Here is a 143,205-nt window from a genome sequence, read left to right on the forward strand (position 1 = left end):
TTTGAAGTTGGAATGGAACAAGCAACACGGTGCACAGAGCAGTAAGCACAAACAAAGCTCAGAAAAAGCAAAGAGGTTGTCCATCCATCCATCCATCCATTTTCTATACCTGCTCAATCCAATTTAGGGTCGCGGGACGGGGGGGGGGGGCTGGAGTCTATCCCAGCTGTCATTGGGTGAGAGGCGGGGTCACACCCTGGACAGGTCGCCAGTGCATCACAGAGCAAAGAGGCTGGGACTTCTGGAAAGCTTACCAGCACAGCATATTTCAGAAAAGAGCAACGGGACAAAAGAAAGAGCGAGGCCAAGCAAAGTAACCACCTTTTCGTATTTGTCAACTCTGAAAGCTCAGATCAGGTGAAACAAGTTAATAAGAGCAAATGTGCAAACAGGTACCAAGATAAAGTATTATCATTTTTAGGATATTCAGAGGCAGAAATTCAAGATGTCCATTCAAGTACATTCACAGCTCTTTGTAACACTCAGATACAAGAGTCCTTTGTTTGCACTACCTAAGCGCTTGTGGGATGACTTCATAGTTCATGAGGACACTAAGATGACCTAACCCTTTTTATGCCTGATTACACGTTCTCCTGACCTTATCTGATCCCTGTGAGCCAGAAGTACATCTCAAAGCTGCCCTGCAGCAGTAATGTGGAGATGTTGGCCAGGCGTTCAAGACAGTGCCCATATGTTGACTTTGAAAATAATGTTGGGTTAGGGATACATTCCAAACTATTCAAAATGCATACCAGTAAACCTTTCATTGGGTGTATGTATATGTTTCCTTAAGAATACCACAGTTCCAAAGAAATAAGAGCTTTTCAAATTCAAGTTTCAGTTGAGTCGAACAGTATAGTTGTAGCTCAAGAGTTGTCTGCCAATCAGAAGGTTGGTGGTTCAATCCTGGTTTATCCAGGACAAGGACACATATCAAAGTGTCCTTTGGCAAGACACTGACCTCTATGTTGCCCACCGATGTGTCCATCGATGCACATGAATGGGTGGTCAACTGTACTAGAAAAGTGCTATATAAGCACAGTCCATTTATGCTACATCTAAGGTATCTTTATAAGATGAATAAACATTAATGAGCATTCAAAGAAATCCTTTTATTGATGACCTAATATTTCCTATCACTGGGAACTTAATTAATCAGGCTCTTTATCTGTGACACTGTCATATTCAAGATCAACCACATGAAAGAATTAAATGTACACTTAACAGCAGAAACACTTAACACACAAAATATACACAAGGAAAAAATTCTCTCTGCTAAACAAAACTATGAATAAATTATGAACTCGGCTGCAAATCTCCACTCCCCACTGTGTTCCGCTCCATCAGTCATGTTAAATGACTGCAGCTTCTTCAGTACAAACATCTCCTTGGAGATTTCTCTTTGCTGCATTTGAGCAGTAAACATTGCTTGATTAAAATGACAAAATTTGTAAAGTCTTTGGTCTTAACAGTGCCTGAGCAGCAACTGGATGTCTGCAAACATCAGCCAATGCACTGCTTCCTCTTTATCATCAGCTAATCGGGGTGGTTAATTAGCCTGATAATGAGTCATTTCAAACTGACACCTCGCCAGAGTCCAAATCCCCACCTGATACCTCGCAGACATGAGAGATCTCCCCCTGCAGACGAGGTGTCCATGACACTAGAGGACAGAGGGATGACAAGGGCACCGGTGGTGAGTGATGCTTGTTTTGATGATAACTGGCAAGCATACTGTAGATCTGCAGCTTTATGGGTTTTGGGATAATGTAAAACAGCAAAAATAGGTGTTTCTACTACTGTGTTTCTGGTTTATCTGTTAGCGGAGCGCTTTAAGAGCATGCTTGTCTTATCTCTGTGTGAGCTCTCCAGATTTTCTGTTCCATCTGCTCAGCAGCTGGGGACACTCCACAGTGAGAAAAGGAACCAATGCTCTCTGTAACACATCCAGCATCCAGTTGACCCCTCAGCTACACACAGACACATATAATACCTACCTAAACCCCTCACAACATACAAGTCCCCAACATTTTTTCTTATCACAGTCATGTAATCACAAACAATCCAGTGCTATCACCTCCCATCTGCCTCCTCTTCCTCACTCCCTCCCTCTCATACTCTCCCTCCCTCTCAGCTGCCTCACTCATTTTCTGAGCGGCACACAAAACTGGATAACGTCTCCTGCAGCCGGCAGCACAGACTCATTTCTCCACACACCAGCTCTGAGTGGATACTCAGCAGGGGTGTTTGAGATATTAGCGCACTGTGGGGGAACGGCTCAGGGACCTCTTCCATCCACCTACAAAGGTAAGCCCCTTTTATTCCTGTTAGCTGTCAATTGCCAAAGTGAAAGTGGTTAAAGTTAGCCACAAGATACGGCTGCCTTTAGGTATCCCACATGTCAGAATCTCAGCCATCCCAACACAGAATAAAAATCCTGCATGCACTTTGATTTTCAGCTGCTCAAATGTCTTTGCATGGGGAAAATACAGTAACTTTTCCATGTTGAGTTTATGATCAGTGAATGAGACTGGGTAAGTGAAAGTGTGCAGATTAATGGCATGGCCTGACCTGTGAGTTAATCCTTGTTTTGTTTGTATAGAGAATAACAGTACCAGCCACTGAACACAATGTGGTCTTAATTTGCTCAAAACAAGGAGCTTTATAAACAGTTAGCACAGATTAGTCTCACTTTCAGGGACACACTAACCCTCTGACCTTTTAGTAGACCTGCTGACCTTGCCACTAGTATATTAAATATTTGTAGCATGCATCGTATCTTTTAGAAACTTGATGCCTTACTTGCCCCATCTATGTCAAAGATGTGGAGGGCATTCGCGGAAAATTACTTGAGATTACTTGAGAGGTGTTCAGCTCATGAATGAACTGAATTTTAACTCAGAATCTTGATGCTGAATTGATTCGTCAGTCAGATGGTTCGACATTGATGCTCCTCTCACTGCTGACTGAGAGGGCCCTTATGATAAATATATAAACCACAACCAGGGCTGCCTCTTCCTCAACTCTGTAAATACGTACATGTCAGTAAAAAAAACAACAACCCTGTGAGCAGTGCATATGCAGAGTAAAACATTATACAGTATACGTAAAGTAAATGATAGTAAGTTTTACTACTTACTTCATGTTAATTCATGTTTTTTTTTTCTCTACTGTATTTATTTTTCGTACAACCTGTTCTTTTTCTTCACGTATAACTGTCTATGTCCTATTGTTTTGTGCCACCCTCTGGGGCTACATATCTCCTGAACAGGATATTTTATCCAAGTAAGTATTTTCTCTGCTCAGACAAAGGTAGAAAGGAAATGTCAGTCCAACTGTTACAGACAGTTGGGCTGACTATCTCCCCTCTAAAAGCTTACGAACAGACAGAGAAAGACAGAAATTATTATGTGACAATTTTGCTGGAGTTAGGTTTTTTTTTGTTTGTTTTGCTTTGCTTTTTTTCTTTTAGCTCTGGGCTCTTTAACTTGTGTTTAAACAGGCTTAGTTTTCTACTAAACAAGCACTGTAATGTATTTTTGTTGCCAGTGATGATGTGATGGCTCTCTACATAGTCAGTGAATCTTTGTGCTGAGCAAAACAACATGAAAAATCAGTGTCTCTCATTCAGCTTAGCTCAAAGAGTTGTAGGGGAGCTTTGCAAAGTTTTGTAAAAACAATTAAACACAATTGCATGATAATATGGCTTTAAGCATTTCCAGACTGTCACTCTGCTACAGTAAAATCCTGATTTTATAACTCCAGCATCAACTGACAAAATCCCCTTTTTAGATTATTGCTGTGCTAACACTGAACATGTTACACATGTGGACTGTTCTAAGAGCAGCTGCAGCAACACTATGCTTCCACCATAATCAACTGAAGTGGGTACAGCGGGTGTGAAAACAGTACCCAAGTGGTGTATATGTGTCGCAAAAATCCACTTTGCAGACATAAGTGTGCTCGACCCCACAAAACTGAGATATGAAATTGCTTTGCCTGCACAAACTGGTGCTTGCTAGATTATTTTCTTTTACTGTGTATTGTAGTCTGTACGTGTTAACCTATCCACGTTAGACGCAGTTAGTAAAATCTCAATGTTTCACAGTTTTGCGCTAGGTCAAAGTTGAAGGCGTACAATATTTCAACATATACTCATCATTTTATTTGCTCTGGGACTCACAATATGTCATATGTGCTCTGCAGGTGTAATGTCCATAATATAAAACCCACTTTTCAAATGTGCAAACATTCTTTTTCATCAAGCAATGGTAACTTACTATGGTGAGTAAGTATAACCAGCTTTTATTGAGAACTGGACCAATTTGTACCAGGGCTCACTGCTTTTGAACATTTTTCAAACCATGGCACATTCACTGATTAGGTCACCTTGTGCTCTTATGATCAAAATTGATTAATTTGTTGTGGGAAAGAAAAAAAGACCTGACCTGCAGATGACAATTTTTGGAACAGCTGCATTGACATCAGTGTCTTTTCTTCAAGCATCCTAAGAATCTCTTATCCATGAAGCCAAAAGGCTGCTGAGTTGGCTTTACAGTTTGAGGATGTTTTTCCAGTGGAAGTTTCAAAAAGTAGTTTAAGTTTAAGGCTTAAGGGACATTAAACATTTGTCTGTACATTAAACATTTCTGAGTGGTCGCTCTGTTTAAAAAGGGCAGCACGACCTAGTTGTACACAAACTGGGGAAAGCCGCATACAGCTGAAGTGGTATATGGAATAAAACGCCTCTGATCACGAGGCTTCTTTTGGTTACAAATGCAGGCTAAACTGTTTGACTTCACTCACAGCAATGACCGGCTGTAAGTTTAACAAAATAGCAGTTTTACACATCTTGCTAGGGATCATAAACCCCTGTATTCTGTTAATTCTGTGGTGTCATAGGAGATGTATCACAGATTAGTTTCAATAAACAGCCCAGTCTACAAAGTAAAAATTCCATAATGCTTCCTCGGATTACCTTTTAAATGCTTTGCTAGTTTTTAATTCAATGTCATCATGGCTAAATGATGCTTCAACAATAGAAAAATGCTAAAATAAATGCAACAAATAACTCTGTTCTTAGGGTTATTACACTTTATAAAAATTACAAGTAAAATCCAGAAAGAAACTCTGATGTTCTTTGTTATGTGATAATTAAGAACTTGCTTGTTTGTGTTCAGTTTTATACGGAAGCCCAGAGCGGACGTGGTACTTATAAACTTTTTTTGATGGTTTTCTCGAAATAACGAGATAATTATGTCTTTATCTCGAGAAAACAATGATCGTTTTCTCGAGATAACGAGTTAATTTACCGATGGTTTTCGAGGCCACTTTTTTCCCCCAGTCCGCCCCTGTTTATTTGTGTTTATATGTATTTCTGGCAAAGATGTACCCATTTTTACCCCCCTTTCATTGAAAATAAAGTAGCCTATGAATCAAACATGGAATGTGGAGCGTTTGTGTAACAATTCTGCCTGTGAAAATGCACAAAGCAAATCCCGCTGGTGTGACAAGCATTTAGTTTTCTCGAGATAACAAGTTATTTATCTCGTTACTCGAGAAAACGATAATGGCACATCTCATGCATCATTCGGTAACCAGGGAGACAGCCTGGTCCCCTCAGCTGGTCACAGATGAAGTTAACTATATCAGCAGGATCACTTAGGTGTAAACGCCTATTGAGCTGCAGTCGAGCCAGCAGTCTCCTTAAATGACGGGGGCTGATATAAAAGTTATCTCTACAAGACAAACAAATTGCGAACACATAAAACACATATAAACAGGGGCGGACTGGGGAGAAAAAGTGGCCTCGAAAACCATCGGTAAATTAACTCGTTATCTCGAGAAAACCATCAAAAAAAAGTTTAGACGTAACACGTCCGCTCTGGGCTTCTGTAGTTTTAGGTGCAACACATCACATAATTTTAGTGTTTCTGAAACATGCTGCTCTGTTGAAGTAAATCTAATAATCTCCATAACTGCTCTGAAAAAAAATAAAAATCTCCTCCAAAGACGTTTCATTGAGGATTAAAATGTTTCAATAATATTGTATTGCATTGAATAAGAAATAATACATGAACATAAGATAATGTTCTTTTATAGACATAACTACATACATATGGTATTACAAACTGTAGTCAGTGAGGTCATGTGAAGACATTTAAAAATGTTAAAAACTCCTTCTGGTCGTGAGCAGATATTGTGTTGACACACCAGACTGCACATCATTGCACAGTTTTCCATAAACTGAGGCCTATGTGTGGTGCAGTCCAGCAGGATTATGCCTCAGTTAGTCTTCTTGCGCATTCTGATGCTGGTCTAGTCTGTGGATGGCAGCGGAACTCCAACAAGCTCCTGACTGCTGTTCATCACTTTAGCGGCACACATGTGCCCATGAGTATTCATCAGGAAGGGCTAATGGGGCGAAGCAGTATGAACCTCTGATTTACAGCCCATCCCCCAGCAGACCTAATGATGGGGTGATGGGGATGGTTATGGAGGAAACAGGTGCTGCAGAGTGAATAGATACAAAGCAAAGCTGCTGAAAGCCACTGGTTGATTGCTGTTTTGTCCTCTGCACAAATGCTCATCTGCAACATTGTGTTCACACATACGCAATTATTTTGCATAGAAATTAGCTCTCTTCTAATACGCTTATGGCTTGACGTGGGTGTACTGTATATGTGTATGAGGGGCAAGGTGGGGCCAAACATTTCAAACAATAATGGTCGGAGAAAGTAAGTATAATGGTTCATTTACTGTTTACCAAATTGTTTAGAGAAAGAATGTCACATTCGATGCACAATAACTGGCCAGATTAACCACATATGGAGCTCAACGATAAATCTAGAAGTACGTTTGTAAATGGACTGCTGAGTGGGGCAAAATGTAATGAGTAAAGTTTTTAAAACAGGTGGGCTGAGCCCTGTAAAGCTGTACTTATTACAATAAAATAGTCTAATTAAGAACCAAGGCATCATTCAGTGACACATCAGCACCAGGCTACAAGCAGAAAGTCATAGAAAGCCAATAGATAGTAAATTATGTATTTTGATACAAGTCTACCACAAAGGCCCCTTTGGTGTATTTTAGTTTTCTGTTCACACCTGAGTGAGTTCCAACCCATTTCCATATCAAAATAAGTTATAGCTACTCTGGCCCACTGTGCAAAAAGTTTTACATTAAGGCATCTAAATCGTTCTTTTCATTTTTGGCCTATTTTTTTCTGTTGACATACATTCACACCATAAGACTGTTAAGTTTATTTCTGTTTGGAGACCCAAAAAGTCCCAAAGTCTTAATTTGCAGGTGGGAGTTTGTGACAATGGCATGAGTCATATCAGCACTGTCATCCAGAGACTGGAGTTCATTTTCAACTGGCACCTTTATGTTTTTCAGCATTTTCATTTTCAAGTACTTTTTTACTTTGTTTTCAGTCACTGTTTGTTCTTCATTATGTTTAGGGACAGATCATAGACTGAGTTCAAAGGGACTCTTTCTCAGCTTTAAACACAACTTCATGAAATGTTGGCAGTTCCGAATTGTGCATGTTTTACACAGTGAACCAATGTTGCTATCTCCCAATTTTGTCTGAAACTCGGCTGCATAACTTATGTCAAAGATAACCTGTGCTGTTCATTTATTAAATATATCATCTATCAAACATGTCCACGATATATGTTCCCCACCTTTTTATCTTGTGAAAGTGAGACAATAACAGTATATATACAATAAAACAGTATCTATGAGTAACCTCTTATCACACACTTTGGTTTGAAAGAGAAAACCAGAATTTTTATATATTCAGCACTAAATATCTTCTTATCAATTAAATGAACGAATTAGAAATTGATGTGAGTTTTTTTTTTGTATATACTTAGGCTTTATTGAGGATACCAAGAAAAAATAATAATGACATCAGCTGAAATGTTCCAGATCGCTTTCGATGAGAGCAGCAAACTGTGTTTGTGCAAAAAGACCAACAGTTTCCTAACTCCTGTCTGTGAAGTTGTTGTAGGTGTTCAGCAGTTGAAGTTCACTCACTGCAGGTCAGCTGGCACAGTTTACCGATGGATCGCTGCACAGCCCACACAAACGCACACACGCACACACATAGTGGAAGCTCTGCGCCTGGACCATCCCACACTTTTAACGGTGTCTTTCCTGCAGAGCCGGCAGTTAGGAGGAATATGGGCAAATCCGAAAGTCAAATGGATATCATGGAGAAATCAAGTAAACCTGGAAAGCGTCGTTGGACTGTTGCAGAGATCGGCCTCTCTGTGCTGCTGTTGCTGGTCAGCTGTGCTTTGGCCGGACTGGTCGTCCTCTACACATCGGCACTGAAAGGTAAAAGCTCTATCATGTTCACTGTGGATAGATCCAGATAGCAGTGATGACAAGTGTCTCCCTGGTCTGTTTGTTTACGACTGCATTGGTACATGAAAAGAGCTTGACCTTTCATTCAATATTAATCATTCAATCAGACAGTGATGGCTCTCTACATAGTCAGTGAATCTTTGTGCTGAACAAAAAAACATGAAAAATCAGTGTCTCTCATTCGGCTTAGCTCAAAGAGTTGTAGGGGAGCTTTGCAAAGTTTTGTAAAAACAATTAAATACAATTGCATGATGATACGGCTGAATTCACATTTAAGTTGCTCTCATTCAACTTAAATGTCAATTTTTAGATTATTGCTGTGTTAACACTGAACATGTTACACATGTGGACTGTTCTAAGAGCAGCTACAGCAACACTATGCTTCCACCATAATCAACTGTACAGCCTGTACAGCGAGTACAGGGTGAACGCTGGTCATGAAAATTAGCAAAATCAAGACAAAACCTGATGATACTAAATGTTCATTACACAACCCGGTCCAACTTTAAGTAGGAAAATTATTTCAGCTTCTGTGGTGAGTTTATTTAAGTGGAAACATTATTTTTGTTGGCTTGCAAAGTAACAGTTCTGCACACTTTTCTCTAAAGAAGTTATTTCATTTACCTTTAAATGTCAGAATAACATTTTTTTAAACATGTTTCTTCCATTCAACTCAGAACAATCAAGCAGGCCGAGCGTCTCCTTGAGCTCAGCAGGTGAAGGTGAGTCTAATTTTGTAAAGTGAACACAAAATACAGGCTGGCATGTGCCATATTGAAGCCTCCAACTCTGATAGACACATTAATGCTGCAAATCCCTTTTCTGCCTGATCAGCAGTGCCAGACAAAAGTGAAAGGCCACAGTCACTGCTGACATAGACATTACTTCTCTCGCACACAGACAGCAGATTTCGGCTACTTAGAATTAGCTGTGTTACACAACAGCATCTTCTCTGTCTCAGCTGGGATGTAATTTATCAAAGAGTCCTCATGGTCTTTCATAACTGTTGACACTGATTTTTCCAGTCCAGCTGTTTCGCTCCAGCCTCAACAATGTGTGCACAACTGCGGACTGTGTTACTGCAGGTGAGAGGAACTGCTTTTTTTTCTCTTCACTCCCTGCTATTTTATTTTGCAAACAAAATCACCCCCACCCTTTGCAAAAGCCACATGTCAAGCCACATGTGAGTCTTTACAATGCACTCCCTCTGTCTCTCTTCCTCTCAATTTTCTCTGTGATGCCTTACAGCTGCTCGGCTCTTGCAGAACATGGATAAGTCTGTGAAGCCTTGTGATAATTTCTACCAGTATGCCTGCGGGGGTTGGCTGGAGCGACATGTCATCCCTGAGGCAAGCTCCCGACACAGCGTTTTTGACATTCTGAGAGACAAGCTTGAGATTGTCCTCAAAGGTCAGCTGGGCTTTACCTTTAACCTTTTCTGCTCAGTGGGCTGCAGTATTCGAAGCAGTGCGTGGGCTTCATTCACACAGGAAATGTTTGCACATGGCTTGTTGTTGCAGGTGTTCTTGAGACAGTGAATGAAGAGGACAGAGATGCCATCAAGAAAGCCAAAGTCCTTTACACATCCTGTATGAATGAAAGTAAGACTCTTTATGAAATGTCTAAACGCTGGTGTTTTCCCTCGTAAAAACCAGAAACAGTTTATCATGTCACTCAGTCTTTGTTTGCCAGGATGTAGGCAGGGTGCGCCAATTTAGATTTAAGATATTTAAGGGTCTTTATGTTTTTAAGTACAAGTAAGTAAACCCCGTTAAGACTCTGTACCCAGTTTTGATATCAAAGGTGTAAAAACATTGATCACAGACTGCTAGAATAGAATAGAATAGAATAGAATAGAATAGAACTACTTTATTCATCCCAGCTGGGAAATTGCTTTGCAGTAGCAGCGTACAGACAGTAAAAATAAAAATAAGAATAAGAATAAGAATAAAAATAGAAATAAAATAAAATAAAATAAAAATAAAAATGCTAGATTGCTTAGACAATTCTCAATTCTTCAGTTGGAAGTTGGTTGTATCATATTTTGCGTAGTAAAAACATAAACAACATGATGAGCTACGCTGACATTATTGTACTGCGTACCATAAAATCTAAAATTTAGAGTATGGTAAACGTTTGAATTTTAAAGAAAAAAAGAAGATTGGACAAAGATCTCGCCATTTGTAAGGCCTGTGGACAAGTCTGACGACTCAACTGCTGAGATGTCATGATGCTAACACAGCTAGCACAAGCAAGAATATCGCTAAGGATGAATGCACAGATGTATTGAATAAAACCTTTTTCACCAAAACATGAATCACAACATGGGAAGATCAAAATTAATTACAGCCTTCACTGCCTAATCTATTGGTAATTATTTATGATCGTGTAGTGATGAGATTGACAGCTTTGGTGACATGATATATAGTTGTGCTGAAATATACCAACAAAACAATGTTTCACTGAAAAAGACTTGTTTATCATGATAAAAAGAAAATTAAGTCAACCAAAATATGTGAAATTTAGTTATTTTTATTCTTCTGCGCTATGAGGTATCGAGAACTGTCTTTTTAGATATGTCTGTTTGCTGCTTAAAATTAAAACTCATCTTTTGAGTTTTTATCCTCTGTACCCATTGTTGCTCATATTAGTGATGGTGACACTCAAAAAAATTGAACAGGCTCCTTTGCACAGCTCCGATTACACTTCATTTAAGATAATGATTTCTCTCTTGTGGATTTTTCTGTAGTTTCAGAGGTCATGAATGTTGTTTCACTGCATTAGTTGGTTGTGTTGTATCTGCAGGTCTCATCGAGCAGCGCGACTCCCAGCCCCTCCTGAAGCTCATCGACAGTATCGGGGACTGGCCTGTGGCGTCACAGGACTGGAACACCACCACAGGTAGAAATATCGCTCTGAAACACACAAGGTCACCTATACAAACCGGAACGACTGCACATACGATAAATCCTAACTTCTCAAATACATGTGTTCACACAGAGCCTGTGTAGCTATATTTGCACTCATTGAACTGCTGAGTACATGCTTTGTTGGTGGGATCAAGAGGCCCGTCGAGCCTTTTCAGCTGAGCAGTCAGGTGGGGAGTTTGGGAGGGTGATGCGTGGGGCGAGGAGCAAGTCCTCAATCAGGACTCTGAAGGATGCTTTAAATAGTCAATGTCACTCTTTCTCATGGCCCTGCCACTTTAATTAAGTGTAATCATGGACAGTGTCTCAAACAGAACTGGCAACACATAAAGCCTAGTGAATGTGCAGCAGAGCCAGAGAGGCAGTTCTTCACAGCTACACACAAGCTTTCAGATTGAATGCTTATTTCTCCCTCTGTTTCAGAGGAAGCATGGAGCCTTGAGGACACACTGGCTATACTTACCGCTCGTTTCCACAAGAACGTTATATTGGACATGTATGTGTGGACAGATGACCGGGACTCTCAGCGCCACATCATATATGTGAGATAACAGCTTGTCCTTTCTCAAATAATATATACATGGAATTATGCATTTGGTACCGATAAGGTTGGCATTATCGTGTTTTTTTCGAAATTGTGGGCAAATCCGATTAAAAGATTCAATCCAGCAAGTTGCAGAATTATCTGTCTGTTGTTTTTTTTTTTTTTTTACTGAAACAGAAATCTTTCAAAACACGTCACAAATACGGTGGAATTCCTGTGACTTTTCAGGCAATTCCTCATACTGTGTTTTTGAAAGAAAATCTGTATGAATTTCACACACAACAATGGGAGATTTGGAAAATCGGAGAAATAACCAAGTGTCATCAGGCCATTATGTTTAAAAAAACATATTGCTCTGGATTATTTTTATTTCACAATGAAAACATCACTCAAACTGTAAACAGGTCACCTGCAGCCACCAGCAATAGTTTCATTACACACGTCACTCCACAAAATTCCAGAAAAAATAATCCAATGGCATGAAGGACCCAGCAAGTTGAAATAAACTAGTTGACATACTTTTAATGTTAAAAAAAGAAAAAAGAAGCAAAATATAAGCTTTTAAATGATTTTTGATAAACATTAAAAAATAAATAGCTCAAACTAAAGCCAACAGCCATACCACAAAGTCTGCTGGCAAACTTCATGATGTCAAAAAGCAAACTACACACCTCAGACTGTACACCTAATGTTTTCTGAGTGTAGCCACCATGTCTGAAGCAGGGTGCTGTTTGAACAACCTACAGCCTGACTGACTGAATACGTTTATCTTTTGAAGGAAACCTGTGAGCTTTTCCAGAAGCCTTTGACGTAAAAGTGCTTCTTTAAAGGATGATGGGTCAAATAAATTATTGTCGGTAAAACTGTTAAATCTCCCGACTTTTATAGATTTTTAGTTGAATTCATTCTGGATTCATTTATTGGTCTATGATGGGTGTGTCAGTGTTATGAGTAATGAGACCATGCACACTCAAACTTTTGCACTCTAAAATTTAATTAAAAAAAAAGTGTTTTCAATCTTGTTTCATGCACACAATTTCTCTTTACTTCAAAATGTAGAAAGTTTTGTTCACTTTTCATTGCAATGGGACTCAGTATTTTTGAGAAAATCCACTCACTCAATGAAAGCTTCTATTATACATATGAAACAGAAACAGACAAGGGAGTTTAGACAATTTAACCTGTGATCACTGCTGTACAATACATACTAAAAAAAAAAAGTCTGTGTTTACAGCACAAGATTGTACCGCTCAGGGTGAACCTTTTCAGAAAACTTGTACTTTTTAAGCTCTAACAGTGTTTTGAGGCTCTTTTCTGTGTTCAGTTCACCCAAACTGTAGATGTTTGCTCCACCTTCTCTCCTGGAGAGGTGGGAATCACTATAGCAACCTGCGAATCAGCAGGTGATTGGCTTATTTCATCCCTTCGTTCTTGCTCCATTATCCATCATGGCAGCCTACATGGGGCCATTTATAATGCAGAGCTTATCAAACAGCCATAGCAGCGTATATTTACTGCTGCACACAGTATTTATAGCAAAGTGCATGTAAGCTATGATGCTCATGCTTTTGGTAATAACAGTACATCTATACAGTTCTCTGTGATATCATGGCATGACACATTAAAGAGTGCCCAACTACAGGCACATTTGCCTTGTCTTTTCTACATGATTTTTGCTTTTCATGTGTCATTTTAATGTATTGAATTGCAAATAAAAGATATAATTCATATGATATTTCATTAGACCAGTCAGTGTCTCTTACTGATGTTGTCTCAGGGATTTCAGGCACACTGCTGCCAAGGCAGTGGCTGTCCATCAGTCCCTCCATTTCAGGTCCATTTTAGGTCATATTTAAATAATTCAACAGCCGTCTGATGAACTGCTTTGAACTCTTTGTCCTCCACTAAATGTGTTGACCATGAGTGTTAATGTGGCTGTTGGCCCTTCCTCTGAAGCTCTATCAGACGTTTGCTACAGACAATAATCATTATTCCAGTTCAGTTCTTTGATTTTTGACCGTTAAGCTGTTAAAAGCATTACATGCAGATTACTAGCATGAAAAAATTCTTAATTGCTGTTGTTATTCTTATATTTTGGATAGATCGATCAGCCAGGACTTGGAATGCCATCCAGAGACTACTATTTCAATGATGGAAACTACAAAAAGGTGACATTCTCAATTTTTTCTTCGGGGGTATAAAATCATGTAGATAGTATTCTTTTGTTTTGTTTTAAATTAGCAGCCTACCACAGTACAATAGGAGTGTTCAGACCATCAAAACAATGGAGTAACATCATAAAAATCAGCATCCAAAGAAGTTGGTCACATTCATTGAATACATTTTTAAAAAAAAAGTGTTTTTGGAACTTTGATTATGTTGTGAAAACAAAACTTATATCTCATGTAATTGTACCATAGGTTCGAGAGGCCTACCTACATTTCATGGTTTCTATTGCCAAAATGACCAGAGAGGACAGGAATTTGACTCAGGATGACGACCGAGTGTGGGAGGAAATGATGGAAGTGCTGGAGCTGGAGACAGACATTGCTGACGTGAGTGCCAGCCACAACAGGAAATTGAATAACTGGACTGGGGCTTAAAAATGATAATGACAAGATGAAAAATGAGCACCTTCCCTGATTCCAGTAAATCACAGAACCGGGCTCCATTTAGTGTGAATTGGCCAAATTAGCAAAGCTGTCAGCCATCTTTTTTTATCTTCATGCCTATCAAGAACATGACAAATGAGATCTCGCTAATAAAAAAGTGAGCAGAAAATGTGAACATACAGAACCATGAAATGTTTTATGGAAAGCTTTTTTTTTGTCTTCCTGTTGCTGATCAGGCGACATCACCAGCTGAGGAGCGGCAAGATGTCACCATTCTTTACAACAAGATGACTCTTGGTGAACTGCAGAGTACATACAGCATGAATGTAAGTATGATATCACTTCAGTCTTGGGTATTAATTGATCTAAGTCAATCAGCCTGGTAGAAAGAGAGAATGAGGATGTTTCTATAAAACAAACTTACTGTTGAGATGCTCTTTAGCAGGGCAGTTGGCTGAAACTGCGCTATGTGAAGCCCACACGGCAGTTTATCAGGCTGGTGGTAAAAAGCTCGGTGCTATACTCTTGTTAAGAAATGAAACGCAGCAGATGAAGAATGTGAACACATCTCAGGGGGCCTGTGAACAGTAAGGGACCTCAGTGTCTTCATGTAGAAAGTTATGGACTACAGAGGAAAGGTCACACTGTGAAGATAATGTTGAGTGCTCTTTGGTTAGAAGGGAGAACAATTCAGAAAGAAGAAGGAGATAAATAAAATAAAAATTAAAACCAAGGGTCTCCATACGTTTAAATGTTATTTAAGCCATCATGACCTAGATGGATTGTTAGAGAAGTCCACGCCTAGTGGCGAGTGCTTTTTTCAGGATGATACAAAGAGGAAGGTGAATTCACACATTTGCGTATGATTAAGCAGGCACACTAATATTTACAATCAGTTAGGCGGGTTAAATCACATCAGTGAACATCAGTGACTGTTCAAATCAACAGACTTATAATGCACATCTCCCAGAACAAACAAACAAACAAATAAATCCATGAGCATGTTCTACAATATATATGTTCTACATGATGCAGTGGTGACCTAGATATATGTTGTTAGATATCTGATGGCTACATCATAAGCTCCAATTCACTGGTCGTTGATCTTAATGAGCTGAAATCATTTTTAACTGGGAATATGTTCTTGCAAGGTCCTGTAAATCATGTAAGAATATAGTGTTTGAACTATTGAGTAGAAGTGAATACCTTAAAAACATAATGTCTTGCCTTTGTTTGCTAGGGTTTCAACTGGACTCGATTTATTCAAGGTGTCCTGTCAAGTGTGTCTATTGATGTTCAGCTGGAGGAGGAGGTGGTGGTGTACAGCTCTCCATACCTCGAGAAGATGAATGAAGTTCTCTCCAGCCACAGTGTCCGGTGAGTCCAAAGAGAGGCCACGGAGATTGAATTATCACACAAAAGATACAGTGCGGCATGACAATTTAGTAAATTCTTTTTATGTTTGCAGAACTGTGCAAAACTATCTCACCTGGCAGCTCATTATAGACAGAGTTAATAGCTTGAGCCGACGCTTTAAAGAAGCCAGAGCCCGTTACAGAAAGGTGCGAAGAGCAGGACATACACAGTACAACGCATGTTAACATGAGCATGTCCTAACTCATAACAAGTGTGCGTGTGTGTGTGTCTGGTCAGACGCTCTACGGGACCACCGTGGAGGATGCTTGGTGGCGAGAATGTGTCCGTTATGTCCAGAGCAGCATGGAGAATGCAGTCGGAGCTCTTTACGTGCGTGAGACATTTGCAGGGGAGAGTAAACAGATGGTGAGTTTTTGTCCTGTGAGCATGTCGGTCAGTGTCTGCCACCACAAAAACCACAGCAGAGATATCGTTAAACAACCGAATATAATCATGAAATTAAAAGATTGATATATCAATGTTGTGTTTATAATACACCTTTGATGATACCGTTGTGATTAGATTTCAGCTGATCAAATCAAAATGTTATGCATTGCTGATTGTTCTTTTCATATTAAGACACAAGAAATAGATTAACGAAACCTCAGCCGGAGCAACAACTTACTGTGGGTCAGTTGTATAATTGTTCATCAGTCAATTTTTGAAAATTCTAAATTCCTTCAGCTAGAAGGTGTTCAGGTTTTGTTACATCTACAAGCTGTTTCAGCTACTTGTAAACATCAGCTATCATGTAATTAGTTTTGTCTACTTCTCTGATGAATGACTCGGTTTAGATCGGTGAGATTGCCCCTCTTTTTCACAGCTGTTTTCTTTGCCGTGTCCCATTACTTGTGGTGAAAGCAGTATTTTTATAACGATGAATTAAGGGAAGGTCTTCATCAGCTCGTGGTTAAAAGTGGCAGTGGAAGTAAGGCTTGTGCACACTTGTGCTACAAATTGCACAGTGAATGATATTAAAAAAAAAACAATGCTTTTGTGCTGTTTTCTAAATCTTTTTTCCAAGTTTCCAACTTTTCATCAGCTGTAGTCAGGAATTTGTGCACAGTTTTAGTCATCTAGCCTTAGGTTGTATATGTCAGATGTTTCGTTTTATCTTCTATGTTTTTTATTTCAGTTATACCGATGATTGATTTCTGTATTTTGTCAGTATACACCATGTTCTGGACATTTGTTTCCTGTGTTCACTAGTTGTGCAATACAGTGTCTATAGCCATGAGACAGCGATGACACTCAACGGTAACAACCATTGCATTTGTGTTGTGCTCACAGGTTAGTGACCTCATCGGTAAGATCCAGAAAGCTTACGTAGAAACGCTAGAAGAGTTAAACTGGATGGATGTTCCCTCGAAGGAGAAGGCAAAAGAAAAGGTTATACAAGCAAGAGAAAATCAGAGCAAGTCTCCAGAAATTGTTAGGTATTATCACACTGACAGCTCTGCGTCTCTTTAGGCAATGGCAATCAAGAAACATATTGGCTATCCAGATCATATTCTACAGGGAAGCAACCAGAAGCTGGATCAGGAATATGCTCATGTAAGTAAAAACTGAGTCTTGTTGCTGCCACTTTGTGAATGTCTGAAGTATGTATTTATCACCGATTTCTCTTCTTAGCTTAATTTCAGTGAGGAACTCTACTTTGAGAACATCCTTGTGAACCTAAAGTCTGAAGCACAGAAGACCCTGAGGAAGCTTAGAGAGCCTGTCGATCCTGATTTGTAAGTGGAAGATATATGAGAGATTACAAGCTTTCCTTGTTAGTGAAAGTCAAGCTGGCAGTCTTTGTATCCGATTTTGGTGCTCTTGACCAAAGTGCATGAAAGCTGAAGTCAAGCAGGGAGATCACACAAATATCTCTTTTAAAGGAGAACTGCGGTATTTTCACCATTAAGCCTCTTTTCTGATGACAGCTCGTTCATGCTCGAACTATTTTCTTAGCGGTGGCGGAGTAATATCAACGAACATCCAGTACAAAATGTCAAATAAAACACGACAGAAGCAACTTTTCGCAACGAAATTTGATATGGATTACCAGTGTACACCAGTAACCACTCCGGTGAGTTGATCATTTTGAAAACGGACGTTTATGGTGCTTTTACGGACCTTTTTGGACATGCACCGTACTTGCCATTCTGAAGCAGGTTGAGAAGAATCAAAATTAGGCAAATACCGGAGACAGCAGTAAACATCAAAAAAGTGGTGAGGGGGGTTCTAAAACATTGCAGACGACTCATAAAGGAGGCTTAATGTTGAAAATACCGCAGTTCTCCTTTAAAAGATTTTGATAATGTTTTTGTCCCTCTTTCTGTCACAAGAAAATGAAAAGGAATGCAAAAATGGGGAATTTAACGCCCTACTGTTTTTATAGTCTCAAGTTCAGTGTTTTTTAAGGTGAATGATTCAATATAATTTATGAACAGTTTTTCACACAATTCTGTTGAAAACGCTCCTCAGGTGGATCATCGGCGCTGCTGTTGTGAATGCTTTCTACTCACCAAACAGAAACCAGATAGGTAAGAGCTGCGGAAGAATCAGTAGGGCTACAGGTAGCCTCTGTGATCATTGATGTTTGGGACTGACATTCATTTCTGCCGAACACTGTCACTTGTTTCTGTCTCTCCAGTATTTCCTGCAGGAATCCTGCAGCCGCCTTTCTTCAGTAAACACCAGCATCAGGCCCTTAACTTTGGGGGAATTGGAATGGTCATCGGACATGAGATTGCACATGGATTCGATGACAATGGTGAGACGGTAGTGATACGTATATCGTTCATAATATGCTGTTCTTTTATAGTAGCAATTCTCTCAAATCTGTTATTGCCAATTTCCGATGCATCGTATTTGGAAAACAGTATTTTACTAACTTGTTGATGTCCTTTTTTTTTTTTGAAGGGCGCAATTTTGACAAGGATGGTAATATGCTAAACTGGTGGAGTAATTACTCTGCTGAGCACTTTAAAGATCAGTCACAGTGCATGGTGCAACAATATGGCAACTTCAACTGGAAGCTCGCGGGTGGACAAAATGTAAGGAGCAATGCTGGTGTTTTATTTTTGTTTCACCACGTATCATGTGACCAGAATGAGTGTTTTCATGCTTCTATGTTTGTGTTTGTTTGTGTTCCTGATTGCAGGTCAGTGGAATCAGTACTTTAGGGGAGAATATTGCAGACAATGGAGGGGTTCGTCAAGCATATAAGGTAGGTTATCACTTGCTCAACTACCACATGTAACTATTTTGGCTACAATGAGTGACAAGAAAAATGATCATAATGTTTAAATGTAGTGTTTTTAAGTTGAGGTGTGTGTTTACAGGCTTATCTAAAGTGGGTGGAAATGGAGGGTGAAGAGTCTCGTCTACCTGGTTTAGACATGGATCAGAAACAACTTTTCTTCCTTAACTTTGCCCAAGTAAGTGATAAGTGAACATGTTATTTCTGAATGTAGCATTTCAGTAAACAGAGAGCAGGTAGTAATTTAACCAGAGCCAAAGCTCAGGACAAATTGATATGACGGGGTGATGGGAAGAGGAAAAAGTAAGAAACATCAAAACAGCAAGAGAATTTACAGCAAAAGCAAAATAACTGTCAAGAACTATCAACCAGGTCAAACATTTATACTAGTTATGATATTTAAAGCCAGTGTTGAGTAAAATCATTTGAACCAAACTGTGTGGAAGTTAATGTGGGGAGAAATATTAGGTGCAGTTAAGGCTCTGTGTTCTAAATCTTGTGAATGGCGGCATCTGACAAGAACGATAGATAGATAGATAGATAGATAGATAGATAGATAGATAGATAGATAGATAGATAGATAGATTTGTAGCCTGTCGAGTGCTTTTGTACGACCCATTAAAAACCCACAAAAACATCCAAAACTGCTTCAAAGTTATAGCTGAAACTGTGTAGTCTTTGTGCATCTATACTGTGCTTCCTGTACAACTTCTACTGGTGCTATTCATGCGGTGTGGTGCTGCCATTTTCTGAGTAACGACACCTTCTGTGTAGGATCAGGGCTGCAGTGAGTGTTTTGTGCCTAAAGCAGCAACATAAACGGTTATTGAGTTAGGTTGATGTTGCAATTCAGTCTCGTAATGACCAAAGCATTGAGTGCAATATTTTTAAATTGCAAAGTTCACATGCGTGAACTCTTTATATATAATTATCTACCAATACTTTTTTTTCTCAAGGTGTGGTGTGGTGCTTATCGGCCTGAGTATGCCAGCCAGTCCATTAAAACGGACTCACACAGTCCTTTAGAATACAGGTAAGCCACTACAGTAAGGTCAGGTATTAACATTACAGCACTGGCAACACATTTCCATAGCCTCTGACAATCTATCATTAAAGTCTTCCTCTGCTCAAACATATGTTTTCTGAGGTTATTTCACTACACAGGGAAATAACATTTAAAAGTGCATTAAGTCCCTTTAACACACGCACAGCTTTTCATTAAACTGGTTGCAAATGAACGTTTCAATGCCTCTTCTCGCTTTTTCTGAACATTTTGATATGGAAATCTGACAAAGTCAGACTTAATAATGTGTACTTATCACTTTCAGCATGGCACAAGTGCAAGTTGCTGTAGTCACATTAAAGACGGATTCACAGAGCTACGATGGGTTGATTAACAGCCCTGTTCAATCTTTCTTCTGCCCTCATTATGTCTACAGTAATATAGCTGCAGCACAGTTTTGTGTTTTAATCATCATCTGAGCAAAAGAAAATATTGGTATGCCTATGTAGATTATAATGGCAATATGTCATGGTGTTGTTAAAAAACTGTTAGGGACTATTAAATTATAACGTTCTGCACTCTGCTAATCACAAATACCACGCACTTACCACTTTCACAGGCACATCTGAATAAAGGGGGAGGAACATTTACAGAAAGTGACCACTATGTGAATGACTGAATGCCATCTCACACAGTGATGTTACGCATTGCATGTGTGAAAAGGGCTTTATATGTTAATGTGTTTTCAGTCAAATTAAAAACATTTTTGAATGAGAAAATTGCACATTAATAAGGTGTATACCCATTATTAGTCAAGGTAGAATAGTTGCTTTATGTATAGATGTATAGATGTATAGATGTATAGATGTATAGATGTATAGATGTATAGATGTATAGTAGGAGATGTATAGTATTTTGAAGTATTTTTCTTATTATTTATTGTATGATGTAATATTTTATTTTACAACTGATTCAAGTACATTTCTGTATCTGCACGATTGTTAGTCTGGCGTAAAACAATTACTGCGGTCTGTTGTTTTTTTCATCTTAATATGCAGTGAAAACAGTTAATGTGCAAAATACATCATAACATTTTCAAATCACTTATTTGGTTATTTATTTTATTCATTAATTTATTCATGTATTCATTTATTCATTCATCCTTAAGTTGTGGAAAGACTAGAATCCATTTTTTTAAGTCAGATTTACTGCCGAATTTCCTCACTTTTGATTAAAAGTTACCTGCTTTGCTAAACTCTGGGTTTCTCATGCAGGAGCTTTAATCATTGTTTCTCAAGTTGAAGTTAAGTCCTGACATTGATCGATGTGTTTCAGTTATTTAAAAGCCGACTAGATTTAAATAAGACTCTATTCACTGAAAACAGAATGTTTTGTTAAATGCAGCTGGCACAAACTATTTACCACCATCTGGCTTAATGAATGCACGAGTCATATTGTTATTCAAGTGGTCTGAGTAAACTACACATCTGCACGTCCTCCTCACTCTGGGCAAGCACAGGGCTTTTCAGAAAGAGAAAGTTTATAATGGCTATACCACACAAACAGATGACAAGCTGAAAAACATATCAAATACAGAAACATATCAAAGTCTCAAAGAGAGTCTGACAATAAATGCAGTGAAACGTGTGTCAGTATCAGCCAGTCCATTGACACTCCTCTGTTGGACCAGCGGGCAACTAACTTTGATTGTGTAGTAACATGTGACTATATTGAATATTGCAAATAGTTTACCTTTATGCTAACTGTAGCTCATGGCACACAGCTGAAGCTGTTGTGGATTAAGTTTCATGTTTATATCACGTGTGAAGTGAATAAGACCAAGTCTGTCTTACCCAGATTCAGGACACCAGGTGAAGTCTCTTGTTGATCTAAAACAAGTCTGACAGCCATTACTGGACCAGAGCATGCTTCCAAGAAGTGAACAAACGCCAAAGCACAGTCAAAAATGTGCCAACGCTTAAACCTCCATCAATCCAAATGAACTGTTGGGAAAGAAACTTTAGATTAACACAAATGCTCTGTGCATCTGATGGATTGTAGCTATGAGCCTCGTGTTAGCCACACCACTTTAAAGGCTTTGGCATGTCACAACTTATTTATGCTTCTTCAACTTGCAAAAAATTGCTATTGCAACAGTAATTTGCAGTATTTTCCTAGAGGCAAAGTTTACACTTTAATTTAGTTGTACATGGTGCAAACTGAAAGTGTTATATTGTCACTTGTGCCAAAGTCCCAGCTTAGCTTTCTGATCCAAAAGAGGACTCGGATGATGGACTCATAACCAACCAATGCTTCTTTTGCATTCTTTAATATCGCTTTTATTCATTGCTTTCATTTTTTTCTCTTTTGTCCTCAGGGTCCTCGGATCGCTCCAGAATTTTGAAGCCTTCTCAGAAGCCTTTCAGTGCCAAAAAGGCAGTCCAATGAACCCTGAGCTGAAGTGTCGTGTCTGGTAGAAGTTCTACTATTTTTTGTCACGAGCAACTCAAATCAAAAGAACAAGTTTTACTTTGTTAGTCCCACTGAGACATCTTGCTGACAAATTATTCCAATTTATTTGGTGCAGAGTGATTAAACAGACATTTGCATATACAGTACTGTAGATGTATGAAAATTGGATGATATCCTGGACTACACCCAAGTTTCAGACTTGCTAGAGTATCCTCTCAAGTTTGAAGCATTATGTCTGGATGATGAAGTCACTTGTTCTTTTTTTCTGCATCCCAGAACAGATAAAGAATGGGTACAAGAATGAAAAGACCACATAGAAAATATAAGACCTTGTAAGAAGGCTAAAGCTGATATAGCTGGGTTTAAATGCTTCCCCTGCCCTTGAAAAAGTAATTATTTTCAAAAATCTCTTCTGTAGATCTTTCAGAATTGACCGAGAACATACGGCACACAGTTGCCCTGGTATCTTTGGTCTGATATATCTTTTTTAAGCAAATAAAAAAAGTTAAAAGAGAGAACAAATAGAGAACAAATCAAACTCTTATTGAAGAATATGAAATAAATGATTGGGGCTTTTGCTAAAGTAAGGCTACACTGAATTAGTCACACTCTGAGAGCTTGGTTACGGTTACGTGAAAAGAAATTACCTAAAGACTTTAAGACTGTTAAATCTTTGCAGCTTTAAGCTTAAATTAACATTCATGGAGAGCTGCAGCTTTTCATGTTTTTACACTTACATTGAGGTTAAATATTCAACATTTACAAAACTTTATAGCGCTTTTTGTGGATCTTTTTTTCTGAGTTTCTTTACTATGTTCTGCAAATGATTATTACTCTATACTCACAGCAGAAATCTGCACGTCTGTCAGGACAATTTACTGGAAGAAACCATATTCCAGGTGAAAATTATTGGTGGCCTCAAACTTTTTAGCTTGTGCAAAATTCCAGCAATCTTTATAGGCAGAGTGATGTGATATCAGTATTATCATGAAGGTTTCTACCAGTTCTGACTTTAGTGTCATTTTGCATGTTTGAAGCCCTTTTTCTGCAGCTTCCACAATTTCAAGTTTTTGAGAGGTTCCCAAGTATTTGCACTCGGCTGAGATGGGAAAACTTTTGACATGTTCAATTTGTCACATGAAGCAAAAAATTATATCTATTTGCACGATATCTATAAGTGAATTCCCCAAACAGTGTTTGATCTGTATAACAATCTCTCTTTCCTTCTTGATATGATCTCCTGTGAGGAAACTCCAGCACACAGTAATTACAAGACTTTTAACCTTTGGGTATAGCCAATTACATGCAAGAGAACGGAAAAGAAAACCCTCTTTGATACACTTACATTATGGAAAGGCAGTAGATGAAGTGCTTTGCTTTCTCATCTTGCATTGATTAATGTCCTGCAAGATGAAAGGATGGAAGCAGTGTGCTGAAGTGAGGTGACCACTGTAGCCAATCCACAAGCCTGCAGGCGGACACACTGAAGAGTGTTGTCATTAACGAGATGGCTAGGGCCAGGACTGATATTTTCTACCTTTATTAACAGGTAATGACAGGAGAATCAAAGCTGAGCTGACCTCATAAGGGAGGACACAGTCGCTGGCTAAGGACAGCTTTTGAACACAGCAGAAAACCACGGCTGGTTTGAATGTCTGCTGTTGCTCGTCACACTTAGGATGCCTTGGTAAACTGAACACGACTGTTAGGTCTCGACAGAGGCTGCTGAACTGAATGTGTAAACTGATGCTTTTTAGTCTGTCTCAACCTTTTTGGCAAATACTGTTGTGATGAGCATTTTTGGATAGGACATGCTGATAAGAGTCTGTTTACCTCATAATATAAGAGCTGATAATGTGTTGCCATCTGGAGGCAAACGTTTGACATTTTGGAAATAAATTAAAGTAAAAATAAACTCGGCAGAAAGCACAGTGGCGCTGTGGTCAACATTGTTTCCTGACTGGAAGAGGGTTCCACTCCTTGGACCTTCATGTGTGTAGTTTGCACGTTCTCCCGGTGCCTGTGTGGGTTATGCCTAAACACATGCATGTCAAGGGAAATGTGGGCGTGTCTGTTTGTGTTTCTGTGTTAGCCCTCTGATGGGCTGGTGAACTGTCCAGGTGCACCAGGCTCTCATCCAGTGATCGCTTAGAGAGGCTCCAACTTCACCACAAACCCGAACAACTTAAAGTTCATTCACATATGACTGATTCTCTTTGGTGAAAATGGAAGGAACCACATTCCTTTCACTGCAACAGCTCCCAATGACTGAGACCTTACTGGTAGGGTGGTGTTATGTGTGAGCGATGCACATGCAGAGCCTAGTGCAATTCAGAGGAGGTTTCAGTCATCTTTTTTCTTCCCCCAGAGGATTATTCAATAAAACTCCCTAAAATATTTGCAGGACATATCGGAAAGAGTTGCACTGTTTATCTACCCCACTGCCAAGTAATGTTATAATTTCATTACTCTGTGTCTCCATATATTTGCTAAGATCATTTGAATCAAACTTTTAAAATATTGCAAAGTAGAAATGAAAATCAGGCAATTTTCTAAAAACTGGTTTCGAATGAAGAAAGTCAATATATTTATGACTCTGGGATAATATTTAGAGATTAGACTCATTTTACATATATATTTAAAGTCAGGAACTATTTGCTTTTGATTTTTCTCTAGAAGCAGATATAGCTAAATTTAAATGGTTAGTCCTCATTAGGAAAAAATGCTTCAATCTTTTCATAAAGGGCCCTAACCACCTCAACCAAATATAAAAACTTCTCATTGAAATATGCAATTTTTTTCTCCATCAAGTTATTGTAATACTTCAGTTATGTAAACCCCTGGTCAGTCAGTCATTTAACAGACATATGCATTCATAGGCCAGTTGGGGCTACTGGAGTCAAGCCAACAGGAAAAATGTGCTGTTCTTTTGAAAAGCTCTTACAGATAAATGAAGTCCTAAAATCTTCCTCCCTGCAAGGAGCCAAATTTCCCATCACTAACTAACTTGCTCTCTGGCAGACTTTGATAATTGGAGTGACAGAAAGTTGCAAAATTGAATTAAAAAAGGAAAAAAAGAGGAAAATATTTTTGTCTTGATGAGAGCCTAATTTGTGACAGCTGAGCAACAGACAGGAAGCCAAAGAACTACTCAGAGATACTGACTGTGGAGCAGAAAAGACAAGGTGGGCAGACCTTGTGAGGCAGCTGGATCACCAGAGAATCCATTTTTCCAACACAAACTGTATCTTGTACAGGCAGCTACTGATATGTTTTAGGTGTTAGGAAAACCAACCGTGGCAGCTCCAGCTCTTTGCCTCTTTGAACCGATTTGTTGATGGACAGTGAAATAACTTCACAGAAAGCCTTTCTGTGAAGTTATTTCCAGATGATACAGACTGGTCAGTAAGAGACTGGCAGGCAGACAAAAAAGAAAAGAAAAGGGCAACATCTGGTAACTGTAGGGAAGTATTAACAAATTAAAACAAAGGTTAATGAGAACTAATGTAAGAATGAGAAACAAGAGTAATTCTATGTATGGTGAAAAATGTTTGCAGGGCCGGTAGGAGCAGCAGGATCAGTTGGATCATTTCAGAGAATTGCCAAGAGACGGCTGAACAACATTAGTCCTTGTGAAAAACCTGTTTCACTTCCAACATTTTAGTACACATTCTAGCTACCTTTATCGTAGCTTTTCAACACGCATGTGGGTCCATCATCTGAAATTGGTGACATGAAACCATAAACAAATGTTTTCTGTTAATACGGTTGTGGAACATGATGACACTGGTAACCATGAAAATGGAGAAGTTTGTTCAAGAAGGGAAACGTGTGCTTTCCCATATTTGATTAAGGTAATCTAAACATCTTCATCTATTTCAACCCAAACCATGATGTTTTCCTGAACCTCAAGAAACATCAAATATGAACTCTTGATGTTTCTTTTAAACATCCTCATCCAGCAAGATGGCAAGGTAGATTGCTACCCTGTGTGTTGGAAAATTACACTAAAGGAGCGCCCAGCATAAAATGTGATGCAAAGGGCTCCTGACCCCATCAAAAGGCACAAGCAGTGCTATACATCTCATTTTCCAAATTCTGGCTGAGGCACTTTATCTGGCTGGCACAAACTCTTTAGTGGATTTAAGGTAAACACAAGAAACTTGTGCTAAAAAATGGACCAGACTCAGTGAATAATTCCCTATACTCCCTATAAAGATCAGTGAGCAGTGCTGACCAACATGTCATTGGGGTCATCAGGTGGGAACCTCCTTTCATCAGTGGAAAGTAGCTTGGATAATATATGAAGCACATCTGATTGGAGAAACACCTAAAGTGTAACCATGTGATGGCAACAGACAGGTGGTTGGTCTGCGAAGAATTTAATCTTTTACTCGATTACTGCCCTGAAAACACAGTGTGGGTGAAGAATCTTCTTCATTTTCTGCGGGGGTCTTTGGTTTGATGTTTTCAGAGCCAGTAGGAAGGCTGAGGGTGAGGTTGAACCCAAGAAGAAGGCCCATCTGACCCGGTGGAAGTTCAGATGTTTGGTGAAACAAATGTACTCCAGGTTCATTCTCCAAGGCTGCTTTGCTGCCTACAATCGATGTCTCTACTCCTTTAGAGGCAAAGGTTAAACAGTAGTTAACCCCCTGAGAAAAGGTGGGTCTGGCAGTGGTGCAGCTGCTGATTGGAGGCTGGGGTCAGCAAATTAATGTGTTGACGAGGTTCAGGGACTCATCTTGAACCTTTCAGTGAAATACATTGATGGCAAATGTTTTGAGAGGACACGAGCCAAATTCCATGCGCTACTCAGTCTGCAAGCGAGGAGTGTTGGATGATAAATTCATGATTGTTACGGATGATTTGAGCATCAAGAAAGGTTTTGTGACAACATTTGAGCAAGCAGCGAAGATTCATGTCCTTGTACTGATCAAAGCTGGTTGCAATTATTTACAAAAACTGAGAGCACAGCGTCATCTGATTTGTTTGACCGAGAACTGAAGGGCCCCCTAGTTAGAGCCTTCCCTTCACTTTGAAAATAAAAACTGAGCTTTTAAGCCCCCTGAGAGAAAAGTACTGTGTGACTGTGTGCAATGTTAATCGTCCCGTCTTTGCACACGCTAACCAACTATCGGAAGTAACTTTATATTTAATGAACAGCTGTGTGGAGGAAATTATCTTTCTGTTAACCCCCCCCCGAAAGCAAAGAAGACCATTTCACAAAATGTCAAACTGTTTCTCGGAGAGAAAAGGCACGCTTATCACGACTGGAGAAAAGCAAAGCTGGAGGATGAGTCTGAGGTTGTGTTGCAACGTTGAGCTGTTTTTAAAAGAGCAACATGTTGGAACTCTTGTATATTTTGTCTTGTTTTCCTGAACAAAATAGTGCAACATTTGTTAAATGGAGGGTATATAAAATAAACTGTGTCATTGTACATTGTGCAGAAAATCTGATATAAATCAGGTAAAAACATCTCTTACCCTAGTTTTAGCTTCACATTCACTTAAATTGTCAAACTGTGTTGTTTTGAAGTTTCCAGCCAAGTACAAATGCATTTTTTTGCTATATATATATATATATATATTCAATTCAATTCAAATTCAATTCAAAAATACTTTATTTATCCCAGAGGGAAATTAAATGTTGATGTAACTCAATTAAATCAAGGAGTTATTATAGATGCTGATGGCTGTGGGCAGGAAAGATTTCCTGTAGCGGTCCGTTTTGCATCCAAACTGAAGAAGCCTTTGACTGAAGAGACTCTGTTTTCCGATAACAGTCTCATGGAGAGGATGTTCAGGGTTGTCCATAATTCTCTTGATTTTATGCAAAATCCTTCTTTGCATTATTGTCTCCAGAGGTTCCACAGTCGTCCCCAGAACAGAACCAGCCTTCCTTATCAGGTTGTTGAGTCTTTTTAGGTCCCTGGTTCTGATGCTATATATGAACAAGTTTCATCTGTATACCCATCAAAGAAGTTTATTTATCTAAAGGAATATTTATGAAGTAAAACTGTTGCTTTGCAAGAATTCAAGATGTTTCTATGAATGTCCCTGCTGCTATGTAATTATCTAGACTGCTATTTTTGTGACTCAGATCTGTAATTATTGCCATTAAAGTGACTGTCTCAACCAGTGCGATCTCATGACTCTTGTTTAAATGTGTAATCTTTATTTCACACAGAACATACATATAAAACAGGACTTCTAGAATAATGCAAAAAGACTTGGTTAGAGCATCTCTTTGACTTTTATGTTTGGTAGTTTGACTCAACAGAGGGTCGAATGTCTTCATCACTTTCAAATAGCTCTCCTTTCGCTAGGTGTTTGAGACATAAAATGATTCATTAAGTAGCATATTTCATTTATAGAGTATTCCGATTTTAAAGAAGAAAGTCTTAGTTAAGATTCAACAAAGCACCCTTTTCAGAGCTTTGCCGAAATTGTCCAAAGTTCGGATTTCACGTATGACAACTGCACACAATCACAATAAAATGAAATAAACTCCTCTCAGAAGTCTAGAGCAATGACTTTTAACATCTGGATGGAGAGAAACAGCGTGGATTGTTGAAGCGGAGAAATAGAAAGCACAAAAATTAAAATTGTAGTCCAATGATTTAGGCTCAACATTTTTTATTCATTAATGGCAGAAAACAATCCTTTATAGAGGCAGGATGAGCATAAAAAGTCACAAAGTCACATGCCATGTGACCTGGTCTGAAATTCTAATTCGTCTGCAAGAAACTTCTCACCAATCAAATAACTTAGGGTAAAAAATTCTTTAAGATACATACAAAGACATTCGTGTTCATCATAAGCAGGTTTTAAGACCTAAAGTCACATAATGTGATCAACATGTAAGTTCAGAAACAGTAAATCACATCTTAAAATAAGCAACAATTATAAAAAAAACAAAAAAGAAGCTAATTATACTGTGCATACACAGATAAAACTTCAGCTGTATGTATGCAGAGCTTTTGTAAAAGGGACTAAAAACATCACAAAGCAAACTGAAGCCGTTATTGATTTTGGATTATTAGCAGTCTGTTAAATCTTAATCTTAACATTTTTGTTGTAGAAATCCACATCTTTCATCTTGTTGGCACGAGTGCTTCAGGTAAAACCGGCAGCTTCCTCTTCATCGTGTACAAACGTCATCATTGCACTGCAAGAGGATGTACAAACAGTCCAGCGTCAAACTGTGAGCTTTAAAGGTGCATTTACAGGCTGTTCGATGGAAATGATGCCTTTGTATGAAGTTGTCCAGATCGTTAATCTAAACATCTTCATATGATTACTGTGTGCTACGTTTTAAACGAAAGCCGCCTTTGGCGGTGGGCAAATATGTCTCGTCTGAAGGTTTTACAATAATAAAACCACACCATACAGGTCAAAGAGTTACAACAACAACAACAACAACAACAACAACAACAACAACAACAGCAGCATCGGCTGAGCTGTTGAATGTTCAGTTTAACATCCTGGAAACAATTGAGGCTCTTAAAAGACTCAAATACACGTAATTTTATCAACTTGAAACTTGACCTGTTCTCATTTCTTTTGAACTCTATATGCATTAGCTTGGAGCTATTTGCAGTTCACTCAAAAGTGCGTGAAATGTATTCAAGAACAGCACATATAGTGGATAAAAATTTTATATTTGAAATCTTTAAGGTTACTTTCTAGCAGTTAAAATGTAATAATTCCAATTACATCCTTCATTAAAGTCTTAATTGGCACTGAGTTTTAACAAGGTCAGAGGAAAAGAGATTTCCCACACATAGCAGGCGAGACTGAACACTGACATTAACATTTAGTTAGATAGAGTTTAGATAGAGGAAAACAAATTCAAGCTTCAAAGCAGAAAAAAAACAACTAACCCTGGTCCGAAGTACCAGATCATACAAGCTAGAGTCAAATGAGCTTCTGAACGGCATCAGTCTTATCATTCAATTTCAGCTTTTCATTAAAGAGCCAAACGCTGAGCTCGACTCCACCTTCGCTTCTTTCCTGCGGTCTTAAAGTGGCTTTTTTCTGCCAGAGGGCCACAGAGAACATATTCAAAGCATTTACACAGCTGCTTATGTGCCTTAAATACACTCAGTGTTTACATCAAGTTCAACTGTATGGCTGTATAGAGGGGCCTTCACTGACATCTCACCACAGTTACCTTTTATACCTTTCAGTACACTGCTGCATATGATGACATGAAATTGTGGTTCTCGCCCAATGACCGCTGGGATAGGCTCCAGGTATAGAAAATGAATGGATGGATGGTTTAGAACATTTTGAGCAGAAAAATAACCTTTAATATCTGTGTAAATTTCAGAAAATTTTAATTTGAGAATCAAATTGTAGGAATTTCTTATTATTTTCTAATGTTACTTGAATAAAAGCAGTAATTCAGTTATTTAAGAATGCAATTCATGGAGTCTGCATCAAAAGAGATGAGAGACCTCTATGAGAGACCACCAGGAGGACCCGGCTGCCCTTCTACAATGATAATTACCTCTTTAATTAGTAATTAGAGGTAGTTGCTGCTTTAATTTATTGTTAAACCAAAAATGACAACAAACATACAGCATATCATATCCACTTCATTATAAAAGGGATCGTTTTCCATCATTGCATCTGGATACTCATGGGGTAGAAGATATCGACTTCAAGTTATAAATTGAATTTTTACGGATTTTTTTTTTCATCATAAAATATAAACTCAGCATTGAATAATTAGGTAAAAAAAAAAAAGAAACGAGAGGACAAACTACAAAAATGTCACATCAGTTGGTTTAGTGTTACATCATGTATTGATGAGAACAACATGGAGCCAAGTGCTGCCAGATTTACCTACAACAGGACACCAGCACTGAATTCCTTGTGATAAAGCTCCGCATGAAGGAAACCTCGTCTTTCTGAACCCACTCATCCTCTTTATGGCACCATAAAGAGCAGGAGGAGATCGGCGTCTTTACTTCTGAAGGTGAAAGGTTTCTGTCAAAATCTGTGCTTTGACACAGATCAGACAACAACCTCATTCTGTTCACAAACTTCATGTCAGCTGGCTTGTGACTTGCACTTGTTCCTGACACATTATGACCCCTCAGTTAAAACAAGGTCTATTCTGTTCCTAGGTTGTGGCGATTATATCTGTTGGTCTTCACACAGGTCATGGGGACATGCTGCAACATCACTGTGGCTTTCGTGGGAAGCAAGCAACAGAGCAGGGAGGCAAAACTGTTGAAGACCATGTGCTAGATATGATGGGCATGTCGAAAGCCCCAAAGATCACAGGAAAAACCTCATAAAACTCTGAACTTGAGATATTAGGTCAATGATCTCAGAGCAATCTGTCTTTGTAAAGTGACTGCTTGTAAACTGTAATTGCAGTTGTAATTTCCATCTTATGGCGCTTTATACGACTTCACAGTCACAACAAGGTAGCATTCACTGAGCTACAGTGTTTAGATGCTGCACACAGATTTAAAAAAAAAAAAATAATCAGTTCTCCTTTTCTTACATTTGCTATGCTTCCCACCTGGCTTTTAAATACAGTGCATCCATGTTATGTCTCAGATATGAGATATAACAAAAGTGTATCCATTTTTATGGAATAATGTGATTAGCTTGGCATTAAGAAAGAAAATAGAGGGAAGCCTGGCTTTGTCCAAAGGTCAGTGCTGCATTTAAGCACCACCTTCTCACCCAGTCTCACTTGTACACAACAATGTATCAACAATGAGTCATGACTAAAGATTCATTTTATGTCTGTTCCAGCAAAAAAAAAAAGCAATGTAGTAATTCTAAGACCATATCAAAACCACTCAACAGAACAAATAAATAATATATATATATAATGTATATTTGATTTAAATGAACCGATCCGTTATGTTCTGTATTTACGATTTAAAATGCATCCATGCATGTAATAATATTATTATTGCTGCACAATAAAAATTGAACATGACCGATCTCTTTTTACATCTGAAGTAAGCACAGCAGTGAAAGCGTTCATTGCTGTTAAATTCTGATCGATCCTGTAATCCAATAATTGATAATAATTAATTAAGTTAATTCCAGCAAGTCATGTCCCTAAATGTGCACAACCATCTTCCTCTGAAGCCACTGAATGGATCCTGCTCCTATCTGAGAGCTTCAGATATTGAATCAACAGAGGAAAGAAACGCATGTAAACAACAAGCACAACTTCAGCATCTGTTAATGTTTGGTAATGACAGGAGCCTCGCACCGAACACGTGGCAGTTAGCAACCTCGCAGCATGATTTATTTTTTTATTCCATCACCCTCACCCCCCCCAGATTAAAGGACCCTTAATGTCACCTACCGCGCAGCAGATGACACGCAGCTTTGTCAGATCAATACAAAAACCAAAGTAGAAATGCTGCAATACTGTCTGTTGAAGTAGGACCAGTAACTGCCTAAAGTTGTCATGGTGACGTCACCAAGCAACAAGCAGAACGCTACGGTTTATAATGCAAATAAACCATGGCTTGCCACATTCATAGGTCAGTTATTGATTTGAACAGACTGTTTAAACTTCTTAACTTTGTCTCTAAGATGTAACCAGCTTTCAGTACTGGTTTGACAGAACTGATCAATACCGCTTCTTAAAATCCTGCCGTCCATTATGGCCTCAGCTAATAATTCCTATCGTCTGCAATTAATCTGTCAATTACTTCCTCGAATAACTGATTAGTTACAGTTGTCTATAGAATGCGAGAAAATGTTGTTATGAAAATACTTGAATCAACTCGTTTTTATGGTCGTAGCTCTACTGTGCACATTAAGTCGTAAAAATCCGGGGAGCTTCTACCAGAAAAGTGAAGTGGCGCAATGGACAAACTGTTATTGCTCAAAGCACAAGGGTTGAAAACAAATCAGCAGGGTCAAAGTTCAACTACTCGCTCTTATGTGCGACTTCCCACTGACATGAAAATATTACTGGTATTGATCAAAGATGTCCTAAAAAGATGAATTCGTGCATCGTATACTTGACATCTCATTTTCCAATTTGCTGCTGAAGCTGGTCTTTGTGGAGGAAGTCACATTTCATAAAGGCTACGACGGCTGGTTTTCCCAGTTATGCTGCAGTATGGTACAAAAGCGTACAATAACTTCTCTTGTGTTTTCAAGAACAGAGTTCATCACTCAAGTCTAAAAGGTTTCCAGGGCCTTTGACACAGATACTGACGGACCATGAAGATGCTGTAATAAGTGTGAAATTGTCTGTGAAGAGGCTACTCTGATGCCTGCGTCTCTATTGACGTAAAGGAGAGTCACGTTGGGAAAAAAAACAAAAAAACCCCCAGTTTATCGGTTCAGTGTGTTTTAACACACACAGACGAACTGAACAATACAATCTACTCTATTTCTCCCTTCACCATATTGCTTAAACTGGCTGGATTCACTCTGGATATCGTTTAGGAAAGAAGGGAAAGACATAAAACAATCTGAGGACATATAGTGGACGTCTTACCACAGGCCTCTGTCCTGCCTTTGCTGAAGATGAGATTCCCAGAGCCTTGGAGATGTCTTCTAGAGGTATGAGGTCTCCTGGTGAATCCTGGATGAAGTGCAGCAACACCTTTTCTCCACCTTGGAAGACCAGGGAAAAAAATAAATATTTGCAAGGTGTTTCGTGACCTCACAACAAAAAAATGATTGCAAATCTCTTTTCTATTTGCTCAAATGAGTGATGAGACACAGCTCTACGGTAAACATTCTGGGTCACTGGGTTGCTGACACAACTTTACAGGCAACAAATCCCATTTTATGAACAAAAACTACAAAAGAGAAAATGACAAGATTTCACAAAGCATGTGTGAAATGTTTTGGGGTTTTCTGTTCCTTTGTAGTGTTCTCCAAGACGCACCGTTTCAGGGAACGAGTGGTTCCGGTTTTGTCACATTTGTTTTTTTCTGTTTCCGTTCTCAGATGATGGTGTGTTTAGTGTAATGCTGTGTTCTGTTTCTTTTCCGTATTATCTAAGATATTCTTTTTTCCTTAGATGAGTTTTCCAAAATGTTGATTTCATTTCATTAAGCTTCATGACAAGCTGCTTTGTTTTCATTTTGTTTGGCTGTTTTATTTTCTGAGATTAAAATGCTGTGTTCACCATTTCAGTGTGGTGTACAGTGTGTTATCGTCTTTTGTCGGACCTTGTTGTATTTCTCACCTCAGGGCCATAGAATGAATTTGAAAGGAAACACATAAACTACAAGTAATTCAGACGTGCTTGATACAATCCGTCTTTAAACATTGAGCCTGTGGCTCATAACTTCTTAGGAATGACCATTTCTTTCAGTTGGAGGTTGCTTAAGAACATGACATTTTGGGTGATCAGTCCCCACAAGAAGGACTTTATGTGGGGGCAAAACACTGAAAGCGATGGAGACACACAGTTTTGGTGGTTTTCTTGACCTGGAAAACAATCTTACTCAGCAGAAAAATGATATGAAACCTAGACCATTTTCTCAGTTGTTCTGAGGCTGAACTTTAGATGCTCTTGGCCTTATCTTTCTATTAGCTGGGACAGCTGGAACTCAAGAGGAACAGCCATCATATGCAAACTGGAATATTGGTGGTTCAAACCCCCAGCTTACCTTGTCTATATGTCGAAGACAATAAACCTCACTTTGCTTCCAATACGATAAGAGTGTGTATTTGAGAGAAAAAACTAAACGTGAATGGTCTGAGAAGTGCTACATATATGCAGTTCATCTATCAGTAAGAAAATTCAGTCTACGTGCAGTTTCCCTTCAGAATTTTCAAACTTGACTGCTTGATTACATATTTGAAACTTTTTATGTGTTTGCATACATGAAATTAAGATGTGAGAACAGCTCTGACATTATGGTTCAGAGTGAATTACAGTCACATTTCAACAATGCGATGCAGCACTGCCCTCTAGAGGACAAGATGCAGAAATGCATGCGTTTTAACAGGGCGAACTTCCCGTGATTTAGTGATGACCAGGTGATTTAAAAAGCAATAACCCCGTTTTGCATCCACTAACTCGCCTAAAAGTTTACTTTATTCACTATATTCATTTAATGAATACTGACAGTACCTTTTGCCACAATGAGCATGCCTCCACTCTGGAGAAGATCTCCAGAGAAGTTTCCCTGGATTCCGTCAGCACTCGCCTGAAAGCAAGAGAGTCAACAGGCAGTCAGAGGAGGTGAGTGAGTCAATCAGTTACTAAAGTGTTGACCTTGTGACGTAACATGAACATAACATATATGCACATAATCTTATGTGAGATTACATCGAAACACTACAGGGGAATAAGGTGAAACCTTTACTCGTAGATACCCCAGTAAGACTTTGCCTGATGTCTTCTTACATCAATATAATAATTTATTTTTACTACAATTTTTCTAAATATTCATGTTCAATTATGAAAATGAGATGTTATCTAATTTCATAAGCGACGAACAGAAAATATAACTAAATGATAATCAACTGGAATTGGATGAGTATTTGTACACAAAGTAACAAAAGCTAATAAATGCATGAAAACAAAAGTAGTTTTTTTTTTTACTGCAGTGTCACTTCTTTAGTAATGACATAACTACATCATCAAGTTACCTTTGCAGCTATATCGCGCACTTTCTTCCCCAAAGCAACAGGAACGATACTTAAAGCCGTGTACCTGAGTGGGAAAAGGAAAAACAAGACACAATTAAACCAATCCTTTGATTAGTTATTGATTAGTTTAAATGCACAGTAGAATCTTTAACCACCAAACGAATACACAAATGATTTCTTATATTTGAAAGACAGTTCAAAATGCACGTTCTAGGCAATACTGATCATCTTTCGGATCAAGAAAAAAAACAAAACACATTTATTACAGTTGACAAAGATTTGTTTACTGCACTCACCGTTTGAAACGCAAATCCTTGTAACACTTCTTTTGTTCATCCACATAAATGGCTAAAAAAAAAAGAAGATAGATGATGATTATTTGCACTGTTTTCCATGACAGGACTGGCAGTCGAAAGCAATGGATTCAGAGATAATTTCTGAGCTTTCTGCAATAAAAGTGTGCAACAAGGTCACAACAATGACTGTCACTGTGGAGAGAAGTAAGGTCAATAAAACTAAAATTTTGTTTTTCAATGATGTTCTTCTGTTTTTATTCCCCCCGTCTGAAAAGAGATTTGAAATCTTCCGCTTTTATAAGTGTGGGAGATTAAAGCTGCCATGTTTGCTTGATTTTAACATTTTCTTTTGTTTTAATATATATATCCCTTTTATATTTGATATTTGTTAAGAGATCGTTTTCATTGCAAATGCAAGTGTTTGAGTTAATTTTGGTGTTTTGTTGTCGATTTAAACAGTTGGATAGTTTTCTGTCATAAAAAAAATTATCTGACAACCAAAAATTATTCAAAATTCATGAAAAGTAAGAGAAGAAATATAGAAATTAGTTATGTAGGAGAAAACTGTTTCAGTGGACATGAATTTTTGACCAGACAGAGGTGGTAATGTCCATGCAGTTAATAACTTTCATAATACTCTTCCTCTTATTAAGCCTTCAACAAGAAGGAAAAGCAGTCTAATTTTCATCAGATGAGTAAGTGCTGCTTACATCCTTTAAAAAACCCTCCTTCCTTAAACTCCTGCGCCCCAAACTCCTCTGGTCCGACTCCCACCAGTGAGACACCAGCCGCCTTCAGGTCAGGCTCCAGTTTGCTGATCTCTGAAGCCATCCATCGACACACCTGACAGCCAAACCTGCGCAGGAAGAACAAGACCACCGGCTGGTCCTTCCACAGAGACTGCAGCTCTACTGCCTGAAACACAGGGAGCAAATGGCAGAAAAACAGCTTTAAACATAAGAGAAATGGAAGTAAGTGTAAGTGGGAAATCAGGAGCCATATTTAAACAGTGTCATAATAACGATGTGAAGTCACGTGTGTATTCCCATCAGATCATCATTATATCACACCAGACTCATTAAGCAGCAGTTATGTCAATGCTGAGAGGTAATGACTGGCTTAATAGAGTGTCTCACAGTAGGGAGCCAGGCCTCTACCAAGCAGCACAGCATCATTACAAAATGAGCACATTAAAAAAAATCCCTTAAATTAAAAAAAAACGTTTAAAGGAAAACGAGAAAAGCCTTCAGCTTTACGTGAAAAGTAGCTTACCTCTCCACTGCCAAAGGTCTTCAGTAAGTTCTTTCCAACTTTAACAAGGTCAACTTTTGCCATTTTCTACACCTAAACTACACGCACTTTTAAACGACACTGTTTTAAAAATCCAAGTGAGACGAACTGTCTGTAATGAGTAAGTAACTTAACGTATACTACGCCCGTACATCGGTTGCAAAACACATTCTTCCTGAAACGCCCACTCATCACCAATGTCCAATCAGATTCTGTTGATGCCCAAAAGTCAGCCAATCAGAATGCGCACTCAAAAAATAGGAGGCGGGACTTTGGATAGACTGGTTTCAGCACGTGTAACTGTCACTATGATCAACTCCTATTAAATGTTTTATTTTTTTCTTATAAAATCTGTCTGCCTGGAGTCTGTGTGAAGCAGCAGTGGATGAGTAGTTTTAACTTGAACTCAAACTGGTGCCTGAATATGTGTAAATATTCAGCTTTTCATAAAACATATTGTGTAAGGTGTCTCCAAACCACACCTTGAAAGTTCAAAGGTGATGGTATTTACTGCCATACCTTTGTTGGCTGTCTTCCGTCGACTAGATGTAGATCTTTATCCCTTTTTTAAAGAGTTTGACCAGCAGTTTATTTTCTTTTTAACTGTTGGGCTGTTGGGAAGCCATTTTCTGATTCAAAGCCAGCGGTAATCAAACCTGGAGGAAAAACAAGTCACAGTTTAGTAAATCTCTGTTTTAAGTATACATGAAAGGTGTTTTTATTTCCCCCTGCTGCTTCTACTGAACTACATCATTTCAGAAAGAAATATTGTACTTTTCATTGTAACCCTCTTATCTGGCATTTGTTGCTACCTTTATCCTGCGGCCTTATCACACAACCACCACAGAGATCAGATCGGCCACTACAAAGTTATTGAATATGTGCAACATGGTCTTATAGACAGTGAAATACCTAGTCCTCCCAAGATGATGAAGCTTTGACCAGCCCAGTTTGTTGTCAATATAAATTCTCAGTTCCAGTATTCCCAGTTTTAATACCAGCTGAACTTGTGGGAGTCCAGGAGTCTAATGTAGTTGGTAACTTGATGCTACATTGAGCTTACATTTACAGTTTTGTCAGTTATCTTAACAACATCACATTACTAAAAGCATGTTTTCACATGTGCCCATTAGTTAAACTAGAAATAATTTAATGAAAAAAAAATCAAGCTCATGTTTCAGTGACAACGATTTTAATACAACATCCCTTAGGAGTCATTTCCTCCTCAACCTGCAAGCCACATTATCACACAACAAGTCAATTAGACATAATTAGCCTGCTACTAGAGGTGATCCTAAAATTGTATTATTTCTATGGAGACCATTACTAGCAGAGAAAAGACGACAGAAAGCTGGCACTTTAAATTCTTAATTCTTAAGGAGGATATTACCTCTCGTGTGAGACGTCCCATCTGCTCTGCAGAAATATGGTTGGCCTAAAAGATTTACTTCAGACAATTACCATTTCTCAATGAGCAGACACAAAAGTACAACCACTGCAGAGAAACTAAGCTTTTTCAAGGCAGGCATATACATTTATGACGAACACTTAGAACAACTGGGACTAGTTTGAAGCCTATTTTGGCTCAGTGTCGCTGGTTTTACTGAAACATGATAAAAAATGTGTTGTTATTTCTAATTTCTATTTTTTTTTTTTAGATTACCCTGCTGTACCAAATCAGAATGTCTTCTGTGAAAATGGTCTACATTACTGTGTCAAAGTCTTGAGCCTCACCTCATAAAAGTGGTTTTGAGCAATAGTTCGCCAGGCTTTCTAAGTGTTGTTCAAAGTTTGTCTTTGGATATTGCCAGAGGAATGTCGTTTTTGTTTTTAAAGCCACTTAAAACTCACCTATGAATCATTCAAATGTAAAAAAAAAAAAGGTAGGTGTTGTTTCTTCAGATAGCAGACAACTTTGAAAATAAGTTATTCCAAATCACATCTTTTGGCATTTGGTTTCTAGCAACCTATCACAATTCTGTCTCTAGTTGCATCTACTAAAAGTACCAGTGACAACAAAATAAAACAAGTATGAAAACATGTATTTGGCACCCGCAAGGTGAAAAATTTGGCATATCTCAGTATGATGTGCAGTGTGACTTTAAAAAATCAAGGAAGCTGGAGAAGAAAAGGACAGCTGAGAATCAGTATCTCAAAGTGATGACCTTAATGAAAAAGACAAAAAAAGCAAAGACCAAACACAGGACCAGGTAACTTGATCTGGACCTTCAGTTGATCCATCTTATGGTGAGGCATCTTTGCAGCACTTTTCAGCCCCCGTCTGTGGAATGGCCTTCCGGAGGACCTGAGGGCCACAGAGAGTGTTGATATTTTTAAAAACAGGCTCAAGACCCACCTATTTAATTTGGCTTTTAACTAATGTCTTATTTATACATTAATTTAATTATTTTAGTCAATTTATATTTTTAGCCCTTTTATTATTTTATTCTTTTTACGACAGAGTTCATCCATCCGTCCATCCATCCATTTTCTATACCCGCTGAATCCGTCGGTCGGGTCACAGGGGGGCTGGAACCTATCTCAGCGGTCACTGGGCAAGAGGCGGGGTACACTGAGACAAACGAGACACACAACCACACACACACTCACACTCACTCCTAAGGACAATTTTTAGAGACACCAATTAACCTAACATGCATGTTTTTGGACGGTGGGAGGAAGCCGGAGTACCCGGAGAGAACCCATGCATACACGGGGAGAACATGCAAACTCCACACAGAAAGGCCTCTTGCTGTGAGGCGACGGTGCTAACCACCACACCACCGTGCAGCCCCGACAGAGTTCTTTTTAGCTATTTCCTATTATTATTTTCTTTTATTTATTTAATGTTCTTAGCCTTTTTAGTTTTATGTTCTTATTCCATATTCCCAGTGTTTCCTTGGTGCTGGGGGCTGTGATCGACTCTGGCTGGGATGTCTCTGACTCGTGGTGAACATTGGCTTGGCCAGGTGGGGCGTCTGCAGCAGTGCTCCACTGCTGTGGGCCCCTCGCTGGCCTATTAGCTTGGTGTTCACCCGGGTGGAGGCGTCTTAGTCGTGCTTGTGAGCAGCACCCAGTGCAGATGGCCTCCTGTGATAGTGTTTCCTGACCTGGCTCCTCTGTAATTCAGCCACACGTTTCTAAGTTTATTTTATTTTATTTATTTATATATATATATATACATATATATATATATATATATATATATATATATATATTTATTTTTATGTGTGTGTGCATGTGTCTCTGCGTGTGTGTTTGTTTGTGTGTATGTGCAGGGGTGGGGATGGGGGCTGCTTTTAAACATGTATAGCACTTTGTGCTACATTTTAATGTATGAAAAGTGCTTTATAAATAAAGTTTGATTTGATTTGATCTACTGGAAGCCTCGAAGTGGTCTCCATGGAAGGATGGCTATCAAGAAGCCATTCTTAAGAAAGGGAGAAAAGGCTAAGGTATGCCAAATGACACAAGAACTGGACTGAAAATCAGTGTCAACAGGTCTGATGGCGGGATGAATCCTCCCCAGAGCCCTGACATCAACATTATTGAAGCAGTGTGGGATCATCTTGATGGAGAACAGAACAAAAAGCAGCCAACATGCAAAGAGGAGCTTTCAAATGTCCCCCAAGAAACCTGGAGAACTATTCCTGAAGACTACTTAAAGAAATGACAAGAAAGCTCATCTAAGAGGGTTCAGACTGTGTTGAAGAACAGGTAGTCATACCAAATAGTAACCAATTAGTTATGTTAGAATGCTTTTTTTGATTAATTTCTTATTTTCCTGACAATACATAAAGATCTATATCAAATAATAACTTAAGTATTAGCAAATTGGGGAAAACCTCAGATCAATACATTATTTATAGTTTTCTCGTTTCACAGAATTATATGAAACAAAATAAATGAGTAGTTTACATAAATTTATATGCAAAATGATAAACAGTGTTGACTGGAAGCTTAAAAGTTGAGAAGACACCGACATTTCACCCAAACCAAGAGAGACTAAAAGTTATCTGTTTATCTCACTGACATTGCAAATGAGTTTGAATTAGTTTTGGTGTTTTGTTGTCGATTTTATACAGCTGGATAGTTTTCAGTCATAAAAACTGATCTAGAATTTAAAAAAAAAATATTTAGAATGAATGAAAAGTCAGACAAGAAACATAGAAATTAGACCTGTAAGAGAAACAGTTTCAGTGGAAGAACGAGATCACCGTCTGCTCCTTCCACAGAGACTGGAGCTCTACTGGGAAAAAATGGGAGACCCCCCCCCCACCCACACAGTGCTTCCTCTCTCTGTTAATCATGGACATAAAACGTGTACACCTTCCATCTGTAAAACTGAAATACATACATCAGGAGGTTGAAACACAGTCTCCGTATTATGTCAGTATTTACTGCTAAGTAACAATAAGAGTTGACTGAAAGTAGTTTCAGTCAAAGATTGGCTAAACATCTTAAAATAATATGGTATAATAAGATAGCATAAGTGAACAAATGCAGATATCAGTAACCACTGGCAATCTGTAATTATATTGCTCTATCTGTAATTTTGTATGATTATTTGCTGTTTATCAATTTTGTCGTAAATAAAAACAGGTCAAATGTTAACTTTTTAAGTAATTAATAGCTGTCGTTACCTAATGTAAATCTATCAAAGTACAGTGTTGGTTCTGCTTGATGGTGGAGAAAGGAGTAACATTTATTCTACTTTATTATAAATGCCATGAACCTGTGCTCAGGTACAGCAAATATGCAGACTCTGTACTGTGTGTGGATGGAGAGATGTGTCTGCGGTGCTGATGCTGCAGGGAGGGGCGTGACGTCACGGGAGAGACCGGGAAAAGAGGCGAATGGGGAGAAGGGAAGAGGGGGAAGGAGGAGAAGGGACACAGGAGAGAGCGGGGGGATGGATGCATCAAAGGAAAACAAAACAAAAAGAAAAATAAAAAAGCCCAGTCATGACTCCTCTAATTAATACCACGTTTCCCGTACATCACAGTGGTTCTTCTGTTTACCTACACTGTGAGCCGCAATAAATGACGAGCCTCCCCGGCAAGGTAATTATGATCTTTCATGCCTCCGTTTGCACGCCGTTTTCATCTCTTTACCCAGCTTAGTCGATTGTTTGGTGTTCACCTTTGGAACCTAAATGACAAGTCAAGGAAAATGTCAAGAAAGATTCGCATAAAAGGTGTAAACAATCAATGGCTACGGCTACGTGGCTGCACACATTCTGCATATTTCAATCATTTCGTTCAATAGCGTCGTTTGTTGCTGCGTTGTCTTTCTGGCCGTCTTTACAACGGCTCCATTGTGTCCGACTTGCGCTTCCTACATGAAAAATTAAAATGGAAACAAGCGTCATGGTGCCGCATAGTACTCTGCTGTAGTCAGCCACGGTGAGCACATGGGCTCTGCGCACAGCATGCGCACTGGATGCAGTGCGTCGTGCCCATCAACCCTGTCTGCCCATGACTGCAGTGTCTTCTTGGTAGCACTGTATCTGTAGCCACCAACAGCACAAGAATAACCACATGCATATTGTTTTACGCTGATCTTCAAAGATCTGTGATCAGAACATTAAAACTTAAACAAAGTTTGAATCATTTCTGGGTTTTAACATGCTATTGCATAACAACTTTTCATATGCTGCAGTGTACTCTGGCTTGAGAGAGATGTCATCTCCAGGCATGGGCACTCCCAGTGACCCCCTCTTGGCTAGTCCAGGAGGAAGGTCATCCACAGCTCAGGAAGGTATCTGGAGGAGCTCACTGCCTAAAACTGCCAGCTTCCCAACATCCACCACTCGGCACCTCAGTCACAGAGCCAACAACTTCCAAAGACAGCCAAAGCGTAGGAAGCTGATACGACCTTCACCACCTCCCCCACCCAACACACCCTGTCCCCTGGACCAGCTGGACCTCAGTGAGCTTCCCCCGAGACGTACCTTCCAAGAGCTGCTCTTCAACGGCTGCATCCTGTTTGGTATTGAATTTAGCTATGCCATGGAAACGGCTTATGTGACTCCTGTGCTCTTACAGATGGGCCTGCCCGATCAATTCTACAGCTTGGTCTGGTTAGTTAGTCCCATTCTAGGTGAGCGGTTTACGCAGATGTGCAATGTACGATGATGTGATTTTGAATAAGAGTTATGAGGTGCTGTCCTGACTCTGTGGACTAAACTTTGCCCTCTGTCTTTGACCTTAAGGATTCCTCGTTCAGCCTCTCTTAGGAGCGTGGAGTGATCGTTGTACATCCCGGTTTGGGCGGAGGAGACCTTTTATTTTTGCTTTGGCTTTAGGTAAGACATGCTCAGGGGGTATCACAGTGTTATTTCACTGCACTTGAAAAAAGTCATGAAGCTTGCAAGAGAAAGACTTGTTAAAGAGTAGTCAGACATTATGTGCATTATGTCTGTTGAACTCGATCACACACCTCTTTTCTGTTTTATAGGAGCTTTGGTTGGTCTAACCCTGGTCCTGAATGGACGGGACATTGGGGGTGTCCTGGCTGACACAGCATCTAATCACAAGTGGGGCATTGCCCTGACAGTGTGCGGTGTGGTTATAATGGACTTCAGCGCAGATTCAGCCGACAATCCGAGCCATGCCTACATGATGGATGTGTGCAGCCCAGAGGACCAGGACCGGGGCCTGAACATTCATGCATTACTCGCAGGCAGGAAACTCTTTTACTCCTTCTAATTATATTGCTGGAGATATAAATGTGATTCTTGCAAGATAATTTGGGAAAGCGGAGAAAAAAATTTGATTTAAACTGATTTCTCATTTTTGCATTGTCGTGTCCTTGTTTTCCCACACAGGATTAGGAGGAGGATTTGGCTACATTGTGGGTGGAATCAACTGGGACCAGACTCAATTTGGAAGGTCAATGGGGGGTCAGCTCCGGGTCATCTACATGTTTACGAGTGTTGCTTTAGTGATCGCCACAGCCATGACTCTGATGAGTATCCCTGAGAGGCCCTTACCAAAGAGCCAAACGAACAAAAGCTCCAGTAAAAACCATCTGAAAAGCCCCAGCCTCCCTCTTCCTCCCTCTCCTCCTGTTCCCCCTGGAGCTGGTCTGGGACTGGATGAGGAAGATGAGGAGGGTCTTTACAGTTACAATTTTTCTAAGTCTCACCCAGGTAATCCTGACCCTTTGGCCCATTCATGCAGTGCCAATGCACGTCTTTGTGCTGGCCTCACCAGCCCCATATCGCCCCTAAGCCCCCTCACTCCAAAATATGGCAGCTTTATAAGCAGGGACAGCTCGCTCACTGGCATCAATGAGTTTGCGTCCTCATTAGGAACCTCATATATAGACAGTGTGCTCATAGACTGTTACACGGGTCAGCAGACACCACAGGCCTTGGGCCCAAGCTCCATCACAATACCCCTGCCACCAGGGGACTCCCCTCCTCCTGATGAGTCCACAAAGACGGCAGGGAACCATCCGGCAGGACAGACCCAGGCTGATGTGGGGTCTCATCCAGCTGAGGATGCTCAGCATGCAGAAGAGTGTCAGCCGGAGGAGGATTCACAATCTCATGTAGCGCCTCAAGGGACAGCTGGGGCTCAGCCTGGTGCAGGGTTGCACCGGGGCTCTACTGCTGGCATCCTGAAACGACCTCAGAGTCTTGCACTGATGGAGGAGCCCATGGCGACCCAGATCGTTGGGCTGGAGAATGGACGCAGGAGAACAGTGACATTCAGTCAGCAGGTCAGGCACAAATTCTGACCTTAACTAAGGCTGATTAGTGACTAGTCATAACAACACATTGAAACAGGGTGTCTTTCTGTTTTCTCTGGTGTAGGTTGCAAACATTTTGTTGAATGGAGTGCGCTACGAGAGTGATATAAGTGAGAATGCGGAGACAGGAGAATCCCAAATGTCAATGAAGCTGCTGTGTATAGCCATCTACAGGATGCCTCCCTCTCTGCGGAGTTTATGCACTAATCATTTTTTAGGTGAGAAAAATAGCCCAATTTAAATGTGATTTTTTTTATTTTTTATTAAAAGGCTAATAAATCTTAAAATCTGTTTTATACTTAATATCTAAAGTTTAAGTTAATGCTTTTTTCTTTGTCTCTGCATTGTAGGCTGGTTGTCCTTCGAGGGCATGCTGCTCTTCTATACTGACTTTATGGGGGAGGTTGTGTTTGAAGGAGACCCCAAAGCACCCCATGACTCTGAGGCCTACCAACGCTACAATGCTGGGGTCAGCATGGGCTGCTGGGGGATGTGCATCTATGCATTCAGTGCTGCTTTCTATTCAGGTTAGCTCTCATAATCACATCTCGTGTGGGATATTAGTGCATGTCTGCCTTCAAGAAAAGTTTTTTTTTACCTTGGTTGGATTTGCTCATGATTTTTCTGACAGTTGTTTTATGTTTATCCTTTCAGCCATATTGGAGAAACTAGAGGAGCGTTTCTCACTTCGCACTCTGTATTTCTTTGCCTACCTGGCATTCGGTTTGGGCACGGGCCTCGCAACACTATCCACCAACCTGTACGTGGTGCTTTCTCTCTGTGTCACCTACGGGGTGCTCTTCTCCTCTTTATGTACGCTGCCTTACTCTCTGCTGTGTGAATACTACCAGAGCCCTCAGGTGAGTGTCTACTTATGTGCAGCAATTGATTATTTCTCATTATATTTCCATTATCAACTTAAAGAGTGCATTAAATGCTCACTTAGTGGTCTATGAATTAGTTCTGGGTACTGCGAGAAGAGGCTGGCACATTGAAAAAATACTTTTTTTCAGCACCTCTTGTCACCTTCTAACTGAAACGCTCGTTTTAGCTCCGGTCTCTTTAAGCCCTCTCCCAAAAGGCACAGTGTTCCCTGAGTTGTCCAAAACGGGGGAGTGTGTGACATTTGTTCATTCTTTGCTTGACGTGTTTCAAATGGGTCACTAGACTGGTGGAAAGAGAAATACCCTGCCAAAAACTACAATGCGATCACTTGGAATTCGTAAAGTTAGAGGAAAGATCAGCATTCTCTTTTTGTTTTGAGCTATTAAGATGATTTAGATGAGACAATTACAACTGTTGTTTTACAGCTTCACCAGTCTAAAGGGACGGCAATCTGTCAATAAGACATCAGTCACTTTTACATTAATGATCCTCGTAGTTTCATTTAGACGTCATGGTGACAGAGAAAACCACACTCACTGTATTGTCCTCCACTCAAGACTGGACAGCATATCAACCATGGGTATGACACTGAAGTCCTTAAAGAGTCATTCTCCCACAACAGCTGTCAGTAGCCGTAATCGCTCTGTCTGCGTGAGCAATTGAAAACATTGTTTGACCTCCTGTTATTGGGTGCTGATCAAGGACGCTGACAGGCTTCTCCCCAGGTTTTTCTCGAACTTACATTTAACAAAACATAATCATTAACTCTACAAATACTTCACTCATACATATACATACTCATACTTTACCTGGGTTTGCTGGCTGCTGTGTGTGTCGTGTTCAACTAAGAGGAGAAGCTGCAGCTGCATCTCTTAATCCCAAACACAAAACAATATTCAGCAGTTTTTTATCAATCCTCTAGTGGAAGTGCTGTGAAAAAACCTAAACAAAGGTAGAAAAAACAATCGTGCAAAAAAGTTTGGATGGCACCTTAATTCATTTATTTAATGACGCAGTATGAAAAGAGACCAAATGTTCAGACAGTTCAGACTTGTGCTCTGTCAAAAGTGATACACGATACGAAAGCCCTTCTCAGACATAATATTTATGTCTTCAGCAGTCATTCAGCGATTTGATTAAATTGATGTTAATATTCCTGATGCTTCGTTTAGAAATAACAAAGACGGTGACAGAGCGAGCCACAGTGTAATACCTGTAATATTATTCGTCATTCCTGCAAGATTAGACACTTCTGTATATAAGACATGATGCCAAAGTCCTCATAGATTTGTTCATAATAGTTCATATTAGCCTGTCAGGCACGGTGTGATTGAACATACTGTTGGTTGATTAGATCCGCTGAAAATGTTGCTTTTCTAAATGTTTAAGCTTCCTGAACAGTCGATGATACGCAGAACTCTGATTGGATTTTTACTTGCATGCATCATTCATTTTATTCAGGGAATGTCGGAAAAAAAAAAGCTGTTGTTGTGGTGTAGCATGTCCATCCATTGGTGTGCCTGTGTGTAGGTCAGATTTGTGGTATGCTCAAAGTAAAAGTCATTTTGTCCACTCTTGTAAAAATGATTATAGAAAAGCACCTGAAAAAGGGGAATGAAGCACATCTGAAAGAATGAATAAAGAGCGAGTAGCTTGTTTGCTGCCTGTTTTTAAAAGCCCTGTAATCAGTAAGTTTTCTGTTGTGTCTTCACATCGTACAAAAACTAAAACGCACTAAACAATTTGTGCCTGTCTTTCAGTTTTGTGGCTCGTCAGAGGAGGGGACCAGACGAGGGATGGGGGTGGACATCTCTCTGCTCAGCTGCCAGTACTTCCTGGCTCAGATCCTGGTCTCTGTGGCCATGGGACCTCTGACCTCACTGGTGGGTGGGGCTCAGGGAGTGATGTACTTTGCAAGCCTGATGTCATTCGTGGGTTGCCTGTACTCCTCTCTCTGCGTGGTGTACCAGCTGCCCCCCCCTGAGGGTGAGCCCCCCGAAAGCGAGACCCAGCCACTATTGGTGCACATCTAGCAAAGCCTCCTCATTCATTTAACCTCTCACACACACAGACCGGCGCACGCTCCCACACTGTCGCTTAGTGTCTGAGTGTGTTGACCTTCATAACACTGATAGTGACGGACACACCGCACATCCTGCCGCACACTGTACAGCACAGCTTCATATGCTGTTTTACACTAATCAGCACTGCTCTTCTCAGAGCTCGACAGACAGACAGACATTGGCCACCGCTCTAATAGGTGTGTACATGACCAGTGTGTTCATACAGTGTGTGTGCCCATGCATTTTTTCCTAACTTCTGCAAACTAATGTGCAGCCCTTTTGAATGCATATGTGTGTGAGAGTGTGTGTGACTGAGATTTTATGATCGATGTCTCTGAGTACAGATGAGCCTGAGCTGTTCCTGTGTCTGATTCTTTGCTGTCAAATCATTTTTTTCTTGCTTGTTTGTTTGTGGGTGTTTAGGATAGCGATGTTGATCACTACATGCAAGTTAACCACAGCTTTCCCCTCCTTTTCTTCCTTTTATCAGTTTTCTAACGTCTGCATGATCTGCAGTGTAAAGCCACGTGGTAGTGTTTTTGTTTTGGTCATTTGGCTGAAGGAATGTCTACCTGCCTGTTTCTCTGAGTTAGCGTACAAGCATCACACTTACAGCAGGATTTTCTGACTAAATGAATGTGGTGCCAGTGACTGCTCACACTTTAATAATTCAAGAGCTCCTTCTGCATAAATTAGAAAACCTATACTTGATATTCACCTGAATCCAAACCACACTCATCAAACTGTAGAAGGGCTTCACAATGAACATATTTTCAACAGCAAATACAAGAAACCCTTTCCACTTGATCTTGTCAGCGTGAGACTTAATTAGTGTGCTGGCCCTCAATTAACATTTTGGAGCTGGGAACTCTTAATGACGTCCCACAGTATATGAGTACAATTCCAGCTTAATCATCATAGAGGCATGAGTAACAAGATGACACATACTTTCAAAAACAGGCAAAAATGTGTACTGGTGGCTAATTCTGTCTGGGAACCGCACTAAGTCACGTACAGCCCTGTGAGCTGTGACCCTACTCCCAGCCATTCCATTGTAATAATGACAGTGATTCTTGTCATTGTCAGGAAGAGAAGTTGAAACTGAGGTGTGAATCAGCATTCTGTCGGAAACCCAACAAAACAGAAGAACACAGCTATCAGAGAGAAGATTCATGTGAACTGTTGGTAACTCTGAAGATGGACAACTTTAAAACTAAGGACTGTGGGATTCAGAGTTGGCAGCAAGTGCTTCTTGTCAACATTAGGGCGCATGCTTAAGGTAGTCGGCTTATGCTCCACTATGCTCAGCCCATTTTCTCAGCGTAGTGATGACCTTATGGTTGTTAGCGAAGGTCGTCACTTGAAGTTCTTAATTTCATCCCTTTTTAATCCTGAAGAAGTAATCTTCATCAGCAAAGTGGTACGTAGGATTTATTTTTAACATCTGCTGTGCCATGGCAAGTGTTGAGCCTCAAAAGCTGACTTCGGGGCTTACATGTCATTTAGTATATTAAGCCTTTCATTGTGACAGTTCCATTGAGCACCCTGATGTCCTGGTGCCTCTGCAGAATATCAGTAATTGCCTACTATTAAACTCTCCTGGACTGATTAGATGCACACCCTGCTAATGTTTCTGAGGAAACAGTACCTGTATGGATCATGCTGTTGCAGCTTGCTTGAGGAGGAAATACATTTTTGTTACACTGTACCACCAATTGCTCAATATTAGCATTACTGTAAAAGCTACGTTTATTCAGGGTTCATTTGAAACTAAAGTGATCATTTTGACATTTTTTGACTCGTGTCAATTATTGTTTCATTTGACTAACGATTACCATTGCAACTCAGATATCAGTGGTCCTATTTTCTCAACTTGAGCGAGAGCTGAAACTTTCAGCTACACCACACGGGGGAGTCATAATACACCAAAGAGCAGCAGACCACTTATTCTGAGCACCCGGTTCCATTACAGTGAGTGAAATTATCCGTGCTCCTTCCTGCATCTAAGCCAGCCATTTTCCATGTTAAGAAAAAAAATTGGGTCAAGTGACATCACCCACTTATAAAACCATGGCTTTATAAAACACAGATGATATTCTAACAGATAAACATACACAGAGAACAGACATACTTAAGTAAAAAGACAAATTTATTTGTTAATCAGAATATACAAAGCAGTGGTTGAAGTAACCGAATGCCATTCTGGTTCTGAAAAGGGCAGTCTTGTACACAGAACTGGGCTACCCAACCTTAACATAAAACTCATTGAAAATGCAAGAAAAACAAAGTATAAATGGTACAAACTTGCGTGGAATGCATACAGAACAAATGACCAAAGCTTTAAGATTTAAGAGGGGTTAATTAACATTGCAAAATCCTGCCTCCACTGAAAAAGGTCACACTATCTATCCATGGAGGTGCAGGAGAGAGCCCCTTTATTCATTTGCACCATCTGTTATGTTAACAGGGCAGCCTGGGATTAAGTAGCAGCTCAACACAAAAACATGACGCCTCAACTAATAATAACAACTGTCCATTATCCCCTGCTTAAAACTTATCTTTGGTCCTTTAAGTGTATTTGAGAGGTCAACATGAGCCTTGGAGGTGAGCAGCTGCCTTTATGTATGGTTCATCTGGTCATCACTGACATAATAGAGACTGTGCTTAAAACATACTGATGTGAAACGTCAGGAAATGAAAAACTGATCTCATGGTGTGGCCCAGTTTGTAAGAGTAGAAAAAAGCTCACTTTAAAGACCAATAAATAACATTTCTTAAAAAAAAAAAAAAAACAGGATGCATGGCCACTATGTTTTGAGACTCCAGTGCAATGTGATAACATGGGAGCAACCAAAAATAAATCTCTTTCAAAAATACAGAAAGCACAAGCTCTACAACACGATGTTGACCAGACTGGTGAGACAGAGCTGCAAACAAGTAGCAGGGCAAAAACCTAAGCCTTCACTTCTGCCTCTTTCGAATCTCCATTTTCCTCCTTCTTCTGCTTTTTTGTCTCTGCCTTTTCCTAACGAAAAAGGAGAATATGTCACAAATGAGCAAAGCACAGACATCACCAGATGTGTCAGGAGCAAGAGATCAAAATTGTATACTTCAGCTTGGTGACAACCCACCTCCTCCTCTTCAGCTGCACGCTTCACAGGCTGTGCATCAGTCTCCTCAGCAGGGGGCGCCTCCTCTGCTTTTCCTGCAAGGACAGTTTGTCAGTTCACAAATTACAACCTTATCCTTCCCTGTACTTGTATGCAGGTCCACTTAGACAGGGTTCAACAACTACTTAGAAGATCCATGTTGGAGCTATTTATTCATGGTGCACATCAGAAAAAACAAAGTAACAGAAAATACATTTGCTTTTCAAATCCATTTGAGAAAATCTAACGTACCCTCTCCATTCTTCTCCTCCTCCTTCTCCTCCTTCTCTGTGGTTTCTTCCTTTTTGTCACTGTGTTCAGCACCATTCTGAATGGAAACAAGAATAGATTAGTCCTTTTAGGCATGTCGTGACTAAGCTTCAACTATCTGAACAAAACTGAAGGATAGTGCACAAAATTGGAGGCAGGGGTTAAAAAAAAAAAAAAAAAAAAAAAAGATCATGTCAGAATATTTCAAGCAACTATCTCAAAAGCTAACATGCCCAGATCTCCTCTGGGGACTCTGAAAAAACAAGGCATGTGTAGAGAACTCTTATTACCTCCCCAGAGGATTAACTACCAAGCTGTGAGAAACCACAGACTGGAGAAACCAATGGAAACGACCAACTAACATCTGTGTCATTTCACAACCCAAACAAAGCAGAGCGTGGAGGGAGCAGCTAAACAGGAGGGGGAGATGGATGCAGCGACACCTGCATGATGATAGGCGCAAAGACAAAAGGCCACGAGGCTGGTTTCCGTCTTAAACTCACTGTGCCATTGGCAGGTGCGTCCCCGTTGTCGGTCTTCTTCTCCTCCTTCGCTTCTACTTCTTTCTTCTCTTTCAGCTCCTACAAAACAATAGCCCGTAATCAGTGTTCAGGCCAATGAAGTGTTAACAACCACCCGTTAGCACCACGTCTGTTTGAATTAAAACTTCTGTGTAAAAAAAATAAATTACAAAAAAAAGAGCGGGGGGGGGGGGGTGTACTGTGTTGACATTAGAAAAGGAAAGTAGTTAATGTTGAGCGTTTTCATCCCATGCCGCGCAGTGTGAACGCGCTGCGGCTTCCCGCCCACAGCAGCTTCGCTTCACCAGCTGCACCATTTATACCGCTTTGTCTACTCAACAGGGGAATTTTTTTTAGCAACCTACGTCCAAAACGTTTAAAACTTCCAGACAGAAAGTCTCTTTAATCGAAAAAAAAGAAATTATTAACGACACATTTCCGTAGCTGTGTGGGTAAATTGAAAAAAAAAAATCCGCAAAAAGCATTTCAAGACGACAGTAATTTAAGTAATGAACGTTCATTCATTTAGTTATTGAGTTATTTTACACAAAGTAACGTCAACTCTTATGCTACCATCGAATATGGTTAAAATAGAGCCAGCAATACCAATTTATTAAACAAATAGGGCAACTACTTTAAAAGTTATCGGAATCTTTTAACACGGCTGTTCAACTGGAAAAAAAGGTGAATGAAACGAACCTTGGCTGTAACCTCTGTAGTGGCGGTTGTGTCAACAGCTGTGTCGGCCATGGCTAATTTTGTTAATTTATATAGATAATTATAATCCTGTTTAGAATTTTTTTTCTTGTCTCTGAGTCTTCGTGTGGTTAATCCAAAGACGCTGAGAGAGAAATGATGTCTGCCCCTCTCAGATTTTCTCTCGAGCTCGTTGAAAATCCACTCTCGTTGGATACAACGGTTCAATCCCGCACATGATTGGTCAATGTCGACCACAGGGCTTTTGCATTGGCAAAACGTCTTGTCAATCTCAACCAGATGTCCCGCCTTCTGACTATCTCATCACTGATTGGTCAATTTTATTTAAAGCGCTGTTCCGTGACACCTCAGTTCTTTTCTTCTCCTAACCATCAGTTTGGTTTGGTTTTCAACTTAAATACGAACAATGGATATAAGTAGCCTGTTGTTAATGTTATCACACTTAATATGATTCCAATATCAACCGAATATTTTTCTGAAGTTGATAGATTTCTAAAGTTAAACCACACATGGTCAAACAGGATCTTTTGTCTTAACATTCTGCTCTACGCAAATGGAGTGTCAAATTACATACATAAACCGGATAATGTTCCGTTGTGAAAAGCAGGTAACCACTCCTCCTTTTCATTTTAAACCGTTTTAACGAAATTAACACAACCCGTGTGTGCTTACACTTTCACTTTTTACAAAACCAGTTGAAAACCAGCGCAAAATGTACGTTTAACACAAATCTTTATTCAGTTACACTGGTAACTACTGAGAAACATCAGGAACAACCTAAGGGCTAGATATACATTTCTATTCAATTATTCAATTACTTTGTATGTTTCAGTGACTCTAGAAAATTAGACAATGAATTATTGTTTGTTGTCCATATTTTATGAATGGAAAAATATCACTTAAACTACTACATCTTAGTTAATGACGATAGGAAAGGGTATCAGTCAGAGGGGAGACTGGATACACGTAAATATCGTTGGTCTTTTTATACAAATACGTTTGTCATATAGGGAGGATCAGATGTCCGATAAATGTGCTGCTCAGACAGTAATGAAGTGTGGTATGTGGGACAGTATCCTTTACAACACACAATAAGAGTAAGTTACTACACTGTTAAAGGTGGTGTACAATGTGTGTTACCTCCTGACGTACACAGTTCAAAGCTTATGAGGGGTAGAAAATAGTATATATGTGTGGCCAAGTCTATATTGAACATTGTTGATGACATTGCCATAAGCACAAATAAATACACTGAAGTGACTGAAGAATTGCAGTATGATGTGTGGGAGAGGTATTTGATGACAGATGGGAGTGATGTGTCTAATTCATATTTGCAGGGTAACAGATAAAACACATTCATGAAGAACCCTTAGTCTAGCTAATATAGTGTTGTCAAAGCTATTTTCTCTCTACCTCCGGGGTTATTTGAGGTTAGCTTTCTGTGCTGCCACTGTAGTCACTTATCCATCTGTTAAACCAAAGGAAGTGGCAACATACAACTTTGGGGGGTCTGAACTTTGTTTTCGAAGCATGCAGCTGGCCAATTCCTTATTCTCAGCTAGTTCCAAAGTTGAACATCTACACCCACTGTCTCATGTCACTTGTTTTACTCATCCTTCAACAAAATAATTTCAACCTGAACATTTGCCACGACTTCTACTGTTCTTTTTTTTTCAGTGTAAATTGACCTACAGTTATCACACAAAAATCCATGTAACAGTGTCATTTTCTCTATACATACTCACAACTTGAACTTGTCCCAACACATCCAAGCAGAAAATCTCAATCTAAGTTTTTCTTAACCCTCTAATTTTAGGACCTTCGAAAAGCTAATCCCACGCCATCTCAATTATCTTCTCGGTGCCATGCCAGCTTTCAAGCTGCCGACTCGGAAGAAGCCTACGGGCCCTGTGTTGTCACTCACCCCACACTTGGCTGAAATATAATTATGAGGAGCGTAATTACACACAGAGATAAAAGGGTTGTGTCACAGTGAAGGAGCTGGTTACAGAGATTTATTTACTTCTTCATTTAAAGGTTTCTCATTTAGGCTCCAAGGCTCCTAATATATTATATGAAAGTAATTACGAACAGTAAACAAAGTGTATCAAGTGTATTAAAAAAACTAAAAACGTTGAAGCAGGCATCTACAATGTAACTGTCAAAGTACGAGGGTATAACCTACTATGAATCAATGGGAGCCACTGTAGAGCAGACTAAAAAGCAGCAGAAGGCATTACTCACTCTTTCTCTATAACTGGAAAATGGGAGCAATCAGAGAGAGGAGGAGTGTTTGTGAGATCATTTCCTGCCAATATTTTTTTTCCAATTTGCCAACCTAGACGTGCTTCCATGCACCTCTGATCTGCTGCACAGGAAGAAAGAAAAGCTATAAGCAGCCTGTTCATTCTACAGGTAAAATAAGTGACCAAACTGTAGCAGCAAACGCAGCAAAGAGAAATTTAAAGGTGAAAACAACCAAGAAAAAGAATGAGTTGATTTTTGTAAACCTCTTATATGCCAGCTTTGTTACCATATTTTCCGCAAGTAGGCAGAGGAAAACTTTTCTTATGCTACCCAAAATTATGTGACCACAGAAAGTAATATTGTATAAAAGAAAAGCCTCTTTGTGTTCACCGTGAGGAGTATTTGAAGATGAATTAAATATTTTTGCTGCAGTTTGTCTTTGCCTACCTGGGAAAACATTTATTTAAGAGTCGAGCCCCTAACTGCTGGGGTCAGAGACTTTGGAATAAAAGAAAGGAAGTACAAGCAGGTTAATTTCACCTTAATTTCTTGAAGACAAAGAACAACCTCACTTGAGGAATGTCAGTGCTGGAGGGAAGAGCAAAGTGGGGCCCATCAAAGAGCAAAGGTCAGGATTAGGTGGGGGAGGGGTCTCAATAATTGGAGGAATTGGTGGCGGCAAACTGAGCTCTTTTGTTTTGAACAGCAGTGTCCTGCAAGGCCTGGTTGCCTTTCTCTGGTTTTCATGCAGAGTGCAGGGGCAATATAATGTTGACTTCTCACTGGGTCTTCTCAGTTAAATGCACACGGAGAAAGTGCACAAACTGTACTCATCTATAATTAATACAATTAAGTACAGTCAACATTGATAATAATGAAGACATTTTGACTGCTAGGACCCTACTATCACAAGGCATGGACTCTTGTGATGCATTTTTTCAATCAAATCTCCAGATACACTCCTAAGATAACTTCCAAATCATACATTTTTAACAGTGTTTTTACAGCAATTCTAAAAAAGTAACACTGTAGGAATTAAAATCTTCTGATTTATTGTTCATGAAATTGTAACTTGAGGTGTTTACACTAGGGCAAGAGGTAGGACTTCCTTCTTTCATACAATATTTGTTGTACCGTGTAATAGAAATACATGTATGAAAAACAAAAAGACATTGCATATATTGTTTATATATTACTATCTATTCAGACTTACAATTCGGAAATATAATTCATAGTGTGGATTTTGTTCATCATTACTCAACAAAAAATCTTGGAAATGAACTGAAAATCCAGGTGTGTAAAAGGTCTGAGCGCCTCTTTGTGGGTTCTGATGTGAAACAGTTTTTGGCTTTAATTCAAGACAGTTTAAAATGCGTAATGAAGGACTCTTGCCTTCCTTGTCTGTGATAATCAGGGGCAGCATGTTATCCAAACTGCTGCAGCTCAAGACCTCAGACTCTGCACAGGTGCCCTCTGAGGAGAAATGGAGAATAGCCGAAAGAGTAAAGCTCAGATCCAGAATGTGCCACAGGGACTACATTTCCCAACTGGCATGAGGGTGTTTGTGGAAGCATTACAGGAAGCTGATGGGAAAAAGGTCACTTGAGGTACTTTAGTATGAAGCTACATCAGTCCTAAAAGCAGCTGCAAAATGAGTATGTAGTTGAATGAAGAGATGATATACATGGCATGTAAACATACTGTCTTTTAATATCAGAATAGCGAGTTTGAGTCTGGTTTTGTTGCTGGATTGCTGTAGAACTTCCTGTTGGCATTTTTTGAAAATCATCTTGACAATTTAACATGCATGGCATCTTGAACACATAAGCAGCAGGACATGTCGGTACATTTTCCAACAGTGTATAGTATTGTTGAACAAGCACGGTAAAAATTTGATGGGAACAAAGCTGCTAATGATCAAGTGAATACAACTAAATAATTCATGCACAGTTTGATATGGTTTTCTGTGAAGCCATGTGAATACTGTGAAGATCTGAGGTCTCATAAATCTAGTATGGGACAAATGGAAGGAGAAACAAATGGTTTCCTGCTAGCACACTGCTTGTGTTTAACTTGTGTTTTACTACCTTATTCATTTCACCTCTTAGCTCCACCCCTGTAGCTGTCCTGCCAGAGGAAAGTGGAAATTTCCAGTAATTCCTACTGCTTTGCAAGAAGTGCTCCTCCTCCTTCTAGTTTCCCGCCTTTCTTTCACTACCTGCTCTCTCCTGCTGCATACTGGCCTGAAGACTTCAAGGCTTTGTTTCTCAACCTTGTGGTGCTCAGAAGTTTTTACTTTGCACACAGAAAAACATGCCCCTCAAAGACAAAACATAGTCTCATTTTTATAGCTGTGCACATTATCTTGGTGTACCTTAACACAGGTTCATGTTTCTAATACAGATGATTTAAAAATGTATAGTGCTAACTGTCTGTAATTTGAGCAACAAGAGAGTAATTAGAAATACTTTCCTAAAAAGTGTTCTTTGCTTTGACCTTTCCATTAGAGTGTATCGCACTTCTTCTTTGTTCACTATTTTCAAAATACAGAGTAGGCAAGGCAAGGCAATTTTATTTGTAGAGCACAATTCGTACACACCACCTTCTGAATATGAAGGTTTGAGCAATGTGAAACCATCACGTTAGCTTTTGAATGATGAAGAAGGGGTGGTTTGGGATCACAGAGCAGATGGTAGATTTGCATTTCTATTTCTCTGGCTAAGATTCATGCGTTTGGTTTATTTCAGAGATGCTCCAAAATTGTCTACAGCTGACACATTACACAAGATTCAAGAAATGTGACCACTACTTTAGTGAGTACATAAAGGGGCCTCACGTATTGAAAACAAGATACCGTAACATGTTTACAGCCTGAGATGTCCTGGCTATCGCTACACTACATCTGTGGTTTTATGACTTCCTCTAAATCTAACCCAGAAGTTTAGCCATTTACACATGAGCAGGGATGATGTTTAGTGGAAAATCTGTTTAGATAAACTCCAGATAAAGCCATGAGACAGCTGGAGTGAAGAAGTTTAAGTGTGTTAGTGGCATGAGGCACACTGACCTTAGACCCATTGTGAAGCACCAACAAAGAGCCATCTGCACAGCAACCAAAACTGAGATGAGGGACTCGCACACAAGGGGACCGAGGAGGGGGGCAGGGACCTGGAGAGTGAAATACACAAAACAATTGGATGATGAAAAAGTGAATAGAGCTGGATTAGCTAGATAAAGACTACTAAACATCAAAAGAGTCAGTGTAACATCTCAGATCTTCGTACTCAGGGAAAACAAGGAGGTACACAACATATCAAAGAGTACACAGATCTCTCCATTTGCTTAAGACAAGCGCTGCAGGCCTAATCACTCAAGAGCACATTTCCTGCCTCCTGCATGATGAGATGAAGCCAACTGAAACAGTACAGGGCTAATATTTAACCCACAGTTGGATCTCCATCATTGTGGTTCTTTCAGTCAGTTCCCCAGCAGAAACAGGCAGGTTTTGGCTGCAATCATTTCTAATGAACAATCGGTTCAGGGTGTTAATAGTTTGTGATGTGATCAGATTTTGCAGCGGAGCCAGCATGTTTAGTTTTTGTTTCCTCATGGAGTCGGATGGATTTCAAAATGGTGATAACAAAGACAAAATGGTGTCAGGGACATCTGTAAAAATCTGAAATCTTTCACAGGTAAGACATGAGAGTCAGGATTGCTTAGCAACAGCAGTACAAAATTCTTGCAGCCTGTGTAGCAACAGAGAAACTGGCCGTGCTGCCACCCAGTGGTGGACTGCTGAAACAAGCGGGGGGATGGATAGACTGAAAATGATCAAAAGCACTCTTCTGTCAGAAGCACGAGTGTAAAACCGCTGCATCTGTTTGCAATGCCTAGATGTCATGAATGAAGAATGACTTAAAACAGAAAAAATGAAAAAAAACCTTTCCTTTTTTAGGCTGTTTGAAAATATGTTCAGTGATTTGATTGGCTGCTAAATGTACCAGCTCTCATGGTGGGTGGTTGCTTAGCAACATTCACGGGTGGGAGGAGGGTGGGAGTGAGTGTTGGAGGGTGGGTGAGGAGGTGTGGCGTACTTTAAGGGGAGGGAGCGTTGTGGGTGAAGGCAGTCTGACTGGGGAAATACCTGGCAAAGTTCCCAAATAAACAAACAAGGCAGTGAGACATGAGGAGGAGGACAGAGCGGAGACAGAGGACAGGGGTGTTTTCTGGGTCCAGATAACAGTTTTATCAGAGATGCAGGGAACAAGGCATATTTTATTGCAAGCAGTAGTAGTTTGTTTCCAAAAGCAGAACAAGACTGGAGACAGGAAGTAGAGCACTTTCTACAGGAAATCTAATGACAAGAACTTAAGAGCAAATTCTCAGTTCCAGGTTGCCTTGGTGGACCTGCTGAAAAACACATGACACTGGTTGACGAGGAACAGATGAATGAACCACAGACAAGCGTGTAGTTGCCAGGTATGAGCTCGTAGAAACTCACCATGTGCTTGCATGCACTTACTTGCCGGCTGGGAGTTTCTAGAAACTGTTATTATGACTTGAACTAAATAAAAGCAATCACACGTGTGGAGGAAAAACATGATACGAGATTGGTGATGTGACAAGAGGGCTAGGTTTAAAATGGGAAGGCCGTCAAGTTATAGCATGAGAAAAGGTGAAAAATGTGCTTATAAGGAGAGGAGGGGTAAAAAGAGGAGGCTGCTACTGCTGGTAGGTTCAGCCTGTAGAAGAAGGTGGCCCTTAGAAATGGCTAATGCAGGCAGCCTCTACAGGCAATGAGGGCTCTTTGTCAGGAGCAGGAAATGAGGTTTCTGTTGTGATTAAAAGGAAGGTTACTATGGCAATGCAGAGAGCCGTGTGCACAGAGAATTTGTTGGGTGTGGAGGGGGCTTAGTGAGTGTTGAATTTCAAAGAACGACGCCTCCTCCATCTCTTCTCCCACCACCACCCCTCTGCTTCGCCACCTCAGCACCCTTTTATATCTGATAATCTCTTTTCATAGCCACTCAGTTGAGACAGCAAAGGGGATTATCCAGAGCAAACCAAGTCATTGGTTAATCAGTCAGAAATGCTCACAGAGTAGCGGTTTTACTTCCTGAAAATGCAGCTGTCAAAGCCTACCTGGGAAAATCCTGTAACTGACAAGTTAATAAAAAGACTAAACTCGGGATAATGAACGTAGTAACCTAAATATATCTCCCTCTTGTTTCGACACGCCTGTCAAATCATCCCTTCCTTTGCACGCCTCATAAAAAATGGATGACACCATCAATGTGACCTTTAAAACCTAAATATAGAAACATGCTTTGTTAATTGTTTCACTGAGCTGCTTGTAAAAATATGTTTCTTAAAATAAGCTCTCCATCCCGATTTCTGTTATATGTAGGAAGCCGCTCTCTGCAGTGAATGCCACCGTTGCCCCAACTCGCTCCAGGATGTTTGGATAAGATGACATTTGAGACTCCTGAGGATCAAAGTGAATTTCTTTTTTTCTCTTAATCTGAACATTTTAAGAGCCAAACTGACTATTTTGGATGCTCCTAATGTTACACACACACACACACACACACACACACACACACACACACACACACACACACATGTGAAAATATGGTAGCCTGCTTGGTGTGACTATAGATTTGTAACAGTCTGTGCAGAAACAGGGAAAGAGATTTACTGGCTGTGATGTACAAACACAAAGAACCAGCTTAACGGAAAAGTTTATTTGAAGATCACATTAAGGCATGTTTGAAGGCGCGTTAAAATACTTTGCTTTGACTAATAAAATGTGGCTGCTGTGTTGAATACATACATACAGTTGCAGGTTAAAAAGTTAAAATGACAGAAACTTAAACAAAAGCATCTTTTTTATTACAAACATTTTACAACCAGATCAGATGCCACTTTTCTGACGTTAAATGCAGGCCTACATTCTCCATATCACACTGATTACTTTAAAATGTACCCAGTCAGTCATAAAAAATACATAATATTTTTTTCAATTACTATCAAAATCCATCATATTAGAAAGTAATTAAATGGAATACTTCTCGATTTCCTCAGCATTGAACATTGAGCACATTGCAGCTTCTGCAAGAAAGAGTAATGTTACTTTTCCTCATTATCCATTTCAAAACATTTACAATGCAAATAAAATGCATTTTTTGCATATCCAAAAATTTTTCCCTTTTTTCCCCTTTACCCTTAAACAAACATAACTGTGACAAACTTTAGGTTATCTGTCTGCGTTCTTTCCTCTTATTTATGTATTTAGTCCATGACCAAATGAAGGGCCTCCCCTAAAAAGGAGCATTTATTCAAAATCCCTTTGATCCATTTCAATGTAAACACAAAAGAAGGAAAAAATCCACTTCACATCACCAAATCATCATAAACAACAACGATAACAAAAAACAAGAACTTAGGGTCTTTAACAAACTTTCTTTGATATACATGAGAACATATTCAGCTTTTCTTTTTTCCTTTGACCTAATCAAATTACCTTTACAAAAAGATGCTGAAATAATCATCTACAGGCGTTCTGTAAATGATAAGGTAATGGAAAATGCAATTTGACAATCCATGATAATGTAACTAGAATCTAGTTGTACATTCTTCCAAATCTAATCTAAAATGATTAAAGTGATTTATGTTTTGTTATCTGATTACATAATACAGATGAAATTAAATCCATCTCTAACCAACCCAGGTTGCTTGTTCAGATGATTTTACGCTGCCCTGAAATTTTCTAGACATTTTCTGGAGGGGAGAGCACGAACGTCTGCATCATATGAACAGTACCCAGTCAGTGCCTTGGTACCAAGTCCAGAAAGTGACCAAATGAGCCCACATGTGCAGAGAAGAGGTAATTCTCTAAAAAGTGAATGGTGAGTGAGTAAGTATATTGGTGATGGTTGATGCCTCATACTTCTTTTTTTTCTCTGCTAGGTTTTATGTTGCTTTCCACCCTTTTGTCAATATTGCAGATAGATCCAGACACGTGGCACTAATATCAATGCATAATTATTGAGCCAGGTGCTACTCCGGAGTATTTCCAGTTGTCATGTAACATCTCATAAGAAGATGTGTGCTGTCTCGTGCAAGTAAGAGCAGATCACTATCATTATGGCCAGGTTCAATGTTCAATGTTCAAGTTCTTAATGTGTGAAAATGGCTTTACAGTCATTACTTTCACTGTGACATATCCCACTCACGGGCACTTAAACTGAAGAGAAGCTTTCCACTGTAGATCAATTGGAAAATTGACATCTCCTGTTCAAATTGTTAAAAAAAGCTGAAATATCCAAGAGAGCACTAAAGCAAAATCACGTGAAACGAGTTGAAATGTGTTCAACATAAGTGAACAGTGAGACCAGCTCATAGTCTCAGCATGCCAATTAAAATTACAAGAGGCTCTGCTGCCCCCAACCTTTTTGTGCGAGCATAGCAGCATGTATCACTTAATGAAGCACTGCCAGTGAGGGTGGAGGTACTGCGACCAGACTGTATAGTCAAAGCCAGATGGCGAGGCACACATCAAAGGGACAGCTGGTTACCAGAGTCTTTATAGCTCTAAACCTAATTAGCTCCAACTAAACAAATCACTTTCATATATAATATAGCAGGGCATGCTTGATGATTCAAGATAAAAGATGACATTCATACAATAAAATGAAGCCTTAAATCTATACATGTTCAAGCCTCAACATTAAAACTGGTATCATCAGCCATTATGTTTAGCATAGATCTACATTACAATACGTGATAATGTTTTATTACCTGTTTTTAATAAGCACACACACAGATGCTGACTATGTCAGTGTGTCACATGAGTGCATCCTCTAAGGAGTGCTGTTTGCCATCAGGCTGCTGATTGATCTTTGAGGCTTTTGTCACTGCATGTTGGGCCGAACCTTCTTTCCGCATAACCTAGGGATGGCATCGAGGAATTCAAGTGAAGAAAAAAAATACAATCAGGATGTAAACCTTAGGTAATAATTTCAGAGTAGATATGGTTCTTAATTGCACCGACCCCCTTGATTATTCTTCTGCGAAGCTCCTCTTGTGAAAGGGGTCGTTCCTCCTCATCAGTACTGAGAGGCTCCTCTGCATCGTACTGCGCACTGATGAGCAACACAGACACATTCATCAACTCAATATGTTTAAACATTTGTACATATTTGATTTCAAACATGTAACAAACACATAAAAGGCTGACCTGTTCAGAGTAGGTTGCATGGTAATATTTTGCTGGAGTAGATCTTGATTCTGACCCAATAGAAGTTTGACCAGCTCTTTTGGATTGTAGTCCTTTTTCAGATCCTGTATATACAAAAACACACTGTACTACAGGACAGAAATCTAAGAAAATACAGTAGATGCAATGAGAATATGTGTAAAAAGTTCAAATACTGACTTTAGAATTTAGAAAAGCCTGAATAGTGAGCAGCTCATTGGTCTTTTGTTCCACAAGACCCAGGTAGGACATTATGTTGTTGTCAGTGATTCCTTTAGAGGAGCCCAGTTTATCCTCAATCACTGAGCGGTCACACTCCATTCTGGAGAAGATGCTGTTTACTCCTGCAAGATGGGAGAAGCAAGTCAGGTTTCCCTGAAGCTGACCGTGTATGTATTTCTTGTGTATGATACATAACTAGTCAAAACAGCTGTATGATGAAGCCGTTATTTGCCTACAGTTACTTTTAATTACTGACTGAAGATATGAGTAGATGCACATGTATCTAAGACCAATCTTTATGCTACTGGTCAATCCCCAAATAAGCTGCTCGAAAAAAGCAGTGTGTCTGTAAATATTCATACATTATTCATTTACAACAGGACACTCTTCTTTGTATTGCATTTTTATCTGAGTTATTGTGTTAAATTGTGATAGAATTTCCCAACTGCAGTTGAACTAAACAAACACTCGTTTAAGCAGAAGCTATCTGTTATACAGTCAATCCATCACGTAAATCATTGCTAAACCTGTTTTAATCTCATCCAGGATTTTGCTTATGATGTTGGCTTTGCTTTCAAAATCCCATGCTTTAGATTCAGTTTCCTTTTGCTGCACTTCAATGTGTCTCAGCAGAGAGAGGTGATCTTGCTCCCGCTGCAAACCTTTACCCCGAAACTGTTCCATCTCATCTCGAATCTGCGGAGAACACAAACACATAAGTGAATATCTAAATGACTTAAACTACTTCTCCCCACCATGCTTTTGCCAAAACTAAATAAGCCCTTTTTCCCTTTCATTAAATGCTGAAAGAGTAAGCTTAAATGTTTCTGCAACTTTGGCTTGTTCTATTAGATATTTCCAACTGGTGTGACCACAACAAGTTGATGTTTATTTGGGACACGAGTAAAAGACATTTTTTTAATGTAACGTTAGAGCTGATCAGAAAACAAACACTTACATGGCTGATTTGATCCTTCAGTGCTTCGGCCTCATTGTTTAGCTCATTCACAAAATTGAAGAGTGCAAAGTTTCGGTCCTCAACTAAACAGCAACAAAGCAGCATAGCAATAAGATACATGAAATCTTAGAAACTTAATCCTCTAAACTGACACTGATTATCCTTAATACGTGAAATGTGTCTAGCTCTTGGCTCTTTCAGAGAACAAGGAATGTAAAGTAAGACACCTCATCACAGAAATACATGAAATAAACACTAACGCAACACTGTATTAAACAAAATTGCATTGACTTTTTAAATATCCAAAAGTCAAGACTTTTAAGCAAAATACCCTGGTTTGATTACTGAGGAGTATCATCATTCTGATTCAGTCAGTGTTGTCGGATCATTGGTTTGTTCACGCTGCACAACTTGCTTGTCTTATGATTGGGAGTTTTGAAGTCATAGTGTTATTTCACAAAACAAGTGACTGGTCACATGCTACAAGATTTTTCACAGGCTTTACCCCAGACATGATTTTCTGGTCTTCAAATGATGTTTTGTCAGAAAAACACATGCAAAAGTGAAGTTTTTCAAATGCATGCCCAATGGTTCACAAGTAACTTACGGTCTTTTTACAATATAGAGCATGCTGCATACATAAAAAAGGTCTGAATTCTTTCCTGAGCCAAAGCTGGCTGCACACTGCTCTTCATTCATGATGCTTTTTTTTTTTTTTTTTATATATTCTTTTTATCTAGGTTTCAACCTTACATTTCCCCTCACCCAATCATATTGGCTATATTTGCTGGCTGTCTCCTCCTCAATGGCTCCTCCAAAATATATAGTGTTAGAATTTTGGTCTTGCGTGACTCAAAATGGACATGCAATATGGTAGTAAGCCTCTTACATAATTTAAATGAAAGTACTATAAATTTGTGTAGCTCACACCGAAATAGATCAGGCCAAAAACAATTAATGAAAGTTGGCACCGTATGCAAATAGACGGTATGAAGTTTGGTCTTTGAGTATAGACGAGTGTGAAAGACTTACCCTGGATGAACCTGGTGACCAGTAGGTCCAGGTTGTCCTCCCCTGTCACAGTCTGAATCCTATCAAACACCTCTTCCAGAGCATCCAGCGACTCTTCCCCTGAATCCATCCTCTTCTGTTCCTTCAGCTCTGACACTAGCAAACACAAAATCCATCACAATCTCAGCTGAATGAGCACAGTGCTATGAAAACTTCTACAACCGTAATGAGCAGAAATGGCTTCAACACTACCTCTACCTGATGCAACCAGTGTTATGTCTATTCACAAATTCCTCCTGAGTCGGACTGCTGAAGGTAATGATGGTAAAAAAATGTTTTGCCTTTTGTTGGTGTAGCAAAGTGCAAATTTGGAGACCCCTCATCTAAGAATTGTTCATCAGGCAGTTTGTGTGCTGTTAAGAATAATTTGTTCCAAATGATCTTGACTGTGGAAGAATATAATCTCTACTAATTACTTATAACTCATGTTACCTAAGGCTAATATAGACAATGCCATAGACATGGTGTTCAACGATATAAATCAATCAGCTAATCAGTAACATTTCAAATGTTTATTTCATGAAAAGGCTGCTTCTTACACTGTCTGGGTTCCATCTCGTGCTCGTTGTCCTGTCCGCTCCTCTCGCTGCACTTGGTACTCATGAACTCTTTCAGGCTAAACTCGTGTGCAATAACCCTCTCAAGTTCTTTCATCTCAGCGTTGTACTGGGCAAGGTCCTTCACTGCCTTCTCCCTCATCATGGTCATCTTGGACTGAGCCTCCACCCTTATGTGCAGATGACAAACACAGGCTGCACATTATACTTATTTGCTCCACATTAGGAAGCCATCTCAAATCTCACCTTGCATCGTAAGCAGCAGTGGACAAGTTGATTATTTCCCCGATCTTCTTGCGCACTTCCTGCAGCTCCTACAACATAAAGAGGGGCAGGTTTTAATTTGACTAGTTCAGTTTTCCAGGTGAAACAACCTGAATGAATGACAGGCAAGCTAAATCACAACAAAGCTAAGTACACAAAAACAGAATTTGCTTGTCTTTAAATCATATACCACGTAGTCTCTGACCTTGTTGAGCCTGCTGTGCAGTTGCTGGAAACGGGCTCGCTCTATGTGAAGACTCTGCAACTCCTCTTTCAAGTGGCTGTTTTTGGTCAGCTGTTCATTGAACTGGATGGAGGCCTAGAAATAAGACAAATTCAATCTTCAATAAAATGAAATGAAACAGAATAGAATATAAAATGAAAATATGCACTCCTGTATTTTTTTGTCTGTTTTCTAGCTACTTTGTAAAGAGAGTATCATGACTCACTCTGTCCAGTTTGTATTCCAAAGTACGGATGGTCTTCTGAGTCCTCCGTACTTCCAACCTTTGTGAATCACTGGTACTTACCACTCTTAGCTCTGCCAGCTTCAACTCAATGCTTGAGATCTATCAGTTTTAAAGACACATGACATAATGATGGTTTGCGGGACCAAAAATCTCAGCAGCATGAGAGGAGATGAGGAAAAAGAACCCGATCAACCTCTTTCTGCAACTCATTTTGACTTTGCTTTTCTTTCTCCAGCTCCTCCTCCATGATGTCTCTCTGCTTGAGCAGAACCTGAAGGCTCTCAGTGTCCTCGCTGTCCTGCTGCTTTCGGGAAAAGCTTGTGCATGCACCAAGGTTTCGATGCAGCTCATGTCGCTCGGTCAGCAGCTTCTCAATCTCCTGCCTTCATCCACATCACAAAGATAGTTAATCAGATATATATATAAAAAAAACAAAAACAAACAAAGTACAAACAAACTCAGTATCGTGCTTATTCACTGTTGTTTGCGGATCTGCTCCCGGGCCTGGATGTTGCAGGCCTGCCGATCTCCTTCCATGATCCTGAGCTGTCTCTGAAGTTTGGCTAGCTCTGATTCTGTTTGACAAAGATCAGGTGCACATTATAGCTGTTTCAACCATGCAACTGTCAAAAATAACACTCCTGAGAGAGTATTTAAAAGTAATGACATGACCCACATTAGCCTACCTGTGCCATCAATTTCCATTTCACTGTTGTCTGAACGCGCACTTTTGGCTGATCTTCCTTGAGGCATGGTTACATAGGGCTTCACAGAACCAAGGTGAAAAGAATTACTGTTTACAGAATATATTGAACTGTTATAAGTGAAAATTACTCTTTCCTCTGACCATTAAGTTGATAAAACCAAATTAGTTAGGGTCAAATTCTGCCTAGGTGAACCATTTGCATATCACATCACTTTTTCCATCCATGAATTGTTTTCTTTTTTTTTTCCATTAGAAAGGCTACAAATATATACGTTTTGTCAAAATCATTTGCTTGACGATGACAAGGTTTTTGTTATGGCACCACATTTTTTTTGCATACCATGAACATCAGGTTTACTACCATTAGTTTTACAATTAACAAAACATATTCCTCTTTGAAAACCATAATTGTGCACTGCTGTGTTTTAAGTAAATGAGGTCAACTAAGATAGTATATTTAAACCATAGTTTAGGCACATTTTCATCAGAATAACCCTCATTACCTAATGCTAACATGACTGAACCATAAAGTGCCCATGCAAGATATGATGGAAAACTTAACAGCTTGGTTGCAGTTCGTGTGCTATGCTGTTTAGGACAAAAAAGAGTTTATCTCACCAGCTGTAAGGATAAAAAGAGCAAACCCAGCGACCTCCCTCAGGACAAGGCAGCAGCCCAGCAGCGGCTTGAGTTGTTAGCAACTGTTGCTAAGACTATTGGGACAAACAGTCCCTAAACTCAGCCTTACAGGCATCAGGTACCCAGCTCCAGGATGTTTAACTCGTTTTTGCTAACAGTGTAGAGCTGTTATTTCACCTCCAGTTTTCTTAACATATGGCATAAAAACTTAGTAACTCAGTAATCATGTTGCAATAACCACAAGCACATGACTGTTAAAACATGATTACTGAACTGACTAACTTGGATTTGGTGGGGTAAGTGTTACTCTGAATGAGGTAAGGTTGAAAAAGTAATTTCTAGCTGTGGCAAGACCTTGAACCCGACCTGGTTAAGTCACAAGTACATGATGTTCAGTGGGGAAATCTAACTATGCAAAGTAAAATTTTACCCGGACAGTGGTCTAGCTTGCTTTTTCTTAAAGCTTTTTTCCAACTATCTTTCAGAGGACAGAGACTAAAGTCGTTGGCTTCACTTTGAACTGATATGATGTAAAAAGTGATGATCCATTAGTGATTCAATTTTTGATAACACATTCTGAATAACAAGTAACTATAATCTACATTTTAAGTTATTTTGGTATCTGGTAACACCTTTACTAGAGATACTTTTATTATATTTAAAGTATTTATTCTTGCTGTATGAGATTGAATATTTCCTTACATCCCACATAGATATTCCATCCATCCATTTTCTATACCGCTGAATCCGTCGGTCGGGTCGCAGGGGGGCTGGAGCCCATCCCAGCAGTCAATGGGCGAGAGGCGGGGTCCACCCTGGACAGGCTGCCAGTCCATCGCAGGGCCACATAGCGACAAACGAGACAAACAACCACTCACACACTCCTAAGGACAATTTAGAGATGCCAATTAACCTAACATGCATGATTTTTTGGACGGTGGGAGGAAGCCGGAGTACCCGGAGAGAACCCACGCATACACAGGGAGAACATGCAAACTCCACACAGAAAGGCCCCAGCTGGAACCTTCTTGCTGTGAGGTGATGGTGCTAACCACCACACCACCGTGCCATAGATATTCCATGAAAGAATAATCAGTGTCTTGTGGCAGTCACAGATACAAGGAAACTGTTTAATTTCCTTAATGAGGAAAAAATCAAAGGAAACTTAAAAAAAAAGAAAAATCCCTTGCAGGATTCAAACAATCACTGCTGTTGTATTTCTTTTAAATTTTTTTTGCACAAATGTTTGGGGCGATGCTTTATGGTAAAATTACCCAAAATTGAGCATGCGACAGACAGATGTACACTTTCTCTTAGCAGTATAGATAGAGGTGGCTCTGGCTGGTTTACTTCTACAAATACTGAATAAGTATTAGTCACTCAAAAATGTGCCCCATCAAATTGCTCAGACAACACACATTTGTGGAGCCAAGCTAATTAGCATCCAGGCTAATATTTAGAGCCCGCTTGGGATTCCAAATTGGGGGTAATTTTGTTCTCAGTTTCCATGAAAATGTTTTTTGGGCCTTGGATGAATCTCACGCTGGTAGAGCAGGACAATAATGGGTTAAAGAGATAACGTCTTACAGTTCATGTTTTTTTGCACTTTTATTGTAATTCAAATAATGTAGTTGTTAACAACATTATATTAACAACACAAACAAAACAACTTTCTTGGTAATTAATGTTATTATGATGCTAGTTCGATTACATGTACGAAAATATTGTAGATTATTATGATGAAATTATACACAACATTCTGTTTCTATATATCAGTCTATACCTTGTGCAGTTAATATTTGATGTTTTATATGACTGCAGAATATTTAATACAATGTGTAACAAAACTATAGTTTTACCGCACAATGTAATAGTAGCTGTTTTGTTGCTATTAGCTCTAAGTTGTGAAATACACAACATTGAAATTTCATTCACAAAGCATGCAAAGATAAATTTGTCTCTTAAATGTGCGTCTTAATTTTTTTCTTGGACAGCATCATTCATGAAATCGTATTTTAAAGAGACACTGTTTATTTCTCTGACTGCGGCTGTGGCTCCTCCTGAGCTGGTGTAGGTGGGACGCCCTCTAGGAAGGTACAGAAGTGCTCTGCTGTGTTGAGGTCAGGCCTTCTTACAAGCAAGTAGCACTTTGGGAAGTAATACGCAACCATCAGTCCTAAGATGCCTGCCTGGGTAAAATAAACATGGACCATAGACCTGCTCTTTGACCCAGTGGAGTCAGAAGCGCTCAAGCCTGTGTAGACTGGAATAAAGATCACCCAAATCACGCAGTAGATCAAGGTGGAAAAGGTGATGTCCCTCGCGAGGTTGTACTGACGAAGAGGCTTTACTGCCATGAAGGTGCACATGAATGATACAAGAGCCATTGCACCATTTAAACCTTGCATCAAAGCAAGTTTATCGGTAGGCACTGGACATGACAGAAAAGCCTTCACAAAGGTTATCGTAACACTTGCAATAAGTTTAGACAGAGAGGGTCCTTCTTGAACAAACCAGCCGCAGAAACCTGCCTGCACTACACAGCAGATGAGCACCACCAACCAGCTTCCAGGGCCTCTCAGATGCAGGTAAGAGACGGCGATCTCTGGGAACTCAGTCACAAAGAAGATCTGTTCGAACACAAGATTTGACAAACTAATTACAATACGCACTCTTTATCTTGTCCTTCTGTACTTAATGATTTCTGACCAATGGGACCAAAAGACAGGCAATTTGGTCAAAACTAAGAAATGTTCTACACATGACTCTGACATCTCTGATTTTAATGTCTAAAACAACCATGCAGCTGGCTCCTGGTAGCTTTAGCTTATTCTAAAGCTAATAAGCCCATGATGTTTCTTTTCCCTTCCTTTACTGTTCATAGAAAAACAAAACAAAAGAACTTAAATTTAGGAAAGCTAAGAGAGGGAATAAGAAGAATGCATTGCAATCTTTTGATCTGTTTTATGTAATGCCATCGATCCATTTCTCTAAACTTGCGCTGCCTCTGTTGTTATCGCACATAGCCTCTGGGGGGCAGTAGTTTACCTGTCATCACTCACCTGCAATGAGATACACATGATAATGGATAGGGCGAGCGTTTGGAAGATTGAGATCAGAGGCAGTTGAAGACGACACATCGTGTCCCCCGGCTGCCCCAGGAAGAGTAGGAGACTCAAACAGGCTCCCATAAGGCTGAGTAGAGCCACAAAACTCAGGGCACCCCCTGAGGCCATCACCAGTGGGGTCCCTCGGTGTATCAGGAACTTGACACCGACTGACCCCTGACATATCAGCAGCGCAATCCCTGACAGCATTATGTAAAGGGCTTCGGGTGTGTTCCACGCCAAAAAGTCATAAATTGGGTCAGTGCAGTCAGTGCTGCGGTTCTTGGACCACTGACCATCGGGACAAATGGAACACTGGATGGCATCTGTGAGTCAGAAAACACAACCGGAAATTAAATCTGTTCAACAAACATGCCCATTAGAAATCAAACCATGACTGTTAGGACACTGATTTTACAATATTCAGGAAGAATTCAAGATCAGCCCACCCCATGTGTCTATGTATCAAAGCTGGAGCTGCAGGCAGCACCTGGTAAGCCATACTTAATGTGAGGACTGAAACAGTGGAAACAGCTTGTCTTGCTATACTATGAAGGTAACAGCACCTTAAACAACATAAACTAGGGTTTTAAGGGGGGCTTTGTATGGGATTATTTCTTGGCAGCATGCACTGATTTCTTGCAGTCTTTGCTGGTTGCCTAGCAACCCTACGGGGATAGGCTCCAAAATTAATTATAGTGAAATATATTGTCATTGTCATTGTCATTTTCACACACACCTGCTTACTTTAGCCTTTTGTTTAGCTTACAAAAATCACTTGGCATGAAAGCAAAAAAATATATTCCTCATAAAAGAAAAAGAAAAGACAAGAGACACAAATTACCTTCATCAGCCTGAAAAGTGCCAGGCAAACAGTCAATACAGTCAAAACAGCAGGAGTGGAAGCCTTTGACTCTGCGGACTTGGCCTGTATCGCATTTTCCTGAGCAGTTAGACTGAGGAACCTGCGGAAGTTTTGGTAAGAAATACTGTTTTGAGAACCCAAACTGGATCAAGATTAGGCCATATTTCATCATAGAGCTTTTGAATTGTCTAAGTTGATATCAGTGTTCCAAAGAATTACTCAAATTACCTTTGAGTCTTTAGTGTGCCATTTGAAAAGGGATTTGTTCAGGGACAGTTCTCCTTGATGGTAAAATCCAAGAGTTCTGAATTCAACAACTGAGAGATTATAGATCCACTCAACCACACTGTACCCCATGTTTGGGTTGCCACTTTCATCAAACTGTATGTTTTGACCATTTACGTCAACTGAAGTATTTCTGAAAACCTCCAACAGCTGAAAAATAAGATTTAATTAAAAAGTTAAAAAAAAACAAACAAGAAAAAAAGCTCTTCACAGTTGCCTATATAGGTGATAATAAATTTTACCTTCCAGGGATATACTTTGGTGTTGGGTTCCCACTTACAAGCAACAGAACTGCACTCAAGCAAGTTATGCAGTGCCTGCGCTGCAGTGTAGACGGCAGCATACACGCTAAATGCTGTTCTTATCACTGCAGGGTTAGTCACCAAGCTGATATTACCAGGTGACAAGTTCCAGCACTGTGAGCAGGGATTGGAAGGATTGCCGGGCTTTAGTGCTGGAGGGGAAGTATTTGCCCTCTCCTCACTCAGTTTTTGGAAGAGCACATTTATGTAGGGAGTGAGCAGATCCAGGGTATCTGTCTTATCGATGAATCCGATGATTGTGCCAATTTTGTGGATGTTGGGGAGAGAAGTCACTCGTTTGCTGATGGACCAGCTTGTGCTGGCAAGCCATACGCCTGTTAAATTGCTCTTTATAACCTGTAATAAAGTGGACAGGATGACTGCCCGCTGTAATGCATGTGACACCATTATATGAAGTGCTTTGATTCTCTGCCTCACTAACCTCTGTAAAAAAGAACTTGGCGGTCCTATCGAGCGCAAACACCACCACCACTTTGGCCTCGGTTGCTTTGATGTTGTTAATGATGGTTTGGACTGCTGGTCCGGGTTCAGTGTATACTGGAATCAGACCCTGATAGGCCACACAGACAGACATATTCTCCGCCAGTTTGGAGAACTGCTGCACACCTCGTTGTCCATACTCCTCCTCACTGCCCACCACCGCTACCCAGTTCCATCCAAACTCCTTTATAAGATGTGCCATGGCGTCCACTTGCCATTTGTCACTGGGCACCGTACGGAAGAATGATGGGTAGACAAGGGTGTCACTGAATTTGTCACTGGTGGCACCATAGCTAATCTGGGGTGAGAAAAGGTTATATTATGCAGCATTTAAATTAGAAAACAGTAAAAACAACTTTGATATTAGGTTTTTTTCTGTCTTATTGGTATTTTTTTTATCTAGACTCATTTTAAGATCATTCTTAAAAATGTGTCTCACATAATGAAATTTCTTGAAAAAAGTGTGACTCAAAAATACATCTCACAACTTATCTGATTCTTTGAAAGCCTATCTATATGTTTATTTCTAATTGGACTGGGTTCCAATTTGTTCTGAAACTCATAAGGGTTATCTTTTAACTTAACTGTTATTGCTAAATGTTCTGCAGTTATCAAATTAGTTAGAATGAATCTCAGAAAAATAATGCAATTCAACAGTTCTGCCATGAATTCTGCTTTTATAAAGTGCGTTCATGTTCACTTTTCATTGACATTGTGAAAAAGGTTGATAGCAGCTTTCTGTTTTATGTTTGTTTGTTGAGGCCCCTCTCATTTGTTGCATTTGGAGGGCAAAAGATTAAGGATACACAACACCACAAGCTATGACCTTGATAAGATATTTCTTTCATTCTGCATGGGAGCCTTTGTATACTAAGATCTGTCCCAGACAATTGTTTGTTGCCAGACTAAATGATTTGCAGATCTAAATTGCCCGAAAGAAACTGAAGTAAAAAATATCTAAAAATTAAAATGTTGTTTGGGCTGAGAACATTCAGTAACAACTGTTGAGTGTCTTGATGTTATTGTATATCATTAATGTGTTTGAATCCAAACCTGGGGCATCAGAAAGAATCCCAGGAGTTTTCCAATGACTGACACCATTTCTGAGGTTAAGGGACCAATTACAGCTGATATGCTGGTCTCGTAGTCGGTGTAATTACATTCCACAGACAGAGTGTTGATTGATTTCTCAGTCAGGAAAGAAAGAGTAGGCTTCACAATAACAGAAGAATCTCCACATGTATCATAGATTTCATAGCCTAATTTTATGCCAGGGAGCAGTGTCTGGTTTGCGTTGATCTCATCCACTGCGTATTTCATTACCAAAGCAAGGCCCAGTCCATATTCATTTAGACTGTTGAACAGCATCCAGAAAAGAACAAAGCAGAATCTATGTTAGTCAGGTGAAACATACACATGGCCACACGATCTCAGATAATAGGGATAATTTACCTTTCACATTTGATGCTGTTTGGCTCCGTTATGGGGCCCATGTTGCTGGATTGCTCATTAATAGGAAAGAGTCCTCCGAGCTTTATGTCCCCAGACAAGCTGAAAAGCTCCGTGGAAATGTTGCTGAACCACTCAGGTGAGCTCACGTTGGCGCTCGCTCTGCCCAACCAGCACACCACCAGCAGAATAAAGTGAGCCATGAGGCAGATATGCTGGAAACTGCAGTTAGAGCTTGAGAACAGTGTACATATCTGTCAGTACATCGCAAAATATGGCTGTATGCAAACTCACCTGAGAGCTCCAAGGCCCTCCCCTTCAGGGTCAGATGAGAGCGTCACTAAATCATGTGAAATGGGCCTTATTGAACTAACCGACATTAACATTTGTGGTTTGAATGAACAGGAACTTTTGAACTTGTAATTTAAAGTGGCATGTATGAATTACTATTAGAATACATATTTGTACTTGTAGTCCTAAATACAGTATTGTGCGTGTTATGTAATTTCAATAAAACTGTTAGGACATTAATTATGATGAACTATGAAAAGTGCATTCTTATTTCATGACTTTTTGTTTCCAGCTATGAAGCTATTACACATGACAATAAAAGTCTGAATTTGCCTCTTGTGTGTGTTTGTGTGTGCGCCGCGCCGGTCAGGTTCACCTTTCCGGAAAACTTTCCTGATATTTGCTTGTGGTTTGAACTCTGATTCCCTTTGGTGTAACTATCTGTTGGGATGTATACATGCTGTAAATTCCTGTTTACCCACTTGCCCTGAGATGCTGTCACAGCAAAATGTCAACTATTGTCAAGTCATTGTTTTTTTGCTTGCTCATCATATCATCAAAGTGACAATTGATGAGGATTTTTTTCCTGTTACAACTGCCACATAAATATTATAAAAAAAACACTAATAAGTATTTATCCCCACCGTGCAAATACTAATATAGTGATCTTGTTTTTGATGTTTCATTGCATGCATGCTTATTTTTTTGTGTAATCAAGTTTTGTATTACCACCTTGTGACACCTCAGTATTGGTTTTGCATGTTCCTTTGCATACAGGGTTGCTCATTCATTGTCATATTTCCTCCCATAATATTTGCATAAACCCACAGTGGACATTTGCACTCGCAAATTATCTTTTGGTTACATTTCAAACCGACTTTTATTTCTATTAAAGGTCCAGGCTGCCTATTTATCCATGTTCTTTACCCTTGGAAAGCCACATAGCTATTTTGTTTTACATAATTTAATTTGAACTTCAAACTACTTTTTTATTAAACAGGGGGACATTTGCAGGGCTGGAATAAAGTTGACAAACACAGTGGTTGTGTTATCAATATACAACTAGGTCCCTAAAATGAACCTGTGCTGAAACTGAATTCCCAGACAAAACCCTTCATGAAAATACATTTATTCAAGTTCTGTACAAGGTAAGTTTAGGACAAAAGCAATATGCTGCTTTCACACATAATTTTTATTACTGATTAAAAAGAATAATAATAAAGATAATGCCATAAATAACATTGTACCATTGTGAGGGACCAATTGTAATATTTTATATTGTTTCTGCTAAAAACTAGCAGACTTTTACTCAAGCAGGATTTTTCACGCATGACTTTTACTTGTAATGGAGTCTTTCTCTATAGCAATCTACTGTAAGTATAGAGCCTTCGAACTTCTATCCCTTTTGTGAAATAAGGAAACAAAATAAGGCACTAAAAAAGGTCAAATGAAAAGTTCTATTTACACTACAATACAGTTAGGTCTTTCTGTGTTAATCCATTAATTGTATCTTCTTTCGTATTTCAAGCTTGTCTTTAAATTTGGATTGTGTCTAATTGAGCTCACACATTTCAGTAAATTATCTGCTGATAAGAATACATTGTGCCATTTTGTTTCTGTGGAATCGTCCCAGAATAGGCCTGTCGCAATCAAAGGCAAGACGTCACACATAACAAGTAAAAACTGTTTGCATTGATTCGCTCCCAACTTGAATTGTAGGGGAGAACAAATGAAAAAAGGGTCATTATTATATCTGGGGTGCAGGTCAGAAATGTTTTAGAAACATTCATTTGCAAGTCAAAGGTGAAAGGGAAACAGATACATAGTGTTATAGTCTACAGAAAAGTTGGGTTTAGTTAGTGCAGATCCTCTGCTTACTTTTATGCAAAAGTCCCACACAGGATTAGTGAAAGGAGTGGTGTCCTATTGACTCAACATGACTGAAAGAAATCTTCTGTATCACAAGTGAATGCAGACTTCTCATTTGATTAAGAAACGGTGGAGAATGCTGCAATGCAAAGTAATTACAGTCAACACCTTGCAGTTTTGATCATACGTAGACTTAACTGGAGGTGTGATCACTATCACAACAGCTCAGAGATCACTAAAAACTAATCTTCTTTTCTGCTTTACAGCAACAAATATTTGGAACTCACTGCTGCAGGTTTTTGGAATATGTGAATACAAATTTTCTTTGTGGACATCACCATTTTTCTCATGTATACTATCTTTTGAGGTCAACAGACCTGATTCGAAGACATATCAGTGACAGGAAGGGTTTGTTCGGGAACATAAAGAGAGGTATTCTGTTGCCTATCTTGTTAGTCATCTTGACGTAAGAGGAACGGTGATGAAACCTGGTGTTTTTCTTTTGCGCAGGCTGTCTGCGTGTCCAGCCTACACCTAATTTTTCCACTCCAATCTGATATTCAGAGTTTTATCCTCCCTCTGAAAAGTCGGTATCGCTTCATTTGCAGGAATATTAAAAAATTCGACCATGGCTGGATCTTGTGTGTGATTAGTGTGGCCTCAGTGTTTCTGTGTGCAGACAGTGGATCTAGATTAGCATCTTGTTTATGTTTCAGCAGCTTTCTTTTTCAAGCGTGAATTCACCTTCTACCTTGTGTGTTGTAGCTACGATAAACTTTCATTGATGATGTTCTCCAGCGTCACACGCATGCAGGCACTTTTATTTTATTTCCAAGTATTGCAAAATTTGTCCATAGCCAGATACACTCATTGTTCCACAGACAATACAATAAAAATACTGAACAGCAATCTGTATACACAACTACTGTCTGACTTTACTCTCCCTTGTTTTTATTGGAACAGCTTTGAATTTCTAGCCTACTGGACTGCTAACATGGTTCAGTCAGCAAATTAGAACTGATACTATTTGCATGGACAATTCACTCTTAAAACTTAAAAGCCCCTTTTCTGGTTCTTATTTGTCACTTTTATCTATCCTGGGTTGCTGTGTTTTTTTAAATCTGGAAATCCTCTAACACTGTAAGTGTAGGCACTTATGTAGCTCACCACTAGATGTCAGATGTGTGTATTTTTTCAACCTCACTTACATGCAGAACACACACTTTGCGTGACCTAAAGGGCTGCTGAAATCTGTTTCTTTATTCTAACATAAAAAATGACGGTGATAAGATTAGAGAAAATCAGAAGTATTGTGTTGTTGGTGATGTAGTGGATGGGAACTCTAGCAGGTACACTGTGGACCAAAGTGTTGTTTGAACACCTGATAACAGAGGGGAGTCAACCTGTATAAATGCTGCAATGATAATCTCGATCCTGTAACTTTTGGTTCTCACATAATCAGAAGAATTGCTTGTTTTGCTCTACTATCCTGACACCATGTTTCCTGTGTTTGCAGATTTTCAGGGGTAAGCCTTATCACCTGCAGAGGAGGAAACATTGTTGCACAACAACTTCTCACATTGAAAAACATAGGTATTGTTTGCATCAGGGGAACTCCATGCACGTCCTGATGTGAAGAAAATGGATACTTTCGCACCTTTGCATGATCTTGTGCTTTTTGGCTTGTCCAAATGTACCATGTCTTGCAAATAGTATGCCTCTAATGCCCCTTCTGCCTGCCTCAAATGTCTGTGACTGTTGCAAAACACAGTCCAAGCTTCTCTCCCTCCCTCAGAAAGACCCAGGAATACCACCCACTCCTCCTCGCTTCCTTCCTCACCCCCCCCACCCCTTGGTTGCAGAGTGGCTGGATCACTCTAATCTCCATTGCTGGTCTGTGAAACACTGGGCTCGTTGTTGACATGCTGGCTTCATACCCCACAGGGGCTGACAAATTATTAGCCAGGCTCTCTATGTAGAGTGAGGACATCCAGCCAGCCAGCAAGTCTGTGCAGCCAAGCAGCAGAATACTAAACTAAGCTACTGGACGTGAGACCATCTGTCTCGATCAGCTCTGTGTGACAGTGATGCTGGAGGAAATGTGGGAACGCTGAGATCCCGTTGTGGGGTGGCGAGGGCGACAGGTCAGGGAAACCAGCTGTTGTTTATAAAAATCCGACTCTCCCATTGCTGTCCAAACACACACATATGGAGGTGTTTTTACCTCACCTTGAAGAGTTAAATAAAGGATCCATCCTCCCCCATTCCAGCAGAAAAACTTGTTCTTCTTTGTGTCTGTAGCCAGTGTGTCTGTGTGCATGTGCAGCTCATAAGTGTGTTGCAACTAGTGTATGTGCATATAGCCACATGAGAAGGTTTACATAAACTAGAGAATACATTTTTGTGCATTGTTCTATCTCGCCTACGGTCAGCTGAATATAAGCCTTTTGCTGTATTTCATTATTCTCATCACGCTTTTCTGCCGAGGTTTATCCATTGCAGCAACATTTTCTTGCACACAGCAGAGGCTTGATACATAAAAAAAAAAAGTACACATAAATTAACTAGATTCTTAGAAGTGTGTTAGCCCTTTCCAAGGACTGGAGCAATAATGTTTGCACTTTCTATTAACTAACCCTCAGGTCAGGGCAAAAAGGGCTTTGGTGCTCGGCTCTCCATTCACAGTTCAAATCGGGGACAAAAGTGTTTGGCTTTAGTCTGCCCTGCTGCTTACAGCGCAGAGGTTGATAGGCTCACAGCAGCCGATAGGGATAAAGTAACGAGAATTCCGTGAGCTTATTGAATAATCTGGATAAAGAGGAGAAACAGTTTTACCTGTTGTGTTCTAAATCAAACTAGATATGCAGGAGGATGAAATGCAGATGAATATCACCTAATTTATTCTGACTGTGAGGGAGCAGTGAGTCAAAGAATAACCACAGACCTTGAAATCCAACATCACCTCCACGATTGATTCAGTTATCTATCACTTTGTGGAAAAGCACAGTGTTGTCCCAGCTGTGTAAACTCTGGTGACACGAGGGACAAATGAAGTGACAACCAGTTTGCGGGGCCCTTTTGTATAAGCAGTAGCAGATCTGCAATGGGCTGCAGCTGAATATATGAACATATTGCACATTTTGACTTGAAGGAAAATATCTTTATCGTGCACTTACCATGCACAACATAAGCTTGGGACATGCCATTATACTGTCTGTGTTTTCCTACCTTTTTTTCAGTATCTCCACACAGTGTGCAGAATGTGCTTTACTGATTCATTTTTATTTCTATGGATATATATACAGATACAAAACCCTTCCACACCTTTAGTTGGTCTCTCTGACGAGGTGTTTCTCCTTCTGCAACCAATTCATTGTCAAGTTGTTTCAAAGCTTTTGTCTTAGGGACTTAAGGGGATTATGTAAAAGATTTTATCATGCAATTTTGTTGTTGGGTAATGGCAAATAAATTGAATCTTGAAACGGACACTAAAAAGTTAATCTGACTTCATGTTTGTCCTGTTTGACCGTGCGTGCGTCTAAATGTGCTTGCATGTGTGTCACTGTGTGTGCGTAGCTCTGGTGGCGTCATGTTACATCCCAAAGCAAACTGATAGGTCTCTCATCTGTCATCCTTCAGTCTGTGACTCATCAGACGAGTTATCTGTAATCTTTGAGTTAGTCTGCTCCTCTCCTGTGGCTTTTATCTGCTGCAGCTGATGAAATATGCCATTTCCTAGTAAAGTAAAATAACACTAGATGCACAGTTGTGACATTATTGGTTGATACCAAAATTGTGTGGCCATAGCTGAATTATCACATCAGTTAGTATTTAATTTTCATTTGTTATCCATTACACATTGTTTACGAAAGAAACAATAAAATATTACCTTGAAAAAGAAGCTTTTGGTTCAGTTATTCTTTTTTTTCATGTTTTACTTGTTTCTTTGTAGCCTGACATCCTCATGTCTGCATTTCGGCTCATCTTTCATGTCATTGAAGCTTTACAGCAAGTTTCAGTTTGTTGTTTAGCTGCCTGACTTCAAATTTAGCCCATTTCAAAATCAGATGTTTTCATATGAAATAACTTAACAATGTGTTCGCCACCTGCTTGGCATCAAATAGCAGAAAAACCCAATCATTAAATATCTGATGGATTGAGTGAAGCATATCATGATAAAGATAAACCAATAAGCCTTAACAGTGCATGAAGTACCAGATGATATTTAGGTCTAAACAACTCAACATCTCTAGGCAGGATTCACACGATTGCAGTGATCCTGGTCATGATACTTAGAATTGCAGCACCAATACGTAATGAGATCAGACACACTGTTAGTAGGGCAATTTGATAGTCTGGTGCGTGCACTGCTGCTTGAAAAAGTTCAACAGTTCTCAACTTTCCACAGCAAGCTATGCATGCAAAGAGAGATTTCCATTCGGCAATAAGTCAATCCATTCAAAGTGAATGGAAAGCTGCGATGCCTGAAACACTTATGTGTGAATCCAACGTTAGATGTGTTAATTCCACAAGATCTCTGATGGTGTCCTGTTGTATTAAGCTCTGAAAAGTTAGCAGCAGAATCTTTAATCTTGCACATTTCAGCAAGGGGTCTAAATAGATCAGGCTTGGCCTTTAAATAAATACAGCTGAAGCTTATTTCAACTGACATCTGTGGAATTTGGTGCCTAAGTCAACACACTGAACTCATGTTCCTGAAACTATCACCTACCAGCTATTGCAGTGTGAAACGATGCATTTTTTGCTCAAAAGGACTACCACCAATGAATTCTGTTGCTACGAAAGTGTGTGTGAGATATGAAGAAAGGTTTGAGGATTCATGAATGGATACCAGATGAATGCCCAAATCCAAAGTTTCCCAGAAGAACATTGCAAAGATCATCATACTTCCTACTGGCTCCTTGCCTGCTGCCATCTCTTTCTGAAGTAGCAAATTTGCACACCTCACTCACTCCACAATGTCCTTACTTGGGCCACTATTGTTCACAGTTAACCACTGCATGCCCAGAACATCCCATAAGACTTTCTAATTTGGAGTTTTTTTTTTTCATCCAATCACTTGACATCTTGGGATGTCAGATCCTCTTTCACCATTTTATATTCTTCTTCAACTATAAACTTAAAGAACAAACTGTTGTCTTGTTTCTAGATATATTGCATCACTTGACTGGTGGCATTGTAATAAGATAACCAATGTTATTCACCCTAGCTGTCAGTAATTTCAACGTTGTGGGTCATAAGCCTATGCTTAAAAGTATTGTTAGAAACCAAATACAGCCTAGTAAGAGTGAATACTTACTTTGATTGTAAGGAGAACAGAACTATAACTAAATATAGGTTTGATTTGTTTTCCAAAGTTGATATTTTTATCTATTTTAGCTGCACACATGAAAATAAACTAAAATGCGTCCAGAAAGTATCTGAAAACCATGAAAAATAGTAAAAAGGCATTTCTGACATGTCACGTACATCATCCAAGGTTTACTGTGTGCATGTTCAGCCAAGAGACATTCAATATTCTCTAAAAATAATAAAAGAGCTGTTTCCTTCAGATCAGTGGCCAAAGCTTCCTTAGTTTACGACTGACTTCAGGAGATGCTCCAGAGCAGAAGCCAGAGCCGTTCACAGTAATAACAGTGTTTTCCGATGATGGACTCTCTTAAACGTACACTCTCTCCTCCATTCAGGCTTCATTTGAAGTGAGGTAGCCGGTTAGTGACCAGCTGGAAAAACATCCTATGAGTGGGCGGCTGGATCTGAACTGTAAGAAATTGTTGTCACCCCGGATTGAAACACTTGGAAGTTAGAGAAGCAGAGAGCAATTGAGCACTGTGGAATTTTACCAGGACAAACTTATGTAAGAGGCTGATCTGACATAGGGCAGAAGGTAGGAGTTTAAACAAAAAAGAGAGAGAAAGGAAGCAGCTAGAGAACTACAGAAGCTGCTAGGAGGTACTGTAGCCAGGTTTCAGTGCTTGAGTTCAGGGGAAAAGCATTGTTTATGAGAAGATAAATGGGGAGTGAAAGCTTGGGATGTCTGCTACTTCAAGTTCTGTCCTGACTCTGCCTGCCAGAAGGTCTCTAATTCTGTTTTCTGTCTCTCATGTTGAACCCTGTCACCCTTCGTTTACATCCGAAGCCTGAGTCACGCGCTGAGTCTGTCAGTCATCAGATGATTTGATGTAGTTTTATTAAAAGGAGATGTGTCTTTCCCTCTGACTCAATAATTGCTTCCCTCTGAAGACAGACAGAGATCAGCATCTGCTATGAAGAACAGAGGAGGAGGAGGGGGGGTTGACTGTTTTTAGAAACATACCAGCTGCCACAATCTGACCCTCTGGGTGTCTGTCCTCCTCAGTACAGGTTAGCAGCAGCTCCATGCTGCCACATGCCCAGTCATTTCAGGGAACTTGACTCTGTCTGCACTCTTAGCTCTTTCTCATGCTTCACCACATGCTGAGACACAGTTTAGTAAATGTCATTAGTGATAAGTGAATCAGATAGTGCTTTTCGTTATGATTTCTTGGTAAATGCTGTCTCTACTAGTGAAACTTAAGGACACTTCCATCACCAGATGGTGCAGTCCACCTATAGGAAAATGTAATATCTATGTATGTACAGATTTCTTCAACTGCTGTAAAAAGTCAAGGTAAGATGATATACCTATTGATGTCTTTCCAACTACAGAAAAGTCTTTTATATATGGTATTATCAAGCCTCTTTAGATGATGCAGAAAGAATGAAAACTCTGTAAATAGGCGTAAACAAGTCTCTTTAAAGAGATATCAGCATTTGGGTATGAATCTGTAAGATCACTGGAAGTTTTCTGCTTTCTGCTTGTTATCTGCGTGGCATAAATGAATTGTGTTTCAGTAGGTTTGGGTTAAACACAGGTAAACCAACCCAGCTGCCAGACTAAAGCCATACTACCTTTGGAACAGAAAATGTATAATCACAGAAGTGTAAACTTGCACAGCTGCACGTCTTTTCATGCAAAAGTGCAACTCTTTCAACTGGCGAAGGTTGACTGGTAGTTGTGGTCATCAGGTAGTGTCAGTCATTGCACCGTTGTCCAGGAGACCCATGTTCATCTCTGCTACGACAGACATCTGCGCTGTATTGACACATAAGATGGCAAATCAAATATTTCGGGCCACTGAGCTGGTGTAAGCAGTCCATGTGGAGAGCAAAATAAGTGAAAGTGCATTGGCCAGAATGTTATCTTGAGCCCACTAGCTCTCTGCGTTAAACAAAATACTGCTGTTCAGAACAGAAAGTCTTGGTTCAAATATCCAATGGCTCCACTGGAGGCCATAAAACATTGCTAATTACCCAGAAAAGCAAAGTCAGTAGACGATAAATGTCACATCATGAACAGGCAAAGCAGCCAACTTGGATCATAATTCAGTTTTTGTTTGATTCTTTTCAGTTGAAAAACACTTTTTGATATGTTCACAAAGTAGTTCACTGGCTACCTAACACCATTAGATGGTGAACATCAAATATGACTTTACAGATTCTTAGTTAATTCACCACTGAGAGGCAGCCTGAGGCTTCACCCACTCACTTACCAGTGTGATCACTCCTTCAGCTCTGGTGTGTCTCAACAACCTGTCCCAGTCCCATGTTTTAATTTGCCCATTTACTCCAGGCACATACAGAATGTACAGTCCCAGGCTAATTTTCCAGTCAATATGTTTGTTTACAGCATCCACTTACATGCCTCACTGGCTCTCACTGGCCATAGTCTACAGGGGAGGCAGATTTCATGTCTGAACAGAGAAGCCAAAAAAAAAAAAAGCATTTATCTTTTTATCACTGGCCCAAATTTTCCAGTAATCCCTGATGATTTGCAGATGAAGTCAGTAATTCTTTTTTCAGCTGCTCACTACGTCTGTACCACTGTTTCAGTTATGATTATTGCAGCTAGCCAACAGCCAACAGCATGGGTGAGATGAAAGAAACAAAGAAAAGGAAGATTTTTATACTCTGAAAAGAAGCTTTAAACAAGGCACTTCAAATCTGCAAATTCAATTTTTAAGCAAACAGTTGGCTACGACACATCTAGTAGAAACAGAATAATATTAGTTTGTTCAGTGCCATGGTTTTAGCTATTTGGTGTCCAGTTACTGCTGATATGATATGAACTAAATCCCGGAAAAGACCATTAAAATATACCCTAACAGTAAACCCTGGGTAACAACCTCACTGAAGACTTTGCTTTATCAGAAAAGGTGTGCATTTAGAGAAGGAAATATTGTTGAACTTAAAAAACTGAATAAGGAGGTGAAATCCGAAATATGGAGGGCAAAACGTGACTATAAAGATAAGCTTGAAGAGGAGTTGGGGAAAAATAATTTAGGATCTGCATGGAATAGTATGAAGACTATAACTGGGACTAAAGAAACAAGGGACTCTAAAGTTGTATTGGATGGTTTTAACTGTGATAAACTGCTTGCACAAGAACTTAATTCATTTTACCTGAGGTTTGACTCACCAATATTTAACAACACCATCTCAGAGTTGAAACATCACCTTACTGACAGTGTCCCCCTGCCTTTCAATGTACATGCTGTGACTAATGCTTTCAAACACACTAATCCAAAGAAGAGTCCTGGGTCAGATAATATAGGAGGCAGACTGCTCATGTCATGTGCTGAGCAGCTTGCACCAATATTCTATCATATTTTTAACCTCTCTCTCAGTCAACAGAGAGTCTGGAATCTGGAAACACTCTACCATTGTCCCTGTGGCTAAACACAATCACCCTAAGGTCCTGAATGATTTTAGACCAGTCGCCCTGACCTCTTTGGTTATGAAGTGTTTTGAAAGACTCATGAAAAGGTGTATTTTACTTGCCACAGAGAGATTCCTGGACCCTTTACAGTTTGCCTATAGGACCCAACGTGGGGTAGAGGATGCCACTGCCACTTTACTGCACATGTTTTTTAAACATCTTGAGGGCAGCAACACACATGCGAAGATTTTATTTGTAGACTTCTCGTCTGCTTTTAATACAATACTACCACACATTTTAGATGATAAGTTGGTAAGAAATTTTAAGTTGGATAATGGTTTAGTGGGGTGGATTCTGGACTTTTTAACTAATAGAACCCAGCAGGTGAAGGTAAATGGGGTACTTTCCAACAAAATGACATCCTCCACAGGATCACCCCAGGGATGCGTTTTGTCTCCTCTGCCATACATTCTGTATACTGATGACTGCCGAAGCCAGTATGCAAACAGACACATCCTGAAATTGGCAGATGATTCAATCATTCTTAGCCTTCTCCATGGAAACGAAATAGATCATGGTCCCATTTTAGATGATTTCATGGCCTGGTGCGACAGTTCGCACCTTCACCTGAATGTCACAAAAACTAAAGACATGGTCATTGACTTCAGGCGCAACCCCCTCCCTGCCCTAACCACTGCTATCAAGGGGCAGGCTGTGGGAGTGGTAGACTCTTACAAGTACTTCGGTAGTTGGATTGACAACAAACTGAATTTTTTTTATGATTCACTGTTTTTTATTTATGAACAAAATCCCAAGATGGGAAACAGGAGCATTACAAATCAGTGATCAACACCCACCCACCCCACCCCAACCTTAGATACACATCACATGACCCATTAGGTCATAAGCGAAATAAAAGAAAAGAAAAAGTTAAGTTACAATTAACAGTAGTCAAGGCATGTATTTTTTACCTAATGCTATAATGACATCAAGTATCAAAATGTAGAAAGAGAAAAAAAAAATATAAAAAAAAAAAAAATAATTCAAAATAAATTAAAAAAACACACAAAAGAAAGCATGTGAGACATCTCATTGTGCATGATTCGCCAGCAAGTCTGTAACCCCCTCTGCAGTTCTTTCCCACATTTGTATTGTTGAAACTCTTGCCCCATGGATTCTTGCAGTAGAGAGTTCCATCATTATAACATCTTGAAAGTACAACAACCATTTTTTAACAGGAAGCTTGTGTGGAGGGATCCACCTCTGAACAATTAGTTTTTTTTGCTGCTGTTAGGCCTGCAAGCCACACTTTTCGCTGTTTCTCTGTACATTCAAACTGTGAGTCATCATTCAGTAACAACAAACTTGGTTGTAATGGAATCTCTATTTCTAATAATTCAGATAGGATTAAAGTTACCTTTTTCCAAAAAGACTTAACCTCTTCACAATCCCATACCATATGTTTATAGGTACCTGGAATATCTTTGTTACATAGACTACAGCATAGGCTGTTTGTGTGCTTCGCATGAGACCTATCAATGGGCGTCCAGTACGCCCTGTGACAAAACTTGAAATGAATCAACTGGTGATTAGGGTTCTTTGATGCACTGAAAACATTATCCCATACCCCTTCCCAGTCTATAGAGTCTGTCTCTAGATCGCTTTCCCACTTAGCTGCTACAGAGAGGGTAGAGTAAGAAGATTCTAAGAGCCATCGATATGAAAAGGTGACAAATCCTCTGCAGGGAGAAATTCGTAATTTATAAATAACAGGGTGGATTTGCACATTTGAGTCCCATGGTACTCCATAAGCACGTAGTGCTGACCGCAACTGGAGATAGAGAAAAAATGAGGATTTAGGAATATCAAAAAGTTGACAAAGATTTTGGAAGCTCATCAGTCCATTCCTGTTGTATATATCACCCAGCGTATGAAGACCACAAGAAGCCCATGAATGAGATTGAAAAGGCATCTTACCAGAAGTCAGACCATAATTATTCCAGAGAGGAGTGTGCGTGTGTGCTTTCTTGTCACATCTAACCTGCTTTTCTATTCCTCTGAAATTTCTAATTGTATACTGTATTATGGGACCAAAGTCAATATGTTTAGTTTTAGACAAAGTGGAGAATAATACATCTTGGAGCCTTATAGGATGCACCAGGCCTTCTTCAATCTCCCTCCAGGAGGTTGGTGATGAGTCTAACCAAATTTTCAAAGGACCTAATTGGAAAGCTTGATGGTACAATTTGAAATTTGGCAGTGAGAGTCCTCCATCATCCTTGGCACGTTGTAAAGTGGAGAAGCGAATTCTAGGGTGTTTCCCATCCCATATAAACTTACGTAAAAGTACATCTACTCTTTTCCAATAATCATTTGGAGGTGGCAGTGGACGCATCATGCTAATAAAATTTATTCGAGGGAGGACATTCATTTTTATTACAGATATTCTAGTTTGTAAGGAACCTGGCATTTTGCTCCACGTGGCAGGGTTCTGTTGTACATCTTTGAGTATTTTTTCATAATTACACTTAATAATTTCAGAGAGTGACGTCTTAACATGTATACCTAAATAAGTTAACTCTGATTTTACAGGGATCACGGAGGGTATTGCAACCTTCTTGGCCATGTTATTGAGTGGCATTAATGCAGACTTGTCCCAGTTAATTTTATAACCAGACATAGCCTCAAATTCATCAAATATGGGTAGTAAACCGTGGAGGGATTTCTGCAAGTCTGACATATACAAGATAATATCATCCGCGAACAAAGATATCACATGCCTCGACCCTTTGATTTGGATAGGTGTAATGTCCTGATATTGTCTGAAAAACTGTGCGAACGGTTCAATAGACAGAAGGAACAAGGCAGGAGAAAGAGGTGAACCCTGACGTGTTCCTCTATGAACTGAAAATGGATCAGAGTGTAAGCCATTAGTGCATACCATCGCTGAGGGGTTTCCGTATAGAACTTTAACCATATCAATAAACTTGGGTCCCAAACCAAATTTATCCATAGCCACCCATAAATAATCCCAGCTGACTGTGTCAAACGCCTTGGCCGTGTCTAGTGATAGAGCTGCAGCTGGGGAATCTGCCTCATGAGAATGATGAATAATATGGAGCAAGCGGCGTATATTATCTGCAGCTAAGCGTCCTTTCATAAACCCTGTCTGATCAAAATGTATGAGTTTCCCCATATAATTATCCAATCTTGAGGCCAGAACTTTTGAGTATAACTTTAGATCAGAGTTTATTAAAGAAATAGGCCTATAGTTGCCACATTCAGTCTGATCTTTGCCTTTCTTTGGTATCAGAGATATGAGTGCGGTATTCATATGGTCATGAAAATGACCCTGGTCCACCGCCGCATGTATGGCCTCCAACAATACTGGGCCTAGGCTGTCCCAAAACTGTATTAACAGCTCTGGAGGGATACCATCGGGTCCCGGTGTTTTCCCCCTGGTCAGACTTCTCACAGCTTTAAGGAGTTCTTCCAGAGAGATAGGCTTACCCAATTCCTCAGATTCTGTTTGTTCTAAACAGGGCATATTTAAGGCATCCAAAAACGTATGGCATCTGCCCAGTTCAAATGATCCAGTAGGAGAATACAAGTCTTGGTAAAAAGACTTAAATAATTTATTTATTTCTTTTGGATCAAAAACTAGTTCCTTTCCTGGTGACCTAATAGAATTTATGGATGCATATTTCTCACTCTGTTTTAATTTCAATACAAGAAGTTTGCTAGGCCTACTGCCATGGAAGTAGTATTTCTGTCTAACTCTGTGTATGAGGAATTCAGCAAGAATGTACGGCTGGGTTAAGAGAATGTGATAGGAAAACATAGTCAATTCTGGAAAAAGTTTTGTGACTAGAGGAGAAGAATGTGTAATCTCTGACATCTGGATGGCGTGAACGCCATGCGTCAAAAAGATTAAGGTTGGTTAAGAATGCATTTAGGCCACTAGATGCCTGATGTTGTGCAGCAGACACTACATGAGAGGACCTGTCTAATTTGACATCAAGCACTGCATTCATGTCGCCTGCAATAATCAACTCATATTCTGAAAATGATAACAGACTGGCTGAGAGCCAGGGGAAAAATGAGGCATCATACACGGAGGGCGCGTATATTGATGCAAAGGCGATTTTCTTCCCTTGGATTGAAGTACAAATTAAGGACAGACGACCCAGGCCAAAGTCACTTTGACATGTCATTGTTTTCTCAATAACCAGATCTAGATTCCGTTTAACTATAATCATTGAACCTTTCGTTTTAGATAGAGCACTGGAGGAAACAGCGATTTTGTATGTCTTATCCTGCATGCGCGAAACGTCCTCTATCTTCAGGTGAGACTCAGTAATGCACGCGATGTCTACATTGTGCCGTCGCAGGAAGCCCAAACACTTCACACGCTTTGTTTTGGTATTAAGACCTTTAACGTTCCAACATAATAATGATAACTTTTGTCGTCCGATATTAATCTTGTGTCCGGTACAAGAAAGTATTTTGAGTCATTGATCCTGTATCTAAAGCCCCTTTCACACTGCCGAATAACCCGCGTTTAATTCGCGAATTTAGCGTGTCCGCTGTTGTGTTCACACTGCCGACCCGGGCTGCCGCATCAACTCGACTCGCCTTTCGACCCGCGTCGGACCCTAGTCTTTTTGCCGAGCCGAGTTTGATGTGAACGCAATCGACGCGGGTCGGACGTGGGCGTGACGTGAGGAGTTTAAAAGACAGAATGGACAGCTGATTCAGAACAACAGCGACAGGTGAGGACAAGTTTCACTCTGTTTTAGCCTACATCAAGTTGGAGACATTTTTTAATATGGCCAACTGGGGAGACAAGGAGGTCCGCGAGCTCCTCAGCCCCCGAACAGAGGACGTTATTTTCCGCCACATTTCGGGGACGGTGAAAGATGGACCTCTGCTGGAAGGGCTGGCGAGAAAGATGGGAGAGCGCGGTTTCCCACGCAGCAAGACGCACCGTAAAGTAACATCTCCATGAACTGCATTGCAAAAATGAGTTCTCAAGGTGTCCCGCCATCGTTTGTTTGAAAAATTTAATGCAGACAGGTGTATTTCACCCTACCTCCGACGCATGGCTTGTGCCTACGTCATTGTACACGCCCAGCATTTTATGTGTTTCGTGTGACGCTCTGCCACTAGGCAACTCCCCCTGAACTCGGCTTCAGGCGACACGGGTCACCCTGACACGCCAAGCGTTCACATTGCTCGACGCGGGTCGAAGGTGCAATTTGGACCCGCTAAGATAGCGGGTCGCAGTGTGAAAGGGGCTTAAGGTTACCTCCCCCCCGTACCCTCCCGCCCCCCCACCCCCCCCACAACTGTCTAGCACAGACCCGTGTAAACCACATCATGTAGTCAAAATCCTCATCTCACTTTCCCCATAAACGCAAGAAACATTAAAATAAGCCCCATTACTAAGTAGTAGCCGTCGTATAAAAAAAAAGAAAAAAAAAGCTTATCATGCGAATGAGTAAGAAACAAGACAAAACAAAAAAAAAACAAAAAAAAACAACCTCAATGTAGGTTCTTTTTTTAAAAAAAAGAGCTGATTTAACGTGAACCTGAATAGCCTTCTGAACTGAAAGCTCCCATATAAAAGGGTGAATATGTCATGCATGCATTATGATATGCTTACGAATACTTGCAGAAATGTTCAACCTTCGCCATCCTCGTCTAGAACTGGCATGCAACACAGTCCAAGTTCAAATCAGTCAGTGGCAGCCGACGCGCCTTCCTCCATGTTAGCATACATATCCATGCCATCCTCGCTCAGTGCAGGGAACGTTAGCATCCTTCTCGGGGAGCTGGTCGCTCGTCTGGGTAGCTCACTGCTGAACTTCTCCGCTTCTTGTACTGTCCCGAACGACAACTCCTGGCCTCGATAGGAAACTCGTAGGATAGCAGCGTAGATCAGGAATGTAGATAAACCTTTCGCCCATAGGTCCTTCCGCACAGCTTTGAACGCTGCCCTCTTGTCGCTGGTGTACTTGCTGTAGTCGACGAAGAACAGCAGCTCCCTGCCCTCATTCACGATTGGAGTGTTGTCTTTCCTGGCCCGTCTGGCACCCTGTAGAATGGCCTGCCGATCCTGGTAGTTTAGGACTTTGAATATGAGGGTTTGAAGACTATTGGGCTTTTTGGTGGAGTAGATTCGATGTGCCCTTTCAATTTGTACGACTTTTGTTCCAAGAGAAGGAATCCATTTAGGCAGCATTTCCTGCAGGAATCTGATGGCGTCTCCTCCCTCTCTGTTAGCTGCTAAATTCAGTAGCCTCACATTGTTACGTCTTCCCCGATCATCCAATTCTGCTAGCTTTTCTTCAAGCCGTTCCACGTCAGTTTTGACAGTAACAAAATCACGCTTCAGCCCCCTAGTTTCTGATTGAATGCGATCCACTTTCTCACCAAGGCCTTTCATCGCTGTCATATGTTCCACCAAGTCCTTTTGTAGTGCATTGACTGAGTCTTTCACACCACGAAGTTCGGTATGAAGAACCCTCTCCACCATAGCCTCCATTCTGGCTTGTTGTTGCTCAAGTGCTAGCAGGATAGTGTCACTGCTATTAGCATCCATGCTCGGCTTCAGACGTTTCCCATTGGGAGAAGTATTTGGAGATGGTGGCTTAATTTTGTTTTTCGACATATTTTAGACTGTTACTCCTCCGCCGTCGACTAATGTTAAATTTTAAATTAAAGGAGCCCGTAAAATTGGTTAAATTTGGGGATTTGTGAAGAGCTCAGAATTTTCTGACCATCGTGCTTGTCGGTCCCACGTGACCCCCAACAAACTGAATTTTAACATCAACACAGAACACATTTGTAAAAAAAGCCAACAACGTCTGTTTTGTCTACGCAAGCTAGCCAAATTCAAAGGGGACAAGACCGAGATGACGCTTTTTTATAGGTCCTACATTGAGTCAGTCTTATCTTTTTCTATATCCTGTTGGTTCAACAACCTCAGCGTGAAAGCCAAAAACTCCCACGCCAAAATTGTGAAGGTCAGTGGCAAAATTATAGGTGCCCAGCAAAGCAGTCTCACTGACCTGTACAAGAAAGCCACCCTGAGGAAGGCTGAGTCTATTTTATCAGTCAGTGCCCACCCCCTCCACTCTGATTTTCAGCTACTTCCATCTGGTTCACGCTTAGGTTCCCCTCTGTAAAAACCAACAGATTTAGGTATTCATTTGTCCCCAGTGCCATCTCCCTTTTAAATTCACATCCTCATTGATCACTTGACCTGATCCCTGGTGTTGTCTATGGCATTTTATGGTGTGATGATGTTTCTTATTTTATTTATTTATTTATGATGTTTTTATCTTATTGTATACCATATTTATGGTCCTTTTAACCTTTTACTGACCAATTGCACTTTATGTTTGTCCTGTGTTATCTGTTGTTGTTCTCTGTGCTTATGTTGTCTTGCTGCACATTCAATCGCCCCTTTTGGGGACAATAAAGTGGAAAGTTGAACTTATAGACTACTTAATGGGCCTCATGCAAGAACATTTTCGTATTTTTATTCTAAATTTCTCTCACTTTTTTCGTAAGAAGGTCTCGTACGAATACGCCACGTCAGATTCAACAAGCGCTCTTTACTTCGGAAAAAGTGTGTAAACGATCTGTGTAAATGATGAATCACACCTGTGCGTATCTAAGTGCACGTGCACGAGGATAGTAGATTTGCATACTCCACGCCCCAAATTATACCATATAAGGCTGTGCTTCCTCTCTCCTGTGCCAGGAAGTGTTGAGTGTTGAGTCATGAGAATGACATCAGGGCGCAAAAAGAAAAACTTTATGGGCTCTGAGACTGAAGTTCTGCTTCCAGAGATCCAAAAAGGAAAATCTGTCATTTTTAGCAGTGTCAGCAGTGGAATTACGGGACCTGCTAAACCGAAGAAATGGGAAGCAATTAGGAGTGCTGTTAATACCATGTCACCGAAATAAAAAAATAAATGGTTTGATATGAAAATGGCTTAAAAAAAACGTCTCGCCATGGCCAGGCGCTCGATGACTGCGACTAAAGCCTGCAATCAGTTGTTGCCTCATCATGATGGCACTTTGATGGGGCAGTCCATGAGGGGGGTCTTCTGGCACCACAGCTTCTTGTCTGCCTGGGCTGCTTCAGATGGAGACCCATGTTCATGGCAATATTGCGCCATGAACGAGGTATCGAGACACACCCACCTGGAATTCAGCACGGGTGTTTTGTTGCGTATATGTGTGCAGTCTATTGCTCCAATTATGATTGGCAGTCCAGCCACGGCATGAAAGTCCCTTTTAATTTGTACTTGTCGGACAGCGGTATATGGGAATCTGATGTACCATGGGTGATAAACTGATGAGAGCTTTGATGACCAAGGGGAGCGCACGACTCACAGAGGACTGGGACACCCCCGATCTGTCTCCAATCTCGCTCTGAAAGGTTCCAGTGGCCAAAAATCCAAGGGAGGACCTGGACGTGTGGTGGAATTGGGTTTGATCGGCGTGTTTTTCTCTGGAGTTGTGGCTTTAGCAAGCTGCATATTAGCAGCAGCACAGTCCTTGGCAATCTTAATCGCGATGTCAGCCATTCGTCTGTCTCTACACGGTCTGTTCCAAGAGCCTGACGCACTAAGGTATCCAAAAGCAAGACAGCCGCTGCGCTTCCCGTTACAGATTCAAATGAACCTTCAATTAGTGCACAATTTAAGTCAAACAAAATAATGTCAGCATAATTATGGGATATAATGTATATTTATTTATGTTTTCTTCAAAGTAATTAAATATACAAGCCATTAGTCAAGCAAACTTGATTGGAATAACAGCGGACTATTTTACGAAACTCCTACGACAGGTCTGGATCACTCGTAAATTCTGTTCGTAAATAAAACGTAAAATACGAAAAGATTGGTGAATGCGCAAATTCTCTTAAATCACTCGTACGGAAGAACAAATCTGTGCGTACGAACGGTTCTTGCATGAGGCCCAATGTTCCAATAATCCATATTAACCAGGTGGTTGCTAGTTTTGCTTGTCTGCTTTTTGTCCCAGGAAGAGTACAGTACTTTTGACAGACTTCTCTACAGATCAGAAAACAACGTGACCTGCCTTTAATTAGACCCTCTCATGATGTCTAACATACTAGAAATGGTCTTTTTCTAGTTTACTCCCATCTTATCTTTCATGCAGAAAGATAATGTGCCTTGGCCTCCATAGATCTAGTTTATTTTGAAGCTTGTGTGATTAAGATTGAGATTAGGATTGATATTCTTTCAAAAAAAATTTCACGTTTGTCTTTTTATTTTCAGTTTTTATTTAATTTTTTTTTTTTTGCTCTCAGTTGCTGGTTAGGTCATCGTTTGGGCACCAACAGAAGTTAAGTTACTGAAGTTTAAATTACCACTATCTACACACTTATATTGGACACATTTGAACTTTTCAAGACATTCAATATGATTCCTTTCCTTCATAATGCCTTTCGTTTTACTTGGTATAAGTCTGACATTCTGGTGAATCAGAATCAAATCGTTTAACCTGTTTGGAGTAAAAAAGAAGCCATACAGGGAGAACATAAAAACTCTACTCAGAACAGTGTAAAAGTTGATCTTTGTTTAAGCTTAATGCAGCAGCTGTGTCCAATTCAAGTAAAAGACGTGCACATAAAAGTGCTGCACTCACGGAAGGTATATTGTATTTTATACATATAGATGACTTAGTTTGCGCTGTTGAGACACAGAGTTTGCGTCACTCTGGCGACCTTACAGGAAAATCCACATTGCATTACTTCAGGCAAGTGACAATACCAGTCATCACCATCATCATGTATTTGTAGTAGCTGTCATGATGACAAGGTAGTCGTGTGATACAAGACGTGGCTCTCTGGTTGGACCCAAGACCCTGGATCCCAGGGAGTTCAATCTCCCTCATCGTAAATTAGGAAAAATGTCCTGTTGGTCTTCAGTGAGACCTACATATCTTCAGTGTATGTATATCTTATCTAAAGACAGGTTTACCTCTCTGTCCTTCTGTTATGGCGCTTAATTCAGCTTTTATCAGTGGCTGTTATCCACAACCCATAGTCAGTGCAAACTCTACCTGATTCTGCTATCAGCTTTTCTCCCCCGAGACACATCAGTCATCTCCAAGCCTGGTCTAAATCTGTCACCATGTAAACACAGACACCCCAGCTGCAGACCCTCCGACTGTCTCCAGTGTGGTGAGTGATAACCTGTGTGCCGCTGCTCCTTCTGACTGACACCAGGCTTTCATGTAAAGATGTCTCACATCTATAAACTTAAAAAACCTGGGGAAGGGGGTGTGTTAAAGAGCTCTCTTCAGTTGCAAAACACCTGAAACTGACTCATGCAGAGTTAATCACACACCTTCACAGCAGAACAGAAAAGCGCTGCACTTTTCCACACTGAGAGAAGACAAAGAAAGAACAGTGAGATGGACTTACTCATTTCCCCTCTGAGTGTTATCTAATCATTTTCAGTTTAGAATTGTATTCATGCATTCATGCAATAAAATTATTTTTAATTAGTTTGTTCTCAATAACTCCACAGAAAACTTGTCATGTCAGTTCTCATTACATTACATACAGTACAGTTGCTCAATAAAAGCAACTCACTAATTTTCTGTCGTAACCGTGCACATGATTCGTTAACTCTTTAAAACTCAGTGTGGTTTTTAGGAACTTCACAGTCTTTTTTCCCATCTAACTTTGTGGATAGTTTGAACCAGTCAGGTTTTATGTGTCAACATCAGTGCTTGTCAGCAAAAGTGTACCTCTTATTATTCCAAAAGAACAAATTATTCATACTAGTTTCTGAGCTAAATCAAATGTTCCACAATGTAATTTACTCAATGTTGTTAATACACAAAACAAAAAACTATATAATTAACTTAACAGTTCTATGTTTAAATCAATAGTTTATGGACTCATTCCCTTTTATTACATTTATAAAATAACTTTGAAAGAACTTTGAGCACCAGTTCAGAATGAAAACCTGTTCCCCCACGTTCCTCTTCATCACTTCTGCTTCCCCTCACTGTCGCATTAATTGCAATTGTCATTGTCATCATCCTATCATTTTTTTATTGGCAGCATTTATCTGTGCAGCAAAATCCACATGAAAGAAAGAGTAGCAGGTGAAACGTTATGATGCATTGTGATGGAACGGGCTCACTTTAACTTTGACTTTTTAGCACTAGGGCCCAGTCCTGACATGTTACGCCACCGCTTGGCAGACCTCACTAATGCTCTTGTGACTGAGTAAACCCCCCAGCCAAGCTCCCAAATCCTTCGAAAAGCCCTTACAGTTAAATGAGGGCTTCACAGCAGCACATTCATGAAACAAGATACTCAAGAATCCCCTATAGGTGTGATTTAGCTAACGTTCATTCTTTTGGCCTTTCTTTAGTTTTTAAAAAGCGCCACATGGACAGAGCTGGATACAACCACTGACAAGCTGGTCTTAAACTGTTGGCAGCTTAAGTCTGTGAGCAGATGAATCCGGGAAAATGTTTGGCACTCCATCCATTAGCAGATGCATTCTGTTCACCAGTTGTTGTTTAAAAACGTATTGCAGTGGTATATGGGAAAAGGTTAAGGTTCAGGAAAAGGTTCAAGAGAACTTTAAATTAATTTTGTCAAAAAAGTATTTACAATCACTTGACCTGCATTTTTCACATGACTGATCAAACCAGCTGTTTCCTTCTCTAGAGAAGAAACACGGACAATACTCATTGACATGAGGAAACAGCATGAGTGAACCCGTTCAGAAAAATCCCCAAGTTGTTTGTCAATTTTTTCTTCTCATAAGTGGTCAGCTGTTTGTTGTTTTTCTTAAACAGAAAAGAGAAAAAGTGATGCCAGAGGTCACCAATGAAAGGAAGATACACAAAAATAATTGGAAGACATTCAGGTTTTCGCCACACTTTGATCATCTTTATTTCACATGGCTGAAACAAACGTATCACCAGTATGGATTCTTACCCACATCAAGGCAAGAATCAACAAAGGGAAAACACAAACCGAGAGAGGCCTTTTTTTGGGCGTTGTTTCACAAATTTTGAATGCCCCATATGGCAAAAATTACAACAAGACGTCATGCGTTTGCAGACGCTGTGCAATCACGCTGCAGAGGGGCCATCGAACTGTGTCCAGGACCTGACTCATTAGAGCATTCAGAACACTATGCATTTGTAAAAATGCATGCATATAGAAATGACAAGTTACAAGTTATCAGTTAATCGAAAAAAAAAGCAATATTATATCTCAGGTAAAAGTTCAATGTGTTCCTTTTGTTGCCACAAAACCTGATCTTAGGACAGACTCACAAAAAAGGGTCAAAACTGTGCAAAGATTGTCTGAGTCAGTTCTCCTTTTCAAATACAGAGATGATGCTTACATTTCTCCATGTGATGATTTGGACATTTGACATTGCTGACCACAAAAGCTTTTAAGGAGCTTCAAAGGTGGATGGAGGTGTGACTTCCATTCAAGACCCATCCCACACAACATTTCCCACAGTCCTTTCACTTTTCTACTTCAACTGTTTAACACAGCCTGCACTGCCAATTTTGACAAATGACACATTCCATTATTCATTGTTCTGTTTCCTGCCATGTCATGTGAACTTTCCTCACAAAAAACAACAGGCAAGTCATATGTTGCCAGCTCACAGTTTTTTAACATTATTTGTGACACTAGGGACAAACGTTCCTATTCTGCATTTTCTCGTAAGACTGGCCAGGTGGAAGGTATCAACAAAACTAGTGAGATGGTAGAGGGGACAGCCCACCAGAAAATCAATACGGTGAAATGTAAAGAAACACCTCCAGGCTGAGGTGCACAGCTGAGCACAGCTCCCCAACCCTGCTGATGAAGCCCACTGATGAGGAAAGCGATGCTGATGCTCAGATATGTCAACAGTTGGCTTTGAGTTCGACTGATGTTGGCAGTCTGCAGGTGAAATAAAGAACTTGTGCTGATTATGTGTTTATGCTCCATTCAAGAGTAAATGTACTGTAGTCAAGAAATAAGAAAGTGGTGCTCATTTTATGATAACGCAAAACTACTCTGAGTTACTTTTCTCAATGCATAACTGGAGCTAGCTTCTTTAAAAACGATCCTCACCCAACATTTATGTTCACTACATTGTTATGTCAGCAGAGAGATGCAATTACATCAGTGTTGGGTGCGATGCAGAGGTGGCCACTCTGTCTCTTCTGCTTACCAATGTATGACTGGTGTTGGTCGGAGTGTGGGGGATGAGGCGACATCATAGTGTGATCCACCCAGTTATTCTCCAACAGACCACTCCTGTATGTGGGAACTCTCTGGTTCTTGTCACCAGATAGAGAGAGACAGTGAATATGTGGGTCAGAGTGTGTGCATGCGCATGCGTGTGTGTGGAGTTGACGAACCAGAAGAATATTCATTGGCAAAAAGAGGGAGAAGCTACTCCTCATTCATAAAATATATCAAACCTCACATGTTTAGATGGTAACACCGCGATGGAAGCAGAAATGGAAACAGTGATGATGTATTTTAGGCAGTCACCATGTATTTTCGTTTTCACTCAAATTCAGTGACTTGTGGTTGGTGATAGTGTATTGGGGAGATATTTATCAGAGTACAGTGATTTCTATAAACCTGGTGTACCTTCATAGTGTGCTGTGTGTGTCTGAGCAGGAGATAAAGAAAGTATTGCAGTGACGTGTGTGTGTGTGTGTGTGTGTAGAGGGGTGCGTGTGTTGAGGGTAAAGTGGATGGTTGACTCCACTGGAATGTGGCGCTGACTCAGTCCGTCTGTCAGCCATGGCCATGTTCACTCTGTGGACTTATTCACACTCTGCGACCCTTTCACGAGGGCAGCCTGTTGCCTCATGTTGTATTTCCGACAGGACTCTTGGAATATCAGAGAACAGAACTTTGGAAATTCTGGAAAATGACTGGCTTAGGGTTCAAGCTTCACTGTGCTATTGTTTATCCAACATGTCAGGTTCTTCAACTGGCATGAAATGTTCGGCAGAAAACAGGCAAGGTGTACTATGAGTCTAGTTATTATTTAGTAATTTAACTAAACAGTTCGGTAATTCTTCATTCACAGCATTCTGGTGCTTTCTCAGGAGGTCCTGACGACCCAGCTGGATGCACTGAATACCCCTTTAGCATAATTTTTCAGTGTGCAAGGTAGTGATCAGTCCACATCTTCATCTTGCTGAGTAAGGATGTATTAAAAAGTTTCAACATTCAAAGGTTTCAGGGTTGCCAAGAGCTAAAGCACAGGACTTCAACCCAGTAGACTTGACTCTGCATCCTGTGTGGCACTTTTGTTGTTCAACTTTTGTTTTACATGATTGTTCTCACTCCCTCTTTGGTTGGGTTTATCTCCTAAAACTAACACTATCAGTCAATATTAAGGTCTGAGTAGAACATCATTTTGAGAGTAAAAAACACTCTTAGAGAACATTAATTACGTTGCACAGCCCAGTTCTCTTCTATTTGTTTTAATTATAACTACATGTAATTAATCTTGGGACAGTGACAATATCAGCAGGAATATTCAAATCAAATCAAATCAAATTTATTTGTATAGCACATTTCATGTACAAAACAATTCAAAGTACTTCACATAAAATAAAAGCATTGCAGCAGGGAGTGTAAGAAGCATTAAAATACCTAAAAGAATATAAAGAGAAACAAATAAAATAATTTAAATTAATTTAAAAATAAGCAACAGTCCAGATAAATTAAAAGATATCGTGCAGATTTCATGCATAGATAGACACATGAGAAAATATAGAAAAAACATCTGGAATTGTGTCATGACATTTATCCTAACTGTTATGGGTCTTCTACTAGTGTGTGTCAAACTACACTGTACATTCAAAACCGACTCGGAGGTTGCCCTGGGTTCCTTCGCGACCATGCAGACCATTTTTGTTCGTTGCTCAATAACAATACCCTTAAATCCTCCATATGTACTCAGTCAGTCTGACAGTTGATTGGAGGAACTCAAACTCTTCAGAAATATTTGAATTATTGTAACCTATCTAGATCAGTTAACATCATCCATTTGTTTCCTAAGGTCCACAGAGATCTCGTATTTCTGCACCATGTTACACTTCCAAAAACATGTTGTGAGGATCATATTTCAACAGATCGCTATTCATTCGTACCGCAAAGTCATCCTATTTGCTCAAAACATGTGACTGTATTTCAACAGCAAGGTTCACATACTTCAGCTTCTGCCACTCATACACAAAAGTGATAAAAATGGATAATTTCTTGAGTTTTCTATGACTGCCTTTACAACTTGGGAAAAATCTGATGACGTGTTGGTCATGCTTGGGCAGACATATAGAACACTGAGGGCTTCACTAAGACTTAAGCAACCAGAAATATTCAGTAAGAAAGAGCAAGGCATTTGAACATTAAACAGAAAAGGACGTAATACATATTTTCTAGAGTGTTGGTGTGAACATTGCATCTGTTTTGATGCTATCCCTGCTATTATGAGTTCTTTGGTTTGTTTATGCTTTGAAAGGATTCACAGGTTTATTCACTTCCCATTGAAATCCTCAAGTCTCCAAAATAAATAAATAAATAAATTAATTAATAAATAATGAAGACTACATATTCTCAGGAATTTAAAGTCCTAAAGTAAAGATTAGACAGTCTCGTATACGAGACTGAGGAATCAAAAGATGCCTCTGTGCAATCCAACACTTTGTTAGTGTTGAACTGGAGTAATAAAACCTTAATTGTACCCAGAGAAATTTTATTGCATATAATCCAGTTTGATAAGTGTCATTGTGGTGACTATTCTTCAAGTGCCACCAACAGGTTATTATTCTTAATCTCCGACAAGACACAAATAACCAACTTTGTCTCAGTGTCAAATGTCAGATTTTACATGGAATGCTAATAGGCTAACGTTTGCAGTGTCTGCTTACAAGTAAGGAGTTTACGATGGACGTCCTTACTGGAGTGAAGTCTTCACTTCTGTTGTTCCTTTCACTGGTGAATTGTTTTGAGCTTCTCACAGAGTTGTTATGTACTTACTGCCTATGCCTCTGCTGGTGTCTTCAGGTGTCAAGCACAAACACAAAATCAATTAGATAGACTTAAAATTTGTCTGTGAGCATCTGATCCTGAGGGATCAGTGTCTACCCTCGAGCAAACTACAATTTCTCAGAGCACTTACCTCACAGCCAAGCAGGACTGATGTTGGTATATGTGTGGCAACAGCAACCTATCCTTTTAAAGCTCTGCAATGTACTGTTTGTGTCTTTATATACATCAATACTGTGTATTTTCAAATGCAGTCTGTGCATGTGTATGTGTGTGTGCACGTGCATGTCTCACTAGCACAGAACTGAGTTGCTCCCCTCTGACAGAAGGCAATTTGTGGCATGAAAGACAAACAACCAATGCACACACACTTCAAGCAAACACACACTTCCACACTACTTGAACCCTGGGGCAGAATGCCAAAGAACTGGAGGAATGTGACCCCGTGACCTTGCCTCGCAGACTTCCACAAGGAGACCGGACACAGGGATGGCTTGCATCGGAAGAGGCCAGAATAGCTCCGGTGTCCGGTAACGGTGAGCCAGACTGTGTTTGTAAACCGTTCCCATATGACACACAAACAGCCTGCAGTACGTGCACAGGTGATGGAAACACGTGCATTCAGGTTTGGAAGTTAGGAGGTGCACAGTGATGGCGGGGAGGGGGTTCTCACTTTGAGATCAGTGTGTGTGTTTTCTCCTGTACAACACCGGGTTAACCTTGCAGCAACACATTTTTTTGTGCCGTCATAAATCCTGACTTTCCAGTTTGACGTTTGTTTTTTTTCTTTAAATACACTCACAGAGAGACCAAGTTTGACTCATTCAGTGGAACTTCAGTGTCCAAAATGTGCAACAAACACAAAAGTAAAACATCTTACACATAGGTAAACACAGACTTGTTATGCCCATACACATACAGTGAAGTTACACAGTACAGTTATTACATAAAGTTACTTTTTGTGGACAGTTACTTACATGACCTGGCACACACAGCAATCTCTTTGCCAAGTTGTTGCACAATATGTTGACCTGTTTTTTGTTTTTTTCTTTATTTGTCATTAAGTGCGTGCAGAATCAAAGTCGTGCATCAAAGACGGACAAAGATCAAATGTAACACGATGCAAGAAATAAAACTTTTTGTAAGCTGTAGCTGTTAACTGTGTCTGTTTTTATCAGAGCATCAGAATTATAAACTTCCTCAAAAGCCTTGTAAAGAGGTCACGTCATTAGGCTTAATTTTACTCTTTCACCAATTACACATTCATTACGGTAGTTAAATCTAATCCAGAAAAGATTTGCATCCAATGTGACTTTGTGAAAGACAGAAAACTAGCAGGATAAATGTTCAACGTATGGACAAAGATGTTCAGTGCAGTTTTTTTTTCTCTCAATCTGCTCAGACAGGCCAGGGGTAAACCCCACCCTCTGTGCTTAACAAGAGGACACAGATACATGTGACAGATCAGGTCCAACCAGTCACAGATGACAAACCCTGAGTGTTGCCCCACGATTATCTGACGAATGGCTGAGCCCTCTGCAAGAGTCATTCTCTGAAACACTTTGATTTCTTGATAACACAAGTTAAACGTTCCGAGTCTCAACGTTATTTGATTTCTTGCATCAGTTTGCCATGAGTTTGTTCTTTGCAAAACTCATAAATCACAGTAGAAATGAAGTGTAAATTCATAGTAGGACAGGACAGTAGCAGGTTTACTTTTGTTTTATTCCATTGCCACACTTACTCATAAAATACATGACTACTCTGACTCAGGAGACAGTCAGCATTTAAAGGCTGTCTCCAAATCTGTGTGTTGTTTTGTGCTCTAGCTCTATTTGTCTCGTTGAACTCACAGGTGCAGGTCCTACCTGAGACAGACGGTCTGGTGCCAATGTGTTGTAAAACAATCAGACAGCAGTTATATATCTCTCGACCTATGAAATAGCGAACAGAGTAAGAAAGGAACAGCATCCTGATCCAGGAACAAACAGCAGTCAGCCCCCACCCCTTCTCATCTGGCCAAGGATGATTTGTCTTGGTCTCCCTATATCACTGCCACTTTAGAAACAGACTCCAGGTGCCACATGCAGACTCTCTAGCCTTCCTCCAAACTTGGTAGAATTTCTATTCAACACTGAGAGTGGCCTAAATTTGACCTTGATTATAGGAATAATGTAACTGACAGTAAATCTTTACACAGATGATGGTGTTTATCTAAGGCTACCCAGAGCAAACAAACCCAACACAATTCATTTGCCAGAACACATTTCCACTACTTTAGACTACAATATGTCTGATCCACCTCTGTTCTTATGAGTTTAGATGAGGTAAAGCATATTAAGCTTTGCCTGGCACTGCCCCCGTAACATCTTTTCAGGTCAACTATTGAGATGCCACTATCACCAAGGCAACAAGTAAAACAAACAATGTGTGGGTTTTGTATGTGTATGAAATACAAGACTCAAACCAGTCAGCCACACTAAATGGAGTTAGTGGGAACAGAAAAAAAAAGCCTGTGCCCAGTTCAAGCTGTATTTTCAACCGCGTCCTGCCTTTATGAGACAGTGTGGGTGGTGGGAGTTTAAAAACTGTCGGACTTATTTTGATCCGTGTTTACCACAATGGGACGTTCTGTAAACAAATGGGTTTCCCACAGCATTATTCCAACAAGCCAGTGTGTTTGAATCCATTTTCCAATGAGGAGTTGATTTGACTCTGACATGAGCTGGCACTCAAATGTTTAACTTTTCCCAGGCTTTTAGTAACACCATGGCACGGAACAATGGTGTGCCATAATAGTTTTGGGATGATATTAGTGTAATCTTTTTAACAATCAGGTCAATTTCCACACTAAAATCACATGCCATGACACCAAACTTCTACAGTAGTACAAATATGGTCTGTACTCACAAAACAATGCATTTAGAAGTTTGAAAATAGTCCAGGAGTTTATTATTATCAACACAAGCCTGATAGCTTTTCTGCTGCTAAAGCTGCGTCGACGTCACTTCTGGGAGCTTCAAAGTAAGATGAGGGTTGATCTACTACTGTAGACAACAAAGCAAGGCTGCTCAATTTCTCCATTGATAAAATAATTTCACAACTCTACAACATAAAAATTCATAAAAAAACACAACAAAGTATATGCTATATTCTACATGGTTTTTTATGAATTTTTATGTTGTAGAAATTGAGCAGCCTTGCTTTGGTGTCTACAGTAGTAGATCAACCCTCATCTTACTTTGAAGCTCCCAGCTCCCAGAAGTGACGTTGACGCAGCTTTAGCAGCAGAGAAGCTATCAGGCTTGTGTTGATAATAATAAACTCCTGGACTATGTACAAACTTCCAAATGCATCGTTTTGTGAGTACAGACCATATTTGTACTACTGTAGAAGTTTGGTGTCATGGCATGTGATTTTAGTGTGGTAATTTTGGAGATACTGCCAGGATCCATTAACCCTTGTACGAAGCTATTCGGGATAACTCAGTAACTCAGCTGATGTTCGGCCAAGATCGAAAAAACTGCGGGTGGGCTACTTGGCTGGATATCACGGTTCAAATGACTCCAGGTTGAATCTACTCCGGAGTATCGCTTTAACTAACACAGTAATCATAGTATGGATACACTTCAATGGCGGGTTGTAAGGAAGCGACTCTGAGTGCCATTCAAGATGAAACAAGAGGAGACAAGTAATGAGTGATTATTTGCAGATTGATTTAGCTGATGGTTACATGCTAATGGCTGTATAAGAAATGAGAATTTCCATAAATATAAAATGGCAGCAACTTTAATGCTGATGGGGTTGTAAAAGGTACAAAATGAAGATTACAAAGAAACTTGTGGAGCTTTCATCCTTGCCGAATCCCACTATGGTCAAGTTGGCACTGATATCCTATGTGATAGGCCAGTGATGGCAAATAAGGAAGTGATAGGTGTCTAACCCAGCAATACACTGCATCAGCTACTTGGGTAGGTAGTAGCATGCTTCAGCTGGTGTATTGGTTGGTCATTAGCACAATAAGAATGGTGACTATGGTGCGTTCCATTTAAACTCAGAAGTCTGAATTTCTGAGTTCCCCTTTGAAAAATCATAGAGAATGCTGCAGATTCTGCATTTCCAACTCAGAAAGTAACCTGATCTGCCACAATCTCAGAATTCAACATGGTTACACTGAACGTGAAAAGTTTGGAAAACTGAAGTAATAAAACCGATTACCAGCACATCTGTCTGTTTGGATCTAAATCTGTCACACTAATAGCCCCATCCAAACACACATTGCTTTTCTTAGCTAAAAAAAAGAGCATAATGCATCGCTATTAGCCTGAATTGCTAATAATAGCCAGCCAGGTCAGTGAGCCAATCAACTTGCAAATCTCACTGGTTTTCCCACTTTGCAAGGCAGTAATTCCTCAGAGAGGCATTCACTTATTTGCTGTTGCAGAAGAAACAGTCATGACAACGTGCACGACTGCAACCACATACAATGTGAGTGAGCTCTACAGGATTGTACAGTGGGTCATGATTAAGGTAATCGTGTGTCTGCTGATCCCTCTACAGCCCCTATGGCTCCAGTTGTGTGGGTTTGGGTGCTCCCCTCTGCTTTGAGGCTTCAGCTCAGGGTCAGGCTGAACATCCTGTGGGAGAGCCCGAGTGGAGTGTCCCCATCCCACAGCCATGTGCCAACCAAACCGCATGAGTCAAACTTCTGTGGTAAGTGTGGGTGGCTTCCCTCCTGTGACTACTCCCTGACCCATCTTTCTCAAATTCTCTCACACACGGTTCCTCTCTGGCTCCTTCTTTTTGCGTGAGTCATCCTGAATATTTTGGACGAAGAAAATGTTTAGTCCCAGAAATTTCCTGACGATGGTTTGACTGAAAGTGTAAATATCACAAATACTACTTCAGCTTTGGAACAACTTGACACTACCCCTGTTTGCTGAACTAAAGCCTTGTCACATGAGAGATTTACATTATGTCATATGGAACCAGGCAAACAGAAAAAGCCCGCAGACATCAAGGAGCGATGTTCTTGCATTTGTACAAGTAAGGTGTTCGGTGCGGGCCGAGGATCTGAGAAACAGGCAACAGAGACTTTTAGAACACGTCTCATGTCACGTCTGCTTCTTCTCACACAGAGTGTCAACAACATGCTGACATACTCCTGTGAAGTGCTGCCTGTGCTTTGAGCACTGCTCTTCATCCTGTGACGTTATTTATCCCACTCTTGCGCTTGCATTGACACAGATGCAAGTACATGGGGACATACTCTGCCTGCATGTGAGCACTCATAAACACAAACTCAACATTTTCCAATCTCTTGGATTCTTTATCTACTTCCCATTAGCTCAGTTTCTCACCGCAGGGAAACGCCAGAGGAAGCAGAGCTGTTTTTGTCTCTCTCTGCTGGGTGCTTCCTGTCTTGATAGGAGGCCAAGTAGAGATATCCCTGAAAGGAGCTGTTGGTACAGGGGAGGAAGAGCTGGGTGTTTTGGACCCCTTTCAATTACTCACAATCTTATCTGGTCTGAGTTTGGTATGCATCCACTACAGTAGTTTGTGCTGGGAAGAGTTTAGGAGAATGTACTTCCCCTCTCTAGTGCAAATAGTAAATACTTTACAAAGCTGCACAATGCAGTGCTATAATGGATTGTACTTTTGTGGAAAAACATCCTTACATCCTGAATTCCATTCTTTCTGAGGTTTCTGCACACAGACTACAAGCAGCTATTGACAGTTTGACTCTAAACCTGAAAAGGCTTTGACTGAAAGATTTAATAGAGATTTGTTTGGTCTTTGCAGCATTCCATACAGCTACTTCAGCAACTTAACGAGTATAAACCTAATCAGCAAGTCCTGGTGGGAACACTTTGTGAGCTCAAAGGACTACAGTCATGCTGAATAAGCTCAAAGCACACACTGGCTGTACAGTAGCACATTGTTTTACATGAACACAAAGACTCTGTAATATTCCACAATCTTCTTGTCAGCAGATAAGAATTAATGAATTGGAGTAAATAATGAGCCAAGGAGACTTAACAAGACCACCATTGGTAGTCAGAATAGTTATAGTTGAGCTTATTCCTTGGAAAGGAAGCATGATTGTAATTTGCTGATTAGCTGTTGTTGCCCACAAATGTAGGAAACAGATACTGATTTTTCTTAAGTCAAAGACACACATGCTCAAAGAAATGATCCGCACTTTAGGCTTTGTGCTTGAGTTATTGGAGTTTACTGTGGCAGCATTTTAATTAGGGAGGGGTAATTATCAAAGAGACATGCTTGAGGCCTGTTCTTGGATGTTTTATATATCAGGTCTCCCAGAAGAACACTAACAAGACATTCTCCTGCTTCTTTTTCAGTGGGAGCTTATTGTACATGTAAATATAGTGCTCTTAGTCTGGTCTTGCAATGCTCCTCAGATCCCATCCTGGGTTTCAACCTGAGAGTAACCGAAAAAGGCTGGAAAACAAAAAGAGAAGAAGCGGACAACAGAATAACCACAAGGGACAGTGCGCGTCCCTTGAAAAACGAAAGCATACAGCACAAAGAAATTGTACAGATCTACAAAATTGTCCAATTCTGATTGATGTGGTAGCCTACCAATTTGCCACAGGCAAAACTTGTCACCTGATTTGGTCTCGAACATATGAGGTCCAGCTGAAAAAAGATGACTGTCAAAGTTGTAAGGGGGCATATCACTACCTATTGCAGCAAAGGCAGGCATACTTTGGTCAATAAATTGAGTTCCCTCCTGAGATTCTATACTGGCACAAGGACAGCACTTCACATTGATGGTCTACTTGAGTCAGAACTGTAGCTTGGTAGACCTGTATATGCAAATGTACCCAGTGGACATTTAAAACTTGAGCGGAGGATGATTTTGCTGTGCTTATCAATGAAAATAAAAGTTGTAAGACTTGTGTACATATTCCTTTAAAAATGTTCTCTGAAGAAAGAAACACTTAGGACCCAATTCAGGTCATGAACGGTAACATATAAGACTCTTTAACACAAACGGAGTGTCAAACACTTCAACATGTGCCCCTATTTAAAGCCAGTCCTTCAACAAAGGCGGTCTGAGGTCAAACGGACACATATGTGAGTGTGATATCTCTGACAGAAGTGCAATATGACTCTCTGTTCCTGTGTACTGGATATAACAGTTTTTTTTTGGGGGGGGGGTTGATTTTTACAATTAGGGGCTTCAGAGAAACCTCTAAATAATGGAGTAATTATATCAGCATTCCAGTAAATACAGTTTTATGAATAGATTTGTTGGTAGAGCATGTCAAGTACAAAATTTTTGTTTGGAGAGTGCAAAATTGCAAAATGTATGAGTTAAGTACAAAATAAGCACGCCTGTCTTCCTGTCTGTCTGTTTATTGTTTGACTGTAAACTCAGGTATGTGCAAGCGTCTACATATGTACAACTTTTTGCATGAGTCAGTGTGAGTTTATGTGCACATCTGTGTGTACAGCAAAGTCTGTTTTTTTACTTGACAAGGAAGTAACAAGCACATTGCGGCCCGTGAGCTCGGCGCACACCTCCCACACACCTTCGGGCTCCAGAGGCCCTTGCAGTGTTTGGTCTGGGGCGACTCCTTGGCTGATTTACTTCCTGCCAGGGACCACAGCGCTGCGCGGAGGACAGAGTCTCCAGAGCTTACCGGAAGATGGAAAAAAAACAGGCATTCATCAGTCCAAATCAACTCAAACAGAGACAGTGTTACTTTTTGATAATGCTTTTGTATCTTTTACATATACTGAAAGAAAACTACCAGAAAAAATCTTGCTGTTCTTTGGCAGACATACCCCCCCAAAAAAAAAGAAAAAAAAAGAAAATGAAATGAAAAAAACCCCTTTGGTTTCACTTTTAACATAATGTAAAAATAGTGTATGGCAGAGATAACCTATTATTTTTCTGCAGAGTTAAGAATATTCTGCTGCCTCCCAGTTAATTACAGCCTTTATACCAACTAGACATTAAATGTTCTTTCCACACAGAGATAAATACAGTCTATAACGTAGGAAGGTGGCTCCAATGAACCCTCCCTTTTTACTTCTCTGTCTTGGATAATGGAGTAAAAATGAGCCCTTTCATATCTTTTACTGCGCATGAAATGTTTGGAATAGAATAAATGAAAAGCTAAAAAAGCAGATTAGAGGAGTGACCATTGGTAGAAGGTCTCAGCTTTAATGTCTGTTGGCATACAATCTTCATACAATCTTCAACAGATTCTAAATAAGAAACTACTCACAAAAGATTTAAAGCTAAAATACATGTCATTCTCAAATGGTTTGTATATGATCTGTTAAAAACATGTTAAGGTTAGAAATGACGGATGGAAATTTAATGAAGAATATAAACAAAAAGCTCAAATGATGTAAATTAGCATTCACAATCAATTCTGAAACCAATTTTATACCTATGAAAGATTTGGATGAATATATTATTCAGTGCATCACAAATCTTTTATTACAGACCTAATGTGTTCATACACAAATTCCATAAATGTTTTTGATTTGATTTATCATCTGTCGATGATTTGTATTTCCAAAAAAAGTGGGGACACGGTATTAAATGCTGATAAAATCAAGATGAGGAGACTTTCAAATCATTTAGACCAGAGGTCTTCAACAGGGGGTCCGCGGAGGTACAGCAGGGGGGTCGCGAAATCTTTGGTTGTTTAGACAATTTTTAATATTTCTTTTTTCTTTTTTTTTTTCAAACAGTTTTTTCTCACAAACTGTGTGTAAACGTGTGCCATCCACAGATGGTTTGAGGATTCATTGTCCCATCTACATGCATGTTTAAAGTTAAAATCTGTGGATTATTTGAATAGCTCAGTGTTGTATGCAAGATGTTTGTTTATAAATAGCAGTGGCACAGCTACCCTGTACCTTGCACATGTTTAAAATAAAAACATGAATATATTAACCTGTGTATTATTTGAATAGCTTAGTATTGAATGTACAATAACAGAGTAGCTATATTTATACACGGCACTAGGCCCCGTTAAATATAAAACACAATTGTATGCCATATAAATAGTAGGGGTGTCCCTGCTCCAACTCTCCATCAGTTTGGGGGTCCCTGGCCTGAAAAACGTTGAAGACCCCTGATTTAGATACATCTTTAGATGACACTATTACAAAGAAAACCTATCAAATTATTTAAACAGAGACATTTTAATGTTGAAATTGAATCAGGAACACATTTTAAATTTGAGGCCAGCAACACATTTCAAAAAGTTTGAATAGAAGCAGCAAAATTATTAAAGAATCAAATATATGGGTATACAAATAGGATCTTCTAAAAGGAAAAAAGAAGAGGGGGGGGGTCACCAATCTGGAAAAACTACATGGACTCAAAAACACTCCTGACAAACGCTGTCAGTGAACGCGTTCATCACTGTGTAATCAAATGCAAGCTAAAAACCTCATGCAAAGTGAAAAAAAATACTCATAATGTGAACATAATCGAGAAAGACAGTCATCTACCTAGCTCATGTAAGGTGTATTAAAGAAATGCATATGGTATGAGTACCATATGTGAAGGCAACATTAATGCTGAGTGATTTTTACAAGTTTTAAGACAACATACTGTATGCTGCGATGAAGGAGACATCTTTTACACTTATTTCTGCAAGACCAGACTAAACCACACAAAACACACATATTCCAAAGGCATGGTTAACTTATAAACACATTTTTTTCAGATTGAACACAAATAAAAAGGATGACATGTTCAGGTTATAGTGCTCAGATAGTTTGCCAGCTGGTGCATTTACTCAATTTAATTTTTTTTTGTGTTATTGAAACAGGGCGGTGATAATATGTTATAAAAAACTACATGTTCTTATACTACACATTACCTGTTTTTAAATAAACAAATGAATGAAGCTGCAACTGTTCCCAGTTTTCCACTGTAATGCCATGGTGTGACTTTGCATTAACTCTTAAGAAAAAGAACAAATGTCGTTGTGCTAAACAGTAGACAGCAGTTTAGTTATTCATCTTGTGTGGTTTTCACCATGTAGCCTCAAGGACATTATTGCAACTTTACAACTGGATGGAACTGTGCATTTCCACCCACACAGGGCTCTCTCCCTGGAGCACCACATTTTACCCCTAACATATGCGCCTGCACAGCCAACCTGTTTACAGGGGATGGAAAATGGGAGCTGGAGCCCATCTTTATTCTCTCAAACCTGCTCATTAGGAGCCTTTGCGTGAGCGGTGATCCAGAGCATTGCTGTTGTGAGGAATTAATGTGGCTGCTGCCCCCAGCCAGGTCAGGTAGTCTGACTGATTTCATCAGGCACTGTAAATCCATGTGTGTATGGAACAAAAGACACTCTGACAAAGCACATACACTGCCCTGGGTGACTCAGTCTCTGTCATCAGGCTCAGCTATACACACTCATGGAAACACAAATGGGAATACAAGACTTGTTCAGCTTTCTGAGTATAGCTCATCTGTGGACTGCATCCTTCCTCAAACACATGTGTTTTCTGTTCTCTAAGTGTACCTGGAGAGTAATGCTTTCTCAACCCTGTGGCTATTGATTTATATCTCCTCCATTAGAAGTGCCCCCCTTTGATGGCAAGCCTACTCTTTGGTGTACAACATCTGAAAACTTTATCAGAATATCTGGGGGCCTTAGGTCGCACTGTGTGCTGTATATCAATATGTCCCAAGGGTGAGCCTGAACCAGGAGATCGGGAAGAGAGAAAACTCCCCCAGTGATCAGATGTTACCTAAGATTAATAGATTGCTACATTCAGTGAAGCCTAACCCTTCTCTTCTAAAGGCTAACATCAGGAGGACCGGAAACCTGGGATACTAGTCGGTCTAATGCCAAAAACTCCTGTTTTGTGTTTGAAAGACAATACAGACATTACATTGTTGGAAACGTGTAATGTATCCTTTCAAGAGACCATGTGGGATTCAATAGTTCAGCCACAGAAGAAAATAAAAATGTAGGCTGATAAAATGTCTTAAGTTCAGTGCAGTGCATTAGTTGCGAGTCTGGGAGTGAGGCATAGTGGGAGCGAGTTTCCATCTTTGTCTGTCCATCCTGCTGCAGAGCTGGTTAAAGATCAGCAGCTGGAGAGAGAATCAAACCAGCATGACGTCCTCCGTCACCCCACAGCTGTCGTTTTCACAGCTTTCCCCCAAACATCAGGCACAAATCCTAGTGTTTGTGTGGATGTCTGTGTATGGGATTTTATGTGACTGTGGAAGTCATCACAAAAGTATGTCCCCTTCATTCTCACAGAAGAATTTGCCACACTAATAATTACTAACATGACTTTGATCATAAGATGATCAGTCATAAGATGAGTTTGCCAATAACTCCCCCAGTCTATGTTTGAAGTGATTCTCAGGTCCTGGAGTCTAAACACACCCTGTCATCGTAAAGGAGGCGGACGGACTTGCTCCACCCATTACTAACAAACAGGCTGGGGCTGCACTTGAACTACTCAACACAACAATGTTGAGGAGTGATGCAATACTGACCTGGTATTGCTGCTTTTGATTACTTTTCAGTCCAAAACAGAACATACCTATGTGAGCCAATCTACCCTGAAATCCTTGTATTTCCCAGAAGTCTTTGTACCACCTCAGGAAGTGATTAATATCTGAGGCATCTGGAGGACTCTCAGGACTTTGGTATGGTTAATAAGTAGAAGTGCTTTAATTTGGTCCTATTTCCACTGAAATGAGAAATGACGTGTCGTTGTTTGGGGATTTGTGTCTGCCAGAAAACAAAATTTATCCAGCACTAATGCAGAATAATATGTGTCAGTCAGTCTAAACTTTAACTGTGGTCCTGGGAGCTGCAGCAGCTGGATGTGTGGTGTAAGTCGGGCTAAAATGAATAGTCTATTCTGTCTGTGAAAGACTGCTTTATTGCTGTGTAGAATAACACTATCTACACAGTTGTGAATTTTGGATTAAACACCTTTCCCCAAAGGAGTCACAAACAAATAAGAACATCCCCTGACCTTGGGTTTGTTTTGTGTGCTTTCAGTCGTCCTCTCAATAATTTAAAACATGTTCATGAATAAAAGAAATGTGAAAATACACAAATTGAGGAGTCATTTCGAATCAGTTATCCCTATTTAGAAAATATTTTTTTCTCATTTACCCCAAGTGTTACCAGCTACTAGTGCAAACAAAGAAGGGATAAAATTGTAGCATACGTTAATAAGCACTGGTATGCTATAAGATATAAGAGTGCTTACATGCTGTCTGTGAATATGGGGGATTTCGAATGAAACTGATAAATTATTTCTTGGGACATGCAGCAGTTTATATAAAGTTAGAGCCAGTCGCTGGTTAGCTACCCAATTAACTTAAAGATTGAAAACAGGGAAAAACAGCCCAGAAACCTTATGGTGGCAGTAAGACTGCAGACCACTACTTTTGGTCATTAAACTGGCCTGGTAGCTAATCTTAGCTTCAACTTTACTCTGATCTAGTTTGTTACAAAAGAAGCAAATAAAGCATTTTTCCCACAACGTTGAGGTATTCTAAAAACAAGTAGCAACATCTGTGCACTGTTCACTCTCAAACAGCCTGGTCAAAATTCACAGAACGAGGGTAACGTTTTTTTTCATTGCCTGTTATTCTGTATAGGGAAGCCGCCAGGCAACATAATGCAAACCTGTAACATGTATTTATTTTGATTTTGGCTTGACCGTGTATGTTTTATGTCTAACCCCAACCAACTGCAACTAACAGAAAAGTTATTTTTTTCAACACTGGAACTCAAAGTTCTCTCGCATGATAGTCTGCAGTGTAACACCATCTATCCCCTCCTACTTCCTTATAAGCATTTTTGAACATGCATTAGTTGCGCAATATCACATTCGTGACAGCATCCCTTCATGCAAAAATAAGCATGTTACAGCTTGCAGAGGAAATCGTAAACAGTAATGTTTTTCGAGACGTGAAAATGTAGGAGTTTTATGCTTGAAAGTTTCCCATAATACAATATACAAACATATTAGGATTTTGAAGGCAGATGACTAGAAGGTGTAGTGATTGTATGTGATTTTTTTTAAAGTCTATGTTGTGAAACTGACATGCTTCGTGCTGTGGACCAATATAGCTAGTACACATCCTGCTATGAGACTCAGTTGGATATTGATATAGCCCCATACAGAATATGTGATATGAACAACCATGTGACACTGTGGCTCCGATTACAAACGACAACAGGAAAATGCCTGTGTTGCTGGGTTATGAACAGTTAAAACTGATCATGTAGGGAGGTTGGGGGTTAGGTATGCGACCCCTTCAACCTTGACATTGGTGTTTTTCATTATTTTGTGTGTCTTTATTTTTACTTCTGGTCTTTATCTTGACCTCTTTTGTTACTTCTACTTCATTAGTCATTAAAAGTGCCTGGTTGAGGTTAGGAAAACACCATGGCTGGGGGTTGAAATACACAATAAGATGCATTCTTTTGGAAAAAAGCTTTGCTGACATTTCTCACATTGTCATGTGGACATTTTCTGCGACTGTTATGCACCTTACAATTCCAAAAGTGATGCTTTGTTGGTATCCTCCATGCTCAAAACCAACAGACGAGGTTCTTGGCCAAGCGTCAGTATGTGATAAGTTGAGGGTGAGAACGGGTTGGTTAAAACAAGACAGAAGACAAACTATGTTTAATGCTTTGAATTCAGTAATTATTGGGATTAAAATTGACCAAAAATGACCTTTTGTTATCAGTTGTTTGTATACCACCTGTTCAGTGGAATCTTCGACAGGCTTATGTGGTTGACGTCACGTCACTACACTACCAAACATTTTGCTGCTGTGTTTATATCAGTGTGAACTTTGGATCCAGGCTGAATACGCACGTAATCTAATTACTCCAGCAGGCAACAGTAATCAATGCTCTGACCTCCACAGTGAATAAATCATTTACAATAATTGTACAGTTTTTTTGGCCTTGTCTAGAGCTAAATTCAGTAATCAGCTGAGAGACTGAGGCACGACTTCATATGTGTAGCATTATGCTGGAATGTGAGCCACAACGTGGAGTTCTTTGTATTCTCGCAGCATAAGGAAAGAAGAAGAGAAGAAAAGAAAAGTAGCCAAAGGTGTTACTTTTTGAGGGGGAGAGTGCTAGATGTGACAGACAAAGTCCAACGTGAGTCACGAGGCAAAACCAAAGAAAAGCCAGAGTAATTTTTCCTTGTGAAGGATATCCTCTGACACAAGATCTTTCATGTGCCATCTCAACCTCTCATCAGGACTGCCTCTGGCTGTGCCAGCTTATCTTACTCCCTGACTTAGTTTTTTTCCTCTCCATGACTAACTTTATAAGGCACTTCCTGTCAGCGATGACATCACAAAGTGTTTTACAGGAAGGGAGGGGGACTGTGGAGGGTGGAGAAATAATTGAAAGCCTATTTATCTCTTTATCTCTTTGGTGGCGCTTTTAGTTATGGATTTAGTGTTGTTAATCAAGATTGCAACTCTTGCTGAACTTGGTTTGATTAACTTTCAGCTTTTAATTTTTTGTCTTTATTCTTACAGGTATTTCCTGCGCTGTCTATCAAACTACAGCTTGTAACTTGGAAGTCATTCCTAATCTTGCTCATGCCATTCCTCCCTAAATGAACTGTAGATTTCACCTTGCAAAAACTTTTCTTTCCCTGTTGATTGCAACTGGTCCAGAGGAATCTCAAAAATGTGCTTGAAATTATAAAGGGGGATTAGAGAGTGTCTGGTTTGGAGGGGGGGTGCCCTTTGGGTAAGCTGTGAAGGGTTCCCAAACTCCAGCACAAGAACAGTCTGTTCTCTCTCTCTCTGCAGACACACACACACACACACACACACACACACACACACACACACACACACACACACACACACACACACACACCTGTGCTTTCTGCCACTATTGATTCAACTCAAGAGTTGTTGGTAGCTATTGTATCACAGTGTTTGGTTAGTGTGCTTGTCCGTGTTAGGCTTGTTTAGCCCCGTTAGGTTAAGTTACCGAGTTAATGCAACACCACTTAAAGCATGAGGGGCTGTGCATTCCGTATTGCTCACATATCAACATAAAGAGGAAATGTACTAATCGTGCTGGCTTCATCTATTTTGTGTTAAGTGAACATCACGTCAGGTAAACACAGAACAGGTCTGGCTGTCCGGGATGATCTGATAAATGAGCAGCTTGGCTTGATTCAGCTGCCAGCAAAGTACTGTGCAGATAAGAATGCTTCTCTTTGCCTGCTGCCTGCGTTATCTACCCTGGAGCCATCCCCATTACTGCCTCTGTCTCCCTTCAGATCTGTGCTCTTGGCCACAGCCTGTTGCTTATGAAGCCATATTGAAGAAAAATTTTAATAAAATGGGGGTCGTGCTGCGGAAAGTTTAAAGAGGCCAAACTTGATGATCCACTTAGATTTTTGGCTGTAAACATAACTTTTAATTCTGAAAGATATGTGAGCATGTAGCAACACTTATATTTGTTACCATGCCTAACTGTTTTTGTTTTTTCTCTAAGATACCCCCCCACCATCTGTTCGCTGCATGTATGGATCTGTTCACACCTGCCCTCTCCTCTGAAGTTAAAGGCAGATAAAAGAAGTCCTACAGACTCTGATCTACGGAAGAGTATTAGGGCCAGGCACAAGAAAAAATAATAATATTTTGCCTGTCGAGATTAAAGTCGACATGTCAAGAATAAAGTCGACATGTTGAGAATAAAGTCGGAATGTCGAGAATAAAGTCGAATTTTCGAGAAAAAAGTCAACTCCTCTGGTCCATCATCTAATTACTTTATTTTCGACATTTCGACTTTATCTCGACATGTCGACTTTATTCTCGACAGGCAAAATATAAATAATTTTTCTTATGCCTGGCCCTAATACTCTCCCGTACTGATCACATCAAGTTCACTCATGTTTAAATTCGCCATACAATCTATACTCGCTCAGCTTGTAGTGCTGTATGTTCGCTGCAGCCAGAGAGACTGGTGGAAAAGCAGACTGCACCTTTAAGGGCAAGTGTGCAAGGCGGAGTCAGTGAGTCTCCATGGTGGTGGAGCTTATAAAACATTTCTCACTACAACACTGGACCGATCTTGAAGTGTCACAGTGTAGTCACGGCGCCGCCAACTCGCAGGCGCCCTGTTCCCGAGGCAATAGAAATCTGAAGATAACAAACGCAAATCAGTGTCAAGAAGAAAGCGAGAAGCTTAGGTTCATCTAAGAGGACTTTTGGGGTCAGTCAGCGGAGAAGAACTGCCCAGTTATTTAGGTGAGTTCAGAATTTGATATAAAATGTCTGTTTAGGGCTACAAGAAAGAGCGTCTTGTGTATTTCTTGTTTAGTGTGTGTGCCAGCACAAGTTCAGTTCACAGTGAGATTATTTCTGTTTTGATCTTATATCTTGGCTTTTGAGTCAGCAACAATAGAGGAAATTATATTTTAGCTCAAACTATAAAGATGTGAGAACACATGTTTGTCTGCTTTCTATTTTTTCCCATCCCTTATGTAGTCTAACTTTTTGTTCATTGCACGCGTAAAACTTGGCTTATTTTATAGGTGTGCAAAATCGTTTGCATCTTTTTTCACCTATACTAAAAAAGCAAATATAAGTTAATTGACTCTCATCATTATACGTGGCCTTGCTAAATAGCTGACTTGTGTGTTGTGGCGTGAGTCACCTGCCTGCTAGAGGGCTTTTAACCATTATTATCTCAGTCCGGTAAAGTGAGGGGGTGTGCACGCTGTTTGCTTGCCGCACAGGTAGAGCGGGTATGGTTGCTCGGAAACCGCTGCAGGGGTGTCATGAGAGGGGTGTGAACTTCTTCTGTCAAGGTCTGAGTGTGACTACTACAAGCTTGAATCAAAAGGAAACTGCCCGATGATGTCACTACCAACCTCAGCAGGCCTTCTTCCTTCCAGCACCCATGGCCCCATGAGCCTGACCACCCATGCACAGATATGACCAGAAAAAGATTCACATTCTCTGGTCAAAGGGTCAGAATTAATTGACTTGAAGAATTCCTCCTCAGGAGGGCTTATGCTCTGCATGGCTACATTATTTGTTTAATCCTGTTGCCTGTAAATGCCCCTGTGGTTAACTGCCAGAATGAACTGTCTTTGCACCTGTTGCAAGAGGAAGCGCAAACCCCTTGGGGTTCATTATCGAGGATCATGTTGCTTCCCGTCCCCGCCGAACCGAATCGACAGCCCTAGACTGGGGGATTGCATGCCTTGTTGGGCAGTTTGGCTCATGCTGATGGCCCCGGGCTTCCTGTTGTTTTAGAGCTTTGTTTCTCACCAGCTGTCAGGTCAGCACGTAAATATGGCTCAAACGAGACCAGGAGCAAAGGGGGCTGTGTTCTTCTCACTCCTACATTATAAGGAGCGTCTTTCTGGGAGTGCATTCACCCCTTCTCCAGAAGAGGTGACCATTAGAGTGAAATTTAGGGACTGATTGTGTTAAAGACAACTGCTCATTCAGTTATTTCAGACATACTGCCTCTCAGTTTACTCTCAGTAACCGCGTTGACATACAACAATGAACCATAAACGATAAAGGCTCCTCTTTGTTGAACAATATTTTATGGCTTTCTAAGCTTATAAAAAAAAAAGATCAAATTTGCTTCGAGTGTACAAATGACCCCAGAAATAGGAATATGCTGCCAAGTTTCCACCCACCTGAATATTGTATTCATTGTTTATTCAGCCCTGACACATACTTGACATGACACGAACATTCAGGTCACTTGCCATGAGGAGTTCTTGCAACATCAGGTATATCTGTGGTAACAAGAGGAGCCCCTTCGTTTCCTGTTCAAGTCAAGCAGGATTGCTGCTCTGGAGTGTGGCACGGTCAAGTTTTAAAATAAACTAAACATATTATGAGGCACAGTCTGTAGAAGAAAGATTTGAAGGATGGATGTTGTACATAGGCTTACAGGCTTGAGTTATTGGTGAAATATAAAGATCAGACAAAGTGTAGAAAGACCACAATTTTCTTTATACATCTATATGTTTTAAATGTAATAACACATTTGTAAAAATTAAAGCACTTATTGTTCACACTATCTTAACTTATCTTTTTGATTAAGTGATTCTTGATACATTCTATTACTTTTCATGTATCCCAGGCAATGTGCTTCACAAAAGTAAACATGATCAGAAAACAATGTATACAATCAATACTGGACCTGTTATTCAGTAAAGAAGAGGATATTTGTTACTTCCCTCCTGATCTAATGTGAGGATTTTCTTTTTGGGCTTCAGTAATGGATGTTGGCTTTGCTTGCTGAAAGTATTTTTCTGTGTGCTGCCCTATGTCCTGTTCCGTTTCACCTGCTTTTGCTTTCAGCCTTCTTTCACCATCATTCATGGCTGTGCTTTGGCTGTGTTACAGGTACACCAGAAGCAGGGACAGCCAGCCGGGCGATCTGAGTGTTTCCTGGCTTTGATGCGACCCGACTGTGCCTGGAGCATGTCCACAGTGGGCTTGACTGCCCAGGAGATCTCTTTTCCCATAGAAAACCCCTTCCTCCGGGGCAGCTACTGTCACAGCATGGCTGGATCCAAACCGTCCTGGAGCTATCGCCATGAGCCCATGGACAAGTGAGTGTTCAGAAGCCATAGGGGAGGATTTTAGAGAGCGATGATTTTTCAAACCTGCATGACATGTTGAAGTTATATGGTTCAGGTCAGTCTCAAATTTCTTGTAAATAATGAAATGTTGTGTGGCTACTTTGAAGCTCTCCTAATCAAAAATATATTTTTCTTATTGACAGCTTCTACTTCAGTATGGATACCGCACACACAGATCACAGCTATCGATCGCAGCAAAAGGGGGCACCTCCGAGTTATGAAAGTAAGTGCATGTTCTTTCCTGTGTACCACATGTTTTCTTCTAAAACAAATGCCAAACTGCATTTGTTGCATCTCTGAACCATCTGCAGGTATACAAATGGGACATAGTAAGTGTTGTAATCTCAGTGGAAATTGATCAATTAAAATATTCTCAGTCTTTTTTAAAGGATGCAGTGAAGTTGAACTAATGAATTGTGATCACTGGTAACTGACTTTATTCATCTTGTCCCGTGACACTGAGTGATGGTTGTCTTTTTATGTTTCTGACAGAACATAAACACAGTCCCAGCTCACAGAGATTACCTCCCAAGAAATCCCGGCCCTCCCACCTCTCCCTGTCCTTCAGTGCTGAACCATCCACCCCGAGTCCCGCTGATGACGACCAGGTGGTCCCTTCATTCCAGAGGCTCTCATTCTATGAGTGCAGCAGCCCGCCACAGACGCCAGACAGATGTTCCAAGCCTCTGCCACCCATCCCCCCACAAACAGACATTTCCTCTGAGCAGGCTATAGACAATGAGGTAGAATTTTTCACAAGTACGGACGATAACATCTGCCTGGTGTCCAGTGTTGACCAGTGTTCCAAATCGTCTCCTTTTCGATATGGACTCCCCAGCCGAAGGAGCTTCAGGGAGTGCGGGCAGATTAACTATGCTTACTACGATGGTCCTTTAGGACCACAAAGCTCAGGGCAGCCACAGCAGCACTATCAGGCACATCCTCCACAAGAAGTGCGAGAACACTATGAACAGAAAGGACAGGAACCACCCGTGCCAGTGGTTTGTCAGAGACCACAGGACAAGGCTCAGAGAAAGCTGCGGCGTTCTCACTCTGGCCCAGCTGGCTCTTTACACAAGCCCTCTCTGCTGCGCCTCGCAGGCCACAGACGTAACACCAACAATACAGATAAACCAGAGGTGCCACCACCTATCCCTCCACGTACAGTCAAGACAGGGGACTGCCGCCGCTGGTCAGCAGAGGTCTCATCCGGGGCTTACAGTGATGACGACAAACCACCCAAGTTGCCGCCAAGGGACCCTTTGTCCAGAGGCAGCTCCCGCACTCCCAGTCCCAAGAGCGTCCCCGCTTACATTAACGGGGTGATGCCGCCTACCCAAAGCTTTGCACCTGATCCGAAGTATGTAAGCGGTCGGAGTTTTCACAGACAGAACAGTGAGGGGTCTCCCTGCATCCTTCCTGTAATGGAGAATGGCAAGAAGGCGAGCACCACACATTACTACCTTCTGCCTCAGCGTTCCTCTTTTGCAGACTCACCTTGTGACTTCCACACCAGGAGGAAAGTGGATTTAGTTTGAAAGGTTTCAGTTGAAGTCATAGAGGACTCAACTGTATATGAGCAAAAAAAAAACACTTGAGAAAATGATGAAACTGGACGCTAACAACCCCCAAACTGCTGCTTTTACTATGTTTTTTGTACCACTACATATTCTAAACACAGAGGGTATGTGTGCACTGTATACAGTTACTGGGAATGTTGGAGTAGCTGTCCCAATTAAGATACTTTAAGTGAAAACAGTATCCGGCGAAAGATTGTGGGCAAAATTCAACATTGTAGAGCTTATTTTTGATATAATTCTATTTCATGACATTCATTGTTGTATTTTTTGTGCTGATAATGCGATACAATCAGGGTGAAAGCAGGCCTTGAACCTAATGTGTTCAGTGTTTTGTGTTTGGAATGGTGAGGATGTTTCGTGTAATGCACCGGGGCTTTGTTTGATGCTACTTTTGTATCTCACAAGGGACAAAAGGTCAGTAATGTAACCATGTATCACTTAATATATGAAGTCTAAATCCAAGCCCAGTGAAATTTTAACTAAATGAAGGATGCTACCACACACATCTCCAGTTTGTTTGCTAATATAAATCAACAACAACATGATTTCTCTTCTTCGATGTAGTTTCAGTCCTTACTCAAGCTGACTGTGTTGGTATAATTTTGTGTTTTTCAGAAAAGGCACATTGTTTCTGGTAGCAATGCATGTTTTCATTGGAATGCCAAGTGCAGTTTGTGGTGTAGTTGTCTGTTGATGAGCATATTTGTGTCTATGTATGTGTGGGAATGTGACTGTGCATATGTGTATGTGGAGAGCTGTTGGCAAAGGATGACTTTCTGCAGCCAGACAATTGTCAACCATACTTGTTACTATGTGCTGCTTGTTTGCGGTGCACTCATTCGATTGCTTTCTTTCAGTGTCCAGGTCTGTTTTGTTGCACAGAAATCGGTCTGTTGGATGTAAGTGAATATATGCTACTCTCGCTGAAATTCCCTTAAGCAGTTGAAGGAGTTTTACTTTTGGTCAAGCTGTGAGTAATTGCTTGAAACGAATTAGCCTCCAGTCCTACCTCACGTTGATATTAACCCTATATTTCACATTGTCACTGTTTGAATTGTGCCCAATGTTAAAATCTGGACTTCTAATCTACTAAAGACGAGGTAACAGCTTCATATGTGACCTGACACCATGCTTTTAAAAAAAAAATTCTGTTACACTTTAGTTAAAAGTCACTTCGAACCGGATATCCATAAATAGAGATTTTAGATCATGCAGATCTTAGATCAGAGATGTTAGCCTAACCTGTTTATACAGACACATTACAAAGACATTGCAGGGTTTACCTGCCTGACACAGACTTTCCTGTTCTGCACATGCATTCCTGCCTTACGTGATTGCAGTGGGTGTGGTCTGAAAGACTTTGGCTGCTGGCAGCCAAGAAAATGTATGAATTTTATTGTTGTAGATTATTCACGAAGCATCAGGATGTCATAGAAAATGTAGCACATATGTTGAAGTAACCCCTTGGTATCAAACACGGTGTTCAGTTTGGGAATATATCTGCTAAGGTCAATCGGTCATTGAAGTATACTTTTCCTCTCTCTCCTGCTCACAAGCTTTGCCAACACTATGTTGCTTTTGACTTAAATGTTTGAAATGTTTACATTATACACTATTTAATCTTAAGGTATTCATATGTCTTATCAGAAATAATAAAACTGAATGAAGACTAGTTTATCAAGAAAATAACTTCTCTGCTGTGGTGAAGACATGCACTGGGAGTTCAGTATGCTGTGTACAGTATTTAACAATTCCATTTGTTATCATGAATAGTTGATGAGTATATAGTCTTTAAAAAGAAAGCCAAATAAAAGACTTATTTATAAGCTTGTTTCATTCTGTTTCTTAAATCTGTCTAAAGTGAACTCTCTACTCAGCTGTTTGGCCTGTTTTATCACCCACACGCCCTCATGCTGTGCCTCATTGTGACTGGCCTCTATCCAAAGAAAGAGGAAAGACAGGTGTACAGTCTTCCTCTTCCTGGTTATAACGCGATTTTCTCTTGCGTGACTGCTTCGATGTTCCCTGACAGCCAACTTTGCACCCACAGGTTTTAACGCTCTTATAACAATGTTGCAAGTGTTTTACTCTTGACTTGAGTCAGTGTGGTTAGGCACGGCGCCAGTGCACCACATGGAGCACTGTAGATCAAATAATTACGAAATAAGCTGCAGTTCAGCTGCAGTTACAACATCTCCTGAGGTCTCTCAGGAAGCCACCAACTTGTTGATTAGCTGTTGATTGATTTTTGCATTATTCTCTCGATGGAACGAGAGCGGGCAGGTGGAATTATCCAGACCACTTGCAAACCCTTTTACCTGGCTCACTCAAGTGAGCTGCTGAGTAAAAGCCCACGTGATGACCATAGGAACTCAGGAAAAGAAGGAGTCTGGTTTACATTACTGTGGAACCACAGAGCCAGAAGGCACAAGCAGGACGCATATATTCCATTTTCACTCATTTTATGATCGGACTAGAGAGCTGTTTTTTTTGGTGACAAAGACAAAAGGAACAATTATGAAATTCAATCTTCTGGTGTCACAAGCAGTTTCTGTTTCCCTGGAAAAATGCAGTGCACACAATTCAATTCAATTCAGTTCATTTTTATTTATATAGCGCCAAATACAACAAATGTCATCTCAAGGCACTTAGATAATAAAGTCCAATTCAAGCCAATTGGAATTAAATTAATTGTAATCATAATTATTCATAAAACAATTAAATTCGTTCATATTGAACCAATTCAAAAACAATTTCCTAGCTAAAGAAACCAACAGATTGCACTGAAAACTTTAACCTCCTTTATATTCCTTGACTGAGCTGTATTCTGTGGGTTCAGGCCTTAAATTTAGTTTCACTCAGTAAATACGGCCCCAGCATCGTTACTGACTGATTAAAACACCGAGCTTGTTCTAAAGATGATAATTACAGCAGTAACTATGATCACTGCGCCAATTAGTTGCTATACAGCTTTTTCTAGTTACTCTGCAGCTGTTTGTGTCAATTCGACCAAGTCTTTTTTCTTTATGTCAAAGGTGCTGCAAATAAACTGCACAAAAATGCAGTGGTGTTCAAGAATATACCCTTTTAATGTGTGACAATATGAGGTAATATGGGGATGATCGGGGCTGCACGGTGGTGTGGTGGTTAGCACCGTCGCCTCACAGCAAGAAGGTTCCAGGTTCAACACCCAGCTGGGGCCTTTCTGTGTGGAGTTTGCATGTTCTCCCTGTATGCGTGGGTTCTCTCCGGGTACTCCGGCTTCCTCCCACTGTCCAAAAACATCCATGTCAGGTTAATTTGTGTCTCTAAAATTGTCCTTAGGAGTGAGTGTGAGTGTGTGTGTGGTTGTTTGTCTCTGTGTGGCCCTGTGATGGACTGGCGGCCTGTCCAGGATGTACCCCGCCTCTCGCCCATTGACCGCTGGGATAGGTTCCAGCCCCCCCCGCGACCCGACCGACGGATTCAGCGGTATAGAAAATGGATGGATGGACAGGGGTGATCTAAAAGTCTGATGGGTGGAGCAAAGAAAAATATCAAATGAAATACAAGCAACAGAATTAGGAGTCAAGAGGAATGTTGATCAGTAAAACATATCCAAAAGATTTGAGAAAAAAGCTTCATTACTCAGCATATAACAGATTATTCCTATAAAACGTATGTGTTACTTGTAGAATATATAAAAAACTGTATCACCATAAAAGCTTAATTTGGATTTTCAGAATATTATTTAGTTTGCCATAGTTATTGCAGGAAAATGTTACTTTGAGAATGATTCCTGAAAGTTATGCTCTAATACTTTTTGAATTTTCACAAAAAAAATTATATAAATGAAACCTGATGGAATTTCAAGATTCAAGAGAAGTAAAGTTTGTATGTCCCACATAGATCTGTCAACATTTTCAAAACATGTGAACGGGACTGGAAAAAACTTGTAATTAACTGCATTAAATCTTTATTTAGCTGTAATCTGTCTTGTTGTTTCCTGTGAGATACAGACAGAGTTGTAAATATTTAACCCAAGCTGGAGTGCTGTTAGTTAAAATTTACTCAGGTCAGATTACCTGTGTAGGAAATATAGCACATCCAGTCAAGCTAAAGAAATGAATGTGGGTGATTCCTGTGATGTGGTGGTTAGCACTGTTGCTTCATAGCAAGAGTATGAGGGGCCGTTTAGGACTTAACTATTGAAACACTCTCACACTCACTATTGAAACACTCTCACATGCATATATACTCTGTAAACCTATGCACGCTCATATATAAAACATTATACACACTCGTCTGAAACACTTACACATATATATGAGAAACACACACGCATACATAAATACTTCCGTGTCATATACACATACATATGAAATGCTTGCATGCATACAAGTGAAACATTTATACGTATCTATCTGAAACACTCATGCATTCACATATGAAAATGTTAGATATACATATAAGTGTCACTTATAATTGAAAAACGTATACATACACATTTGAAACATTTTACAAATATATGTGAAACACTTGCACATGTATCTAAACTTTTTATATCTTTGTAATCATATGCAAGAGATTCACTTATGAAGGTATAAGTGTTCAACAATATATGTATATATAACATTTTCATATGTGAATGCATGAGTGTTTCAGATAGATACGTATAAATGTTTCACTTGTATGCATGCAAGTATTTCATATGTACGTGTATATGACACGGAAGTATTTATGTATGCGTGTGTGTTTCTCATATATATGTGTAAGTGTTTCAGACGAGTGTGTATAATGCTTTATATATGAGCGTGCATAGGTTTACAGAGTATGTATGTATGTGTGAGTGTTTCAATAGTGAATGTAAGAGTATTTCATTAGTATGTGTGAGAGTGTCTCAGTAGTGAGTGTGAGAGTGTCTCAATAGTTAAGTCCTAAACGGCCCCTCATACTATTCAGACCCTTGGTATGAATGTGTATGGATGTTGGTCTCTGTGATGAACTGGTGACCTGCCCAGGGTCTACTCTGCCTCTTGCCCAATGGCAGGGGGATAGGCTCCTGCAACAAGAATATGACAATGTGTATATGGAAAATGAAATATTACCTTCTTTGAGCACTAGGTGGAGACAAAAATGTAGAGTTCACAGAAAAAGGTGTAGGTTTATGTTTATGCATTTGGCAGACGCTTTTATCCAAAGCAACTTACACTCATATCCCAGATAGGCAGGTAGTGTAAGGGGGTCTTGCCTAAGGACCCCTACTGAAGGTAGAACCTTTCATGCAGTGAGGGACGTCAGGATTCAAACTCCAGTCACCCACATGAAGGCCAGCAATCTTACCAGTACACTACCCAGTCAAAAGCATTTTTAGGTGCAGTTTAAAAAGTATTTCCTTTTATAGCTGAAGATGATTGCAAGTAAGACTGGCAGCACAGCAACCTTGAACTGTAATTATGTAGCTTCCAATGCCTGATACTGACAGTTACTATTCTGAAAAGGCACAAACAGGTTCATGGTCGATTCAGCTGTGTTTAGATCCTTAATTTGTTTAAAATAATTTATGAATCATTACATTTTCTTTATCTTTAGGCCTTTAATTATCCCTTTACTCTTATTGTGCTTTGGCAAACCACTGGGGGCATTAAATGTATGAATTTGTGCCATCTAGTGGCAGAAGTTTGTAATCACTAAGAGAATTCTGAAGGAAATATTCAAGCCCCAGATGCTGACAAAAAAACCCTGTTTTTTTCTGTTCTATGTAAAAGTATTGAGCTGAAACTTTTTCAAAGTTGACATTTTAATTGGTCACGGATAGAAAAACACAGGTGGTATTGTGTACGGGATAGGTAACTGTTTTGGGTGTATTTCAGTTGGAAGAGGTCCTATTTTTGTGCATTTTTCCATGTGACAAACCAAATAGTCTCGAGGGAAAAAAGTAGTTTTTTAAAATAAAAATGGACAGTTGTTTACAAATACCTCCACCTAGTTTATCTTAATTATGGTGCTGTTGTTTTGCCAGAGGTCAGAATGGGCTAAGACTGTCTCATTATCTCAATTTTGAATATTATAGGGGCCACCTGATTTAGGTAAAATGACTCCCCACTCAGTCCTATTCTATCCGTTGTCAACAGTGTTAACATTTCTCATTCAGGATTCTCATTCATAACAACGAGTTTGTTGAAATTTCCCAGCATGGATATACTTACTGAATATCAGAATCAATGTATCAATCTGACATTTTCAGCCCAGCTTTACAATACAGCAATCTTCATAGATTCAACTACCCATCATACTGATGTTGTGACTAAATCAATAGGAGGAGAAGTAACATGAGCAACATGCTGTAAACAAAATGGAACAAATGTAGAACAGTCGTATGGCATGAGATGCATGCAATATAATATCTTGTGTCTATAACTTTGCTCCTGCTGGACAAAAACTTCTTTTGTCGGTCACACATTTTAATTCTCATTGGACATGGATCTTGTCAAATGATGATCATGCTGCTCTTTATAACAAGTTGCTGATGGGAAATGTAACCATGGATTGTGACATTACGACAGTTTGGACATTTGAACAAATGTACCCCAACATGGTAAATCTTTATTTAATTTATAGATAAAGACATCACCTTCACCCAAAAGCCTGTTAGACACTGTATGAAAAGCTCAGCCCACCATATTTTGTTCAGTAGTATCAAAAACACCATGAAGTTTCAAAATAACTTGCTTTCCCCTTTTAATTCAAACAAATTTGCAACATTTTTCTTTAATGTTGAGAATGATGAAGTGCTAGGTGGTCCATCTGGTTGAGCTAGAGCGCCACTTAAAGAAGTTCAAAGTCCTTATCTCAGTAGGCTACAGTTTGAGTTTCCACCCATTTATGCATGTCATCCCTCACTCTTTCGTACAGCATTTTCTGTCTCACTCACTCACTCACTCACTCACTCACTCACTCACTCACTCACTCACTCACTCACTCACTCACTCACTCACTCACTCACGGAAGATCGCAGAGGATTTATTGGTTTGTGCCGTCAGAAAAAGTATAAGTGTAAAGCTTTTGGGCAGAGTTTCAAAGTAAAAATGTCGTTATAGTGACCTAACAAAAAACAACAGACTATATTTGCCATATATCAATCAATAATTTTATCAATAAAATCCTAAATATTACAACAATACACCATTATTTTATTTAATGTGCAAAACGTAGTTTCTTCCATAGCATTTAACACATTCTTAAAAAACGTTCTTAACACATTTCTTAGGTATGTAGCCTTCATCTGGGGTTGATGTTTAAAACTTCTGGACGTTTCATTGCAACCTGAGGAAAAACACAAAGGACTGCATGTTTAACTAAATATTAATAGTTTCTAGCTTATGTGTCAATGTATTCCAGGATCCTTAGATCACAGTCGTTACTTGGACTTTTATATTACTTTTACAATATGTAATAGCAGGATAGTAAATAAAAAAAGGATACCTGGCATGGTTTGGTGCCTGTGTGTAAGTGCCTGGAAGACCAAACTTGTGGTCAACTGGGAAAACATATAATATTCATATGAGCATGATACTGTCCTTGCTAAGAAATTATTTTTGAAATAATATTTGAAAAATGATAGCCCAGCACTCACCTGCACTGGAGAAGTCAAAGAAATCCTCATCAAAAGAAAGTCTCCAGTTAAGGGAGCTGCTTCTTTTCCTATCAAATGCAAAAGCAAATTGTAACTTACTCATTGAGGAGAAATAGAAACTTTGATTCTACTTCATTTAATGTTGGGCAGTACAACCTACCAACCATCCATATGTCTTCCTTTAATAACGGCAACAATGATGATAATCAAGAGCAGGAGAGCAGCTGCTAATGATCCAAACAGTGCTCCATAGAAAGCTGGACCTCTGCGGTAGAACTCACAACGTGGACCATAATACTGCTCCAGGCTATTTTCATTGCACCTGAGTTAAAGAGTACATCATATTTATTAAATTAGTGTTATGGGAAAACATATAAGATATGTTTAATTTGACAATGAAAAGAAAAACAGATACATTGACTTACTTGCAAATAGGTCCTTTTGAAATGTGATTGAAACACTCTCCATGTCGATGGCAATAATCAGGGTTTGTTTTGCAAGGTCCAGCACACTGCCACTTACCATCACTGATCACAGCAGTGTAATTCGCAAACCTAGAGCAGTTGACATAAGGCTTAAGGTCCGTGATATCTGGTTTATCAAAATAAAAAGGTAGGGAGCATTTTGTAAAATTACAGGAACTAGTTTTATTTAGAAAAATTGAATGTTAAGACAGGACATATTGTAGACTTACTTGTAACTGGTGGTGTCTGGAAGCTGAGTCCATTTAACAACACACTCTGATTACCAAAGGTCTGGGAAATTTGTTCTAGGTTTCTTGTGTTATTCAAGATGTTAGCCAACACATGATCAAGCTCATTGTTGAGAAACTGTATTTGTGTTTCATTGTTTTGATAGTTGTACTGCACCACGCTCTCTGCGACAACACTTCCCTTTCTATAGGAGAAAAATAGGCAGATATTAACAAATAAAAAACAACCTGAATTTGACTGAAAGATAATTGTTATTCTAATCAATAATTTTGTCTGGAATATTTAATGAAAACGCACGATAGTTTGATGACTTGCACAGTTTTATAGGCTTGTGGGTCTGCTTCTTTGCACAGGGCTTCAAGCTACAACACAAAAAGATACAACTTTAACCAAGTTATAGCAATAGTTTTGAATATTTCTGGATACAAGCAGCTGATTGAAAATATCAGTCTAAAAATATCTGCTGTTCGGCCAAATAATTTAGTTTAAAACCCTAACCCAATCAAAATTGGATTGGATTGTAGTAAATGAAGCATTTAAACAAAAAAAATTTTTCTTTACCTCCCGTTCTAAAGCGTTGATAAATTCTAAAGATTCATTTGAGCTTAGGTTATTATACTCATCCTTAAAACTGATGTCGATTTCCACGGTAATATTGGCTTTTCGAGCCGGCAGTGCTCCAGTATCTGAAAAATAAGTGACATCATTATTTTGACAAGTGAATAAAATATGGTGAAAGCAAACTTGAAAATATTTGCTACATTGTGTAAAATAGAGTGCAATCATTTTCCAGTCTTATATTTAGATAAAAATAGTATTAGATCTCTATTAAAAGAGCAATGCTGTCCCAGAAGGATGCCGTATAGGACAACATATTAGAAACAAACAGTATTATTTCTAATGTGAAAGGCATGCCTAATTGAGCAAGATAGTGCTCAGTAAGGTGCAGCAGTAAAAATGTAAGGAAGCTAAATTAGTTTGCCAGCAGTCCGTATACAACTGCTATTTACACGCCAAATGAGGCCTGGAATAGGTACGAGGCAGTTCTCCCACAAGAACAATAAAATAAAACATAACTTTACATAAAACAAATATATATAAAAACTAACTTGACAGAATGTGTGCATCTGCCCTGGAAGGTCTGACCCACGTGTACAAAAATACATTGTACACTGAATGTGATTTATAAGATACATTTTTGTTTTTTGTGTGCATGTGCATCTCTAGAAAGGATGACACAAATTATATAAATGAGGTCTAATACCTTTTACCAATAAGAAGCATTTAGTACACTGTGAAGGGCAAAATATGACAGTGGACATGCTGATGTATTGATCAGCTGAAATACTGTGTTTCAAAAGAAAGGGAATACGTTTAACTTTCAAACGTCCATTCATTGGTTTCCTCAGTTCTAAAACATGGTAATGTCCAGAAAGGAGGCAATATAATGCAGTGGTAAATATTTTTTTGAACAAACTACCACTAATACTACATACAACATGCATGAAGTTAAAAATCAACACATATATGTCAATATTGTTTGCAATTTTAACATTTCATGTTGTATGTGTACAATTTTCAGTTAAATGCGATTGGTGAACTTGTAAATCATTGCATTTTGTTTTCATTTTTTATTAACCAAACAGGTGCAAATTTAAGAACTATTTGTTATGAAAAACAAAAGCTCATCAAATGCTTTTATCAAATGTGGCATGATATTAAAGATACTCACCGATATGAGCAAATGTGTCATTTTGTCCAAAAGAGCAGATATCTCCAAAGACAGAGTCTTGACATTGGCACTGACAGCTTCCAAGAGTCACATTGTATATGCAGGTCTCCCCATTACACTGACAGTCTGTACACTGAGGAGTTGTAGATGGTGCTGTTACAGCTGATGTAACAGTTGAGACGGGCACAGTGGCATATGTTAACTGACTGACTGTTCTTACTGTGCTTAATGATGTCTGCATACTTGTTACTTTAGTTGTTCCATTTGCCTCATTATTGTCTTCAGGAGAAGTTTGAGTAAACTGAGTGATCACTGGAGTTAAAGTTGTAGAAGAACTTGGAGTAAGCTCAGTTCTTGTGGTGATAAAAGTTGTTTCAGTAGTCTTGATTGGTGATGTTGACTCAGTTGACTGTGTGCTTCCTTGACTTGTCACAGTTGTTACAGATGGGGCCTCTGAGGATGAAGACACAATTGATGCTGATGTTGGATTGGAACGATCCATGGTTGTCGATGGGGTTAATCCATTTGTGCTCACAGATGATGATGATTTGGTAGATTGTTCTGTTACTGTGGATTTCACTGTCATAACAGATGTGGACTGTGGCTCCATCGTTGAGGAGCTCTTTGTGGGAGAGGTTTCCTTACCAACTGATGTCTGCATACTTGTTACTTTAGTTGTTCCATTTGCCTCATTATTGTCTTCAGGAGAAGTTTGAGTAAACTGAGTGATCATTGGAGTTAAAGTTGTAGAAGAACTTGGAGTAAGCTCAGTTTTTGTGGAGATGAAAGTTGTTTCAGTAGTCTTGATTGGTGATGTTGACTCAGTTGATTGTGTGTTTCCCTGACTTGTCACAGTTGTTACAGATGGGGCCTCTGAGGATGAAGACACAATTGATGCTGATGTTGGATTGGAACGATCCATGGTTGTCGATGGGGTTAATCCATTTGTGCTCACAGATGATGATGATTTGGTAGATTGTTCTGTTACTGTGGATTTCACTGTCATAACAGATGTGGACTGTGGCTCCATCGTTGAGGAGATCTTTGTGGGAGAGGTTTCCTTACCAACTGATGTCTGCATACTTGTTACTTTAGTTGTTCCATTTGCCTCATTATTGTCTTCAGTTGAAGTTTGAGTAAACTGAGTGATCATTGGAGTTAAAGTTGTAGAAGAACTTGGAGTAAGCTCAGTTTTTGTGGAGATGAAAGTTGTTTCAGTAGTCTTGATTGGTGATGTTGACTCAGTTGATTGTGTGCTTCCTTGACTTGTCACAGTTGTTACAGATGGGGCCTCTGAGGATGAAGACACAATTGATGGTGATGTTGGATTGGAACGATCCATGGTTGTCGATGGGGTTAATCCATTTGTGCTCACAGATGATGATGATTTGGTAGATTGTTCTATTACTGTGGATTTCACTGTCATAACAGATGTGGACTGTGGCTCCATCGTTGAGGAGCTCTTTGTGGGAGAGGTTTCCTTACCAACTGATGTCTGCATACTTGTTACTTTAGTTGTTCCAATTGCCTCATTATTGTCTTCAGTTGAAGTTTGAGTAAACTGAGTGATCATTGGAGTTAAAGTTGTAGAAGAACTTGGAGTAAGCTCAGTTTTTGTGGAGATGAAAGTTGTTTCAGTAGTCTTGATTGGTGATGTTGACTCAGTTGATTGTGTGCTTCCATGACTTTTCACGGTTGTCAAGGATGGGGCCTCTGAGGATGAAGACACAATTGTTGCTGATGTTGGATTGGAACGATCCATGGTTGTCGATGGGGTTAATCCATTTGTGCTCACAGATGATGATGATTTGGTAGATTGTTCTATTACTGTGGATTTCACTGTCATAACAGATGTGGACTGTGGCTCCATCGTTGAGGAGCTCTTTGTGGGAGAGGTTTCCTTACCAACTGATGTCTGCATACTTGTTACTTTAGTTGTTCCATTTGCCTCATTATTGTCTTCAGGAGAAGTTTGAGTAAACTGAGTGATTACTGGAGTTAAAGTTGTAGAAGAACTTGGAGTAAGCTCAGTTTTTGTGGAGATGAAAGTTGTTTCAGTAGTCTTGATTGGTGATGTTGACTCAGTTGATTGTGTGCTTCCTTGACTTGTCACAGTTGTTACAGATGGGGCCTCTGAGGATGAAGACACAATTGATGCTGATGTTGGATTGGAACGATCCATGGTTGTCGATGGGGTTAATCCATTTGTGCTCACAGATGATGATGATTTGGTAGATTGTTCTGTTACTGTGGATTTCACTGTCATAACAGATGTGGACTGTGGCTCCATCGTTGAGGAGATCTTTGTGGGAGAGGTTTCCTTACCAACTGATGTCTGCATAATTGTTACTTTAGTTGTTCCATTTGCCTCATTATTGTCTTCAGTTGAAGTTTGAGTAAACTGAGTGATCATTGGAGTTAAAGTTGTAGAAGAACTTGGAGTAAGCTCAGTTTTTGTGGGGATGAAAGTTGTTTCAGTAGTCTTGATTGGTGATGTTGACTCAGTTGATTGTGTGCTTCCATGACTTTTCACGGTTGTCAAGGATGGGGCCTCTGAGGATGAAGACACAATTGTTGCTGATGTTGGATTGGAACGATCCATGGTTGTCGATGGGGTTAATCCATTTGTGCTCACAGATGATGATGATTTGGTAGATTGTTCTATTACTGTGGATTTCACTGTCATAACAGATGTGGACTGTGGCTCCATCGTTGAGGAGATCTTTGTGGGAGAGGTTTCCTTACCAACTGATGTCTGCATACTTGTTACTTTAGTTGTTCCATTTGCCTCATTATTGTCTTCAGGAGAAGTTTGAGTAAACTGAGTGATTACTGGAGTTAAAGTTGTAGAAGAACTTGGAGTAAGCTCAGTTTTTGTGGAGATGAAAGTTGTTTCAGTAGTCTTGATTGGTGATGTTGACTCAGTTGATTGTGTGCTTCCTTGACTTGTCACAGTTGTTACAGATGGGGCCTCTGAGGATGAAGACACAATTGATGCTGATGTTGGATTGGAACGATCCATGGTTGTCGATGGGGTTAATCCATTTGTGCTCACAGATGATGATGATTTGGTAGATTGTTCTGTTACTGTGGATTTCACTGTCATAACAGATGTGGACTGTGGCTCCATCGTTGAGGAGCTCTTTGTGGGAGAGGTTTCCTTACCAACTGATGTCTGCATACTTGTTACTTTAGTTGTTCCATTTGCCTCATTATTGTCTTCAGGAGAAGTTTGAGTAAACTGAGTGATCATTGGAGTTAAAGTTGTAGAAGAACTTGGAGTAAGCTCAGTTTTTGTGGAGATGAAAGTTGTTTCAGTAGTCTTGATTGGTGATGTTGACTCAGTTGATTGTGTGCTTCCTTGACTTGTCACAGTTGTTACAGATGGGGCCTCTGAGGATGAAGACACAATTGATGCTGATGTTGGATTGGAACGATCCATGGTTGTCGATGGGATTAATCCATTTGTATTCACAGTTGATGATGATTTGGTTGATTGTTCTGTTACTGTGGATTTCACTGTATTAACAGATGTGGACTGTGGCTCCATCGTTGAGGAGATCTTTGTGGGAGAGGTTTCCTTACCAACTGATGTCTGCATAATTGTTACTTTAGTTGTTCCATTTGCCTCACTATTGTCTTCAGGAGAAGTTTGAGTAAACTGAATTATTACTGGAGTTAAAGTTGTAGAAGAACTTGGAGTAAGCTCAGTTTTTGTGGAGATGAAAGTTGTTTCAGTAGTCTTGATTGGTGATGTTGACTCAGTTGATTGTGTGCTTCCTTGACTTGTCACAGTTGTTACAGATGGGGCCTCTGAGGATGAAGACACAATTGATGCTGATGTTGGATTGGAACGATCCATGGTTGTCGATGGGGTTAATCCATTTGTGCTCAAAGATGATGATGATTTGGTAGATTGTTCTGTTACTGTGGATTTCACTGTCATAACAGATGTGGACTGTGGCTCCATCGTTGAGGAGATCTTTGTGGGAGAGGTTTCCTTACCAACTGATGTCTGCATACTTGTTACTTTAGTTGTTCCATTTGCCTCATTATTGTCTTCAGGAGAAGTTTGAGTAAACTGAGTGATTACTGGAGTTAAAGTTGTAGAAGAACTTGGAGTAAGCTCAGTTTTTGTGGAGATGAAAGTTGTTTCAGTAGTCTTGATTGGTGATGTTGACTCAGTTGATTGTGTGCTTCCTTGACTTGTCACAGTTGTTACAGATGGGGCCTCTGAGGATGAAGACACAATTGATGCTGATGTTGGATTGGAACGATCCATGGTTGTCGATGGGATTAATCCATTTGTATTCACAGTTGATGATGATTTGGTTGATTGTTCTGTTACTGTGGATTTCACTGTATTAACAGATGTGGACTGTGGCTCCATCGTTGAGGAGATCTTTGTGGGAGAGGTTTCCTTACCAACTGATGTCTGCATAATTGTTACTTTAGTTGTTCCATTTGCCTCACTATTGTCTTCAGGAGAAGTTTGAGTAAACTGAGTGATTACTGGAGTTAAAGTTGTAGAAGAACTTGGAGTAAGCTCAGTTTTTGTGGAGATGAAAGTTGTTTCAGTAGTCTTGATTGGTGATGTTGACTCAGTTGATTGTGTGCTTCCTTGACTTGTCACAGTTGTTACAGATGGGGCCTCTGAGGATGAAGACACAATTGATGCTGATGTTGGATTGGAACGATCCATGGTTGTCGATGGGGTTAATCCATTTGTGCTCACAGATGATGATGATTTGGTAGATTGTTCTGTTACTGTGGATTTCACTGTCATAACAGATGTGGACTGTGGCTCCATCGTTGAGGAGATCTTTGTGGGAGAGGTTTCCTTACCAACTGATGTCTGCATAATTGTTACTTTAGTTGTTCCATTTGCCTCATTATTGTCTTCAGTTGAAGTTTGAGTAAACTGAGTGATCACTGGAGTTAAAGTTGTAGAAGAACTTGGAGTAAGCTCAGTTTTTGTGGAGATGAAAGTTGTTTCAGTAGTCTTGATTGGTGATGTTGACTCAGTTGATTGTGTGCTTCCTTGACTTGTCACAGTTGTTACAGATGGGGCCTCTGAGGATGAAGACACAAGTGATGGTGATGTTGGATTGGAACGATCCATGGTTGTCGATGGGGTTAATCCATTTGTTCTCACAGATGATGATGATTTGGTAGATTGTTCTATTACTGTGGATTTCACTGTCATAACAGATGTGGACTGTGGCTCCATCGTTGAGGAGCTCTTTGTGGGAGAGGTTTCCTTACCAACTGATGTCTGCATACTTGTTACTTTAGTTGTTCCATTTGCCTCATTATTGTCTTCAGGAGAAGTTTGAGTAAACTGAGTGATTACTGGAGTTAAAGTTGTAGAAGAACTTGGAGTAAGCTCAGTTTTTGTGGAGATGAAAGTTGTTTCAGTAGTCTTGATTGGTGATGTTGACTCAGTTGATTGTGTGCTTCCTTGACTTGTCACAGTTGTTACAGATGGGGCCTCTGAGGATGAAGACACAATTGATGCTGATGTTGGATTGGAACGATCCATGGTTGTCGATGGGGTTAATCCATTTGTGCTCACAGATGATGATGATTTGGTAGATTGTTCTGTTACTGTGGAGATCACTGTAATAACAGATGTGGACTGTGGCTCCATCGTTGAGGAGATCTTTGTGGGAGAGGTTTCCTTACCAACTGATGTCTGCATAATTGTTACTTTAGTTGTTCCATTTGCCTCATTATTGTCTTCAGTTGAAGTTTGAGTAAACTGAGTGATCATTGGAGTTAAAGTTGTAGAAGAACTTGGAGTAAGCTCAGTTTTTGTGGAGATGAAAGTTGTTTCAGTAGTCTTGATTGGTGATGTTGACTCAGTTGATTGTGTGCTTCCATGACTTTTCACGGTTGTCAAGGATGGGGCCTCTGAGGATGAAGACACAATTGTTGCTGATGTTGGATTGGAACGATCCATGGTTGTCGATGGGGTTAATCCATTTGTGCTCACAGATGATGATGATTTGGTAGATTGTTCTATTACTGTGGATTTCACTGTCATAACAGATGTGGACTGTGGCTCCATCGTTGAGGAGATCTTTGTGGGAGAGGTTTCCTTACCAACTGATGTCTGCATACTTGTTACTTTAGTTGTTCCATTTGCCTCATTATTGTCTTCAGGAGAAGTTTGAGTAAACTGAGTGATTACTGGAGTTAAAGTTGTAGAAGAACTTGGAGTAAGCTCAGTTTTTGTGGAGATGAAAGTTGTTTCAGTAGTCTTGATTGGTGATGTTGACTCAGTTGATTGTGTGCTTCCTTGACTTGTCACAGTTGTTACAGATGGGGCCTCTGAGGATGAAGACACAATTGATGCTGATGTTGGATTGGAACGATCCATGGTTGTCGATGGGGTTAATCCATTTGTGCTCACAGATGATGATGATTTGGTAGATTGTTCTGTTACTGTGGAGATCACTGTATTAACAGATGTGGACTGTGGCTCCATCGTTGAGGAGATCTTTGTGGGAGAGGTTTCCTTACCAACTGATGTCTGCATACTTGTTACTTTAGTTGTTCCATTTGCCTCATTATTGTCTTCAGGAGAAGTTTGAGTAAACTGAGTGATCACTGGAGTTAAAGTTGTAGAAGAACTTGGAGTAAGCTCAGTTTTTGTGGAGATGAAAGTTGTTTCAGTAGTCTTGATTGGTGATGTTGACTCAGTTGATTGTGTGCTTCCTTGACTTGTCACAGTTGTTACAGATGGGGCCTCTGAGGATGAAGACACAATTGATGCTGATGTTGGATTGGAACGATCCATGGTTGTCGATGGGATTAATCCATTTGTATTCACAGTTGATGATGATTTGGTTGATTGTTCTGTTACTGTGGATTTCACTGTATTAACAGATGTGGACTGTGGCTCCATCGTTGAGGAGATCTTTGTGGGAGAGGTTTCCTTACCAACTGATGTCTGCATAATTGTTACTTTAGTTGTTCCATTTGCCTCACTATTGTCTTCAGGAGAAGTTTGAGTAAACTGAATTATTACTGGAGTTGAAGTTGTAGAAGAACTTGGAGTAAGCTCAGTTTTTGTGGAGATGAAAGTTGTTTCAGTAGTCTTGATTGGTGATGTTGACTCAGTTGATTGTGTGCTTCCTTGACTTGTCACAGTTGTTACAGATGGGGCCTCTGAGGATGAAGACACAATTGATGCTGATGTTGGATTGGAACGATCCATGGTTGTCGATGGGGTTAATCCATTTGTGCTCAAAGATGATGATGATTTGGTAGATTGTTCTGTTACTGTGGATTTCACTGTCATAACAGATGTGGACTGTGGCTCCATCGTTGAGGAGATCTTTGTGGGAGAGGTTTCCTTACCAACTGATGTCTGCATACTTGTTACTTTAGTTGTTCCATTTGCCTCATTATTGTCTTCAGGAGAAGTTTGAGTAAACTGAGTGATTACTGGAGTTAAAGTTGTAGAAGAACTTGGAGTAAGCTCAGTTTTTGTGGAGATGAAAGTTGTTTCAGTAGTCTTGATTGGTGATGTTGACTCAGTTGATTGTGTGCTTCCTTGACTTGTCACAGTTGTTACAGATGGGGCCTCTGAGGATGAAGACACAATTGATGCTGATGTTGGATTGGAACGATCCATGGTTGTCGATGGGATTAATCCATTTGTATTCACAGTTGATGATGATTTGGTTGATTGTTCTGTTACTGTGGATTTCACTGTATTAACAGATGTGGACTGTGGCTCCATCGTTGAGGAGATCTTTGTGGGAGAGGTTTCCTTACCAACTGATGTCTGCATAATTGTTACTTTAGTTGTTCCATTTGCCTCACTATTGTCTTCAGGAGAAGTTTGAGTAAACTGAGTGATTACTGGAGTTAAAGTTGTAGAAGAACTTGGAGTAAGCTCAGTTTTTGTGGAGATGAAAGTTGTTTCAGTAGTCTTGATTGGTGATGTTGACTCAGTTGATTGTGTGCTTCCTTGACTTGTCACAGTTGTTACAGATGGGGCCTCTGAGGATGAAGACACAATTGATGCTGATGTTGGATTGGAACGATCCATGGTTGTCGATGGGGTTAATCCATTTGTGCTCACAGATGATGATGATTTGGTAGATTGTTCTGTTACTGTGGATTTCACTGTCATAACAGATGTGGACTGTGGCTCCATCGTTGAGGAGATCTTTGTGGGAGAGGTTTCCTTACCAACTGATGTCTGCATAATTGTTACTTTAGTTGTTCCATTTGCCTCATTATTGTCTTCAGTTGAAGTTTGAGTAAACTGAGTGATCACTGGAGTTAAAGTTGTAGAAGAACTTGGAGTAAGCTCAGTTTTTGTGGAGATGAAAGTTGTTTCAGTAGTCTTGATTGGTGATGTTGACTCAGTTGATTGTGTGCTTCCTTGACTTGTCACAGTTGTTACAGATGGGGCCTCTGAGGATGAAGACACAAGTGATGGTGATGTTGGATTGGAACGATCCATGGTTGTCGATGGGGTTAATCCATTTGTGCTCACAGATGATGATGATTTGGTAGATTGTTCTATTACTGTGGATTTCACTGTCATAACAGATGTGGACTGTGGCTCCATCGTTGAGGAGCTCTTTGTGGGAGAGGTTTCCTTACCAACTGATGTCTGCATACTTGTTACTTTAGTTGTTCCATTTGCCTCATTATTGTCTTCAGGAGAAGTTTGAGTAAACTGAGTGATTACTGGAGTTAAAGTTGTAGAAGAACTTGGAGTAAGCTCAGTTTTTGTGGAGATGAAAGTTGTTTCAGTAGTCTTGATTGGTGATGTTGACTCAGTTGATTGTGTGCTTCCTTGACTTGTCACAGTTGTTACAGATGGGGCCTCTGAGGATGAAGACACAATTGATGCTGATGTTGGATTGGAACGATCCATGGTTGTCGATGGGGTTAATCCATTTGTGCTCACAGATGATGATGATTTGGTAGATTGTTCTGTTACTGTGGAGATCACTGTAATAACAGATGTGGACTGTGGCTCCATCGTTGAGGAGATCTTTGTGGGAGAGGTTTCCTTACCAACTGATGTCTGCATAATTGTTACTTTAGTTGTTCCATTTGCCTCATTATTGTCTTCAGTTGAAGTTTGAGTAAACTGAGTGATCATTGGAGTTAAAGTTGTAGAAGAACTTGGAGTAAGCTCAGTTTTTGTGGAGATGAAAGTTGTTTCAGTAGTCTTGATTGGTGATGTTGACTCAGTTGATTGTGTGCTTCCATGACTTTTCACGGTTGTCAAGGATGGGGCCTCTGAGGATGAAGACACAATTGTTGCTGATGTTGGATTGGAACGATCCATGGTTGTCGATGGGGTTAATCCATTTGTGCTCACAGATGATGATGATTTGGTAGATTGTTCTATTACTGTGGATTTCACTGTCATAACAGATGTGGACTGTGGCTCCATCGTTGAGGAGATCTTTGTGGGAGAGGTTTCCTTACCAACTGATGTCTGCATACTTGTTACTTTAGTTGTTCCATTTGCCTCATTATTGTCTTCAGGAGAAGTTTGAGTAAACTGAGTGATTACTGGAGTTAAAGTTGTAGAAGAACTTGGAGTAAGCTCAGTTTTTGTGGAGATGAAAGTTGTTTCAGTAGTCTTGATTGGTGATGTTGACTCAGTTGATTGTGTGCTTCCTTGACTTGTCACAGTTGTTACAGATGGGGCCTCTGAGGATGAAGACACAATTGATGCTGATGTTGGATTGGAACGATCCATGGTTGTCGATGGGGTTAATCCATTTGTGCTCACAGATGATGATGATTTGGTAGATTGTTCTGTTACTGTGGAGATCACTGTATTAACAGATGTGGACTGTGGCTCCATCGTTGAGGAGATCTTTGTGGGAGAGGTTTCCTTACCAACTGATGTCTGCATACTTGTTACTTTAGTTGTTCCATTTGCCTCATTATTGTCTTCAGGAGAAGTTTGAGTAAACTGAGTGATCACTGGAGTTAAAGTTGTAGAAGAACTTGGAGTAAGCTCAGTTTTTGTGGAGATGAAAGTTGTTTCAGTAGTCTTGATTGGTGATGTTGACTCAGTTGATTGTGTGCTTCCTTGACTTGTCACAGTAGTTACAGATGGGGCCTCTGAGGATGAAGACACAATTGATGCTGATGTTGGATTGGAACGATCCATGGTTGTCGATGGGATTAATCCATTTGTATTCACAGTTGATGATGATTTGGTTGATTGTTCTGTTACTGTGGATTTCACTGTATTAACAGATGTGGACTGTGGCTCCATCGTTGAGGAGATCTTTGTGGGAGAGGTTTCCTTACCAACTGATGTCTGCATAATTGTTACTTTAGTTGTTCCATTTGCCTCACTATTGTCTTCAGGAGAAGTTTGAGTAAACTGAATTATTACTGGAGTTAAAGTTGTAGAAGAACTTGGAGTAAGCTCAGTTTTTGTGGAGATGAAAGTTGTTTCAGTAGTCTTGATTGGTGATGTTGACTCAGTTGATTGTGTGCTTCCTTGACTTGTCACAGTTGTTACAGATGGGGCCTCTGAGGATGAAGACACAATTGATGCTGATGTTGGATTGGAACGATCCATGGTTGTCGATGGGGTTAATCCATTTGTGCTCAAAGATGATGATGATTTGGTAGATTGTTCTGTTACTGTGGATTTCACTGTCATAACAGATGTGGACTGTGGCTCCATCGTTGAGGAGATCTTTGTGGGAGAGGTTTCCTTACCAACTGATGTCTGCATACTTGTTACTTTAGTTGTTCCATTTGCCTCATTATTGTCTTCAGGAGAAGTTTGAGTAAACTGAGTGATCACTGGAGTTAAAGTTGT

The 143,205-nt window shown here is 39.9% G+C and overlaps 8 protein-coding genes across 13 annotated transcripts; 3 read left to right on the plus strand and 5 right to left on the minus strand.

The window, feature by feature from the left end:
- The first annotated feature begins 2,163 nt into the window (after positions 1–2,163).
- mmel1 (membrane metallo-endopeptidase-like 1) lies at positions 2,164–28,738 on the plus strand. Its single transcript, XM_075461339.1, has 24 exons — positions 2,164–2,307; positions 8,170–8,346; positions 9,054–9,098; positions 9,402–9,461; positions 9,625–9,786; positions 9,897–9,977; positions 11,182–11,277; positions 11,727–11,845; positions 13,950–14,015; positions 14,268–14,402; positions 14,696–14,785; positions 15,700–15,836; positions 15,928–16,021; positions 16,113–16,241; positions 17,166–17,264; positions 17,346–17,429; positions 17,508–17,611; positions 18,348–18,406; positions 18,517–18,636; positions 18,786–18,919; positions 19,027–19,092; positions 19,208–19,303; positions 20,082–20,158; positions 22,506–28,738. The coding sequence occupies exons 2-24, from the start codon at positions 8,190–8,192 to the stop codon at positions 22,603–22,605; spliced, it is 2,310 nt and encodes a 769-aa protein (XP_075317454.1). The 5' UTR covers positions 2,164–2,307; positions 8,170–8,189; the 3' UTR covers positions 22,606–28,738.
- A 481-nt stretch (positions 28,739–29,219) lies between these two features.
- On the minus strand, positions 29,220–37,982 carry prxl2b (peroxiredoxin like 2B). Its single transcript, XM_075462189.1, has 7 exons — positions 37,780–37,982; positions 37,218–37,422; positions 36,508–36,559; positions 36,212–36,275; positions 35,691–35,766; positions 34,098–34,216; positions 29,220–29,768 (listed from the first exon to the last, which is right to left on the minus strand). The coding sequence occupies exons 1-7, from the start codon at positions 37,840–37,842 to the stop codon at positions 29,742–29,744; spliced, it is 606 nt and encodes a 201-aa protein (XP_075318304.1). The 5' UTR covers positions 37,843–37,982; the 3' UTR covers positions 29,220–29,741.
- Positions 37,983–42,622: 4,640 nt separating this feature from the next.
- On the plus strand, positions 42,623–50,291 carry slc45a1 (solute carrier family 45 member 1). 2 transcript variants are annotated; one of them, XM_075461341.1, is made up of 10 exons: positions 42,623–42,860; positions 43,459–43,899; positions 44,012–44,104; positions 44,257–44,481; positions 44,627–45,525; positions 45,620–45,773; positions 45,906–46,082; positions 46,210–46,415; positions 48,201–48,426; positions 49,590–50,291. In XM_075461341.1, the coding sequence occupies exons 2-10, from the start codon at positions 43,479–43,481 to the stop codon at positions 49,613–49,615; spliced, it is 2,427 nt and encodes an 808-aa protein (XP_075317456.1). In that variant the 5' UTR covers positions 42,623–42,860; positions 43,459–43,478; the 3' UTR covers positions 49,616–50,291. The 2 variants fall into 2 exon arrangements, with proteins under 2 accessions (XP_075317456.1, XP_075317455.1); XM_075461340.1 differs by having other exon boundaries at positions 48,201–50,291.
- Positions 50,292–50,634: 343 nt separating this feature from the next.
- On the minus strand, positions 50,635–53,330 carry LOC142377342 (uncharacterized). Of its 2 annotated transcripts, none has more exons than XM_075461343.1 (5): positions 53,143–53,330; positions 52,426–52,503; positions 51,905–51,980; positions 51,635–51,708; positions 50,635–51,528 (listed from the first exon to the last, which is right to left on the minus strand). In XM_075461343.1, exons 1-5 carry the CDS (start codon positions 53,191–53,193, stop codon positions 51,457–51,459), a joined length of 351 nt encoding a protein of 116 aa, XP_075317458.1. In that variant the 5' UTR covers positions 53,194–53,330; the 3' UTR covers positions 50,635–51,456. The 2 variants fall into 2 exon arrangements, with proteins under 2 accessions (XP_075317458.1, XP_075317457.1); XM_075461342.1 differs by having other exon boundaries at positions 51,614–51,708.
- Positions 53,331–61,165: 7,835 nt separating this feature from the next.
- Positions 61,166–68,606, minus strand: odad1 (outer dynein arm docking complex subunit 1). Of its 3 annotated transcripts, XM_075462191.1 has the most exons (15): positions 68,531–68,606; positions 67,893–67,971; positions 67,685–67,781; positions 67,400–67,589; positions 67,186–67,305; positions 66,942–67,055; positions 66,719–66,786; positions 66,455–66,642; positions 65,877–66,011; positions 64,845–64,927; positions 64,414–64,582; positions 63,845–64,008; positions 63,647–63,750; positions 63,461–63,551; positions 61,166–63,357 (listed from the first exon to the last, which is right to left on the minus strand). In XM_075462191.1, exons 2-15 carry the CDS (start codon positions 67,957–67,959, stop codon positions 63,253–63,255), a joined length of 1,695 nt encoding a protein of 564 aa, XP_075318306.1. In that variant the 5' UTR covers positions 67,960–67,971; positions 68,531–68,606; the 3' UTR covers positions 61,166–63,252. The 3 variants fall into 3 exon arrangements, with proteins under 3 accessions (XP_075318306.1, XP_075318307.1, XP_075318308.1); XM_075462192.1 differs by lacking the exon at positions 68,531–68,606 and having other exon boundaries at positions 67,893–68,220; XM_075462193.1 differs by lacking the exon at positions 68,531–68,606 and having other exon boundaries at positions 67,883–67,955.
- A 1,513-nt stretch (positions 68,607–70,119) lies between these two features.
- tas1r3 (taste receptor, type 1, member 3) lies at positions 70,120–75,292 on the minus strand. Its single transcript, XM_075462194.1, has 8 exons — positions 75,064–75,292; positions 74,665–74,965; positions 73,553–73,909; positions 73,051–73,467; positions 72,752–72,958; positions 72,503–72,623; positions 71,614–71,984; positions 70,120–71,181 (listed from the first exon to the last, which is right to left on the minus strand). Exons 1-8 carry the CDS (start codon positions 75,261–75,263, stop codon positions 70,582–70,584), a joined length of 2,574 nt encoding a protein of 857 aa, XP_075318309.1. The 5' UTR covers positions 75,264–75,292; the 3' UTR covers positions 70,120–70,581.
- A 42,887-nt stretch (positions 75,293–118,179) lies between these two features.
- errfi1a (ERBB receptor feedback inhibitor 1a) lies at positions 118,180–124,143 on the plus strand. Of its 2 annotated transcripts, XM_075461344.1 has the most exons (4): positions 118,180–118,371; positions 120,499–120,707; positions 120,881–120,960; positions 121,230–124,143. In XM_075461344.1, exons 2-4 carry the CDS (start codon positions 120,553–120,555, stop codon positions 122,273–122,275), a joined length of 1,281 nt encoding a protein of 426 aa, XP_075317459.1. In that variant the 5' UTR covers positions 118,180–118,371; positions 120,499–120,552; the 3' UTR covers positions 122,276–124,143. The 2 variants fall into 2 exon arrangements, with proteins under 2 accessions (XP_075317459.1, XP_075317460.1); XM_075461345.1 differs by lacking the exon at positions 118,180–118,371 and having other exon boundaries at positions 120,704–120,792.
- Positions 124,144–129,612: 5,469 nt separating this feature from the next.
- LOC142376926 (uncharacterized) lies at positions 129,613–133,299 on the minus strand. The gene is made up of 10 exons (XM_075460631.1): positions 133,224–133,299; positions 132,378–132,539; positions 131,207–131,331; positions 130,943–131,007; positions 130,627–130,829; positions 130,358–130,523; positions 130,093–130,254; positions 129,933–130,000; positions 129,782–129,836; positions 129,613–129,622 (listed from the first exon to the last, which is right to left on the minus strand). Exons 1-10 carry the CDS (start codon positions 133,297–133,299, stop codon positions 129,613–129,615), a joined length of 1,092 nt encoding a protein of 363 aa, XP_075316746.1.
- Positions 133,300–143,205: the final 9,906 nt, after the last annotated feature.

Source organism: Odontesthes bonariensis, chromosome 3 (genome assembly GCF_027942865.1).
Source record: "Odontesthes bonariensis isolate fOdoBon6 chromosome 3, fOdoBon6.hap1, whole genome shotgun sequence".
NCBI lineage: Eukaryota > Metazoa > Chordata > Actinopteri > Atheriniformes > Atherinopsidae > Odontesthes > Odontesthes bonariensis.

Coding starts and splice junctions, on each gene's coding strand:
- mmel1 (XM_075461339.1), top strand. CDS start 8,190: ATGGGCAAATCCGAAAGTCAAATGGATATCATGGAGAAATCAAGTAAA. Junction 11,278..11,726: donor GGACTGGAACACCACCACAG/GTAGAAATATCG, acceptor CCTCTGTTTCAG/AGGAAGCATGGAGCCTTGAG. Junction 11,846..13,949: donor CTCAGCGCCACATCATATAT/GTGAGATAACAG, acceptor TATTTTGGATAG/ATCGATCAGCCAGGACTTGG.
- prxl2b (XM_075462189.1), bottom strand. CDS start 37,842: ATGGCAAAAGTTGACCTTGTTAAAGTTGGAAAGAACTTACTGAAGACC. Junction 36,276..36,507: donor AAGGATTTGCGTTTCAAACG/GTGAGTGCAGTA, acceptor TTTCCCACTCAG/GTACACGGCTTTAAGTATCG. Junction 29,769..34,097: donor AGGCAGGACAGAGGCCTGTG/GTAAGACGTCCA, acceptor ATCCTCTTGCAG/TGCAATGATGACGTTTGTAC.
- slc45a1 (XM_075461340.1), top strand. CDS start 43,479: ATGTCATCTCCAGGCATGGGCACTCCCAGTGACCCCCTCTTGGCTAGT. Junction 45,526..45,619: donor CAGTGACATTCAGTCAGCAG/GTCAGGCACAAA, acceptor TCTCTGGTGTAG/GTTGCAAACATTTTGTTGAA. Junction 46,416..48,200: donor AATACTACCAGAGCCCTCAG/GTGAGTGTCTAC, acceptor CCTGTCTTTCAG/TTTTGTGGCTCGTCAGAGGA.
- LOC142377342 (XM_075461342.1), bottom strand. CDS start 53,193: ATGGCCGACACAGCTGTTGACACAACCGCCACTACAGAGGTTACAGCC. Junction 52,504..53,142: donor CTACAGAGGTTACAGCCAAG/GTTCGTTTCATT, acceptor ATTGTTTTGTAG/GAGCTGAAAGAGAAGAAAGA. Junction 51,709..51,904: donor GGAGGAGAAGAATGGAGAGG/GTACGTTAGATT, acceptor CTGTCCTTGCAG/GAAAAGCAGAGGAGGCGCCC.
- odad1 (XM_075462191.1), bottom strand. CDS start 67,959: ATGCCTCAAGGAAGATCAGCCAAAAGTGCGCGTTCAGACAACAGTGAA. Junction 64,583..64,844: donor TGAAGGATCAAATCAGCCAT/GTAAGTGTTTGT, acceptor TGTTCTCCGCAG/ATTCGAGATGAGATGGAACA. Junction 63,751..63,844: donor AGGCTTTTCTAAATTCTAAA/GTCAGTATTTGA, acceptor TTGTATATACAG/GATCTGAAAAAGGACTACAA.
- tas1r3 (XM_075462194.1), bottom strand. CDS start 75,263: ATGGCTCACTTTATTCTGCTGGTGGTGTGCTGGTTGGGCAGAGCGAGC. Junction 73,910..74,664: donor GATTCTTTCTGATGCCCCAG/GTTTGGATTCAA, acceptor TTCTCACCCCAG/ATTAGCTATGGTGCCACCAG. Junction 72,624..72,751: donor GGCACACTAAAGACTCAAAG/GTAATTTGAGTA, acceptor AAACTTCCGCAG/GTTCCTCAGTCTAACTGCTC.
- errfi1a (XM_075461344.1), top strand. CDS start 120,553: ATGCGACCCGACTGTGCCTGGAGCATGTCCACAGTGGGCTTGACTGCC. Junction 120,708..120,880: donor CGCCATGAGCCCATGGACAA/GTGAGTGTTCAG, acceptor TCTTATTGACAG/CTTCTACTTCAGTATGGATA. Junction 120,961..121,229: donor GGCACCTCCGAGTTATGAAA/GTAAGTGCATGT, acceptor TGTTTCTGACAG/AACATAAACACAGTCCCAGC.
- LOC142376926 (XM_075460631.1), bottom strand. CDS start 133,299: ATGGATCGTTCCAATCCAACATCAGCATCAATTGTGTCTTCATCCTCA. Junction 131,332..132,377: donor TGACACATTTGCTCATATCG/GTGAGTATCTTT, acceptor CTTATTTTTCAG/ATACTGGAGCACTGCCGGCT. Junction 129,837..129,932: donor CTTTGACTTCTCCAGTGCAG/GTGAGTGCTGGG, acceptor ATGTTTTCCCAG/TTGACCACAAGTTTGGTCTT.